This window comes from Barbus barbus (assembly GCF_936440315.1).
Source record: "Barbus barbus genome assembly, chromosome: 8".
Taxonomy (NCBI): domain Eukaryota; kingdom Metazoa; phylum Chordata; class Actinopteri; order Cypriniformes; family Cyprinidae; genus Barbus; species Barbus barbus.
Window position 1 is genome coordinate 22,197,674 of NC_136736.1, and position 121,896 is coordinate 22,319,569.

The window sequence follows — 121,896 nt, forward strand, 5'->3', positions numbered from 1 at the left end:
ACATTATAGAAGGGAAAAAATATAATGAATAATGTATGATATGACCATGAAATTTGACGCCCATGAAACTTCCAACAAGTTTTAACAAGTCTTTTTACTTTGTATAAAAATGCACAGAATATTTGTGACAAGAGAAATGATCAATGTAAACGCGGTGGGTGCCATACAGAGTGTGTGTGTGTGTGTGTGTGTGTGTGTGCGCGTGAGTGTGTCAGTGTATCATAAAGATTTATTACATTGAAACTGCTCATTATCATGTAGACTGGACTTACTCAGTCAAGCAGAGAATTAAAATCCCTAATTGTGCTGTCATCCTCTCTTTCTCCTCTCTCTCCCTCCTTGTATCTGACCCCCTCCAACTCTCATTCTCACCCTCTCTTCCTGTCCGTTTCTCCTCTTTTCTGTGTCTGATCACTTCCTCTGGACTGTCTATCTTGAATTTTACATTCCACATTCATCTCCTCCATCTCTTCTTGGTCTGTTTTCCATTCCTCTCATCTTTCTCTCTCTGTTCGCCTCCTCTTTATATATTTCTCTCTATCCATTAAATGATTTTCTGTCTCACTTTCTGTCCCTTTCCCCCTTCAGCTTCTCAGCCATTTTCACTCTTTCATTATCTGTCTGGCCCCATCCCTAATCTTCACTCTTCACTCTCCATCTGTCCTTCTTGTACAGTATCCAGGTTTTTATCTCACTCTAACTTGATATATTTGTTTAGTGGCTACCCTCCTCGGGTGATTATTGAAGTTCTCACACCACACATGCATAAAATATTTATAAGATTATTGGAACTACTGTATGTAACAATGCTGTTCACTGTTACCTTACCATATACAGTATATATCAGATTTAACAGGACAATACATGTAATTTTACTGCAAAATGTAATATATATATATATATATATACAGTATATAATAAATATAGAAAATGTATAGCATATTTAATTATACATTCTTATATATTCTTCTGATATTTATATTATATTAGTAAAAAAAATTGTATGAATCGTCTATTATATAGGTTAATTTATAGTAAAATAACAAATCTCATGTAGTACATGATTTCACATCAAAATATTACTATACATGTATGCAGTTGTAGATTGTGAAATTTATAGACAACAAAAAAAAGCCATCGCATAGCACTTAGAACATTTTAGGAATACTTTAGTAGGGAGCACATATTCTGCATGACCATATTCTACATCCCTAATCCAATAACTAAACATTTGTTTTACCTTTTTAACATTCTTAATTAAGTTTTTTTTTTTTGGGGGGGGGGTTAAAAGTGTATTCATTCTTTTGTTTTAACATGCAAGTGGGGAATCATTTTAAATGTGTTAAAAAGGAAGGTTTCTTTTAATCCTCTCAAATTCTTTGGGTCATATTCGCTCTGTTTCTTTCTGTCTCTCTCTCTCTCTCTCTCTCTCTCTCTCTCACACACACACACTCTCTCTCTCTCGCTCTCTCTCTCTCTCTCTCTCTCTCTCTCACACTCTCTCTCTCTTTCTGTTCTCTTCTTGTCAGTAACATTACAGCTTAAACCGACAAGGTTAAAGTCCTAAGACCTCTTTCAAGGCTGTGTAAGTGTGTTTGTGTGTGTGTGTGTGTGTGTGCCTTTGAGCTACAGAACACTAATACTCACACACACTCACACAGTCTCCTCTTGTAAGCAGGAAACAAACACACCAAAACAACAAAAGCCCAGAGGAAATTGAGAAGCATCAAGGAAAAATCCTCTATTCACTGCTGTACGAAATGCTCCCGGTGGCTATTTTAGGTGTCCGATGTGTGCAATAGTGTGTGTGTCTGGCTTTATTCAGCTATACTTTGGGGATTAATTGTTCCCATAAGTTAACTTGGTCTGACAAAACATACCTCTTGGGACATCTAAAGGTAAAGGTAAAAATAATATTATTTAATATTTTATTAAATGTTCTTAAAAATACATATTCATTTATTTATAGAAAAAAAATGAAACATCCTAATCAAAAGACACTTGTTTCTTATCCATAATAAATATTTAAAATGGTTTAAGTAATCTAACTTTTACTACACGATGGAATTAACATTCACAAAACTTGAGAGCAAATGTTGCATGAAAATATAGAAATTTCTTTATATTTATGGAGAGGAATCACAGAGAGTGATTTTGGTGGTCCTTGGCATCAAGATATTTGAAAACCCTGCAGCATTGGCGGAAACTGTTGTTACTGCGGTACTTTGTAGTATGAGATATGTCTGTCTGGGATATATCTGTCTGTGCATGTGTGTGTAAATGAAATCAGACTATCAGTGAGCAGTCTAGTGCATTACAGTATAGAAAACCTGCTATGAAAGTGAGTATAGACTAATATAATATGGCTCTCGCCTGCATATAGCTTACTTGTGTTTGGGATTCTTTCTGTCTCGCTGTCACTCTCTCTTACTCTTGCTCATTCTCCCCCAGCCCTCTCTCTTTCTCTCTCTGTCTCTAATTGGGTCTAGGATGAGTTTCTTTCGACAGGTCCATTCATCATGGACGAGACCAGAAGGACAAACCCTCTGGGAGAGACAGAGAGAGAGAGCAAGGAGGGGGGTCAGACAGCTGGATGAGAGGGTCTTTTGCCTGTCAGCTCACTTCTCTCCTCTTTTTTCCCCATTTCTTTTTTCAAACTTGTCATGAGTGTCAGTTTTACAGGCATAGGAAAAGACGAGGAAATTGTACAGCTCATTGGAGCATTAGTTAGATGATTAGATCAACATTTGTTTTAACCCTTTAATGGGCACACAAATGTTCACATACTTGAACAGAACTTACTCTGACTTGCATTTTTAGAAATAAGAAAGGAGCAGAGGGTTATGAGAGGAAAGTGAAGGTTGTGTGTTTGAAAGCATGATGACAGTAAGCACTCAAAGGCCACTCGTGAGTAATGTCATATTTAACCACAGTGCACACTGTAAGATGCTATGTGTCCCTCGGATGTCCCTTTAGCAAATGACTATTTGAATCAGTCTACATTTTTCATTTCTTAGATACACATGGACACTGTGGAGATACGTCTGATTCTGTTGTCTGTCTGTTTTGTGCATGCTTTTTGCATCATGTGACTCAGTTTAGTTTAGTCTAACAATCAGTCCACTTAGTCACTAAGTCCAACATTGGAAAGATATTGAATTTTGGTTGAAAATCGGGTTGACATCAACCTCCAACATTGGACAGACGTTGAATTTTCTTGGGAATGAAAATCAGGTTTACATCAAAACGTAATGTTGGCTTCATGTCAGCCTCCAACATTGGACAGACATTAAATTTTGGTTATTTAAAACAGTCAGTAGAATATTCTACATCAAATTGACATAGGCAATTGAGTGAATTTTTGTCACCCAACATCAATATATACAACCAAATATCAATTTCATATGACATTGGTGGCCCACCGAGCAGAGACATTTTAAGGGGAGGTTACACTTCAGTAATATAAAAATGCATCGGAGAAATTGTAACACTCAACATCATGGCTGCCCTGCAGTTTAGCCAGTCAGCCTTTTCTTTTCTCTTGGATGCCCGTGCATGTTAGACTTGGTACCACCGTGAAAGATATCCATTTTTGATGTTGTTGTTGTCAGATTTTATTACTGATGTGAAATATTATTTAAATGTAACATCGAAATTTTTTTTTTTATATTTTCCCATTTATGTAATTAGGATCTCATTTTTCAGGAGGAGAAGTCACTAAACGTATACATCCTCATTCACATATTCATCAATTATATTTCTTATATTACCAATACTTGCATGACTGGAAATAGTTGCATGGTCACCAAGTGTACTGACTCGCCTAAGAGAATTTAAATTATTTTGCCTTAAAATAATTTATTGTAATTGCTTCTTTATTCATTCCAACCCTCTATGACTACTTCTATGGCACATTAATTAATATTTGGGTGACCCATCTCTTTAACAACAGAAAAGACCTATATATATCTCACAGTGTGACAGTATTTCTTCTTTAAAACTTTCTCAATTGCTCAAAAGTTTTTTTTTTTTTGCAGATGTAAAAACAGGCTTCCATAACCAACAGTGTATTCAATTTGCAAACCCACAATCTTGATGTTGCAAATTCACTACAGAAACACCATCATTTGCCCTCAACCCAAATGCTTTTTAATTTACCAGAGGATTTCTTTATCTTACAATTGCAGAAAAATGGAAAGACCTTTACCAACTAACTTCTTGAGCAATATAAAAAGTTTTAAATAAGAGCTAGTACTTCTCTAAACTAATTACTGTGAGGAGTTCACTTTCCTGAAAACGACTGTTCACCTCTTAGCCTCCCCTAAGGCCCACCCACGACCGTCAGCGTGTGTGAATGTGAGAGAAAAAGAGACTACAACTCCTAGTAATCAAGGGTCTCTGATTTTTCAAGTGTGTGTGTGTGTGTGTGTTTGCTTGTGTATAAGGGGGAGAGAACATGTGCATCCTTATGTAAGCTTGTGTGTACGTCTATGTGTGTGCTTACAAGTGTCTTCACCTGCACGTCAGCTTTACGCTCCTCTGTCTTAATAAGACTCTTGCAATTACCTCACCAGCACCCTTCAATTCCACTCACACACACGCAGAAGTAGCTGCTCTGTGAGTGACGTTAATTTGCATGGCTTCTTGGCCCTCTAATGGCTATCTCTCCCACTTGCGCTCTTCTCGCAGAGCAAGAGCAAATAAAATAGACAGGAAAAATAAAAATGTCATGATTATTTATTTAATCAGGCTTGAAGGAGCTAGTCTAATAAAGGGAAAGGAAATTTGTCCAACACAGATGATTCATTTTAGCCTGTAGACTAAAGTTCAGTTCTAAATTATATTTATCTTTATATTGGTGTATGCTCTCAATTATAGCTCCCTCTGTCTTATTAAGTCTTGTGTGGGTGAGATGTAATTAACAAATGTGGACATAGCATCCATATATGGTTTTCCCCTCTATATTTACCAAAGCATGCAGAGCACTTTAAATGCACATGTTATTGGAGGAATTGTGATATAATTATTAAAGTGCCCCTGTTATGGATTTTTGAAAATTACCTTTCATGCAGTGAATGAAAACATCCTGCAAAGTTTTAAATCTGAAAGTGCATTGTGTATAAAGTTATTGTCTCTCAAAAGGAAGAGTTGACTCTGAAACACTGAAACAGTCGTTTTTTTCAAATGAATCCCAAGCATGTTGATGTCAACATGAAACATTAGCATATTGCCCACCCACTTGTTGTTCTTCGTGTTGGTCTGAATGAAAATGCAAATTCCTTCTTTGCCACTAGGTGCCGCTTTTGGAGCGGTAAAATAGCTGTTTCCCCTGTAACGCTGTACACAAAGTAGCACTGCACTCACAAATGCTGCTTTATCAGGCATTACAGGCATGATGAAATGAAAATGAGACCAATCGGACCAATCACTGAAGATTAGTGTCACGCAAAGGAGGGGTTTGGAAAAATGAGTCGAGCGAATCGTTTGGGAGTCATTGAGCAAGTAAGGTAAAAAAAAATAGATGCATATTATAAGACAATGAAAGTTTTTTTTGACCTTGCATGCATGTAAACCTGTTGTTGGGGACTTCCAAAACCAAAATATGAACCTTTCATTACCCATAATACCTATGATTCTCAAATCAGGCTGTTCTGAGAGCCCTGTCAGAATGACATAGTTCTGTACAGGCCACTCCCACGATAGCTGATTGACAAGGCCATGTTACCTTAGACTGGCCCTGAGTGAGCTGATTGAACTGAGGGAGCTGTAAACAGTCCGATCACCATTTTGTCGACTCCGGTGCAGGGGAAGACAAGAATGTCTCAGATTAAGCGATTGAAGTGTTTTGTTGTTGGATGTAATAATGAATATAGCAGTCATCATTTACTCCCAACATGTGAGCCGCTGAAGACGCAGAGGATTAACGTTACTCTTGCTTTGAAGGGAATGCACCGATCCCCAATCTGTCTAAATGTGTCTGTTCGTGTGAATCATTCGTGATCCAGCCTCACATACAGAGGAAGTGAGTATAAGGGTTTTTTATGAATCTTTGCAAATCACTTTTCCTAGTTAGTGCTAGTTAGCCAGTTTCGTGCTAAAGTAAACAGTATTGCTGTCACCCCACGGAACTTTGCTGCCATACCATGGGTGCAGCAGGCGCAATGATATTACGCAGCGCCTGAAAGTAGTCCCCAGCTATATCATAACTACTTACCTAGCTGGGGACTACTCTTTGCTCCTGCTGCACCCATGGTACGGCAACAAAGTTCCTTGATTATTACGCCAGAATGAGTGTATAGTTCCTAGCCATATCAGCCTAGAAAATCGCAACTTTTCATTTTCTGTCAGTCTTTGTGGACGATGTAACTACAGAAGAGTCAAGTTTTAAATAGGAAAAAGATAGAAACTCTTTGGTCATTTTTGAGCAAGATGCTAATGGTCTAATCCGATTCAATGATCTATGCACAGCTAAGCTAAAAGTGCTACCGCCAGACCCAGAGATCAGCAGAATGGATTCAAAAACGGTAAAACTCAACTGTTTAATGAGCCTATTTGTAAAATGAGCCTGTTTTCCAAAAAAAGTGGAGTGTTCCTTTAAAGAAACATTATACATGTTACGTCCGAGGATGTATTTAATGTGTTTTGTAATTGTGTATCTGTGTGTTGGATGTGGTTTCGTTTGCTTTCTATCTCTTTTTCTCTCTCTTTCCCTCGTCACGAGATAGGCATTCCAATCAGCTGTGTTCAATTGGTGATGCCTGGGGTGATTGGATGATGATGGGAGGAAGTGGAAATATTAGAAGTAGTGGAGCTGTGGAGGAGTTGAGAGAGACTTCTTTTTGCCAGGGCTACTCTTCCTCCTGGTTGCCCAGACTCATTTGTTGTTTGATTTTGGTTGATTTAATTCTGAGTAAGTGAACTCAGGACTTTGTTGTGTTCTTAAACAGAAAGAGAACTGAAGATGTTTGAAATCATTTGATTATTATTGTTAAATGTTAACTGTGTTTAATTGTTTCGTTTTGTTTTTCTTTATTTTGGGGAACGTAGAAGGAGAGTGGCATTTTTGTTTGTACTTCTCTTTTCTCCTGTTATGGGTAGATAGGGAGAGAGAGAAGTTTTGTGTATTTTATTTTTGGGTTTTCTCTTTCTAGGTAATTTATAAATATCTTTGGGTTAGTTTGGTTTTGTTTGCTATTTTGGCCTAGCTCTCCCCTGAAGTCTTTGTTCCCTATATGTTTGATAACATTTTCTGTAAGATTGTTTCTGTTTATTTCTTTATTCAAATTAAAAAGATATTAATTTGAAGTGGTGTTTGTGTTGATTCTGGGACAGGAGGTTGGATGCCCTGGGTTTCTCTCCAAGGTTTTTTTTCTTTAGATATTTTTCTTAACTTTTTTTTTTTTTTTACCGGCCCCCCAGCCCTAGATGGGAAGTATATAACAATACAGCAGTTCCAAATGTCAAATTTGGGTGGTGGAGCATTATTCCAAAAGCTTATATGCAGTCCAACGTCACAAGCATTTTTCACTGTTTGTGCAACTGACTGTCGGTTGAGACTCGTTCTGCTGCTTACATTGTACAAGTGACTGGAGAATGAAATTGTTAACCTTGTCATTTAAAGCACTGATTACTTCAGGAACAAAGCATCACTACTGTGGTGTGATCCGTTTTGTCTTTTATTTTTGTTGACAGAACATGTAACAAGCTAAAAATGTAATCAATATTATTTATTGTTAATTGAACTGTGCAAAAAACGTACATGAAGACATCATGAAAGTAATCCATATGAATGAAGTGTTTGCTTTAAATGGTTGCTTTAAATGCAGATTTTATTTACAGTAGGCCTACATAAACATTAATCAGTGCACATAAAACTTATCAAATATGGTAAACAGAATTTTAATTGTGAAACACTAACACTATATTTCTTGCATTCCAGGTTTTTTTTCTGTAATTGATGTGCCCAGTTGTTTAAAGTGATCATGTCTTAATTTGTCATTTATTTTTCATCTGATTGGGATAAAATTCCTTGATGGAGACCAGCGTTAACAATATGTCGGTCACCAGTCATACAGGTTTTATAGGGATGTTCACCTGGTGGTACTACAATGCTTTGGTTATATTATATTTTAAACAATCCCTGAGAGAATATATGTGAAATCAGAAAAGGTTTATTGGCTTGGTTTGGAGAAACAATTTGGGTGTTATGTATTAGGTTTTGTGGGACACAACTGCATATTTAGGCAAGTCATTTCCAGATGATAATGAGCTTTTGAAAGTGCTGCTAGGAGAGAGTGATCCACTGTATCCAAAGTCAAAAATGTACACACCTGAGGAACGCCTCTGCTTTGAAGTGCTCATTCATCATGTTATCTGGCTGAGACTCAAGCTCTGCAGAAATCACAGTTTGCCACTGTGCTTCTAATCTGGGAATGCACCCAAGTGCCGAAATATCACAAGTGCCAACCTGGCAAACTAGGTATTCGGGCAGTGACCCAAGACTGTGTTACTGAATGTGTGTGCGAGACATGGTAAACTGGCACATGACCAAATCCCAGCTGGTGCTGAGTGTGTATCCAGCTGGGCTGAAGCTGTTTTTCATGTGTGTGTGGGGTGTTGTTGTTGTATTGCAGCTTGTGGTCCATTATCACCCCCTGTTAAGACCTCCTGTGGACCAGGCCACCAGCCAAAATTGAAGCGCTGGTAAGCTCCATTCTCACAAAGTAGGGAGGTTGTGTTTATGTAGCTCTATAGAGAGAAGTGGATTAATTCAGTCTCATCTTGTTTAGAAACACTGCAGTTGTTGCCTTTGAAAGCATGTCTTTAATTAGGTTTATGAAACCTGTATCCTATCCAGTTCTATACCCTGGATGTTTATAGCGATACAACTTCCTAAGACAGACAAAACACATGTGAATGACATTTATATTAAAATATGTCATATATAAATAAACATTAGTGATGTGTGTATTATTATAGTATGCTACAAAGTTAAAATTATTTTAAATTCGTCATACTCTTAACTTCTTAAAATTAGTTATGTCAGTCTTTGAAGTGGATTCATAACAGTACCATGACGCATGCATGTGGATTCCAGACTGACATGGAAGAGAAGAAATTGTTGAATAAAGTCGCTATTTTTGTTTTCTTTGAGCACAAAACGTGTTCTTATAGTTTCATAACATTACAGTTGAACCACTGATGTTACATTGACTATTTTAACTATGTCCTTACTACCTTTCTGGGCCTGGGAACATTTCTGTTACATTGCTGTCTATGGAGGGTCAGAGAGCTCACGGATTTCATCAAAATATCTTAATTTGTGTTCAATTGTGTTGTGCAAGATGAACAAAGGTCTTACGGGTTTGGAACGACATGAGGGTGAGTAATTAATAACAGAACTTTCATTTCGGGTGAACTATCCCTTTAAACATAATAATCATGATAATGGCATTCTCACAACCCCATGCCATATTTTATAGAATATTGTATATGTAATATATTTACACTTCCCTCTATGTGTGAAATGACAATATAAACTGGGGGAAGACCCAGGAGATGAACGTCAAGCTTTTTTGATCAATACTAATACAACCTGTGAACTTAAAAAATTACTTTTATTCTGATGAACCAATAAAATTATGGCCAATATTTACAAATAATTACTTCTTAGTTTCACATTACAACATACGTGAATTGATAATACACAAACAACATTCACTCATATGCACATACACAGAGTAGCCTATGACCCTGTATCAGGGATTAGGAGGAATGCCAGACAATTTAATAACCCTGAACGACAATAAAACAATCAAAAATCATCATCATAATAAAAATAATAACAATAATAATATAACAATAACAGTTTAATTCCATTAGAAAAACAATATCAAATCACATTTATTTCCAACTTGTGGGCAGATTTGAATAAAATGAAGAAATAAGTCATGAAGAACCAAAAAGATTGAAATCAAGTGGCATGATATCTTTGGCAAATTTTGTTCTGCAGTAAATACATTCAAATATTAAGACAACACACGACACGCAGAGAAAAACACCAATTTTTTACTACTAGAAAATTCAATAAAAAACATACACATTTCTTAAAGAAGCAGTTCATTCATTTACTCGCTGCAAACATCTGTTGCCTTCATCTTCCTGTCATGTTGGTTATTTCATAATTTGAATATTTTTGCAATGATCACCAGAAAATACTTTTAAACCAAGCATCTCTAACTTTGGTGGATGCTACAGATATGTTATTGGTCTGACTTTTTCTTTTTCCTTTGAATTGAACTGATTGCTGTTTATCAAATTTGTCAAAACGTTTCAAGCTTTCTTAAAATCTTTCATCTTTACTTCAAAAACAGAGTAAAAAATACTTATGAACCCCTTGGGAAAGAAACTATTAGCAAGTAATTACAGAAGGAGCTTCCGATTGTACACAGAAGGCCACAATAAGGTGATAACCAAGTCCTCTGTTTTTTTTTTTTTTTTTTTTTTAAAGTCTGCTTTTTAAATTGAGAAACCTTTAATGTTAACGTGGACATACCGCTTTTAGAATCAATACATTTCTTAATATTCCTGTTTTAGAATTGTAAACCAAATTTGCTTATTTGGAAAATGAAGTAAAGTCAAATACTATTTGACTCACATATTCTAATATTTTGATTTGAACTGATGAAAACAGTGGGACGCTAACAATAAATTGGGGGTTCGCTGGATGAATGTCTATCAATTATGATGCTCAGCCTTTACTTTGGAAATATTTTAAATATGGAGTCCTTATTAAACCATGTTTAGAGATTAAATGACTTAGTTTTAAGGTATAAATGAAAGCCTGGTATTTATTTTGCCACTTTTTTCGGTGAATAAGAGAGAATGAGAAAAATCACTAAGTAATTGAACTTGTCTGCCAGTGATCTAAATCAAGATTTTTTTGTATGCATGTTATATATAACTTAAAATGTATGTTTTTAAACTGAAATGTGCAAAGGATGGATGCATATATAATTAACTGCTAATATTGTGAGGTGCTTTTTAAATAATAATTATAAAATTGGTATATTTCCTATATGTATATATATATATATATATAAGGAAATATGCCAATCGTAATTGTCTCAGAGAAAATGGGGAATGTTCACAAAGGTGATCAACAGCCAACTTGTAGAATTAGAGGAAGGGGTTAGGAAGATCTGATCAGATTAAAGGTGCACCAGAGAGGCAAATGGAGTTAAATGGAGGTGGGGGTGGAAATAAGAAATTGAAATAAGAGGGGATGGGAAAAGAAAAGAAAGGGGTGTTCGATTTTGCTGGTACAGCAGGTTTTGATCATGTCAATGGAGAGGTGTGGCATATTCACGACCTGACGAAGGACAAAAGGACTGTGTCTATTTCATTTGTATCTCTCTACATTAATCCAACAGGATCACCCAGAACGTCTATATATATATATATACAGAATGTGTGTGTGTGTGTGTATATATATATATATATATAAATGACAAGACAATCCCTTCACAGTTAATCTAATATCCATTCTCAGTGCTTGAAGGAATAGTTCACCCAAAATCACCCTCATAATGTTCCAAACCTGTATGCATTTTTTTCTTCTGTGAAACACAAAAGACCATTTGGAATGACATGAGGTTGAGTAAATGATGACAGAGGGTTCATATATTTGGGTGAACTTTCCCTTTAAGAGAATGGAATAACCATCAAGAGTTTATTGGACCCTGTCATGTCATAGAGAGAAAAAAAAACAGCAATTGTGTCTCAAAATATGTGAATTTTGTCTAAATCTTTTACTGAATCATATTAAATCTGTTTTTAGATTTCTGTTATATATTGTGAATAATAGATCAATGTTATATAACGGATAATTGTTTCTAACTTGATGTTAAATATTAAATCGATTCATATTAGTTTTATATTTTGTTTGGTGGATTTTAATTAGATTGTAAAATTAGCATGTAAAAAACGCTGCTGAAATGACGGGTAGTGGCATCTGTTCGTTGATTGGTTGGTCAAGCTGTGATCTCGTTATGTCATGCAGACAATTTTGCTATTTAGTGACGCGTGGTCATTCTGGATGACTCGGTAGAAAAATAAAGGCACTGTCCTTGATTTCAGCTGGTGTACTTCAGGTTCATAATGCCTCTGACTAAAAGTTTAAAAGGTCAAAGTTCACCAGTAGTCATTAGTGGTGAACGGCATCAAGGGTTTCTTTAGAGTTGCATAACGTGCAACTTATGGTCTACAAACAAATGTAATCCTATTACTACTTTACAATCCAGAGCAACAACATAAAAACATAAAAACTATCAACTTCTATATATATATATATATATATATTCATAGGTTTGTCATTTTTTTCTTATTTCACATCAAAGTTTTGGTGCTTGTGACTCACTACTAAAACTACAGTGTTCTCCTTTTTCGAAAGCTACTCAGCAATGCACAGTGTATTGAAAAAAAAGCAAGAAAATTAAGAACTGGGAACACTCATCACAGACAATAGCTAAATAAAGCACACTTTTTGTCTTTTCTTGTCTACTAGAATCTAAAGTTAGATATCAATATATCAGGCAATAATGATATCAAAAGCTCTTGTCATTGTAAGTGATAGATGTACAGGATATCTCAGACAGACAAACAGGAAGGATGTACAGCATGATGTTGCTACATAGAGAGTTTGGTAAGGCCTCCACCTTGGTCTCATGCATTGTCTTGGCGCAGTATGGATGAAAAGAATAATCAAAAACAAATGCACTCAGAGAGAAAGAACGTGGACAAAAAAAAAGCCATTTCTGGATAACAGATTTGTCACTTTGTGCTTTTAAGAGTGTCTATTTGCACTACTGAAGAGTATCTTTGGGGAGGCTAAGGAAACGATTTGAAGGGACAGACAGTATGACATCACTTCCTGTTAGGGGAAGTAGCATCGCTAATGGTTTTTTCCCCTTCTAAAATGGAGCGACTTCACAAAAGCTTGTCAGTGCTTCAATGCCAGCAAGCTCTTTTAATTGCAACTGATTTGTGATTGGAATGAAACAGCGGGGGTTTAAAAAGAGAACCAGCTACGTATTCAACGGCAACATCTTTAGCTAGCAGTAGCATTTGTCCGCAGTAAACTTTTACACACAATTATATATATTACTCTCCATCATAAATAGCTATAAATCTTACTAATGTACAGTTGAATAAGGGTATTCTGTACATACGTAAATAGTATTTATCTACATAGAGGAAGGAGAGGAGTCTTTAAAATACTGATGCTCTCATTGATAACGACAGTGCTTAAACATTTAAATCATGCTGCAATTTTCCAACATATTACACAATGACCGAATCACAAAACAGTCCCATTTTCATGTAATCCGCTTTATAAGTAGTCCATTATGTCTAAATGGTTCCTAGATTACAACAGAGGGCTCAAGTATTCTTGTGCTTATGCATCTGATTTCAGCAACTTCCAGTAAATTCTCTCCCAGCTCTACCGTATTTATGCTACATTTTCAAGTAGAAGCATCCCATGATCAATAGAGTGAAATGGGTCTGTCCTTCATGCTGGCTAATTTTAATGTAAATAATGCCAATATTCCGACCTGAGTTATCTGTTCAACTCTATTAAATCTCTGTTCACTTGATACGTTGGGTTCTCTCCGAAACAATTCATGGTTTTAGCAGACTATAAATCTGCCACAGATTATGACGCCACATTCACACATTTGATAAAATGACTCAAAAATGAACTCAAATCATGTAGGTCATCTCAAGCTGCCACTAGTAGATTGTCTGGTACCAACTCCCAACACCTGATCATCTCTAAGAACAGACTGCATATAGATGCAAAGACGATAGAATAAGCAAGGCTTTAATGACAGAAGATAAATCAAAGCAATAACAGATTTAGTGTGAGCCGAGACCACAGGAATACAGGTGAATGGGTGTATACTTTCCACTAATCAACAGAAATAAGAAACATCAGCTGAAGCTACTGATTGGACCATTGATTGTAATCGGCAGGAAAACATTGTCACCTCTTCTTTCTTTCTTCTTTCTCCTTCCTGCTCCTCCTTCATTTCTTTTCTTCCATTTGTAGACAGTCTTGTGTGGCTGCTATCAATCCGTTCTCGCTACTCTTTCTTTTTGTTCGCCCACTCCTCCACCATTCCTCCTCTCCTCTGTCCGGCTGGTCAGTGGCGGTCATAGGCAGTGGCAGTTGCTGTGGCAGCCGTTCCTGCTCCCCGTGTGGCTGCGCTATAGTAGTATGGAGATCCTTCAAGGGATATGAAAAAACAAACCTGTCAGTCATCAGATTAAGAAGCTAACACTTAAGGTCATTGCACACTGAGTCCGAAATTTTTGCACATTAAAAAATAAATATGACCTCATGTTGTGTCAATCACGTGCCCAGAAAAAATTTGGATCAGGTTCGATTTTTTGTTTTCGCATTCGTAGAATGCATTTTGATAGGAAAGGATGAGGAATACGAAAAAAATTTCGGACTCAGTGTGCAATGACCTTTAAATTTCTAAAGGCCGGGGCCCACGTATCAGCAAGCTAGGCCCCTCAGTGACCCTCTAAATTTGTTATCAACCAATTTAAATCAATCCAGGTTTTGAAGGTCATAAGTTACACATTTAAACACCACCTACTCATTTTAAAACAGAAGAAAAAATGTTTGGATTTTAAAAATATTTTTAAAAGGAGTCTCTTATGCTCATCAAGGCGGTTTTTATTTGATCAAAAATAAAAACGGTAATATTGTGAATCATTATTATTATTATTATTTAAAATAACTGTTTTAATATATTTTAAAATTTAATTTATTCCTGTGAAGGCAGCAGCCAATAAAATCAGTGACACACAATCCTTCAGAAATCATTCTAATATACTGGTTTGATGGTAAAAAAAAACATTTTATAATTACTATCATGTGCAAGAATAAATATGATCACAGGATGATAGATGTACATCCCACTTTTTATTTATCAAGTCCCCCACAATCATGTCAGCCTTCCTCTTATTTGAAATGACACCACCATCATCAGCTTCCCGTTTCTGCAGGGAAAAGACCATTTCTGCTCTATAAGACACATGATCCATCTTGACCAGTCTGTGTTGGCATTAAGTGCTGATGAACCCCTCAAAGATGAAATGTCTTTAGTATCATAGTTAGTTTTAGCAGGAAGTTTTTTTCTTTATTACACAGAGACAGCAGGCATGAGCGACGGGTATAACAGAGTAGAGGGACAGCTGTGCTGCTTAGTCTTTGTTGCCGGAGTTAAAGAGTTTGAAATTGTGAGAAATGTGGTGGATAGGTGTGTTTGTCTTCACTTGAAATAAGATTACGTGAGTGTGATTAAGTAGCTTTTGTGTTGCTGTAAAAACAGGCTTTGAGAGTGTGAAGTATATCAAGATGTCACTGTTTTTAGTAAAAAAATATTATTTGTGGATCATTTTGGCTGAGATGCATAAACTCAGATCAATGAGACCTATAACCATTAAATCCCAAAAAGAAATATAAAACCTGTACTAACTGAAATATTTCATTTGACAAAAAGATTGAATCCAATATACAGGTCCTTCTCAAAAAAATAGCATATTGTGATAAAGTTCATTATTTTCTGTAATGTACTGATAAACATTAGACTTTCATATATTTTAGATTCATTACAACACAACTGAAGTAGTTCAAGCCTTTTATTGTTTTAATATTGATGATTTTGGCATACAGCTCATGAAAACTATCTCATTCTTATGTCGTGCCCTCGAGATGCTATGTTGAGGGAACAACATCCATTTCTCGTTCACGAGTTTACAAACCTACGTGACCATAGCAACCCGGGATAATCAGGGATTATTATTATTAATATCACGTTCCGACGAGTTAATATGACATGGCCACGACAAAACTAAGTGAACCAAAGACGGCCCCTCCCGAGCACCGTAGTTATACCCCGTGTGAGCAAATTTAGTAGTTTTTTAGCTCAATACAAAAACATTAACTAGCATTTTCAGGAAATAAAAACTGTCTCACAACTAAAATGGGAGCATTAATCAGGTTAACACTGAATCAGCAATTAATTGTATGTAGGTAAATATAATTTACTACTATGACTTGTATTATAAAACATTATTAATTTCTTAAAGCATTACATTCATGTTTTACATCCTAAAAGATTCTAACTCTGAAGTGGAAATGCTTTAATCCATATAGATATAGACAAGCCATAGTAGTGCACTTCACACAAACACTGTCAAACGTCTGTCAGATTCTTGACACACAAAGCAAAAAGCTCATGAAATCTCCAAGGAATCCCTTCTCCATTGGGAGCATTAAGGTCAGCTCTGTGGCTCCCTCTTACACACATATAACTATTTTTAAGCCAATGCCCCTTCACTTTGCTTTTGACTGGTGTGTCAGTCTGAGGTTTTGCTGATAGGGGGCAGGTTCTTCTGAACCGCTCATTCTGTGCACCATACATACACATATGGCAAGCTGACCCGACAATGTTTCAAACATCAAACCACCCACACATCCCCCTCTGATAGCATGGCTGTTATGTACCTGTAGGCTGTGGGGTTTGGCCAGGGAATAGACCCGATGAAGCTGCTCTCTCCGAGCCCAGTAAAGAACCGTACTCCTGCTGGAACACTGTAGAGTGCACACACATACAACAACTTAAATCAGTAAGTTTATCATTCACAGTAAATGAGGTTATTTTAGAAATGTGACTATAAATGAATCCATTCTAAATCAATGCATTTATTCTACTTAAATGAGTAGTTCACACAGAAATCGAAAATTCTGTTATTATTTACCCCACGTGTAATCATGTTCTTTTTTTTCATGTTTCCAAGAAATTCGCAAACCCCACAACACAAACGATGAACTCATATATTAGGCAAGTTACTGGCCACTGTCCACTCACAACAAATGTAAAACATGACTACAGACGTAGGCTGGAAGGTCATTCAGCTCTGTGATGAACATTGTAACGTTGCGATCACACAAAGTTCCGTTATAATCCTTGAATCTCTCTGTGATGCACAATGAATATATTATTTACATTGTGTCTTCGATATAATGAGAGGATTTTAACATGAGCTTGCAGAACTCAGCCCTGAACAAAAATGCAGCGTTTTGAACAGTGAAGGGACGCTTGAAGTGAAAAACTTCTGATTGGCCATTGCGTTCAAGAAATCAACCAACATGTCTGTGATTGGCTATAATGTTAAAACATGTTGTAAATAGAAACCTTTGAAGCTCTCCTGAGCGCAAGCACGAATACGTACTGGAGTGTTTGCCAAATCTGTTTTGCCAATATCCTATTTTTTACAGCCTCAACTAAGGGTGCTATCGCTTTCATTTGAGGGTGCTTAGCATCCTCTAGCACCCGAATAGAACCAGGCCTGCTTCAGAATAATGTCACAGAGTTCATTTATGAAGTTGTGTGAACAACACACGGTATCTGTGTATGCAAGTACATGCGTACGTTGGTCAGAGCTGTAATAACGTAATTAAAAATTGGCATACACCACGTATTTTAATACGATTATGAGCTTAATCTCACTATTTTGATCAAAGTATTATGTTTACATAAAGTAAAGTTTAATTGCAATATTACCAAAATCCCATTATAACTGCATTACAAGGGTGCATTTAAACAAACTCAATGTTGTGTTGTGCTGCTTTAAAGTTTTTATGGAAACCTGGATATAGTTGTTCAGGATTCTTTGTTTAATACAAAAAAGTTCAGCATTTGTTTAAAAAGAAACCTTTGGTAACATTATAAATGGCGTTAGTGTCACTTTTGATTAATTTAATGCATAATTACCTTCTTTCAATTACTATTCAATTACTTTTTTGAATGGTACAGTAAATATAAGTTGTACAAAAGCTTTGCATGAGTAATTTCCCCCTTCACTGAAACGCTGAAATTGAATTTACGTACATTGGTTCTTGCATGAGTCGTAACTAGTCATGGCTCCAGTTCAAATTTGCAGAATGGAATATAAAAATGCAGATGAGGACAAATAGTTTTAATTGCGTTAAATGTTTAACTGTGAGATATTAAGTTGTAAATGTTACATATAAAGAGATGTAAAATTACAATTGGGAGATAAAGTCACAATTAACGTTTTGTATTCTGATGCAGAAATTAGCATCAAAATGATGGTGAGTAAATAATGACAATTTTATTCTGGTTGAATTATTCTTTTAAGGCACATTATTATAAATATATTATTCTAAATTTAAAAGCAAGAGAGCAAGTATTCTGCAACACTGTCCATATTTGTGCTTTTCAGCTTTTACCTAGTAGACTGGGGTTTGCAAATCTCCAAGACTCGTTGTATGTTGAATACTGCGGATGGGAATAAGGACTGCCAGAGAAATCTCCTCCTGAAATTCAAGAAAAGACAATGAAAAATGATAGATATGCAAGTACAGTTACTCTAACTCTTCCATCTGAAAGTACATCCTAGTGTGTATGAGCCTAAAAGGTCCAATTGGTGAGGTGGAAGTGTCGATTTGTGACAGTTTTTCTCCTCCATTGCTTCAGTGTAGTTTTCCCGTTATCTCCCTCTTTCTTTCTCTCCCTCTTTTCCCTCGTTTTCCCTTTCCCCGGGGAACACTTTCCCTTTGCTGGCTGTCACAAATCAGAGGCCCCAGCTCTCTATCTCTCTCTCTCTCTTTTCCTCCATCTCTCGCTCTGTCGGTTCTGCCTGGCTGGTTTTGTGCCCCCCTCCCCTGTGTGTCAGCCCCCTGCTGAAAGAGAGAAAGCAACGGAACGGAGAAAAAGGATAGGAGAAATAAGCGATACACTGTGGGATAAAGTGCAGGAAGAGGATCGAAGAGATATAAGGAAAAATGAAAAAGCACTACTAATCAATTTTCCATAAAAGTGAAAGCTATCATTTCTGAGAGCTGTAAATAAGCACTTGAAGCAGTTCAACCTATAAGTATCATCTTTCTTTGTACTTTTATATCATTACATTAAAAAATGAACATACTCATAGGAACTGTTTAAATACAAGCTGTTCAAAATGCTGACTTTATTTACTATGAGGTAGAAATGGCCTTCCATGTTATATATAAATGATGGCAGAATTTAAAGCACATTATTTCAAGACAAATGAGAGAACAAGTTTTCATAATTTTGTATTCATTGCACCTAACCACAACTGAAGTGAACTTAATTTGAAAACGTTTTATTTAAAACACAATATGTATTGTTTCTTAAAATAGCATGCAGGTTACATAGCAAAAGCTGATCTTATCTCATTTAAGAGAATGTAAGTATTGTTTGTACTGATTGATTGTTTGAACAGAGAAAAGTCAGTGAAATAGAAAAAGTGAAGATTTCTCATCAAGTAACAAATGTAATCACAAAACTGCACAGAATGAGAGTAATACAGCACATGGTTTCCAGGTTTTTAACAATAATTGGACTGTTCACACTAAAAGCACAATATGGAACAATAACAGCAATTCAAAGAATACAGTATATGATATGATATTTTTTGGTCAGTTTGATGCATTAATGCTGAAGAAGCGACAATATAGAAATATGTGTAAAAAGCATCCAGTTTCCACAAAAACATAAAGCAGTACAACTTAATTATTAATTAAGACTGGAGTAATGACATCTGAAAATTCAGCTTTGCCATCACAGGAATAAATTAAATAAATTTAGAAATTAGAAAATGTTATTTAAAACTAATATTTCTGAACATTACAGTTTTTACTGTATTTTTTGAGTCTTTCACAACAAAAACAAAAAAAACCTTTTGAACAGTAGTGTAGCATTTATCACTTTTAGCTTTGTGTTGTCAAATTAAAACTTAACTTTATATTTTATATAATTTTATATTATTTCATATATAGTATATAATGGATATAAAAAGTTAATGCATACTGTTTATTATATAAAATAATATGGACAAATAAATACAACATGATTCTTTAAAATATTGCTGTCAAGAGTATTGTGATTTAAGTGTTTTTCATTTTTATATTTTATGCTGAATTTAATAAATTCCCATGTATCATCATAAACACAGACAATTGAAAAAGGGCAATAGTAGAGGGTAAATGAAGTAGGATCATTTAAAGTGCATGTCTGGAGCTTTGCTCCTACCCTTAACCTTCAGCATTCTTTTAGATGGGATCGTTGGCATGGTTACCACCCCTTCGTCAACTCTGCGCCATAGCAACTACCGCATGTCAGGTTGTTTTGGGAAGATGCTGCTGAAAGTGCGGGGGATGACTTACGGATGGAGAAGAAAAGAGGGATGGGGTCTCCCCAGCGAGAGAGATGGGTTGCAAGGTCATAAATGCTTGTCAGAAGTGGGGGAAACATGGGGGATTCAGTTGGAGGGAAATACGAGACAAGGTTACAGATCTTGCTCTGAAGAGAGGGGACCGACAAGACCCTATGAGTCACGGTGGCAACCGGGGAGAGCATCGACAGAGACACCAGTGTGACAGACTGGAGACACGACAAGAGACATGTTGTTGTTGTTGTTGTTGTTTTGGCTTGGGTTTGTTTTGCTGTGTTCAGGGAGTTGATACAAGGGTTGGTGAACAGTCCTTAATCCCACAGTTCTTGCTTTTTTCTACCACTCTATTTGTCTTGTCACACTAGAGTTTCCACTTGTATCCACTTGTGTTACCTTGCACTTGATACTGAAGCTAAGCAAGCAAATCCCTCCTTCAAGTTTTGCTTTTTTCATCATAGTTATAATTTTGCTAGTTGGTAAGTCACATTTAACAAGAATAGTAGTTGATTAAAGTAAGGAAAGTCTGTAAAATAAATAAATAAATAAAGCCCAGTGTAATGTTAATATAAAGCTATTTTTCATATTGATTTTTCATAGGTGTTTTCTGGATATTTTAAATCACATTTCGTTGTGTTGTATTTTAGAGTTAAAAGAAATGTCTGTAAACTTAAGCATAATATCCTGGCAGAAAATTACCAGTATATTTTCTATTTTTCTATGTTTCACACAAGTTGTGAGAAATCAAGATGAATAAAAATGCGATATGAAATAAAATGCATATACTTTCTTTTCTAAGGTAAATATATCTGTTGCGCTCATCGCAACAAGATGTTATCACATTAATTTGTCAACTGTCCTGAGATATAACTTATTAAAGCATTTTTTCAATGTTGCATTTAAGATTTAAACCATCATTTAGCAGCCAATGCTGCATAATAATAATACTTTTTTTTAAACGCCAATATCCACTGATAACCAGATTGTGGATCCATATATTGTATATTAAAAATGTTTGTGTATTGTGAATCATGTTGTGCATCATCTTGTTTCAGAAATGCATTCTAATAAACATTAAAAAAAATTAATTCAACTCCAATTATAAAACATCTGTTAGGCTAAAAATGTTACTAATCACATGATAACTAACCACATATTTCAAGACACTGAAACACTGTAGGGTGTCGGACAAACTGGATCACAATTCCTACTTTTTTTCAAGCCTCTACTACTATTTAGCAGTGACCCTAAATAATATGACGTTAAACCAAAAATATGATTCATAACTTATATTATATGTGACAGACATGCACAAAAAAGCAAGTAGCCCTTAACCAAGGTTGCCAGGTTTCTGTAATAAAACTAGCTCAATGACCCTATCCCAAATATCAAAACTCAAAATATGCGACTGCCATACCTAAAATAAATTTCTGTTTTCTTAAAGGAGCTCACAGGAACTCAAAGGCTCCATTAACGATGTTTACTGATATTTTTGGAAGATATTTTGGTTAGAATCAACATGCTCTCACTCCTAACTCGTCACATATTGTACCCCTTTAACGTCATTTTTCGACTTGCAGGGTCCTCCGTTTTTTTAGTTGTTTGTCTTAGTTTAATGGTTTGCACGCATTTGTAAAAAAATAGAAATAATTTTATACAAATGTATACTTTCATTGGAGCACCTAACCCCACCCCTACCCTAAACCTACCCACTTCTGAACAATATAAAACACGTAACAGGCAACAAGTGCAGTCACAGGAATTTATTGCTAAAACTGACCATAAACAAGCAGAATCAAAGCATTACAAACAAGTCGTGTTGCATTCCAAGTCTTCTGAAGCCATACATTGTCTTTATGTGAAGAAAAGTGAACATAAGGTTTTACTTGCTGAAAATGATCCCGCTCCGTTAATGCGCTCACATCTCATTCAAAAGCATACTCCCGTCCTGTAGTATGATGCAATCATCATGAGACACACAAGAGCCAATAGCATTTCACAACCAAGGCTGTTGTATGGCTTCTACTGCCAGCATTTTTTTGAATTTGTGCACAGACTGCAGCACACAGGATAAACTTATGATGGACAGAGACAGCGATCGCGTCTATTCCTCTCACAAATCAATCGTTTTGCCTCGGAATACTTGGAATATTAATACTTTTTGAATAAATTATGACTGTAGTTGTATCTGCCTGTTATATCTTCTGTTTTATTGACAAATGGTAGGTTTAGGGGACAGGGGATGGGTTACGTGCTCATAAATGTCTAAATAATGTAATATAATGGCGCTAAAGGGGTACCTTGAGTGTCAAAAAGCGACGCCAAGTGGTCCTGACCAAGCTTCAATATGTGACGAGTTGGGAGTGAGAACGTGTTGATAAATTGGTCAAATATGTAAGGAATACTAACACGCTAATACTACAGTTACCACACCTCAAAACATTGTTCAGATGAAGATATTCATCTGCTTTTTGTTCAGCAGCGCCTCTAATAGCAAAACTGTAAGTTCATCTGCTTCATGAACAGCGCTGTTATTACCTCATTAATGAGAAATGTCATGTAGCTTTTAAGTTGCTAAACTAATTTACTGATCAAATAGACCTTGTACCCCTACCCTTAATAGTAAAAATAAATAAATAAATCAAACTTTAGAACTGCTTTTATTTTAATAACAAATAGGTAGGTGTTTTTCAGTTCATTTCAAAATTTCAGATTATGTTGATTCAAGAATAAATGAATGAGGAAGTAATAAGTCGCATACTGTATGTATCTAGGTGAACAGTGTTCAAAGCCATTTACATGCTATTGTGTTTGTGAATATGAATATCCTAGTGAGAGAATTCATGTGTATTTTTGTGATTCTGAAGTGGCCAGTGGATTAAAAAAATAGCTAAAAGAAAGGAGGCCAAGGGAGTCTGCAGGAGAATGAATGAATTAGTCAAGGGTCAGTGATGATTCTCATTAAAAACAAATTACTGATGTTGAGAAGGGACAGCTGTGTGACTGGGGTCTAATAGTCCAGCCACTCCTGCTGAAGACTCAAAGCCAGTCCACCCGCCCCACACTCTGCCAACCACCCAACACCCCCCCACCCTTCCCCATCCCATAACCCCCTGGGAGTGCTGTCAACCTGGCAGATGGGGGGAGACAGGAAGTGGCAAAGACAAGACCCCCTCCCACTGGGACCTCAACTGAAATAAAGCAGAGGTGAAAAAGGGGTATTGGGAGAGTGACTACAGCAGGACGAGTGGGAGAGGATGAGAGAGAAAGAATGAGGGGTGGCACATGTATGAAAATTAGCCTATCTGTTATTTTCATCGTCACTCCCTTCTTTAGAAATATGCCACAAAAATCTAAAGAACTCAACCTAGTGTCTGTGTATGAAGTTTGTGTAGATGGAGCTAACAATTTATTGACGTGCATGTATGCAAGTGAGACTCACCAGGTACCATCCCTGTGAGGGAGGGTGTGGAGTAACTACCCTGCCCAGTTGGAGGAACATGAGGAGGGTAACCAGGGAGCGTGGTGCTGGCCAGGTCGCGACCTGTAAAGATAAAAAGAGCATTTCTTGCATGAATAGGATCAACTCCATCGGTAAGAGTTTATTGATCTGACTTCTCAGTGACTCGTTCTAATCACCACAACCCCTTATGAAGCAATTTCATCTATAATTGTTCCGTAAACTAGGCTTTAACCTTTTTTATCTGCTTGTTAAGTTGTGACATAATGTTTGAGGGTCCAAACCTTCAAGAACTCCAAGATCTCAACAGCCGTTTATGTGCACTATTCATTTATAGCACCCAACTATATATGCTTAAAAAAATTACAGTGTCTCAGACACCAATATTTTATCATTTTTTAATAAATAATCACTTACCACTAGGGGCATCGCTAGACTTTAGTGAAATAATGCTGTGTCTCAGTACACTACTAATGATAAATTAAAATATTACTAATATCAATGACTGACAAACAATTGAGACCTGAGGATCATTTTTTTGCATTTTCAGTATTTCAGCATTCATGTTGTGTGTTTTCTGTCAGTTGTTTAGAACTGGCAATTCGCTAATTACTACAGAATGAATCATTGCGAATAAATACAGTTTCCAGCAAAAGTAACCCAGCTAATGATTTTTTTTGATTCCCAGAGCATTCTGAGAATGTTAATTTCTGTTTTTGTTTTTTTTAATAATGATACACTCATGACCCATGGTAACAAATGTTCAATTAAAGACTAGTGTGATTTAAAAGCTGACATAAAGAGTTCACATAGCAAAGTGAATAAAGCATGGATCTATGCTGTAGCTTATTAAATCAGATAAGTGACATCTTATGAGCTTGGTAAACTAGTGACATCCTGTTTAACCATCCTGATTAATACAGCCATCTCACTTTATGTCAGATCACAAATCTGCCTTTGCCCCAGTAATAGGGCCTCTGGTATAATTATGCTCTGATGTATGACAGGATCTGGTAGTCTCTACTGTTAGTGTACAACGTACATGCCCCTGTCTCCCTCAGGCTTGATTCACTAAAGAAAGGAGCATATTCATAGGAACGAACAAGAAATTCAGGTCAGTGAAGTTAAAGTAAAGTAAAAAGATCTCTTTAGGCACAGGTAACTGACCCATATGTGACAACAGTCAATACCTTATAGATTGTCGATTAGAGTTCATTAAAAACAAAGAAGGATGGATTAGTAAGAATATTAATGAGAGATTTAACTTGTCAATGATCATTGGGCAGTTTCTAAATTTAATTATCTCTCGCTTTATCTCTCCTCTCTCTCTCTATTGTATGGATGTATAACTGTATTAGGCTACATGACATGGCTGTCAGAGTGAATCATCTCTCAGTCCGCACATGCTGCTGATCTGTAGACTGCAGCCCATTCATCATAATAAACACAATCACCTCAGTTCATCCATCCCCTTCAACACAGCCACCGTTTAAGCCTCCGCAGGGCCTATGAGGGGGAGGGGAGCAAGGAGGGAAACTGAATACTTTATCAGAGATTAAAAAGGGTGATAGAGAAGACAAGAGAAGGTTTAAGAGACAGAGGCAAGGTGAAGAATAACTTAGAGACGGAGAAAGAAGAGTGTTACGATTGAAAGAGGGGTAAAGTGTGGAAAGGGAAATTGTTGTGCAACATGACTACTATAAGACCTTTGGGTAAACACATTATTCAACAGTTGCAGACTCTATGTTTATAGGTGTGAGTGGACATAGGTCACACATTAGTCAAAAAGTCTCATAAGTATTATAAATAAATACACAGAAAAAGGCAAGTGACTGTCTTTGAGTGAGTCACCGGATTTATTGTGTTTAAAAGTGCTAATTCATTCAGGAAAAACAATGATCCCCTTGTGTCAAACAAGTGATTGAATCATTCACTTAACTTGTGCAGATTCACAAAACATTCTTATGAATAAAATTCTTCTGCTATTTTTATTCTTATTTTCTAAATCAAAGGTAAATATTTTGTATTCCTTAAAACACTTAAGAATGTTCTTATCGATTGTTCTAAAGACTAAACTAAATAATGTTCTTTGGGTTGTTTCAAATATTAAACATTACAATGTAACACTAGCTACATTTAATACATATTTTTATTCATATATTTATTGATTTATTTTTAAGAAAACAAAAGACTAAAGTGTTATCTGATTGTACAGTATGACGGTTCTTGCCAAAGACTTGTTGTATAAAAGCAATGCCATGCTTTGTTATGCTTTGGCCAAACTACAGTGATATTGCTTAATATACAAAAAAGAGCTGTCACAAGTTGTCACAATGGAACTTACCATTAATAGCCAAATATAAGCTTTTCAGCAATATGTTAGCAATGAACAATGCATGAAGCAGCCAAAATGTAAAAAGTAACATACCAAAATATTGGTAATTAATGCATGTCTAGCATTTAAAACATATATGTGACCACTTGCCCTAGTGAAAATGTCCCTTGCCCAGACCAGACACAGTTACACACAGAGTCTCACACTATCTGTTCTGCTGGTTGCCATGTTAGGGAGTTGTCCATGTTAGGTGACAGAAAGACATTAGTGAAGACTGGATACTAATCCACTCTGGGTCAGTGGACAGGGCAACAGCGAGGGACAGAGAGAGATGGACTCTTCAGAGGAAGAACAGACAAGGCCTAGTCCTCTGAGAGACGTTGTCAGAAAAGAGAAGAACGAAAGAGGGTAGACGGGAAAAGATTTTCTTGCTCAAAAAAAGGAGATAAAATCATTGGGAAAAAATGGTATATGTGTAGTAGAGGGGGCTACTTATGTCACTTCTTGATCTCATTTCCTTTTCTATAAACTAAACAAGAGAGATGAAAAAATTGTCAAAAAAATGTTTGATTTATATATATATATATATATATATATATATATATATATATATATATATATATATATATATATATATATGCATTCCTGTATAAATGTTATTGCATGAATGTATAATTCGTAAATTGATACAAATGGTTAGTTTTCATAAATGTAAATATAAAATGTTCACTTATGCCAATAGGGGGCGCCATTATGCAAACAAGAGGTACCCGTTCCATAGTCTTTTCATTAGGAGGCAAGCTCTGTTTGTAATTCATCCTGGCTTTCTCTCCTTCCACACACACACATGCACGGAAGCACAAACACACACACAGTCTAGACATACAGGTTTCGCTCTACCTTGTCAGATGGGCCACAAATCCCAATTCCATGATTCCCTCGTTAGGGCTCCTGTCCAAGCAGCTCTTAATTAGCTCTCCCTTACTCCCAAATGGAGTGAGCCAGTAAGGGAGAGAACGAGACGTGTATATAGTAATTACAGGTCTCCATCCACTCTCTCTGTCCCTTAGGACATAGAATGTGAATCTGAATCACTGAGCACGGTTTAGCAGATCTGATAACACTCTCATCTCACCTCTGAGCTGCCCACAGCAAGCTGATCCACAATCAGGTGGTTCTAATTCATGTTTAATACAGCTATAATACAGAAGAAGCCTAGCACATCTCAGACAAAAGTGTCTGCTGTTTAATTCCAGTTTCAACAGTAATTTCCATTGTTTTTTTTTTAATTTAAGCCTTACATTTTTTTATCCACTAAACAAAGCAAGCTTTTTTAGCTTTTTATCTACTAAACAAAGCTTGTTTCTGTCACTGAATAAAAAAATAATAATAATAAAAAATGTAATTGTGACTTTTTATTTCACAATTCTTACAAAAATTTACTTATTTTTTTCCTCTGAAGTCTGAATTTGAAAAAATAAATAGGTTATTTTCTTATTTTTCTCATTTTTTACAACATTTTCTCTCACAATTTGGACTTGGGTGGAATGGGTCGCTTTGATAAGCAAACATTTGGGAAAACTCCACAGTGAAAGTCAAACTGTGCATGTGTGTGTTTTTAACATATAGGTAGTTTGCTTACCAGACACAAGTGGATACGATTGAGGTCCTGCAACAGTGGAACCCAGTTCTGCTCCCGTCTGATTGGCCAAGCTGTTCTTCATCTCCTCCAATCCGCCAGCCAAAGACGCCATAGCCGAGTAATCAGATGTCTATGGAGAGAGATTTCATTAGATGGCTACAATGGAAGAAAATCAACTTCATGAAATGCATGTTAACCCTCATCTTTGTGTTTGTGAATGGCACACAGGTACGTAGTCAACACTAATGATTAGTGGTGGCGTAGATCCAGGTGATGTATGTGGCCGACCTCAGACTGACCCCGTTTGTGTGCTTTCATGACCAATTACTTACAACGATCTCTGTCCCACCGCACACCCACAGTGATTCATCTCCATTGGTGGTAATGGGGTTTGTCACTCAGATGTGGATTTGGTTTGATGGCAGAGTTTGGGAAGTGGATGTCGCTTCTGTTTTAGTCCAGGAGGAGGTTATTAATAACCCTCATTAGGTGTGAATTAAACCCCAACAAAATCCTGATGGTACACCTGCCCCTGCTGTTACCGTACAGTTACGTCATTACAAGCTATTACCATCCACTTTAACATTCCTGTAAATAAATGCTAAGCTTGTGATCTTTTACTGGGGATACTAATTATCTCTGTCCACTCGGAATGGGTTCCATTCAAAAAGAAAAACTACTAGAACCACATAATTTGATTTCAAGAAGAGTTTTGTGGATTTTAGTCCATGTCTGTCCATCTATATTTGTACTCCTAAAAGTTACACATTTACAATGTTTTACAAGTGCAAAAGTAGGCTACTCTAACACCGGGAATAAAATGTGCAGTACCAGCTTAATACAACCTAAATATGTCTGATTAGTGATAACTGTGTTTTAATGTATGCACAATATACACTAACTAATTTTTACTGTCCTATATGCTCAAAAAGCGAATTGCAGTTCCCTGTTGTGATATGCGTTCAAAGCTTGTTGTAATCTTTTTAGTTTCTTGAGCACCTAATCAGAAATAGATCTATCTATCTATCTATCTATCTATCTATCTATCTATCTATCTATCTATCTATCTATCTATCTATCTATCTATCTATCTATCTATCTATCTATCTATCTATCTATCTATCTATCTATCTATCTGTCTATCTGTCTGTCTATCTGTCTGTCTGTCTGTCTGTCTGTCTGTCTGTCTGTCTATCTATCTATCTATCTATCTATTGCGCACATCCCATTTCAACTGCAAGAAAACTGAATTATTTGTTTGTTTGTTTGTATGTAGTTAGCCCAGATTATTGAGAGAGAGAGAGAGAGAGATTCGTCTAAAATACTAAAAGAATTGTGGATAAAACTTTAATTCTAGATACTAAAATTACAACTGAAAAGCCACATCTTTTAAATCCCTATCTAATACACAGGGTAAGCAGGGTGTTTGTGTATGAATGTATGTATGTATCCCAGTGACCCCTTAAACACCTCAGTGCTCATCACCACTGCGAGGGCAGTAGACTGTGACCTTACCAATCACAGCTCACACCGTCCACTTCCTCTCACTCTCTCTCTCTCTCTCCAACCCTGACTCTTTTCCACTGTCTGTTTCAGTCATTCAGTCTGAGATAGGCATTTCCTCTCTATTTATGCGGCTCGCACCCGCCCCCTCATCATGTGTGTATGTAGATGGGGAGGTTAGCGCTAGTAATTGGGGATTATGAAGTTTGGCCCTGCCTCTGACAGCAGCCTAGTGAAGATGGATGATTCTCATTTTAGCCTGTAAATGTTGTCAATTCTGAAGATACGCAACCCATCAGCGACCATGATGCACACACACATTTCACATATAGGCGCCGCACACACTCCACAGCTGGGGCAAAGATTGGAGAGAAGCCAGACATTGAGAGAGCGAAAAAAATGTGTAAAGGAATGGGGTTTGTAAAATAAATTGAGATGAAATTAAGAAAAAAAAAGAGTAAAAGAGAAAACAACAACAACAACAAAAAAACTTTTATTGATTTTGACTAAATAACAAGCACGTAGCCTATCTGAAACTCACTGGAATTCCATTTTAACTGTATTCCTTGCTCTCTCGATTTCTCTCTGGGGTCACAGTTTTCTCGGGGGTCATTTTTGACACAGCCCCTCTGTAATGGCTCTCCTCTCCGCTCACATCAATAACAGATGAGGCCCCTAATCGCGCGACACCAAAATAATTTCACCCCAACCCGCAGCCGCATTTACATAATAGTATTTCCTCTCAGACGCTCTTTCTCTCTTCCATTCCCTCTATCTCCCTTCCTCTATTTTTTACTCAGCTTGTACATATTGTCTCTTAGAAGAGTGTGGGACTGAGAAAGAGTGATGGGGGAGGTATTTAGCAGTGCATGCAGTATTAAATGAGCCTGACTGGCAGGGAGGCATTTATTGGTGAGATCCTCTGAAGCAGAGAGTCGTGGCTCTCAGCATGTGTAATACACACTCACAATTCTAAATGGTTTATTTAGCAGACCACAGACCACGTGGTGTACTTCTTTTTTTTTTTTTTGTGGAATCTAATATATGTAGAGGGCATAATTTCACACACAAATTAAAGTTCTGTCATCACTTACCCTCATTCCAAACCTGAAATTCCTCATTCCAAAAATGACGTCCTTTCTTTTGCAGAACACAAAATAAGATATTTTGAAGAATGTTTCAGCTGTTTTTGTCCATAAAATGAAAGTCGGGGTCCAAAATAACATTACATTAAATAAAATAACACACACACACACGTCTTCTTTTATGTTTTGCAGAAGAAAAAGTCATACAGGTAAATGACAGTTTTCAATTTTGGGTGAACTATCCCTTTAAGCAATTTGTTGACAGCACTGTTACGAGAAATATATACAAGTGTTTGAAAAGTGTAATTTTAAGTAACAAATATGAATTACAATTTAATTTAATTACTGTATAAATAGTACAGGAAATTATAAGGAGAACAGGACCAGGACAATGCAAGTGAGACATAAATAAATAACAGAATACATTTTGGCTCAACCGTATGAATGAAATATGTTATGCAAGTTATACAAACTTTTACAACAGTTCTCTCTTCTCTCTCTCTCTCTCTCTCTCTCTCTCTCTCTTTTACAGTAGAAAGAGTATGGGATATTATATTGGGAGAACAGGACCAGGACAATGCAGGCTACAACAGCTTGCGCCAGTGCAAACCCTCTTTTTCCATTAAAAAAATTATAATAATAATGATGTCAGGATTTACTAAAGATGTGCAGTGAAAAAAATAAAAATAAATCATGCAATGTTTTGCTTTAGTCAATTTTCTGGTATTTATTGCACTCTCAGGCTAATTTGCCCTGTCTAGTAAATCTGGCCCAAAGTGTCAAAAACTATATCACATTGCTAGAATGTTTTGCGACACTTTCAAAGTGAAATGTCCAGTGAGTGTCATTAAAAGGTTAATGTACTGTCACACTTGAAAATAAAGTACCAACTGCACTACATCATACCCTAAACCAGGGGTAGGCAACGTCGGTCCTGGAGTGCCGGTGTCCTGTAGAGTTTAGCTCCAAGCGTAATCAAACACACTTGAGCAAGCTAATCAAGGCCTTCAGGATTACTAGGGCTACAGGCAGGTGAGGTTTTTTTCAGGGTTGGAGCTAAACTCTGCTGGACACCGGCACTCCAGGACCGACATTTCCTACCCCTGCCCTAAACCTTATCCGTAATGTAAACAAAAACAAATGTTAGATAAAAATGCATTTGCTGAAGCAACAATGCAATTTAGCTTGCTTCTACAAGTCTTTGAGCTCTTTTATCATAACTTGTGTTTCACAGGACTCGTACCAAAGTGTTATGAATCTCAAGCAATGCTGTACCAGGTGAGCTACTGAGCAAGTTTACTATGTCAGAAATGCCAGACTATGATGCAAACATAACACTGTATTAGTTTACATATCTTGCACTATGGTAAAAGTGTTTGGAGGTCGTAACATAGTATTGTTCAAGCAACTGCATGAAAATAAGTCTTTATTAATTGATAATCTGCCCCGAAATCATAATTTTTGTGAAAATGTCTTACTGCTACTAGTGTTCTTTTCAGCTTGTAACTGCAGCGATTTATTGTATTTATGTATGTAATTTTTTTAAATGCTTGAGTAAACAACTGCATACATTTTTGCTCTGAACTCTATATTAATATTTGCCTCTGCAGTTCATATATTTTTTTAAACATATAAACTTTATGAATTTCCCTGGAAAGTGTCTTTATCACTCTCTCTCTCTCTGTCTCTTGGTCTGGTTGAGTAATTAGTTCAGTGTAAGGGTTGTTGGGCTGTTGATGTATCTTTGGCATAATGTAAGGAGATGGAAAGAGGAAAATTCAAATGAAATGACTCTAGCGTGCGTGCACTGTTTTATATGCTCCCCTTTGAAGTGCAGGACACTAATTAATAGATCTGCCAGTGCTTAATGGTCCTTCCAGCACCACAAACTGAGAGATGGAGAGAGCAAATGAGAGGAGAAGTGGAAAGAAATGTAAAAGAGGCGGAGAAAGGACGCAGGAGGGGAGTATGAAAGATGAAAAAAGAAATTTCATCACTATCTAATAGATATAGCTTGATGGTAAATTTATGGGTGCAGAGAAAAGAGATACATTTACATTTTATGTTTACCATCATAGCAGATGCTTTTTTTTTTCTTCTTTTTTTTTTACCACAGTGACTTTGCACAGTTTCAGTGCAGGTAAGTTATTATTGTATTATTTTAATATTTTCCATTCTAATTCTAAAGGCATTTATTAATTGTCTTGATTTGTATGTAAGACTTCTATACATAAAGATTTCTGATCTTGATGGCACTTGATCAGCCATCCTCACCTCTCCCCACCACAGAGGCAAATGGGCACTCATATTAGGATATAGCTGCTTGAACCAATCACCTGAGCCATAAATATCATGTGGTTTTTATATATAATTGAACCAGGCCTTATGTACCCTAATCCAATCAGCAACTACAGAGGAAAGAACAAAATCAAGTCCCTCTCTCCTTCAGCAGCATTCACATTGTCAGTGGGAGGAAAACAACCCATCAGTCAATCACACAAGACCACTTAGCATATACCTCTCTCGCACACTCTCGTTTCTGAAAAAAAGCCAGCTCAAACTTCCCGGTTCTCAATTTGTCTGATCGTTTGTGCCACAACAATCCTGACTCACACACACCCAAGGGATGTAGATTGACCCTAAGGTTAATGCCCTGCTCAGTAGCCTTTGACCTTGCCAGCCTCAGCGCTCAGTGGTGAAATGGACAGAGGAATTATGGGGTCTTTCAGACAAGTCTATAGAACTCTGACACTGGCCTTGTATGTGTGCCTGAATGAATGTGGGGGTGATAGCATTTGACTTTTGAGTGACATCTTTGACTGCCTATTCTTGTGATCAGTTTTTATGCATCACATGATTGTCTCTATGTGCATACAGCTGTACTTTTGCATCCTATCTGTTATGTGTCAGCATGTCTAGCCATACTGCAATCATTTACAAGTACTGCAAACACAAACATAGCTTTGACCAGAATGGAAGCAAAGACTAGAAAGAGGCAAAGACGTTCTTTGACCAGAATTAAGGCCTATTGTTAGGGATTTTCCCCAAAAAATGGTTAAAAAAAAAGTGTTAGTCTAAAAAGCTGTGACAGAAATATTCTATTCATAATTTAGCCAATTCAGTCGAGACACATCTTTCACAGATCATCGGCTTTAAACTCGAAATTTTTACATTATGTACCCTCCCTTACATCGCTCTGAACTAAACTTACTTTTTCACTAAGCATCCCAGGACTGCCACTTGCGGCATCATCATGCATTATTAACGATTTCTGACATGGTCACTTGGACATATAAACATTATGCCATGTGGGGTTACTTTTGCAAACTAACAAACAAGTGTTTGCTACTTAACCCTAAACCTCTACGCCAGTGGTCAGCAACAGGCGGCTCGCGGGCCAAAACTGGCCCGCCAGCAACAATATCTGGCCCGTGCCCGGAGCCAGATTATTTTGATAGGGGCTGGTTCTGAAATAGATCTGTCATGACAGCAACAGTTACTCAAAATCAGAGTATATGAGTGGAGTGCGGAGTGGAGCGGTGTGATTTTGACTGGAGCGAGGAACGGATTTTTAAAAAGTTGCAGCGTCGTGGTTTTCACTCGCTCCGAGAGCGTTCCATCCCGAGTACAATTCATACCAACGACCCGTTATATAACTGGATATTTAGCAAGAATTCACATGATCAACATATTTAGCTAGCTTGATAGAGAAGGATCACTCAAATCAGAAACAATGTGATTTGGGCATTTTTCCAATAGGGTTTAACATCCCACCAATAGAGTCCCTCACATACCAGTAGACACCATTATAGTTTCCATTAAAACCAATACAATTCCCATTATAACCATTCAATCTATTACATTTATATTGTGTTTTGGGCAGGGTTCTGTTGTTTTTTTCAGCAGGGTTATTCACACGCAATCGCTCTCTCAGTAATGCATTCAAACAAATGTAATCTTACAGTGCTGCAGAAATGTGCAAGAAATGCATCAATCCGTAGGTAAAATAACTGATGAAAAAGTACTGTTATTTTCCTCACAAACAAAATTTGCAGTGCAAAAAAGCAGCAATTGTCAAGCAGCTTGTCATCTGGTAGGAAAAAAGTTTGCGCACAGTGAGTGTTCCAATAATAAGCCACTTTGAAACTCTCCTGTTAATTTATTAAAATTTTTAATATACGTTATGAACAGAACTGTTATATTTCAACCATACTGAAATACTTTAGCCGCGGAGCGAAGGCAGAGCGGTGTTTCTGATATCAGTGAGTGCGGAGTGGAGCGGGAGTGGGAAATGGTGAACCCGGAGCGGAGAGGGGCAGGAGCAGGAGCTGGAGCAGAGTGATTATTAAATGATTGGAGCAAGGAGGGGAAATTGTTGAAACAGCTCACTACCAGTTACAAAATACATTGTAACAGTCAGTCACAGGCAATTCTAGTTGCATTTTTCATCAATTAATATCTTAAATTATCCTTTGACTAGTGGAATTTTTTTTTTTTTTGGCCCAATGCCAAACTTACTTGCTGGCCCCTGCTCTATGCAGTGCTGACACTTAACCTAAGTCAAAAACTCTGTAGTGGGGACATCAGCAACAGCAGGGTCAAAGCCTCAGCATTAGCTCAGAGGTGAAAGTTCAGCGTTAGCTTCAGTGTGGGGGTGCATAGGTCAACAGCAGGGTTGGGACAGGGTCAAGCAATACTGGCAGCCAGGCAAGGGCAAGCGTGAGCTTTAAGAGGAGGTGCACACAACTACCGTGGCAGGAGACACACCACTACCCCCCAGCCCTTACCTGGGCGGGCTTGTAGCTGCTGCTGTCAGGGACGGGGTAAATGTCAGGATATGGCTGTCGATCAAAGACATGGTCCAATACCTCGAGCTGCTGCGGTGTAAAGAGCTCTCCTCGCATCTGCTTCCGCAGGAAGTCCCGCCCTGAGTGGGCATGGCCATTCGCCAAAGGAGAATCCAGTAGAGCTGGAGAGAGAGTCAAACAGATTTCATGAAAAAGCGGTTAAGTACAATGTAGCATTTACAAAAGTGGGGCATTTAAGAATAAGATGCACAAGCTTGAGTTTTAGATGTAGTAAAAAATAACTGTAAGCCATCTTTACTGTTACAGAAACGTAAAGCTACATTTTTCAGGCAAAAAAGGTCCTTTATCTGATGTCAGTAGTGTAGCGATGTATAAACCACAGCTAACATGGAAGTCACTTTCAAACCAAGTGTGACAAATTCATGTGACCAACTTGAAAATGAGTGCAATTCGCATGGGGAACATTTTGCACCCTCAAGACAAAACTCCTGATTGTATGGATTACAATTGGAATAACTTTTTCGCCCCCAAAATGTAAAAAATCAATCAAATTTCAATAAAAAAAAATTAAAAAAAATATTGAGAGTACATAGTTGAATCAATATAGTTTGTGTTTCACAGGAGAAAGAAAGTCATAAAAGTTTGCAACAACATGAGGGTGAGTAAATGGCTTTTTTCCCCCCTTTTAACAACTGTTGTGTAAAATTAGGTCAAACAATCTTAATTGTAACAACTTAGTATTAGTATCTAAAACTTAGTATCTAAAAATCTATAGCGACCAAGGTTTCCACGGGTCTTTAAAAAGTCTTAAATTTAGTCATATCAATTTTATAAGGCCAAAAAAAGTATTTTGGTATTTGGTATTAAAATGGTATTTTGGGGACGGAAAGACAAGAACTCTGATATAGCGTAATGTGATAAACTTCAAAAGGCTATGATTTCATTGAATGAATATGAGCTCTGCATTTTGCAAAGTCATGTGCTGGCTACTTTGTGTACAGTGGTTACCGTGGAAACCGCTATATTGCTGCTGTTCTGAAAGCGCCACCTGCTGGCAGAGAATGAATTAGCATTTTCAATAACTATATTTTTCTTCTGTTTTTGTTCAGACCTATGCGAAAATCAACTAATTTTTTTATGCAGCAAACATGCCGAGTTGTACATCTAAACCGGTGGATTGACGAAGCTAATGTATTATACAAATCTAAACAATTAATACACTAAGAAGAAGAGATTTTCACTGTTATTGTGGGGACATTTTCATGCCCCTAAACATGACACGGCACAAAATGAAATGTGATTGGTTGCTTTACCTGTTAGTCATATAGGCCATATGCTTCTATGCTTGTGTGGGCCTTGGCCATTCAAAGTGGTCAAGGTTCCAAGACCTTCTACCTTTTGACTTTTGTTCTGAATTTTGTTTTTGTGAAAACTTGTATCTGAACTGTAAATCTTGCTTTTTACAGTCATTTTACAGTTTAATATTTTACCATAGACATTGCCCTACCCCGCTCATGTGGTATTCATTTTATTTGTGTAGGTCTTAAAAAGGTCTTAAAAAGTCTTAAATTTGATTTTAAAAATCCTGCGATACCCTGGCTATATCCAAAATCTCCAATACTCTGAATGTACACTTCAGAATCTCACCGGAATTAGTAAGTCATTCGGGTACCTACTGTTTTATCAGTTTTACCTATAATTTGGAAATACTACTCTTTTTTTGGTCTACTATATAGTAGGAAAGTGAGGATGTGGGGCCTGATTAGTAGAGGTTCTAATGGTTCTAATTACATGCTGTAAAAACATAAATAATAATAGTGATTTATTTATATTTGTCATTATTATCATAAGGGTAAGCTCTTGAACTTTTCTGGAAACTATTACACAGAGACTCAAGCACACATACAGGCACACAAACAGAGTGAGTGTTAAGGCAGCACGTGAGTCAGTTATTACTGGGCTGTTGAGTTTCTGAAGAGACAATTATAAGAGCTGAGAAAGCTACAGCCCTCAAATGATTACAGGGAGAGAAAAAGACAGAGAGAGGGATGAAAAAAGAAGAATAGAAACGAAAATCCCTGATATAGAGCCAATTCATTTCTTCAAAATGCCTCTGAGAGGTTATTCTAGGGAGTTAGAGTCAGAGGCCAGAGCAATCCCCACAAGACGAGAGAGAGAGAGAAAGAGAGATATGGAGGGATAGAGGGATAAAATGATAGGCAGACAAAGCAGCTATCCAAACATTCCCTTTTCCTCCTTCATTTGAACACCAGAAATCGATCCATTTGAATGTGAATTCATATCCAGTTTACTGCCATCTATGCTTATTTAAAAGAAAGATCTTCTTGTCTCCGTCTCCTTGACAGTGTGCAGGTCCCATGTGTCTCTAATACACCTCAATGCCAGGACTTACCTCAACAAAGCTTAAATGCTCTCTCTCGCTCTGTTTCTCTCTCTCTCACACACACACACACACACACACACACAGAGAGAACACACAGAGAGTATATGATCTCTAGTGTTTTGACCCTCTTAATCCCAGCGGTCAGTGTGTCTGATAGAATTCAATTGATCAATCATGTCTGTGAGATGGCACCATTTCAGCAGGTTTATTGCTTTCCACTCTTCTCAAAGACTGTCCACCGACAGCACACACACACACACACACAAAAGATGTCTGAAAGTGTGAATCAGTGCACATATCTTGGTTTAAAATAAAAGGCAGTTTGTAAACTGCCACACTCTGGTTTGTGTGCATGGTTGTCTATGCATCAGCAGGGACCAAAACATCTGAGAACGCTAGCGAAAATGCATTCATTTTGCATTTTTCTAATTTAATACAACACTTGTTTTACGACAAATTATATTATTAGCTCAAAAAAATTAATTCACATGAAATTCATAATTACTTTATAATTGGTTTGTCCCCTTTTTGTTTCAAAGACAGCAGCATGAATCACACAAGTGTGATCATGTTGATGTTATTATATTATTCAACATGATTTAAAAATGATCCAAAGAGCATCTTGTGCTCAGCAGAAGAAAATCTGACCTTTTGTACAAAGGAGTTCACTCGGTCAATGGTACAAACTATTTTTTTTTTTTTTATTACTGACCTATAGTAAAGCATTATAATATAATATAATATAATATAATATTATCCTAAAATTCCTAAATCCTAAAAATTTTCTATTTCCTTCCAGGTTTCAGTTAACCAATTTCACAAAATTTCACAAGCAAAAAAGGCCCATTGTCTATTGTCAATAGGATTGCAATATATGAAGCACAGCTCACAAACAAGCCACTTTCTAACCGACCAACTTAAACCAACTGTGAAATCTGCATTGAGAAATCTTTCACACTCAAACTAAACTCCCATTTGCTGGATTCCTATTGAAATGACTAACAGTAAATGTGACCATACCTTAAGAACGTACATTCCCAAAATTCCTAATGTTTCCACTTAAACTACTGCTTCACATGTTCTCAAACATCCATATCCTTCTGGGATTACTTGACCTTACGAAAACACAGCCAGCGAGTGTCAAAACAATGTTATGGACTTTTTTCCAGTCGTTATTATTACACAGATACATGTTTATCTGTGACTGTTTGTGTGTGTGTGTGTGTGTGTGTGTCTGTGTGTGTGTTATGCGTTTCACAGTGTCAGCCACAGTGTGTGAAATGCAATTTCAGACAGATCTGGAAGCCCACTCAGCCATATCAGAGCAAAAGAGAGACAGAAAGAAGAGAGGTCACCAATAAAGCTATTTTCACCAAATTTAAACTAACACACCATACCAGCATCACATTTAACCAACCTTCCTCAAGTTTCCAACCCCCTAAAAAAACCCACACGCACACAAACAGACTCATTGGTCTTAGGTATTCAGTTGGCCGGTGTTTCTCTGGCCTTTTGTCTTTCAGCCTCTGAACCTGCTATAGGGAACCACTCTCTGTAACCAGACACAATACAGCCCAGCTGCATTCAGGGTTAACCCCACTATTCACACACACACACACACACACAGAAGGAGAACGGAGGAGAGGCATCTTCCTTGCTTCAAAAGCAGAGACAATAGCAACAATGAGATCACCGTTGTGCCCCCTCTGTCTCTTTCCGTCTTCCTCTCTCTTTCTCTCAGGGGTGAGGTTGAAGGTTTTTTGGGAGCAGAGAAAAATGCTCTGTGGATTCCTTGTGCACTTGATACACTTAGAGAGAGAGAGAGAGTGAGAGTGTGTGTGTGTGTGTGTACGGGTTTAGCTATACTTGTGAGAACCAGATGTCCCCACAAGGATAGTAAAGCCTGAGATTTTTGACTTTGTGAGGACATTTGGCCGGTCCTCACAAGGGAAATAAATTATTAAAAATACTAAATGAACTTTATCTTAAAATGTAAAAATGCAAAAAGTCTCCTGTGAGGGCTAGGTTTAGGTGTAGGGTAGGTGTAGGGCAATAGCATATACCGTTTGTTCAGTATAAAAACCATTACGCCTATGAGAGTCCTCTCAAGTATAGCAAAACCAACATGTGTGTGTGTGTGTGTGTGTGTGTGTGTGTGTGTGTGTCAACCTTGACAGATCAAAGTATGAGTCTCTGAAAGGGGGATACCAACCTTTAACTAATCCCACTGTTATCATCTATCCCCTATCCTCCCTCTCTCTCTCGCTCCCCCTCTCTTTCACAATCCCCCCACCTTATTAAAAATTTCCTCTATCTTCCATTCAGAATATTCCACAGAATGAACGAGATAAAAATGACTGAAATGAAACTGGACAAGAAGTGAACATATTAAACAGTAGAGAAAACCCCGTCTGTCCAGATGATGTCCACTGCGGATGCAAACATCTAGGTGTGGTTTGTTAAATTTAACAGATTAACTATAAATTTGTATATTTTTTCAATATTGTTCAGCTTTTCCTTTAATTTCCTTCATGTTTTGAAGCTGTTACCTTAAAGAAAGGTTTCATTATTGTTTCAGGGGGCAAAGAGAACATTGTCCGACCCCTCTGCCCCGTACCACAGGCCTCCTGTCTTCCTTTATTCTATTTCTCCTTTCCTCCACTCCTCCCCTCGTCCATTCCTCCTCCGTTCAGAGAGAATGGGTAGACACAATGCTTCTGTTCTAGAGGCCCCACAAGTCAAGTTTTCTCTTTCAGATCACTTCCCCTGGGTCAAAGGGCATCAGTGGGCTTTCCCCAAACACATATACACAACACACACACACTAAGCCATCCAAACCCTCTGTTACTTCCTTTCCTGCTTGTGTGCAGCTGGAAATCATAGTGTCTTGCTTGACTAAACATGCTTTTTGCCTCCCTCTCCTTTTTTAAAAGCATTACTACTAACCATAGAAATTCCTAGTATTACATAGACGTAATTTAGTGAAGTATATGGAAAATGTCTTAATTTCATTTCTCACTTTCTTAGGACTGGGTTTCTATACACATTTTCCACAAGCTCACAGTTTGATTGAAATTCATATTTCAATTGTATTTAAAATACACATGAAAGAAATTCTATATTTGCTAATGATGTAAATTATACAGGGCAATGAGTAACTTGTCTTTTATTCATTAAAACTAGTCATTAAAAGAACTGGATAACAAGAGTCGTTCATTTGAGCTACACTGGTTGTGCTGTATATTTTTGATTGACTAAAAAGAACAGACTCAAAAGACTCATCCACTGCAGTAATCAGTGTACACAGGTTGCTCTGTATGATTTTGATTCACTAAAGAACCGACTCATTAGACTGATTTGATTTGAATCAGTGTACACTGGTTGTACTGCATGTTTTGATTTTCTAAAAACAACCATTCCATAAGACTCAGGAATTGGTCTATACTGGTCATGCTGTACATTTTTAAATCCTTAAAACTCATAAGACTCATTCATTGCAGGAATCTGTCTACACTGGTCATGCTGTATGTTTTTGATTCAGAACTGGCTCATAAGCGACATTTGTTTATTGTTCAATACTGGTTGTGTTGTACAAAGAATGGGCTAATAAGCATCACTCATTGCAGGAATCAGTCAACACTGATCCCACTGTATATTTTTGTTCCCACTGTATGTTTCAGGAATCATTTACACTGATCGTGTATGTTTTTGATTCACTGCTGCACTCGTTGCATATATGTTTTTGTACGCAGGTCGCATCTCAATCAAGATTTCTTGTCTTATTCAGGGTACATGTCTTATTCAGGGTACATGTCTTTGCCTAATGGTTAGAGAGTCGGACTCGTAATCGAAAGGTTGCGGGTTCGAGTCCCCAGCCGGCAGGAATTGTAGGTGGGGGGAGTGAATGTACAGCGCTCTCTCCACCCTCAATACCACGACTGAGGTGCCCTTGAGCAAGGCACCGAACCCCCAATTGCTCCCCGGGCGCTGCAGCATGGCTGCCCACTGCTCCGGGTGTGTGTTCACGGTGTGTGTGTGTGTGTGTGTGTGCATTTGTTCACTACTCACTGCTGTGTGTGTGCACTTGGATGGGTTAAACGCAGAGCACCAATTTCGAGTATGGGTCACCATACTTGACAATACGTCACGACTTTAAAAAAAAAACTTTGTAATTGTTTAACATGTGGTACAAATGGAAAACTCACATTCACATTGATTCATTTTTGCTGTAATTCTGCTGAAGTGGTGCAGAAAACATCCCTTTTTCGTCCATTCTACTCTTTCTTACACTCACGAAATCATGCACAGTCCTTAGCGTGCCTTATGCTTTTAAAATTTGCAAGCAGTATTGGCTACTAGCTGCCAAAACTATCGCTCATGTTACTTTATGCCTTCAGCAAACCCATGAGAACCTCCCTTGCTGCGAGCGCACTGACACACTCACATACTGCAAAACATCACAGCACTGACCACCCGCAGTTTCACCATGTCAATTAAACACACAAATTCATTTAGTCGCCCCTCCCTCCCTGCTGGATGTGATGTGTTGCATTAATTAAAGTGGCAGACGTCGGCCTAATTGGAGCTTGGATGAGCGTTGATGTTTGTGTGTGTGTGTGTGTGTGTGTGTGTAAGCCAGTAGTTAGCATATCAACTTACGTTTCATTGCATCTATAGTTTATGCATGTTGTTAATTTTACCTGAAGTATTATTGTAATATATTACATACAGTGTATACTGTATGTAATATATTACATACAGTATACACTGTATGTAATATACAGTATACAGTGTATACTGTATATTACATACAGTGTATACAGTATACACTGTAAAAACTATAAATAATGCTATCCTGTCAACATTTCAACAAGCAAGTTCCCTTGCTATATACTATAATAGATCTAACAGGACATTTTGAGTAATTTTACAGTAAAATACTGTTAAATGTACAGACTTTAGAAAAGTCTTTGTAAAATTAAGTCATCATAATTTACAGTAAACAAATTTTTTTTACTAGAGAATTTACATTTTTATGGGATTTTGTTTAAACAATTATGTTTCTTGTTAATTTCTGATAAAATATTATCTACATTTGAGTTACATTTTATGTTGCTTTAATGTTTATTAAACTGTTTTAGTGTAGTGTTTTACCATGAGGGTGTATTGTATTTCATGTAGGGTTGCAAAACGTGGAAATTTTCCAGTAAATTTCCAAAACATTCCAGAAATTTTGGAAACTTCACAGGATTTTTTGTAATCCTCTGGGAATTTTTGGAAAGTTTATGGAAATTTACCGGAAACTTTCTGTTTATTACTATATGCCTCATATTGTGGAAGGGCTATCTAATACAACATTTGTCTCTTTTACCGCTTATCAGAATCAGAATGAGCTTTATTGCCAGGTATGTTCGCACATAAGAAGAATTTGTTTTAGTGACAGTAGCTCCACAGTGCGACAGAATGACAGCAACAGGACAGGACACAGATAATAAAAAATGTAAATAAATAAATAATGTACAAATATACAAAAATGGACAATGTGCCAAATAGCACAAACACAATATACAAAATAGACAATTCGGTATGTACAGGTATGTTAGGTGCACATTTTAAATGTAATAAGTATGTGTGTAAAATAAAATAAAAATTATGATAGTGTTGTGTGTTTCATGTTTATTGTTAAGAGTTCAAGTGTTCATGAGATGGATTTCCTGAGGGAAGAAACTGTTTCTGTGTCTGGTCGTTCTGCTGCACAGAGCTCTGTAGCGTCGACCAGACGGCAACAGTTCAAAGAGGGAGTGTGCTGGATGTGAGGGGTCCAGAGTGATTTTGCCAGCCCTTTTGCTCACTCTGGATAAGTACAGTTCTTGGAGAGTGGGAAGGGTTGTACCAATGATTCGCTCAGTCCGGACTACCCTCTGTAGTCTTCTGAGGTCAGATTTGGTAGCTGAGCTGAACCAGACAGTTATTGAAGTGCAGAGGATGGATTCAATAATGGCAGAGTAGAACTGTTTCAGCAGCTCCTGTGGCAGGTTGGACTTCCTCAACTGGCGAAGGAAGTATAACCTCTGCTGGGCCTTTTCCACAATAGAGTCAGTGTGAATGTCCCACTTCAGGTCCTGAGAAATAGTGGTGCCCAGGAATCTGAATGACTCCACTGCAGTCACAGTGCAGTTCATGATGGTGAGTGGGGGGGAGAGCAGGGGGGTTTCTCCTGAAGTCCAAAATCATCTCCACAGTTTTAAGCGTGTTGAGCTCCAGGTTGTTAAGAATGCACCAGACTGCCAGCTCCTTAACCTCCTGTCTCTAAGCAGACTCGTCACCATCCTGAATGAGGCCGATCAGTGAGGTGTCGTCTGCAAATTTCAGGAGCTTGACAGAGAGGTCTTTAGATGTGCAGTCATTGGTATAGAGGGCAGTGGGGAGAGAACGCAGCCCTGAGGAACTCCAGTGCTGATGGTGCGGGTGCTGGATGAGAATTTTCCCAGCCTCACTAGCTGCTGCCTGTCTGTCAGGAAGCTGTTGATCCACTGACAGACGGAGGTGGGAACGGAAAGCTGAGTTAATTTGGGCAGGAGGATGTCTGGAATGATAGTGTTAAAGGCCGAGCTGAAGTCCACAAACAGGATCCTCACATAAGTCCCTGGTCTGTCTAGGTGTTGCAGTGTGTAATGCAGTCCCATGTTGACTGCATCATCCACAGACCTGTTTACTCTGTAGGCAAACTGCAGGGGGTCCAGTAAGGGTCCAGCGATGTCCTTCAGATGAGCCAAAACCAGTTTTTCAAATGACTTCATGACCAAAGATGTTAGAGCCACAGGTCTGTAGTTGTTAAATCCTGTAATCTTGGGTTTGTTTGGGATGGGGATTAGGGTGGAGCGTTTGAAGCATGAGGGGACTTCACACAGCTCCAGTGATCTGTTGAAGATCTGTGTGAAGATGGGGGGCCAGCTGGTCAGCACAGGATTTCAGACAGGCTGGTGTCACACCATCTGGGCCTGGTGCCTTCCTTCTCTTGTTCTTTTTGAAGACCTGGCGCACGTCATCTTCTCTTATCTGCAGTTCAGGTGTGGGGGAGAGGGGGGTTGCAGGAGGTGTGAATGGTGTTTTTTCAAACCTGCAATAGAACTCATTCAGATCGCCTGCCAGTTGTTGATTCTCCACAGTGCTGGGGGATGGTGTCTTGTAATTGGTGATGTCTTTCAGACCTTTCCACACTGAAGCCGTGTCACTGGAAGAGAATTGGATCCTTAACTTATCGGAATAATTCCTCTTTGCCACTCTAATCTCCTTTTCCAGTGTGTATTTGGCCTGTTTATACAAGACTCTGTCCCCATTCCTGTAAGCATCTTCTTTGGCCTGACGGAGCTGTCTGAGTTTTGCAGTGAATCACGGTTTGTCGTTGTTGTAAGTTAGATGAGTCCTGGTAGGAATGCACATATCCTCACAGAAACTGATATATGATGTTACAGTCTCTGTGAGCTCATCCAGATCATCAGCAGCTTCAAAAACACTTCAATCAGTAAGGTCGAGACAGGCTTGTAAAACCCACTCTGTCTCATTAGTCCATCTCTTTACAGTCCTAAATACAGGTTTAACAGATTTAATTTTCTGACTGTAGGTTGGAATAAGATGAACCAAACAGTGATCAGAGAGTCCAAAAGCTGATCGTGGAACCGAGTGATATGCATCCTTTATTGCTGTGTAACAGTGATCCAATAAATTACTGTCTCTGGTGGAACATGTGATGTGCTGTCTGTACTTTGGCAGTTCGTGGGAGAGATTTGCTTTATTAAAGTCCCCGAGAATGATTCAAACAGAGTCTGGGTGTTGTTGTTCTGTGTCTGTGATCAGATCTGCGAGTTTCTGTAAAGCTGTGTTCACGTGCGCTTGCGGTGGAATGTAACCACGCATAAGAATGAACGAACAGACCTCCCGCGGTGAGTAGAAAGGTTTACAGTTAATGAAGAGCGTTTCTAGATCTGAACAGCACATCTTCTTTAACGCAGTTACATCTGTACACCACCTCTCATTGATGTAGAAGCATGTCCCGCTGCTGAGCGATTTCCCCGTTGAATCCGTGTCGCGATCTGCTCTGATCAGCGTGAAATTAGGCAGATGTAAGGCATTGTCTGGAATGGTGTTGTTCAGCCAGGTTTCCGTGAAACACAGAGCAGCAGAGTTTGAAAAGTCCTTGTTAAACCGGGAAAGCAGAAGGAGTTTGTCCGTTTTGTTGGGTAGAGAGCGGAGATTTGCCAGATGGATGCTAGGCAACGGCATTCGAAATCCACGCTGTCTGAGCTTCACGAGCGCGCCGGCTCGCTTTCCCTGTCTGCGCGTCCTGAAGCGTCTAAATAGCGTTGCAGCTCCGCCGACTACTATGTTCAGCAAAACATCCAAATAATCGAAAAACCGGTTGGAGATTTTGTGGTGTGTTCTGCCGAATGTTCAGCAGTTCTTCCTTGGTGAAACTGATCGTGTTAGACAAACAAAAAACAGGAAAAACTAACAAAAACACTAAAGCAACTTGAGAGTCAAGCACAATGGCTGCCATACGTGGCGCCATCTTGTTCATTTTATATTATTATATTATATATTACAGGTACAAAACAGAGTAGTAAGATCTCATATTAACATTATATCAGTTAATTACATTTTTACAGTTTTGTACAGTAAATTTAAGTTCGATCCCTATAACCCTAAAATGTTGCTACCATAATTTTTACAGTAAGGTTCTAGCAACCACAGCTACTACCGTAAATTTCATGTGTTCATTTGATAGTCTATATAGCTTCAAAAATATATACTGTCTGTCAAAACATTTATTTATTATATTTACATATAACAACATCTACATTATTGCTAAAAGTATAGGCACCAACAGTGTTATTTTAGTATTAAATTAATGTATTATGTTTTATTAAGATTATTTATATTTTCAGTTTTAAATTTTAGATGTTCTGTATATAAATATGAATATAGTTAAAGTTTTAGTAGTTTTGTTGTGTGTTTTTGTCATTTTTAGTTTACTTAATTTCTTTCCGTTTAGTTATTTTAGAACATTAAATTAAACTTTAGTGCATCAAATTAAAATGAGAATTGTTGTAGCTGAAAATTTCTGCAAAAGTTCTTTATACTTTATTTTACTGTTTTTAATTTTATTGTTTATTGCTAATGTTTATTTCATTTCAAGCAATAACTTTTTTATGGTTTTAATTTTAGTTTCAGTTTTGGATTTATCTTAAATAACCCTGGCCAGCAAATAGAAAGGAATCTTCTATTGTCGATGTCTGATACAAGTCATATTGTGTGTGTATGTGGGTGACATCTGGAGTTCCCTCATGTACTGCAGGAGTCTGCCAAGCAATGGCTTTTTAATAGACACATGTGCGCAAACACACATGCGTGAGCGTCCACATGCACATGCTGTGGCTCCCCTGGATAGAGATGTTTATCTAAGACGTGCCAGCGGTGTCCAATCCCCCTCCTACTCTGATGCATCTGTCAATGTTCAGCAACTTCCATCTGTGCTCTCTGTGCTTGTGTGCATGTGTGTGAGTGCATTAAAATGATGTTGTGCATAGGAATGAAATAAAGAATGAAAGAAAGAAGGAAGATGAAGGTTGAATTCAGGATGTAATTGATTTTTTGCTCTGTAATTGCTGGTAGTTACTAAATGTCCTGCATAAAATAAATTACCTTTATTGTGCAACAGCATTAATAATACTTTAAGTTAAAGGCAGGGTAAGCGATTTCTGGAAGCCAATGTTGATATTTGAAATCACCAAAACAAACACGCCCCTACCCCAAAAGGGTCTCGCCCCTATTTTGATAGATCCGCCCCACATATATGTAGCCTACGCAACCCAGGCAACTATTAGTTCTGTGAAACATAAGCCGCTTTTCCACCGAAATTACCTGGAACAATATGTCCACATATGTACAAGTTTGTTTTGGTACTCGGCCCCGACTCAGTTTTCTAAAACGTTTTTGAAAAATGACATACCCTGCCTTTACTTAAGATTGAGTTTGGCACAGAATTAAATGCTCAAAACCTAGGCCTTTCAGTTCCCCAAAAACAAAGCACACATATGGACTTACATTCATCCCTCTTCCGTTTGCTTGCGTCGGCAGGCGAGCTAATTCCCAGAATTCCACTGATGGAGTAGGAGGAACCTGCAGCATCACTGGTTACTGCAGATACCTGGGTCACTGCCACTGTAGACGCTAGAAAGTTACAGAGAGGTAATGAAGACCAGAAATGTTCTAAAGCATACATGAACATGGTGGACACCATTATTGCTGCTCATTGCACTGAAAGGACAATCACTTTGGGCAGAATATACAGTTTTTTAATATTTTAAATATTTTTCCAAGCTAAATGTCATATATAAATATTTTGATTAACTAATTAATTAATAACATTTTACAACCCAAACTAATCTAGCCTAAACCTTAACACACATTCCTGATGTTCAGCGGGGGTCATTTCTATGATATCATTTTGTCTGCATGTTGGTTGTGCCACGTGACTTTTTTGGATAAACAACATAACTTTGATTTGGCAGACAAAAGGTTTTTAATTATTAAAAAGCTGTGAGGCAGTTTTGTGATTTTTCTTTTTTCTAAAAAATAATAATAAACTGTTATGCCAAAATACTTAAAGGGATAGTTTTGGTTCCCATTGACAAAAAATACAATGGAATTCGATGTTTCAAAGAAGAAAGTAAGATACACAGATTTGGAAAAAATCACCCTGAGTAAGTAATAATAGAATTATTATAGTTTTGTCAACTATGCCTTTATTAAAGCTTTCTTTTCCAGATTTTTGTTTTATTATTATTTTTTTTTTTGCAGCAGTTGTCTTCCATTTTTTAGTCCATTTTAGTCTTCGGTTCAATTTCCAGGTAATGCATGGACTGAGAAAATATGTAGCTGTGTAAATGTCTCTTAATATTGACTGTATTGGGTTTTCTTTGAGTCTAGCTTTAGCTCGCTTAAAGCTTCTAGGCCAATGTCATTTGTTTATGTGTAGTTTGTTCTTGAGTTTTGTTTTTCCTTTCATGGTTCTTGGCCTGCCGTTTTTCCTGCCAAAGACCTTTCACCAAAACGTGCTGTCACTCAATTTTGGCAACGTGCTGCCACCCATGGATAAGATGCTAACAAGCTAACAGCTTTTCGACATGTCTGGCTGTCTGTGAGGTCTTGGCGGTTGGGGACAAGGCCACAAAGTCTTCTCTCTGTCAACCCTTCACTCTCTCTCTCTCTCTCCTCTCTATCTAACTTCCTGTCATCTGACGTACAGCCTGAGTGACAGTACAGTGGCCCCAAGGGGACACTAAGGTGTAGAGATGTGGCTAATCCCACATCCCAACAGACTGCTAAAATGGAGAAGGTGGGAAAAAAGAAAAACAAATCGCTTGGAGAAAAGATAAACGCCTTTGCTCACCCGCCGCTCTCGTTTGCTAACCAGGTGGAAAATGTAATGAATGCATATCCCTCCATTTTTTTTACTCTTGACAATTATCTGAATCTCTTATTCTTTCGCACTTTTTTTTCTCCTCGCGTCGAGGAATGGAAACCCGAAGCAAACGCTTTATATTCAAAATCCCTAAATTTCAATTTTCCGCCTGAGTATGAGAACTATTTATCATCATAATCTGAAGGAGACTGAGAACTGGCGAGCGTTGTGCGTGCTAAATTAATTTAGATTAAGTGGAGGTGTGCGATTATGAAGATTACTGACAGTGAGACAAGCGCAGTTCAATACTTTATTAACTGCCGACAGGAGTTTTCCTCTAAAACTGATCTCAGACCATTTTTGGAGATTCCCCTTTGGTTTTTGGGGTCATTTGAGTGTCAGAACAGCAGTATAGATTCAAGCATTTAATCAAACATTAAAGATTGGGGAGATTTATTGCAATACAGTACAGTAAATGTTTAAAAATCTCAAATCTCAGTTCCTCTCAGTGTCTAAGAGGGACACAACCCTGCCTACCTTAGTGTTATAAGGTAACTGGTATGTTGAAACCTTCAGGAAATAAATTAAATGGAGAGCAAATGAGTACTGCTTCAACAATGTCTAAAACTGCTTAGATTTGATCATTTATTTGATCAGAAATACAAAAAATTAAAGTTTAAAATATATTTTTTTCAATATATTTTAATATATTATTTTACATATTTTATTCTATTTTTTAATATATTTATCCAGTCTTCAGTCTGACATAATCCTTCAGAAAGTGTTTTAATATGTTGATTTGGTACTCAAGAAACATTTTAGAGTTTTATAAATGCTGAAAAAGTTGAGCTGCATGTAGAAACCATAATTAATTTTATCAAAGAATCCTTGAACAAAATGGATGAATAGATAAACAGAATAATAAAAGCTTTGACGAATAGAAAGTTCAAATCTTTTGTAACATTATAAATATCTTTACTGTCACTTTTGGTTAATATAATATGTCCTTTCTGAATAAAAGTGATAATTTCTTTAAAAAATAAATAAATAATTACTTACCCCAAACATTTGATTGGGATGTATGTCAACACCTTTTTTTTCAGAAGCTACATTTCTCTTTTTTTTAATCCAAATATGTTATTCGCTAGTATTCCCACCAAGAACTAAAGTTCTGTATTTTGAGTAGTTTGAAATATAAAGTATATGTGAAGTTGACTCTTACCTAAGTTATGGGCAGAGACAGCTCCTGATTGGCCAGGTGGTTGCTGGACTTTAGTGCGAATGATCCTAAAGTAGGAGCAAACAGACATAACCATGTGTTTAAGGTTTAACATGCAAGGTGCTGTGATACTGTATATGCTTTGATATAAGTATGCAAACACGTGAAGTGTGTGTGTGTGTGTGTGAGAAGTGGCTCATGCAGGCTGACATGGCAGCAGAGTCTCACACTTCCTGCATGGCTGCTCAAGCAAAGCACCTTTCCCCTCTCCTCCTCGTCCCTCTCTCTCTCTCCTTCTCTTCCTCTCTCTCTCCCGCCCTCTGTTTCTTTCTCTCTTACTCTCGCTCTCTGAGAAAGGTTGTCATTGTACACATGCTGTTGAACCAGTGAGCTGGACACTGCTCATGAATATGTGTTTCTTTTTACACCACTGACTCAGTCGCGTTGTTTTTCTTTATCTACATCTCTCTCCCTCCATTATTTCTCTCTCTTCTCTCTTCATAACACTTTTCTAATCTACTGATCACCTTGTTCACAAAAATACAGTGTTTTGCACACATACTGTATACAGTACCATTCGAAAGTTTGGAGAAGGTAATACATTTTTAAATGTGTTTGTCTCTTATGTCTTAAGTCTTTTCTGCTCACCAAGACTGCTTTTATTTGATCAAAAATAGAGTAAAAACATTCATATTTAAAATATTATTGCAAGTTCAAATGTAATTTATTCCTGTGGTGACAAAGTTGAATTTCCAGCAGACATATCTCCAGTCTTCAGTGTCACATGATTCTTCAGAAATCATAATATGATGATTTGGATTTCAAGAAACATTTCTTTTTATTATCCATGTTGAAAACAGTTGTGCTGCTTAATATTTTTGTGGACAGTGTGATAATTGTTATTTTTTTCAGGATTGTTTGACTTATAGAACATTTATTTGAAATGGATTTTTTGATCAAATGTTATAAATGGCTTTATTGTCACTTTTGTTAAATTTAATGCATCCATTCTCAATAAAAGTATTAATTAAAAAATTAAAATCTTACTGACCTCAAACTTTTAAACAGTAGTGTACACAAATACATTTTATTCATGTTAGCAAAGTGAAGCAATATCACAGACACATTCGGAAAACACGTATTTCAACACAATAAAATCTTACGTTTTATCCCCTTACATTTTAAGAAAAACAAAATTAATTAAATAACTAATGATGAATTTGACTGATCAAATGGACATCAAATAGACAGAAATGTTTGTGTCAAGTTAAATGGATGATTTTTACAATGCACACACACCTGTTGATTGAGCTGACACTGGGCACGCTGTCATTGTCACACACTCTCTCTGCTAGCAGTCTGTCTCGGATCTCCCAGGCAAACATGGTGGGGTTTTGGCGTTTGTAATCAGCGATTTTGTCAACGACTTTGGGTGTAGCAACCTTTGGTTTGGAGCCTCCAATCACCCCTGGTCTGATGCTGCCTGTTTCATAGTACCTGTGGAGCAGACAGATAGAGAGCTGTATATCACCAGGCAAAATATACAGAGAGTTAGAATATATGCTTATCCAGCGTCGAATGCTGTAATGTCTTGCGGTCAGTGCACAGTTGGTTACTAGTAACACAGGCACAGAGAATAACACATACCTTTCACAAACGTGCAAAAAATATCAGTCTGTTCAGCATGTTTACAAAAAAACTGCCACAGATGAACACTATCAAACCTTATATGTTAGGCATACACACAGGAATTATAAAACAGGGTCTGGTCTAAATTCTGAATGGATGAGACGCTTTAAAGCCATGCAGATAACAGCACACCTGTGACCACACATTCTGTATTAATGCTGAAATAAGATACAAGGCCAGTGTCATATTTAGCCTATATTTAAGAAAATGGTCATGGTGGAATAATCGTTAAAGTTATTAATATAAAAAAATACTGTTATTATATATTATCCCTTTTAATTAATTAGTAATAATAATATATTTATTAAAAGCTCTAAAATATATTGAAAATGAGGTAGTTTGGTGGAGTAATTACTTTAAATGATTAATATTAATTAATAATTATTGTAATATGCTGATTAGGTACTCAAGAAACATTTATTATTATCATTGTTCAAAACAGTTATGCTGTTTAATATTTTTGTGAAAACTGTAGTACTTTTTTGAGATTCTTTGATGAATAGAAAGTTTAAAAGAACAGCATTCATTTGAAATATGGTAGCATTTATAGCATGAAAAAAAAAATTTGGGGGGGGGGGTTGTATTTTGACACATTTAATGTATCCTTGTTCAATAAAAGTATTATTTCCTTACAAATTAAAAAAAAATCTTATTGACCCAAAACTTTTAAATGGTAGTGTATATTAAGATAGTATTGATAGATGATATTATTAATAATATAAGTATGCTTATTAACCGAAAGAAAATGTATTGGAAATTGTAATAATATTAATAAATAATGCTATCTTAAATTTTTAATATGAACACATTTATTGAACACTGATGTCTCATATATTGCTCTTGCTGGTGTTTTATCAAGCAACAAGCCATGCTGTGCATTATAGAGATTTTCCCAAGGTTAAGGGGGTTTTAGGTGCTCCGCTTCATCTCACGTGTCTAACTGCTTTAGTTTAGTTAAGGTCCAACACACAAACATAAACCAAAAGCACAGCTCATACAGCACAGCAATGAAAAGCTCACCAAAATGAGCGTGCAGAAAATTCCCTCATTAACAAGAGAGGAGAGTTAGTCATACGCCTTATTTACTCAAACCTCACTTGCAGCCCACATATTAGTGTGTTTTCTGCCTGAGCAGTAAGAGGGAGGGAAGATATACCGCACACACACACACACGCACCGAGCGCCACAGTAACGGTTGAGTGAGTTGGACCAGGGCTGGGGGAAGAGGGTTGAGGCAAAGGAGAACAATGGGAAACACATTTTTTTGATATAGCTAAAGGCTCTAGCACTAATCCACACCTTTATCCATTCAAATTCTGTCCTCCCCCTTAACCCCTTCCTCCCTCTCCTTCTCCCTTTCCTCCTCTCTCTCTCCCTCTCTCTCTCTGTCCTTCCAGCCATCCCTCCCGCCTCGGGAGACGTATGGTGCCAGTGTCATTTTGATGCAAATGTAAAATGTGATGAATCTTTTCTTTTTTGTCCCAGAAAGACAGAAAGAAAAGACGGCGCTTTGACTTTGGCTTCAGTGCAAGATTTGAGAATTTTTGAATTTCTTCTTTTGAAAGGAAGCGCTGAGTCAGCCTCAGGTTGAACCGACGACAGAGGGAATATCAAGCGAACGGACAGCATTCATCAGTGTATGGATATTTCAGAAATTGATATTTATTATGGATTAAGTAAAAGTTGACTTGATGAAAAAACGGAAGGAGGGTTGGAAAGCATATAAAGGCAAGACTCCAAACACATACTGGCCCCACTGTTTGAATGCAATAGAGGACATTAAGTTGGTTTCCCAGGCAAAGATTAAGCCTAGTTCTGGATAAAATAGCTCAGGCAATAGAGATTCTCTATTAAAAATCCTTTTCAGTCTTGGACTAGGCAAACTCCGTGTGTGGGAACTAATCCGTGGTGTCTGATAGCGCAGACACAAACACATTTGGCCAACATTACACTGCCAGTACATTGTTATAGGATATAATCATTTCATATCTCAAGAAACTGTTATTTGACCTCTGTAATGAGAGGTCCAGCATGTCTAATCACAGTAGTTGCAAGACTCATTCACTCTTGAATATAATATTGTACAGCTCATGTTAATCTATGTTTACAGCTTGAGAAGTGAGCTGCATAAAGTGAATTTAAAAATAAAAAAACAGCTACGCAACCGGGAAGTCGTGGCCTAATGGTTAGAGAATTGGACTCGTAATCGAAAGGTTGCGGGTTCGAGTCCCCGGCCGGCAGGAATTGTAGGTGGGGGGAGTGAATGTACAGCGCTCTCTCCACCCTCAATACCACGACTGAGGTGCACTGAGGTGCCCTTGAGCAAGGCACCGAACCCCCAATAGCTCCCCGGGTGCCGCAGCACTGCTGCCCACTGCTCCGGGTGTGTGTGTGTGTGTGTGTGTGTGTGTGTGTGTGTGTGTGTGTGTGTGTGTGTGTGTGTGTGTGTGTGTGTGTGTGTGTGTGTGTGTGTGTGTGTGTGCATTTGTTCACTACTCACTGCTGTGTGTGTGCACTTGGATGGGTTAAACGCAGAGCACCAATTTCGAGTATGGCTCACCATACTTGACAATACGTCGCGACTTTACTTTTTTTTTTTTATTTAAAAAATTTTATATTTAAAAAACAAAAAATATATATATATATTTAAGATGTTCTAAAATATATATTTTTCCTGTGATGGCAAAGCTGAATTTCTTAGTATTATCAGTGTTGAAAATAGTTTTGCTGCTCAATATTTTTGTGGAATTGTGGAGTTCTTTGATGAATAGAAAGTTCTGAATTTTTAAAGTTCAGAATCAAGACAGAATTTTTGTAGCATTATAAAGGTACTTAACTGTACGGGCTGAATAAAAATATAAATTTTGACCCAAAACCTTTGAATGGTATCATACTTCTCAATGTTTTAAATGTAATATATACAGCATGAGTATATGGAAATAATAGAAACCACACAAAAAAGTATAGTTGTTCTAAATGGTAACTATATACTGTGTGTACCACTGTATTACCATTGTTCTTATGTTACATGCAAAATACATTAGTACTATGTACTTTGGTACTTTTTTGCTAGTCATGTAAGCTCAAAAGGCTTCTTCACTTTTCTTTACAATAAGCAGAACTCACCTGCCCAGTATCTTGCTGACGCAGCCGTGGCTGACCCGGAGCTGGCGGGAGATGTCACACGGACGTACGCCTTGATGGGCCAACTCTACTATCCTCTGCCTCACCACATCAGGCAAGGGCCGCCCGTTTACAAACACCCCACCCAGCTGATTCACCCCTCCATGCCCTGCAGACACAAACAGCAATAAAAGGTAAACTGAGCAAATCATATCTTCCTTAAATACAGAAGCTGACAGATGGTGGGCAAAAAGCATTGCTGTCCCATCCTGGTGTGTGTGTGTGTGTGTGTGTGTGTGTGTGTTTGACCTGAAGGTTATGATTATGCAGTCTCTTCCTCTCCTCTTTATCATATCACCCCTGGTGGTCACCTAGAGAACTGCATATGACCTCCTCACCCAAGTTAGTATTTGTGTCTGTCTGTCTATAATCCTTGTTGTGTGTCTTTTTTGCACAGTGGGTGGTGGGATGGACCTCCTTGGTGGGCTTAGACTTTTGGATACCAATTTTCCTTAATTCTTGTACTGTATATATTTATTTGAATTCAGTATCTTATCATAATTTCAGTGCAGAAGTCTACATGGTAATCCAGCCAATCTGTCATATTAACATACTGATTGCTTCAGAAGGGGAACACACAAACACACATTTACACACACAAAAGAACTGGGGGGTGTCTGTTAATCCAAGCTACAGGGTAATGGATCTTAAATACATCCGAGAAGGCAATATCAAACAGACCTAACTGGCCTTGCGTGCCCATCACTAATACATAAATTCAGCTAACAGAAAATTAAAACCCAGCTACATGTCATTTTCATTTTCTCAAGGCAATATGCAGAAAAAAACTGCATTTTCATATTTAAAAAATCCTTTAGTGAGTGATTTGACCTGTAAGATTTCTGAGAGGTGGGTTAGTAAATCTTTTTTTGTTGTTGTTTACTCATTTTGATTTCTATTTCATTTCACCTCCTTTTATTTTTCCTTTCTATTAATGTTTTAGTTTCCTTTTTTTTTCCTTATGTGTCTTTCAGTTACAGTTTATTATTTGAATACCCTTGAGCAATGAAGTGATGAAGTCATGGAGTCAACTAGCCAAATTGATTTTTAAAGATGTGCATTTAAAATTAGGTGTGCAAACATATTTCTCATTTGTAAGTGGCTTTGGATAAAAGCATCTGAATGAATGATGATGTATTCATTCTAAATGAATAATTATTTGTAAAACAAAGCCAGTTTTGTTTAATCTCCTGTTTAAATAAAAAGTACAATATGTGTATATACAAAAGAAATTTGAGTATAAAATGTTTCTTCCTCTGGTAGGGCTTATTTAAGTTATAAAAAATGCATCGCTTAGAATTTTTTAAAATCAGTTTATCTTGAATTTCAAAAACTTTGTCAACTACATGCTATAGGCACTGATTTACAGTAATAGTTATGTACAAAGCATGCATACAATTAAATTATGCATAGAGCAAGTTTGTGTTTGAGTGTGAATGAGAGCATGTATGAGTGTGTATGTTTGTTTGAATATAAGTGCATGTCATAGAGAGAGAGAAAAGGCTGCAGAAGGGATTAAACGAAACAAGCTATTCAGATGTGATCTGACCAAGACTTTTCCCCGTTTCTTCTGCAAATACGGCTGGCTTATAAATCGAAGTGTTCCTAGAGCTTTGATTGATTTCGAGGCAGGTTCCGTTGAGAAATAGCGAGAGCGGCTGAAAGACATTCATGCTCCCCCATCCAGAAAATAAACCCGATTAGAGACTCTGCTCCATTACGATCCGCTCCGATTAAACCGAACCAAACGCCAGCAAAGCGACGTGACATCAGCGTGCTTTTAACAAACAGACTCACGAAAAAAAAAGAAACAAGTAAGGGACTGCCTTCATTCATGCAGGGTAGCCTATATTCAATGTTTTCGGAATGCAGCGTTCGAAAATAAAATCTACATTTTAAAAGTGAAAAGAATTTGTTTTATCTTATATTGAAAAAAAAAAAGTTCAAACATAATAGCCTATTACAATAATAAACAAGAAGTAGCCTTGCGTTGAATAAAAGCGTTTAGGTTTGCTGGATTAAAACAAAAGTTTAAAAGTAGGGGTTTTATGTATAATTCGCTTATAAACTATATTGTAGGCTTTGTATATCAAATTACTTGTGACAGATTAAATATTATTTTGTCATATATCTTATACTCAAGTTAATCACGTAGCCTATCATATAACCTATCAATAATTAATGCCTCATTGATACTTCCTGGCTATTTATTTATTTATTAATTCATTTCTAATAAGACATTTAGTCTAATCTACGTAAAATGTAGTAAATTATTACAAAATAAAAATACTGATGGTTTTAAACAGGCGACAACTAACAACCAAGCAGGGAATCTCAGAGCACAGAAACAGAACAATGACACTTTTCAGAAATTTATTTTCATTTTTCTTAGCATAAACTTCAAAGCTCTACTCCTAAGTAAGACTGAAATTTTATTATTATTTGAAGTTATTGACAATACATATTTATAGGTTTGTATCTTACATTTAAATAATCAGGTGAAACAATGTTTGAAATCCCTCGAATTATTATTAATCGAATATTATTAATCGTTTATGTCAATTTAGCATAAAACAACCGGTGGCCTATAATAACAACTGTAACATCTAATTTACTGCACCAGAGAGTGTTAAATATAGGCCCTATAGTTAGGCTGCACTGTACAAGAGTTCACACTTTTTATGATCACACGTTTTTAGTTTTTAAAACATGAAAAGTCTTATTAATATTCATGAGCAAGATAAGTATGAGTTTAAAACATCCTAAAGTCTTCTTCCTCTCTCTGTGTCTTTCCTAAAAGTCTCGCAGGTTCGTGTCACAGTCTATTGTTAAAGCTTGCACCGTTTGACATTTTCGGTGTAATCGTTTTTCCCCGCGGATTGTGTTGAGATATTGTGGCGGAGAGGAAACGTGATTCGTTCTAGCTTCTGAAATGTGTATACATCTAATCCACCGTTTCATTCACCGTGCCAATAGATGTCATTTCACATAGATGTGCGTGTGCGAGTGGGTGGGTGCGCGCATATTTGAGTTGTGCGGTGGATTGGTGTATGAGGTTTTATTCATCGATGAGAAAGAAGACTGGAAGAGAAAGAAAGAATGAGCGAGAGAGGGACGAGAGAGAGAGATAACAATTGTATTTTCAACGTGCGTAAAATATGTGATTGGCAGCTCTTGGTTTTGGTAACAAAGATATAGCGATTTTCAATTTTCAAACAATTTTTTTAACAAACGGAGGACACAGAATTTCTTTCAGTTTTTTCAGAAATAATTTATAATTATTTTTAATATGACAAATTGGCCTATTTTTTATTTAATTCTAAAGTATGTCTTGCAAACTAAATATGCCTATTCGTAATGTTTTAAAGTATGTAAGCTGTTGTTTGCGCGTTGGCAGCAAGAACAAGAAATAAAGAGAGGGAAAGAGAAAAGGGGCCCTTAACGCTGGTATCTTGGGGGACCACCGGTGTCCGCCATGTCACGAATGAGTGACCACACATCTCTCCGCTACAGTGGGCAACTTCAGCTTTCGTTTTTAACCTCACAAGTGGCCTGTTTACAGCCATCCTCAAGCAAAGTATTTAAAGGTTACGGAGCCTGCTTGCCATATTCTCAGCTGCGGTTCAAGTTCAGTTTGTGTCCGCTGGCTGCTGGCCTTGGCCGCAATCTCTTCCCCCCTCTCTTTCCCCCAGGGATTGTCAAACAGAAGGCAAAAGCTCTAACAAAGCAACCCGGTTCTTAATAAAGAGAAAACTCCCAAAATAAATTGGCCCAAACAGCAAAAACGTCACCTTTATTTAAGACAATGTTGCCTTTTTAAAGTTTACCAGCTAGGGCACAAAGTGCTTTGCTTTCATTAGATTTAATCAGAGTATATTTTAGTTCTATTGTAATTCTGAAAGGAATATTAGAATAGGAGAAAAACGAATATTCTGATAACTTTCAAAGAAATTAGCGTTGGTTAGCCTGAAGTGAAAGTCGTGAACTTACTGTGCATCGCTGCGAACGGGTCGTGTTTGCAGTGGATTTCCATCGGTCAGTAGAGCAGGCCTTCCCGTGAAAAACCACCAAAAAGCTTATAATGTCCTCCTCTTCTTGCTCTTTTAAAGGTTTGTGCGTTTGTATTCTGTCTGTTCTGCTCGGAAATGATTCTCTTAAACAGTTTCAACTGTGTGGAAGTCCACAGAAACTTTGATTGGAAAATAAACAATTGGACCTGAAGACCCTAGGCCTAAGGTCAAGAGTTGAAGAATATGCGTAAATAGTTTTTGTGATTCTCGCGGGGTAAAGGAAAGGAGTTAATTCATAAATAACAATTTATCTGATTCATCATTAATTAATCAACAAAAATGTAAATGAGCGGTCAGCGTACAACCCTGCAGGGTCACACAACTGCTTCTGCGGCCCAACATCCAGAGTGAACCAACTCGGACATCAGTGAGGATTCAGAAAAATTGAATTTCAAGAAAAGTCCCGGCGATATGTACAAATTGTAATATTAGTCCGAACAGTCTTAAGCTTTAGATATAAATGTAGAAGTCTCGTTTCCAAGCTCTATCTTGACATCCTCGCTCCACTGCCCGTGACCCGTGAACTGTGACTGAGGTTCGCACTGTCAGAGCGCGTCTCTACCAGGGATCTGTGAAATCCTGGTGAGGTTCCTGACCAACCAAAACATTTACTTCATGTTCAACGTATCTTCACGTAAACGCGATTTCCTTGCATCTTGATCTTCTAATCGCACAAAGCTCGCCCTCAGACTCTCTTTTTTAGAAAAAAACACAGATAACTCCGGCAGTACGAAAATTCCCAAACAATAGACATACGACAGTGGATATATGAGATTAAAAAGTACATGGTATGAACCCCAAATCAAAATGTTTGCCCAAGTTATATAGAAAATAAAAAATAGCCATTGCGCGAAGAATTTGAACTTGAAAAAATGTCCAAGAAATGTCCTGAAGAAGAAAACAGGCTTTATCAAGTTTTGAACCACTCAGCGCGTGCGTAAAAATCCACGGAAAGTCTCAGATGGCTGATACGGTAGTGTAATTTGTCTGTCTCGTCGTCGCATCGGGTGTTCTTCCAGTGTGAGCGCTCCGGCGGTGAGAAGCAGTGGTCGAGCCTCCGTCCTTACCGCGCAAACACTGCACGAGCTCACGGCGCGTTTCAGAACCTGTTCTCGTGTGGACAGCGCCAAAGCTACAGCGCTCTGAATCTACTACCGAGCGCGAGCGCGACTGTCAATCAAGATAAGCCTACCTATCCGGGCTCTACACCTCTGCCGTCACAATCACCCTGAGTCGCGCTCAGATAAAGACGACACTGATTGGCTAACACTCAGCCAATATGAAAGTGACGTGCTGTCCCAATTGTGCACTGACAAATAGGGAGTCTTGAATCGACGTTGGTTCAGTGGTGTCGCTGATTCCATGTCTAATTTCAATTAAGGAAGGGGATACAATTGAAATTGTCAAATATCCGTTTGCACTTTTTTCTGTCATCCAATTAATAAATAGTTAATAATTAGGTATTGCGTCAGAATGTTTTCAGTTATATGAATAAGCCGATATAATGCATTGAAAATAATTTTTAAATATTGCTTATGGCATTTGACACGTTGTAGCATTGCACTGAGCTACATGTGCATATAAAACAAAACAAAAATGCATATAAAATAAATTAACAGAGTTTCTCAAACAGCATTGTAGTCCTATTTGGAAATTATTAGAAATTATAAATATCATTATCATTCAATAATATAATTGAATGATAATGCAGTCATTAAAGTTGCAGTGATTCGTTGTTATTTATGCGCCTTCGAAAAAAGATTCTTCCTATCTACATTGTTTGACGGACACGAGCGCTGTTCCACGCAGACGTTTGCTTTATTTTCAAGCCAAATAAGTTTTCATTACCAGCCAGATTATTAAGCACTTGGTATTTAGCCACGTTTAGTTTAGTTGACTTAGTAACTGTGTTGTATTTTTTAAATAATGGTGATTATAATTGTTGTGGTGGCTAGAATCATGGTCATCAGTGTAATACCAAAAAATAACAAGCATTTTTAAAAACGTAATATTAGGGTGATCATCGTTAATGTGGTCTTTAATTAATTATTTTTTTACTTATCTAGGCAAGAACATATAGGCTACACACACACACGCACACAAAACATACTTGAATTAAATTAATTAAATTACTGAATTAATTTACTTGAAGTATTTTATTTTTAAACACATGCAGTTGTTTTTATTATTATTATTATTATTTATTAGGCTGCCGGTGTATACGTTTATTAATATATGTCCTTATAAATAATCTACAAAAAACGTCCACTGCTAAAACAAAACTTTTGTATCAAAACGTAAAACGAAAAAAAAAAAAGCAAAATGCCGAGATGTTTCTTTGCCTGTATTGCCTTAACTCTTCTTAAACTGATTTTTTTATGTTTTGTTTGAGAACATTTTGGAGAAAAATTTCGTGCATCTTCTGTGACCAATCGCAGTGTTTCCACTCTTACAGAACAGAGACAAAACTACCCTACATGCATTTGCCTGTGTGGTCAGAATAAGGCAACCTTTGCGTCGCTGGAGGCCTGTGGCTCATGCTCAAAATTCTTGTGCTTAAACACAAATTCGTCTTATTCTGTAAGTCTTGAAAAGATTCCCGTGCGGTGCGCCTTTAGTGCCACGAGGGGGCGAACCTTTGGTCTCGTGTGAAGAAGCTGGATCACGTCAGCTTGCCAGACACACACAGAGACACACACATTTATACGCATACACACACGCTCACTTATACACTTGTGAAATCACAGTTTCTAATGATAAACGTGTTGCAGTATTAAAATAGACAATAGCGCTATTTGCAGATTTGCAGCCTATTGCGTTTTAAATTTAATGAGATGTTAAATATGGGGATCATGAAGTTATTTTACTTACATTAACAATTAAGTTGAACATTTCCATGTTCTTTCAGTGTTACGAAGGCCTTGTAGGCTTTCAGTTGACATTTCTCAATCATGTATTTGTTAGTTGTGTTATTTTGTTCCTTATGTTGAGAGAAAAACGCAGACCACAGATAAACAATAATTGTTTTATAACTTTAGGCTGATTAAGCTATTTTAATTTGTCGAGGAAATTATCTTCATTATTTTAGTTTATCTAATCTTCCCCTTTTTACAACTGTGGCCCACGTGATACTCTCAATATACTCAATACATAGGCTAGTCTTATTGGGGGAAATTCTTGCTTATATGAGTTTACCCTAAATTAATTTTCTGCATAAATTTATCAAATTAAATATTCAAACAAGTCAAACTAAAACAACTAAAATCATGTATAAAAATTGCTTTTGATTCTGGTTTGGATTTTTAAATAACAGTTCATCATTCAAACCATTCGTTAAACCAATAATCTAAATTTTTGAACGCTTTGAGAAAATTAATAAGGCAATAATAAGGAGTCGGACTAATCTTAAGAAAATAAACATAAGAAATAAACAAAACTATAACATTTCTATAAGAAGTGGGCTCAAATCTGAATATTTATTAATAATAACTGTGAATATTTCAGAGTATCAGAGTCAAAGCCAAGCACATGGTTTCCAGTCCACTCCAAGTTGGCCGTATGTGCAATGAATCACATCACTGACACAAACTCTTATATCATATTCGTGAGAACTGGAGATTGTGTTTTAGTTAAATCGAAAGTTAGATCAATTCTATAAATTATGTCCCAGGTGCTATCATTGGGGGGAAAAGGAGCTCTGGGGGAAACACACAGAACCTCTAGCCAAAGCATGAAATGTTTAAACTTAGGTGTATTCCATCAGTTATAGGCAGTGGCCTACCAATCAGATATGTATTTTTGACACAAAAAGGACAAACTGAATAACAGTAGGCCAATAAAAAAAAATCACCAGACAAATAAAAACACGAGAACCAAATATAGGCTACTATAATCGCATAATAATATTATTTATAGTCTTCAAGGAAAGCTGGGCGTATCGTTTTGAACCAGGTGAGATGAACCACCTTAACTGGTTTAAATTGGTATAGGTCCCGCTTTAGTTGGCAGACCTAAAGAACATTTCATTTTTCATTATGTTATGAAGAAAAGTAGGCATACATCAATGCATGTCCTCTTTATGTATAGCTGCACTAACACAATACAATTTCTATATGACAACAATCAATTTTGACTACTGTGCGATTTGTGTATCTCACGTTTAGCAAAGTAACAAGCACCAACACCGACAGAATTTATAAATCTCGATTGCACGCGCCATTTCATTGGGAGTTCTAAATGTGACGCGTGAAGGATGAACGTTCATGAAAACACAGAACTATTTGCTATTGAATCCATGGACTGAACAGTCATAATTCATACTTTTGGATCCTGAATGAAAACATCTGCAGTATAGACACTCACACTCGGGCTCAAACCTTTTCCATTGGAGCATACGTCTTTCAACAACCTCATTGTGTGACAGGAAATGTTATTTGTTTCAAGTATAGTTCTGTTTTGAAATTTCGTGTTACGGTTTTGAATTTTGATTATGTCCCTTTGGACTGTAATAGTCCCGGCAAATAGGCCTAAACCCAGTACACTTCAAGCTCAAAAGCACGTTGCTGTCAAAATCACAGAGTCAGCAAAGGTGTGGCCAAATGTAAGCTTATAGAATTTCTAGGCCCGTGTTGTTCTAGATTTTTGATGTTAAAAGTGTCACAAGATGAACCTTCAAAATTCTAATCAACGTAAGTGTCAATCCAAAAACCAAGCAGTTTTATAAAAGACATATTAGCCTAAGTGCACAAATGCTGTATTTGTTAGTTTAGCTTTGCGGTTTCATTAGTAGACAACTTTGAACAAACAATAGTAGTTCAACTGAAATGGAGAAACAAGGCCCTACCCGACCGTCCGATGCGCAGAGATGGACCCTTTTGGTCCAAGTCCATGCCTTGGCTAGAGGTTGGACAGAGCGATGAGCGGGGGGGGTGAGAACAAAAAAAGTTCCCTCTCCTATATCCTCTGTTGCTGTTGCTGTTTTTTTTTTTTTTTTTGTAACAGGTTTTGACGAATGGTAGTTTGAAATAATGTGACTCTTCCGCTCCCTGTTGCGCCGTTGCAATTGTTCACTGGAGTGAGACTAAACGTTTTAGGTGGAAAAGAGACTCTGAAGGAAGCGTGAAACGATTATGGGGCAAAGTCAAGAAAGAGCCGCGCGCTCATGCCCTCTTTCTTCCTCTTTTTCTCTCTTTCTTCCTCTCTCTCTCACTCACTCGCACACACACACACACACACACACACACAACTGCTCCACTCTTCAGGGCAGTGGGTCTATGCGTAAGCGCGTATATATCTGTTAATTTGCTGGTAACAGTTTTCAAGCATAACTTTCGCTCCCTCTATCTCAGTCTCTCTCTCATGCTGACAAGTTTAAGTGCGTCAATGGATTTGGGGTTCAGGAGATAAGTGAAATACAGAACATGATATTTAGTTAAAAAAAAATCATGGTAACACTTTATTTTAAGTTTTTTTTTGTTGCATGTTCCATGTACTTACAATTATAATAACAATACATTGCATATAGGCCTAATTACATGCAAGTAACCCTAAACCAAGCCCTACTCCAAACTGTAATTATATAATAAGTACATGTTGGTAATTAATACTACTCAGTACTTAAATGTACTTGTTAACTGTAACAATGACAGCTTAAAAATAAAAATAAAATGTAACCAAAATCATTTTAAGCGTGCAAGAATCATAACCGAGCTAATTTTGGGTTTATTGAAGTCAAATAACACAACAGTAACTTTAAATATTAAGTTATTAAGGTATTTTATTTAAAAAAACAGTCCAGTAATTCAGATATATAGTCTGTTATAAATGCATATGCATGAACATTTAGACATGTCAAACAATAATGCAGGTCTAATAATGTTTATAGTATCCTACCAAATAAAATAAATAAATATGGAGAGGCTTCTTGGTTGCATTGCATTTTTTAAAGCATCTAACAAGACTTCTGCAGAAGTAACACCAACAATGCACGTGAATGCACGCGCTGGATGATGACAGGCGATGATTTGAGGTCTCGAGGTTCATGGGCGACACAGACACAATTGAGCGTTGAACAATGCGATAGACGCGCAGTTCGGCACTCTCTGACCTCTACTCAGAAAACAACAAATGTAGCTCATTTAATCGCGCCTCATAAAGCCATGTTCCATTGATAGAGGGCTAACGGCAGAATAATGAATGAAGCTTTAGACCTTATTAATTTAATACGGAGTGGCCCGTGGCTTGTTTCAGATCATTTTGGCCCAGAGGTCAATTATTTAATTACAATACTTTTCGCGCATGACGGGAAGTCTGTATTCATTTGCGATAAATAAATAAATAAATAAAATGATTTGAAAGTGGGGCTGTATTTTGAGGTGAGTTTGGGCTTCTAAAGCTCTGACTGCAGATGAGTGCAGGTGGCTGTTGTCACGGTGACCTGAGGAGATGTAACCGCATCGCTACACACGACTCTCCGCTCCAAGATCAAAGGCCAAACTTGTCCTACATAAACTTACATCAGCGTCCACTCTTCGTCTTTCTCCCTTCTTGTCACATCTTTTAACACTTGGGACCACAGGGCTTCTGTTTTCCATCCATCCATGGAATTAATAATAGACTTTAAAATTAAATAATTATTTTCCAATATGGCCAAACCACAGGCAGAATGTTTAGGACATCAAGTGCGACAAAATAGTTATTTTATTCTAATGGATTTATTAGTTCAGTGAAGATGAGCCGTTTCCCACTGCCTCTTATTTTACAAAAATCTACAAGCATGTAGCTATATAGGCCTATAGCTTATATTAATTGTATATATTTTTACGTTTAATGTATAATTAAAGCATTATTAGCTACTATTATTATTATTATTATTAACACCATAGCCTAATTATTATCATTAATAAATTGATAATACTAATATTGCTGCTACTACAGTTTTTATCACCACCTGTAAAGAAAGAATAAAGGAGAAATATCAGATCTTATATTTTTTGGCAGTGTGAAGATTTTCCCATATAGTTTATTATTTACTGTAGTGTAATATTTGTAGAAAATATGCCTATTTTTATTACTATTATTAATTTGTATTTTTTCATTATTTATTTATTTTTATTTATTTGTTTTTGCAGAAACTATGGCTACCATTATAATTTATTTATGCTAGAAGTGAATTGCTCTGTGACCATAACAAAGTTCAAATATGTTTGGAAATATATGCTATTTGTGCTTTATGGAAATGAACACAAAATAATTTAAGTAATACATTTATTTTAAACTCAATAGGGTTGTTGTGTGAGATTGCAAAGGTTTTATAGGCTACATCATGACTCTGTTGATATTTCGTTTGGCAACATTGCTCCACACATGCAGTCTTAACGTGATAGGATTACAAAACGCGGTGTTTCAGTCTCCTTCTTAATTTAATTAATAAAGTAATTAAAGCGCGGAGAGTTTTTGGTAAGGAGGATTTTTGGCTGGAAGCGGAAATAATCGCTTTTGACCGAGACGCGAGAGTCAAAGCGGACAATTAAAACAAAAATAAACAAATACACAGAGAAAATCAACAACATTAATGAAGCCTGCATTTTTAATTCAACTCATTTGTTCTCTGAATGGTGTTATGAATAGAAGTCCAATAAACGAAGGTTTATTATTATTATTATTTACACGCAAGCTTACATAAAACAAATCTACATGATCCAAAAGGACTGCCTGTGTCTCATCTGATCCTCGATGTTTATGGCAGAAGCACACTTTTGAATGTTTCTTGTCCCTTATCCCTTTCAAAAATACTAACCACTGTTTTCTCAAACTACAGTAGAAATAAAATTATTGTTTCTACTGTGAAAACAAAAGCCAACACTGTTGTCAAACAAACAAATAAATACAAGAATATTTCGAAAGAGATCTCCACATACAGCATCTGTAACAGTACTTCGACAAAATATGGTAATTTTGGTAAGCAACTTACCGTATTTATTACATATCTCATATATCTAGGAACAATGGACCTGATGTAGCAGAATTTGCTTGGTTATAATAACTACCTCACAAAGAGGTAGTTATTGTTTTTTTTTTTTTTTTTGCAGTGCTGTCAAATCTGTGAAACCATATTGTCCACCTGTGCTTATTTAACAATTCAAAATTGTTAACATGCAGTTTTTCATATTTAAAGAGAGGCCTTGTAGCCAGTGCTCTGTTAGTTAAAAATCCAGAGGACAGTGTCCTTTTCTTTGTCATGTTCCTTTAATAAAAGTGTAGCCTATTATTAAAACATGAACCTGTGTTAATAACTTTTGCAGAGGTGCTCTCTTTGATTGTCAGCAAGAGGAAAAGAATATTAAAAATATGTTTTTCTTTAGTTTTTCTTCAGCAACATGACAAGTTTGGTGTTACGCCAAAATCTGTATCAAATGAGTAATTATCTAATTGAGTGATTTATTATAATGATGTATTTTAAGTATTAACCTGATAACAAGTGTGGAAAATGTCTACAGAAGGAGTGAACCCCAAGCCTCAGCAGAAAATAGTGCTAGTTCTAAACCTGTCAACACTTGGCACAACACTAGACCACACAAAGAGGACATGGGTTTCTCCACTGAATGTTTTGTTCCAGATCGTGTGACGTGTAGCGACATGCTGGGGTCAAACTGTGCCTTGATATTCTAAGTGGACCCTCAAAAGGGAACACAATCAAACAGGCAAATGACATCAGTCTGTATAATAAATTGTCAGAACCAAAGGCTCTGGATATTAAATCTACAAAGACGAGAGAGAGAGCAATGGACAACCTTTTTTTTCATTTAATATTAACCCATTGTTTAGTCTTCAAGTATAACTTCATATTTTCTGTACAGTTGTGCTGTGATTGTTTTCATCAGAAAATCCACAGATATCTAGTTTGTTTCGCATACAGTAATAAAGCTATTATGTTTGTATATAGCACCCAAATAGACTTATAACTTTCAATGCCATGATAATTGTATGCTCAAATATTGATCATAGCACAGTATGGGTCAATGTTACACTTGAATAACACACTGAAGGTGTAGGCTGTGGAGACATCAGCGATATAAATGCAGGGGTTGGTGAAGGTGGCCATTTGGCTTCATTTCCTAAATGAAAATCTTTCTCATGCAGAACAGCCATGTGGAATCAGATATTGGAATGGGAAAGCCTGCATCCTCGCTGGTGACTCCATCTTCAACACCCGACTGGTTTGAATTTGTGCAGATTAACCGACGAACAAATGCTTCCCTTTTTCCTTTTAAGACAATAATAGTAATAACGATCAACAAATACGTCCAATTTGGCAATTTCTGTGGAGCAGCCAGGCATTCTGTTCTAGCTGCAATCACTGTTTCTACTGCTTTCTCCTAAAATACGGTATATGTGGTGGGATTTTGGCTTCATTTAGGAAATGTAACCTTTTGAAAGAAAACAATCCACTGCTTTGATGGCCTTTTCTGACACTGACACGCATGGAGACGTCTTCAGAATCAGATGGCATTCACACCATGATTCCCACATCTGTCACATGGTCTGTTCATGTCATAGGCGCTGGAGATGATTAAAGGTAGGCTGTGATTTCACAAAAATAGAAAGAAAGAAAGAAAGAAAGAAAGAAAGAAAGAAAGAAAGAAAGAAAGAAAGAAAGAAAGAAAGAAAGAAAGAAAGAAAGAAAGAAAGAAAGAAAGAAAGAAAATATGAATGTGTGATTTATATTTAGATATGTTTCGGCCAGATATGCTGCCTGTTAAGATATGTAAATGTGGACCTCAGAAGAGGCCAAATATAGCAACCGATAAAAGAACATTTTGCATGTTATTTCTATCACAGCAATAAAGATAGCAAGTTCACAATGAGTAAAAATACATTTTTATTAAAAAAAAATTCACAAAAGTGTATTTGAGAAAAACATTTATTTCATAATGATATTTCCCCCATTTTAAATATCATTATGAAATAAATGTTTTTCTCAAATACACGTCGAACACAATTATTGGCACCCCTAGAAATTCTTATGGGTAAAATATCTCTGAAGTATATTCCCATTCAGATTCACAATTTTGAGCACTCCAGGGTGACTATGAACATGAAATTATCCAGCCATGGCTTCCTGTTTCACAGAAATATAAACAGGAGGGAAAACAAAGCCCAAATTCCCTTAATCATCCATCACAATGAGAAAAACCAAAGAATATATTTCTGATGTGCAGCAAAAGATAATTGAGCTTCACAAATTAGTGAAGTGGCTTTAAGAAAAGAGCTAGAGCAGTGAAAATTTCCATTTCCACCATCAGGGCAATAATTAAGAATTTCCAATCAACAGAAAATGTTACCAAACTGCCTGGGAGAGGACGTGTGTCTATATCGTCCTAATGCACGACGAGGAGGAGAGTTTGAGTGGCTAAAGACTCTCCAAGGACCACAGCTGGAGAATTGCAGAAAATAGTTGAGTCTCGGGGTCAGAAAACCTTAAAAAAAATGTCAAACATCACCTACATCACCACATGTTGTTTGGGAGGGTTTAAAGAAAAATTCTCCTAGCTCATCCAAAAACAAACTCCAGCATATTCAGTTATCAGACACGACTGGAGCTTTACATGTGACTGGCTTCTATGGTCAGATGAAACTAAAAAATTAGCTTTTTAGCAGTAAACACTCAAGATGAGTTTGGTGAACATAGGGATAAAAAGTACCCCATGTGTACAATGAAATATTCTGCTGTATTTTTGATGTTGTGGGCCTATATTTCTGCTCGAGGTCCTGGACATCTTGTTTAGATACATGGCATCATGGATTCTATCAAATACCAACAGATAAAAAATCAACAAGTGACTGATTCCGTTAGAAGTCTTATAATGGGCCACGTTTGGATCTTCCAACTGTACAATAATCCAAACACATACCCAAAAACAACACAAAAATGGGTCACTGGGCACAAAACCTTCTGCTATGGCCATTCCAGTCCTCTGACCTGAACCCTGTAGAAAATGAGTGAGAGATTCTGGATGAAGGAATGGTCTCTGATCTCTTGTCAGGTGTTCTCTAACCTCATCAGGCATTATAGGAGAACATTTTGAGCTGTTAAACTGGCAAATGGAGGTTTTAAAAAGTATTGAATAAAAGGGTGCCGTTAATTGTGGCAAATGTGTATTAGAGAAAAACATTTATTTCATAATGATATTTCCCCTTGTTTTAAATTCTTATTATACAATGAAAGGTTAGATTTTTGTGATTTTTTTAAAATAAAAGATCAAAAGGATTAACAATGCAGATTAATTTTCACTGCCTTCTTTGATCATATTTACCAAGGGTGCAGATATTTTTGGCCATGACTGTTTATGTATATATATATATATATATATATATATATATATGCACACTATATTGCCAAAAGTATTGGGTCACCCCCTGAAAATGAACAGGTTTGACTACTTTAGTAATTTCCATGAGTACAAATCTTAATGTTTAAGCATATAATGATATTCTAGGGAATTGTGTGCTTGTAATTTTATTGCAACAGTTTGGACAGGACCCTTTTCTAGTCTAACATGACAGTGTCTCTGTGTATAAGGCACGGTTCAAAAAGAAATGATTGATTCAGTCAGTGTGGAAGAACTTGACTGGTCTGCATAAATCAATGTCCTAATCTCAGCTGAACACCTCTGGTGTGACTTTAAATGCAGACCTTGAGCCGAAACCTCATCACCAAACACCAATGACTTGTATATGGGTACAGTCATTTTAGACACTTTCAAAACTGTTGCAACAGAGATGGAAATACAGTTTTTAAATACGTGAATTATGCTTCCATCTTTGTTGCCACAGTTTTGGAAGTGCCTTCTTCTGTTCTAAAGAAGGGGGTGTCCCAATACTTTTGTCCATATAGTGTATGTACAAGTCATTGGTCTTTGGTGATGAGGTTTCGGCTCAAGGTCTGCATATAAAGTCACACCAGAGCTGTTCAGCTGGGATTAGGACATTGATTTATGCAGACCAGTCAAGTTCTTCCACACTGACTGAATCAATCATTTCTTTTTGAACCTTGCCTTATACACAGAGGCACTGTCATGTTAGAATAGAAAAGGGTCCTGTCCAAACTGTTGCAATAAAATTAGAAGCACACAATTCTCTAGAATATCATTATATGCTTAAACATTAAGATTTGTACTCATGGAAATTACTAAAGTAGTCAAACCTGTTCATTAGCAGGGTTGACCCAATACTTTTGGCAATATAGTGTATATATATATATATATTTATATATGTATGTATGTATGTATATATATATATATATATATGTGTGTGTGTGTGTGTGTGTGTGTATGAACAACTATGAACAAGGCAAGGCAAGGCAAGTTTATTTATATAGCACGTTTCATACACAGTGGTAATTCAAAGTGCTTTACATAAAAGAAAATGAAATAGACATTAAAAATCAATAAAAACATGGGAATAAAAATAATAAAAACAAGGAATTTTAAAATGATATAAAAATTGATTTAAAATAAATTTAAAGAAAATGATTATACATAAAATTCATTGCAGTCAGTTCGGACATATAGCACAGTGCTCATTCAACAAATGCACAGTTAACTAGATGAGTTTTGAGTCTTGATTTAATTGTGGCTAATGTTTTAGCACATCTGATCTCTTCTGGAAGCTGGTTCCAACTGCGGGCCGCATAATAGCTAAAAGCAGACTCCCCTTGTTTTGTGTGAACCCTTGGTATTTCTAACTGACTCGATCCTAATGATCTGAGTGGTCTGTTCGGTTTATATTCAGTGAGCATATCAGCAATATATTTAGGTCCTGAATAATAACAAAATACATATATAAATAATACATTTATATAATAATTTATATAAATGTATTTAAATATTTATTTTTGCAGCCAACTTATGAGGCAATATATATATTCATTACAAAATGGAAAATTCTGCTAAAAACCCAACATACAACTTTGTCTCATAAATTGGCTGCAAAAATAAATAAATATATATATAAATTATTATATACATTTATTATTTATACATTTATTTTTGCAGCCAATGAGGGAATGCTACTATTTATCATATTGTGTGTGGTATTTTTTTTTTAACACCAATAATTTTGGAGTGACTTTGACCATTGTTTACCAATGGCAAAACAAAACATTATTGATTTATTTTTATTGTTGTTGTTGTTATTATTACTGTCATCATCATCTTCATCATTGTGTTTATCATGAAATTAAGTGCAACCTCTCCCAAATGACTCTTTATATCTGAACAAGGTTAAAGATTAAGTTTCCCAGGTCTGAAGGTATAAACTCAGGAACCATTGTTTCATGCCTAGTTTCTTCAAAACTTTATACAAACAGAAAAGTACAGTTCCTAAATTCCCAAGTCCTCTCTCATTCACACTATGAACAAGCATGGTAATAGTTAAAACAACCCCCAGACTCAGAGTCACTAACTTTCCGTGCTTGTGCTAAGTAGCACTTTTTTTTCTCAGGGACGAAGCCTAGTTGGCCAACCATTTAATTTTCCTGTGGAGTCCGGAAGCTGGTGTCCCTGTGTTGCAAATCGGAATTTATAAACAGGTCAGATTTTTATTCAATTTCGTGCCAAACCCGATAAAACGTGTCATATGGTGTAGCTGAGGTTGCAAATGTTTTAAAACCCTATCGTGCTCGTTTATTAGTAATACGTCCTCAGCCGGCGTCCATGTGCATGTGAACACACGTGGGTCATTGAGCAGCACTTGATAGCATTGAGGCTAACACATGTTCATAAGAAATATGTTATCTAATGTTGGTCTTCATTGATTTTAGGCTGTTACAGTACAAGGGTTTATTTACTCATATGTTTTATACAGATATTTATTATTATGAATACTCTAGGTTTCTTGTTTTTCGGGATTCTTGAGGTTTTAAGCTAGCCAACTAGCATAGTGTCCATAGTTTATCTTATGTTCTGTGGTGTTGTTTATGTGTTGTGTTCATAATCTTTGAAAGTTTTTATGGATTATCTATAAGTTTTATGATGAAATAGCTCCCTGTGACTTATGTGCTTATGTGAGTCCTTACGTACAATTGAGACCCATAGAAAGTTACATTGATCTGGCCTTATTGTCGTCCTTCAGAATACAAACTGACATTTGGACCAAAACTGAACAGCAGCTGTTTAATGTTCATGTCATTGCGTTATGGATAGAGATTGTTTTCTCTTGGCTCTATGTAAGTCCTGTATTTGAATAAAAGTATGACTGTTTGATGAACTCTTTATACCTGATACTGATTTCATTTTATCCTAAGTTCTCCCCAGTCTCTGTTTAGAGCACTGACTCATCATAAAGGTCAGAATGGACCTTAAAATTAATATAGTTTCTTCAGAGAAAAGCCTTAGACATCCCACAAATGTGTTTTTCATTGGCTCACATGATATATAACATAAGATAATTTAATGACAAATGAAATATTGCAGTGTTTACTGCAAACTATGCAGTTGTCTCACATAACATGTTTTTTAGGTCTATTGATCAAAATGATAATTAATAATATTCACCAAAAGAAGTTGTTTTTATAAATGTTTCTGAAGTTGTCGTGGAGTAAAATTGTTTAATGTTCATTTATTATTGCATATTATATCTCTTATAAATTAAACTTGTTTCTTTTGTAAGGATGTTGGTTAACACTTTACAGTATGGTTCCATTTGTTAACTATATTTAATCTATTAAGTAACATGAACTAACAATGAGCAATAAATTTGTTACAGTATTTATTAATCATTGTTAATTAATAAAAATACAGCTGTTCATTGTTAGCTTAGGTCCATTAAATAACATTAGTAGGTATAACTTTTGATTTTAATAATGTCATACTAGGAAATGTTGATATCAGTATTAAGTTGAATAAATGCTTTAGAAGTATTTTTCAGTATTATTTTGTTACAAATGTAGTTAACCATTAACAAATGAAACCTTATTGTAAAGTGTTAACTGATTTTTGTTTTGTAAAATAAATAAATATCCGTTTGGCACATACAGATATTTCTGAAAAATAAATAATTCTAAATTAAATAATAAAAAAAAAGTATTTTTTTGTTTGTTTGAATCCTGTGCAGATATTGACAGGGTGATATACTGAAAAAAAAATCTTTATGACTACTGAATGATGACTCATGATGATGTTTATGGCTGTGCTGCTCTCTGTTTAGGGCTCTCCTTGAGATGTTCTCAGGGAATCAGGAGTGGGATGATTATGAGGACGAGTTGTACCAGGATGATGCGGACTCGAGTTTGTCTGACACTGACAGTGAACTGGAGTTCCGTCTTTATTCCCAGCTGCACTACAGTGCTGAGACCCAAGAGGACCGTGAGGACGCAAGAGAGGTCCAGTCATCAGTACCACAGACTCAAACACATCAGAAACCCTTGCGTCCTGCTCTACCTGTAGATGTTATTGTGATTGACTCTGGCACAGATGCTATCACAGTGTCAGACAACACTGAAGAAGATGACAGCGTCTGTGCTAAAAAGGGTCAATCATCAAAACGCTGGAACAGGAAGTTGCAGACCCATAGCTTGCTTTCACCCACTCTACCACAAGTTCAAGCAAGAAGGAGCTCCCCAGATGATGTTGTTGTGTTGGATTCTGATTCAGATGACGGCTCTTCTGAATCTGTACCTCCTTTTGTGGAGGATCTGGGTTCGGACTCGGATGGACCGGAGAACTGGAAGGTCCTGGGCCAGGACAAACAGGATGGAGATCAGAACATCCAGCTCAACCTCTCCTTACCAGGTAAGGATTTTACCCAACCATGTATTTATGAGCATGTTTTAGTGTTGTTTTTATAAAAGTGCACTCACCCATTATTTTCAAATTAAGGCTTTACAAATCCACATATTAATTTAGACACAAGAAGCAGTTAAACAATTAAATTACACGCAGGTAATCTATTAAACATTATTCTCAAGAATGCTTAAAATGGTCCAGATTCAGTACTAAGTTCATTATACTTTTAACACTTAATGTCATTTTATATCTCACACTGTGACTGTATATATCCAAATTGCACTAAATTAACTGTGTAGTTTGGGCTTCCATAGTATAAACAAAATGTAAACAAAAACATGATGAGTGCATATTGAAAGAAATAGTTCTGCCATCATTTACTCATCCTCATGTCATTCCATACATGTATGATTTTCTGTATGTATTTCTTTTGTGGAACTTACAATATTTTGAGAAAGGTTTGAGTGTTTACTTGAGTGAGTATTAATGTTCTTCAAAATGTCTTCTTTTGTATTCCAGACAAGAAAGAATGTCATACAGTCATAGAACAACATGAGGGTGAGTAATTGATGACAGAATTTTCATTTTTTGGGGACCCCCCTTTAAGGCATCTTCTGTTGCGATATCCTAATTAAAAAATAAATAGTTCACCAAAAAATAAGATTCTGTCATTTGCACACCCACATGTGCTTCTGTCGGACTCGAGTTCCAAGGAACACAAAGGTATTTTGTAGAATGTTTACTTCTATTTTCCATATAATGATCTATTAATAGGGGCTATCAAGATTCAAAATTTACATAAAATTAGCCTTTGTGAATGGTACGCTATCAGTGGTTCTCAATTCCAGTCCTGGCGGCCCCCTGCTCTGCACATTTTGCATGTCTCCCTGACTTAACACACCTGACTGAGATCATCAGCTCGTTAGGAGAAAGATCCATGAACTGAACTAATGAGCTGATGATCTCAATCAGGTGTGTTAAGTCTGGGAGACATGCAAAATGTGCAGAGCAGGGGGCCGCCAGGACTGGAATTGAGAACCACTGCTATATACCATGCCTTTAAAGCCCTCAACCTAGGTTTAAAATGAAAGTAGGTCTAACAATTTAGTTTAGGGACTAATTCTCACTATTAACTAGTCGCTTATTAGCATGCCGATTATTAAAGTATTGGCTGTTTATTATTACTTATAAAGTACATATTCTGCATGACCAGATTCTACATCCCTAATCCTACCAATACCTAAACTTGACAACTACCTTACTATTAATAAGCAGCAAATTAGGTAAAAGTCATAGTTAATTGTTTGTTAGCGAGAATTGGACCTTAAAATAATGTGTAGCCGAATATGAGTGCGAATGACATTTGAGAGCACAATGGCTCTCAATATTGTTTTTTTTTTTTTTTTACACATATTTACCTGTTTTATTTATTTACTTATTTTTTACATTTGAATTTCTTTCCCGGGCAGTGGTGAATCATATTGTGCACATAAACCTGATATTATTTACCTATAAAAAAAATGTGTGTGTGTTTATTTTAAGGTGTTGGTTTGTTAGTCAGTGTTGTATGTGGGCTCCTAAAGGGTTTGCAGGCCAGAGCACCTGTGGTCTCCATTCATGTTAATGTAAGCACAAATTTGTTTATCCTCAATTCACTTGGCTGTATGTGCATCCTAATCACTGAATCTGATGTCTCATCCTCATGTATTTGTTGAAAAGTTACTGTGCCGATCGAAACGACTAGGTGTGTGCGTGAGCACATGTATCCGACTTCACGTGAGTAAAGTTAATTTGCATGCACGTGAGAACATGCAGGAAAAGCAATGAGGGAATATTTCTGTGAATGTAGAGGAAAAAACAAACAAAACATAACAAACCTCCTGTCAGAGAACGTGAGCGAGGGAGAGAGAGACTTTAATCATAGATGAATAAAAATGTCTTTGCAAATCTCTCCAGATCTACACATTAGGTTAACTTGCAAAGCTCAGCAAAGCAGCAAACCTCTCTCTCTTTCTCTGTTTCTTTCTTTCATTCCTCTCTTCTCTTTTTTTCCTCAATCCTCCCTGAATGTGTTGTCCTCATTTCCATTCGGAGATTCCTTCCTGTTCCTATTATTCATTTTCTACTCTTTCTCCTTCTCTTTCTTTTTATCTAGTTCTCCCCTTCAAATACAGAGCGTTTCATTGTCTTTTCTCCCTCTTTCCCTCCATCCATCCGTCCTTCTCTTGCTCTCACTTGCTTATTTGAATGGTGACTGTGGAGGAGTCTGTGGGCTGGTATTTCTGCTCTGTCGGTCATGCCTCTCACACTCATGTGCAGAGGGGGCCTTCTCCTGCCCTGGCCTGCTTTTGTTACCCAGAGAGAGATTCAGTGGAGGATGAGAGAGAGAGAGAGAGAGAGAGGGGAGGGGTACAGAGGGATAAACAGGGGGTGGAGGGAGGAAAGGGGCAGCTTTCTGTCTCTCTTTTTCTCCTCTGTGTCTCTGATCTCTGGGGCTTGACCCCACACTCCAGAACATGTGGGTCACACAAGAGAGGGGAGCTGGGAGGAAGTGGCTGGAGAGGTTGCCGTCTGCCTGTGCACTTACATGTCTTAAAGCCAGAGGTTTCCATTGCCAGGTTAACTGTGGTAGAGCTTGACAAAAGATGCTCGGGTGAGGTGAGGTTTTTTTTTTTTTTTAGCAAAAAACAAAACAAAAAGTGCATTGAATGGACTTTTTGTTTAAAAAAAAAAAAGCTGTAGTCAGTGTGGGACCTTCTTGATAATTTTGTCCTAAGCCCTACAAATTCAACTGACGTCCTTAATCATAATATATTTTATCATGATTTCTTTATCACATACACACATACATGGGGTCTAAGAATTTAGATTGTCAATAAAATCTCTTTTGATTTAATCTGACTTATTTGATCAGGAATACTCAAAACAGTAATATTTTGAAATATTGCTACAGTTTAAAATAACTTTCTTTTTTAATATTTTAAAGTAGCCTATATATGATTTTTGTGATGGCAAAGCTGAATTTTCATCAGATGTTACTCCAGTTTTCAGTGTCACATGATTCTTCAGAAATCAATGTAATATGCTGATTTGTTGCTCAAGAAACATTTCTAGTTATTATCAATTATGAAATCAGTTGCGCTGCCTAATATTTTGTAGAAACCTTGATCTTTCTTTTTTGATGAATGTTCAAAAGAACATCATTTACTTAACATTATGACATGTCTTTTACTGTCACTTTTCATAAATTTAATTCAAGTCGAGTACAAATATTAATTCCTTCTTTTTTTTTTATATCCAACTGACCCCAAACATTTGAATGGTGGTGTATAACATATAGAATATTGACTTAAATATCAGCCACACCATGTTCCTGTAGCTCAAATTTTAGAGAATGGTGCTAGTAACAGCAATGTAATCCAACTGATAAAATGTATACTTTAAATGCGATGGTAGTTGCTTTGAATAAAAGCACCTGTCAAATACATAAATGATATTTGACTTAGTGTAGATTATTGGCATTGGCCTTTACTAACTTGGCCAGTTATTAGAAACGTTCGCTTCCCTTTGTGTCATTTTCAAAATCTCACCTGAAATAATGAATTAAATATTATATTTCAAATCTCAGAATTCAAATATTTTTAAGTGAACTGAGTAAATATCATTTTTGTTTAAATCAAATATATTAAAACACAGTATTGTATAAGGGATTTTTTATAAACACATTTTTTATTTGTTAACATTTCCCATCATGTCATGGCTATATGCACTCTCCATGAGGGGATGAGGGAATTTGTGTTTGTGATACACTAGTAAAAATCTTAAGACAGTGGTGACTAATTTCATTTGAGCACACAGACGCACACTCGCACACTCTCACACAAATCCAATTCTCTTCAGTTGCTAAGTCTCAAGTATGTGATGTGTCAGCCGAACAACATACAGTCGTATTGCGACACATACACACTAAAATCCAATTCTCTACAGTTGTTAGTGTTGATGTTACTATATGGTGACAGATACACGGTTGACAGAGGTTGATTTGAAGAATGGTAGACATTTAAAGAACACACAAACCCAGGGATTGATAATGTTTTTGTGTGTTTATGATCAATTGAAGCAAGATTTTAGTACACTGTAAAAATTGAATCATGTAATTTTCATAAAAAAAATTAAGGTGATACTTAAAAATAGTGTGTATATTTCATTAAACATGTGATTCAGTGTTGTATAGAAAATATTGAGGACTTTTTACTAATAATACCAAGAGGTGTGTTTTCCTCATTTTTTTAAAGGAAAGTTTCAGCAGTTTTGAGGCTTGAATTGAGGAACTGATTAAACTAAACAAATGAAGGAAAGAAGGATATCTATTTATTTTAAGAGAATTGGCTCAATTTTGCGGTTTTATTTTAGAGGTGATTGCTAGTTCCCATCATATAGCTGGATGGAGAGTAAATTTTGAAATTAAAAGCTATTTTATGTGTTTTTGAGTGAAGGGAAACATCTATTAATGTTTAATGTTCAGTTATGTTTGACATTTGAAAGAATTTCTGTTACATTGAAGTTTCCATTGCACAGTGCAATAATTACCATTGTGCAGAAGAGTAGAGCATGGTTGTGGATACTACTCCTCTAAGGCATTAAGCCTTGTTCAGTGAGCAGTAGCTTTGCTAGTGCAGTACTGTCCAGTATTCCTCAAGTATTTTCCTTCTTGAGCTGTTTGGCTGTTTACAGTCTTTTAAATGTACAAAATAACTCAAAGTCAAATACAAACAGGCCTCACTCAAAATCATAGAATTTTGAGAATCAACTTAAAATAAATGAGCACATTTCACTAATTATATTAAATTTATTGTGGCATAGATTAATTAATTTAAGAGATTTTACATGATTTTTTTCTGGTAGATTCCATAAAAAAATCAAGTTGTTAAACTACTCAAAAATATTAAGTGTAATATTGTTACCATCATTTTTTTTAAGTAAATAGCCCGTTCCATTTTTTACAGTGTAGTATTTCAGATCATCCATCTATAATACTTTGACAGACAGACAGGTGGGTGGTTGGAAAAGCATAACAATGGCACAAAGAGACAAAAACATCCCCAAAATCCCTCCCAAATATCCTATTTGTCCTTACAGTCCAGCACACAGGTTGTGTCTCTGAATCTATCTGACTTTAGGATGGAGGCATGGAGGGGGGACCCTTGGACCCCACTCAAACGGAACAGACAAGAAAAAATGAGAGCCTCAAAAAAAAAAAAAAGAAAGGAGGGGGAAAAACTCTGCAAGGGGGGGTCTAAACTTGAATTAGAGTTGTTGAGCCTTCCTCAGTGGTCACACTTTCTTTTTTCTTCCCCCTTTGTGCCTTTTTAATTTCCCTTTCCCCCTTTTTATCTTTTTTTCCAGTGTTTTTTCCCTCCCCTTTTTAGTTCTGTCTGGTTTTTTGCCCTGTGAACACCGAACTTTGTCATTAGGCTGGACTAAAGCAATGGCAGCAGATGGGCATTAGTTTAAGCTGAATGCATGGGTGTTTGAAAGAGAAGTGTCTCTGAGTGTGTTTGATATACTGCAGGGCATAAGGTAAGATATTAGCTATCCATCTCCCTCTTTTTTTGTTTCAAGGGTTCTGAAATGGCATTACTGCTTAATCGTAGTTGTGAATCGTTCTGTTTTTAGCTCTCTTTCTCTGTCTATTGTGACTTGACTGCCATTTTCATAGTAGTGAATGTGGCCTTGTCACTCACTGTATCCTATTGGTTGTAGTTTTCTCTTGCCGTCATCGCCTCGTTTCCTGTCCGTCTCCCTCTTTTCCTTGTATTTCCCTCTCACTCTGTTTAATGTGGCCACACCCAGACCTCCACCAATAACTGACAGCTGTCAATCACCTTTGTTTTCCTTTTTCTTGCACTTTGACTATTGTTATAGTCTACATGGAAATGTTCGAGAAGCAATGGTTATATAAAGTATGCTTATCTTAATGAATGAAACACAAATGTTTTGGCAGCCATTTGGCAACAAAGGCTGTGTTTATTTGATCAGAAATACAGTAAAATCGGTAATATTGTGAAATATTATTACAATTTAATTAACTGTTTTCAATGTTAATATATTTTATAAAATGTATATAATGTAATTCATTCCTGTGGTAGCAAAGCTGAATTTTCACCAGCCATTACTCCAGACTTCAGTGTCACATGATCCTTCAGAAAACATGATTTGGTGCCTAATATTTTTGTGGAAAGAACAGAACATCTTTTGTAACAATGGAAAATTATTACTGTCTCTTTTCATCAATCTAATGCATTCTTGCTGAATAAATGCAAGAGTGTAAAATATTGGTTTCTTTCATATATATATATATATATATATATACTCACTTTGAGAGGGCAAAAGAGATTCCTATAATATCGAGTTGAGATTATAATAGAAAAAAAGAGAGATATTATATTGAAAATATTATATTTGGAGTTGCTTATTGTGCATGTGATATTGATGTAAAACTTTTAAATGTTAAAACATTTTTGCATATGTGTGCATTTTTAACATTTCTTTTACATTTTAAAGATAACAGTTGTGTTTTAGCCTACAAATCAGGAACCTTGCATTCAGTTCCATTAGAATAAATTGTCTTTGTCAAGGTTTTGTTAGACTACTAGACCTTCTAGTTTGTGTTTCTTTGCGCAATTCCTCCATATTTATGTTTTATATACCTTTTTTAACACATTGAACTGTGTATTGAGAAGATCTTGAAGGTAAGGTGAATATGAATATGAATGCGGTTGTTTTGAATACGCAGTCAGTAGTAGAGTGCGTCATTACGGATGGGTCACAATGCTTTAGCTCGAGACGCCAGCGGTCGGGCCGGAGAAATGAGGCCGCGTGTTGTGTCACTTGTGTTGCTGAGTGCTAGAGAGTGAAGGTGTTTTATCTGCAGGATTTATGAAGACTGCATAGTGCTACAAGATTCTAGCAGCTGTGTGTGTGTGTCTGTGAGGCGTGGCAGCTGTGTGAGGTGATATGTGTCTATGTAGGTCTGTGTGTGTGAGATTGGAGGGCTTTTTGGGGTGTAAGTTTGTGTGTGTAAGACAAGTGGTGCTGGTGTGTGTGTGTTACTGTGAGGATGTGGACCGGGATGTGTGTGTGTGTGGCAGGGATAGGCATCAACTCTTATCTGGGCACAGCAGTGCCACTTCAGCTGAAACACCACACCCATTTCTCCACATGGTGTGTTTGAACAGGCGCCATGTCCTCACACAAACACAGATTCGCCATAAAATCACAGCACGCGGCTGTTTTATATATATATATTTTCAGACAAGACGTTTATTGGTTATTTTATTGTACAAATATTAAGTAATTAATTTTACATCTAATTTTTTATTGTAAGTGTGTTCTCAATATCATTATTACGAAATATATAGTAATATGAAAGTCTTTATTGGCATTTATGAGAAATATCCAAATGCAGTCGGATAGATTTTTAACATTTATCAAATGAGATAAGTGATGTTTAAAATTTATTTGTATTGATATTGGCACTGTATTGCTTCTGCCTATTCAGAATGTATTTTTTCCCCCTGTTGTATTCTACATTATAAAGCCTTTTAATCAAGATGTAAATTATTTTCAGTGTACATATTTGTACAGTATACATTTATGATTGTTATTTTACCTAATTATGCATGTTTAGCTAATTCTCTTTCTGAGCACACACAAACTCCCGAAGTATCATTACAATCCATTGATTAGTGACTCTAATTGGAGTCTCCTGTTTTGAAGGACAGTCTAACCCGCTCCCAGAGGTCTATTATTTATTATAAAGTCTTTTCATCTATTCAAACAGTAAATGTTTTTCTCTATAGCAGATCTAAAAAGAAATAGTTATCCATACTGTAGGTATTCCTTAATTCACTTTTTTATAATATTGTCAGTTTATCAGTAGTCATCCTTAAAAATAAAAAATAATCGGTGTGCTATGAGCAGATTTGATCAGTTTGTCATTGTAAGCTGTTAATTTCTTTCTTCTTCATTTGTGGGGGGAAACGTTGGCATGCATTTGAGCTGCTGCAAATGAGTTTCGCATGTTATTTTAACCGTTTTTGTCAGGATAGTTCTCTTGATCATAAAAAAGGTAGTAACAACACGACTCGCTGAGCTTTTGCCTTAAATCGAGAGAATCTCATCAAACTTTTCCAAGAGATTGTAATTTTTCAGCGGGTCGACATCCGGCTTCTCTGAGAAAAGAGCATTTCCATCAGCCCTTTCTTCACGAATGGCCGGTGAACTACACTGAGTGTGGGCAATGTAATCCTGTTTGAAAGGTCTGCGTGTGTTCCTGGTTGGATGTCTGGCGTTTTGGGTGGGCTCTGCATGGGACAGCAGGTATCCTTAATCATGTTACGGGGTGTGGGGTGTATTTTTGAGAAGAGGTTAGCTGGCAAGCTCCCATCCCAATTTCATACTAAATGGTCACACACCAGGTTTGATTAGAGAAGGCAAGCCTGAGGTACCCAGCCCCGGTCCATTGTCATAGTTTCTGTCAGTGGTGCAGAGCGGCAGGTCTGTGCATTTAAACCGGCAGCGCTGTCTGACCGTAGTTATTCTGTTGAAGGAATTATACACTCCATTTTCTGCAAGGTTTACGTATAAAATAAGCATTTTGACTATGATAACCTGTGTGATTAGATCTATAACTTAACCTCACATTAGTCTGGAACACTTAAATTCATTCTTATTTTTAAATATAACATAATTTAATAATTATTATTACACGTGTAGTGTCCCTTAATAAAACATTGATTAATATTCTGTCTTAGTTATTAAAGATTTAGCTATTCACCAATGACTCTAAATGAAGTTATCGTAATATATTTATTAATATATTTTGTGATACTTAGAAGAGTATTCCCCCAGAGTAGGTTAAATCTGAATATTGTGTCTGTTCCTCTGTGATTATCTTCACCACACAAAGATGCAGCGTTGTCCCGGAAAACCTCAAGTCCAACATCTGTGTTTGTTTTCGCAGGTGCTCATTTGGTTTGATGCGAACATTTTTTCAATATAGAATATTTGTGTGGGCTTTTTTCAGACACAGTGTTGTGGAAAAAGTCCCCACACCCACTAGCCTCTGACGTTAATTCCACGCACCGAATATATTTGTTTTTCACAGAATTATTCAAATGCGATGACAAGATGGTGCTCGGAAAACAGAAAACGCATGTTTTTTTGAAGAAGAGGAATTGAGACCACAAAAATTAATATTTGATTTTGTGCGTCCAGAGGTGAGAGGTCTGCTTTCATTGTAATGGCACTATCTATATGATGACAAAAGTGCTGAAATGAGTTATGTAGGTAGTATAGAATGAATATGAAGCACATTATTTATTAGCATTCAGACTAATATTGTAATTTGTGTTAAAGCCAATTTAAGTGTAATTCATCTATGGTTAAAATTCCTGGCCTGTGGATACGATCACTTTCTCTTGGTTTTTGTAGTCTGGTTTGATTATCATTCTGTGGTACCGGCCCTCATAAGTTGTGTCTCTGTGCGGGGGGGAAACTTCCGTGAGGGAGGAAAGGTAATTGCAACTACCAATAAAATTCATTATAATTAAGCAGTCATTTAATATAAAATCAAATTATTGCCTCAGTGACAGAGGATGGAGGCACCCCAGTGAGACCTGATTGATTTTTTTCTCTCCCTTTCAGCACAACTGTAACTTTTAAAACACCCTGCCTCTGTGGGTGGGGTGTTTGGTTAAGGGTTATTTATTAAAACTGAGCCAATATGATGATTACCTAACTGTTTGGAGTATTTATTAGACTGTAGACTAATAGATTATAGATTATTAATATAATTTCATTAGAGTGGTGCAAAATGAAGCAGGAAAATTGAATTTTGTGGCCTCTTTAAGTCGGTCTGTGCAACAATTTATATACTGCACAACTGCAGCAACTTACTACTATATGTATATTTATATAACCGCTAACAACCGATTTTCAAGAGAAATATGAAATATTAATGTACAAACGTAGAAAAAAACTTTATTGTAATGTCCTAGTTACACAAGTTACATGTATTTGCTATAGTATGACAGTAAATGATGCATAATTATAAGAAACTAATACTAAACCTGTTAATAATATTACAAAGTGATTATTTATTCTAATAAATACGCATTAAAATAAAGTGTAACCCAAAAGTAAAATTTAATAGCCACCAGATTCATCATATGTGCTAACGATATTCAAAAATGTATAGATGGCCACCTGCAATAAAAAAGCATTTTACTGTATTCTATATTACTTTCCAAATGCATTAGTGATGATTGATATCCACTTATCTAGATGTAGTTCTTAAATATGTACTCAAAATTCTTTGAAACTATAGAAAAGTTATATGAAAAAGTATCATTGGAAAGTCATATTTGTGGTATTTATAGTTTAATGGACGTGCTGCCTTATTTGTTTATCTCATTTATTTGTCTTTGCTTGTGACTATACTGATCTCTCCACTTGAGTGGTGAGGTGTTTGTGTGTAAATAATTTTATGCTAGTCGGTCTGTGTCTCACTGTTACTAATCTCTCAAGCCTTCTTAACTCCCTTAGGGACCTTCCGGAAAACGCCACCTCACTATTATTAGGGTCTGTTTTGCATATTGAGGGAGCTGCTCTCAATTGTGTATGTGTGAGGGAGAGAGTGAAAGTGCGCCAGTGTGCAGCAAGAGTTTTCCTTTTTGTTGGCCCAACTGTTAAACTGAACTTGTGACATCAAAAACAACTTCATAACCACATTTACTTCTCTGGTACAACTACTGAGAGGCAGACAGAAGGAAAGAAAGGAAGAAACAACATTAACAGTCATCTATTAATGCTCCCTTAAGAAACTATATTTACCACAGTTCGTGCATTGTAACTATTGAGTTGTTGTTTGTAGCAAGAATGTAGTAAATTCAGGTAAATCCATGAATGGCTTCACATTGTTACAGTTTTTCTTTTAATGGTATTTTAATTTTTTATTTATTTATGATATTAGTCATCTATTAATGCTCCTCTAAAATCATATAAAATTTGCTACTCATTTTGTTTTATTAATACTTCCTTTAAGAATTTTGTATAATATCATTTATTTATTCATATATTTTTTTTTGGTTTTGTTCTATGGCATTGGTTACTATAGTTCTCCCATTGTAACCATTGAGTCACCTGGTATTTACAGTATCCAAGTTAATCCACATTATCATAGTTACCATGGTTAATCTTACTTTTTAATCTTTTATTCATCATTAATGTTTTTCATTATATTTTGTGTTTTTATATTTTTAATTTTCTAATTCATAAAACTTTCAATCTGAGACCTTGTGTTTTGACATGTTCTGACTTTGGTTATTCTTGAGTATATTAAAGCATTTTCCTCATTCAAATTTTTGGTCACTATGAAATTAAGGTATACTGTATTACTTTATAGTTGCCGTTATGTATTAAACCTCAAAAATGCTTGCTGTAGCATATAGCTGTACTAGATTTGTTTCATATTGTGAATGATTTTAAGATGTTTTATTGTTATTTACTGAAGGCTTTGGAAGGCTTCTGTCCTCATAGATTTCTATATTTCATACAATAATACAAAAACGTATCAAATAATCCTCCAACATGCAGAAATAATGAAACCCGCTTTCATCTGCTGGGATTTTAAGCTTGAAAATTTCTGGTCGTAATTCATAATGACATGGAGATGTAAAGCTTTTGATATCTTCTGCTATCTACGGCCCAAGCTTACAGTTGGTTTAGCTGTGAGCTGCGATAGCTGACGCTGGAGCGGAGAACCTGGCTGTGTAGATTTTGGCTTCATTGGTAGAATAAGGCTGATATGTTCATGGGGCGACAGTCAGGAAGCCATTTTTCTCATATCATTTCACCTCTTCTTCTATTTACTGTCGCTGCGATTGCTGCATACGCCAGACATATTGCCAGTTTATCTTTCCAATAAAATCCAATAATGTTTTGCTAGCTATTATCCTCATTATCACATAAGCAGTGGTTTGTATTATAATATTATATAAGATGCAGCCTAAACATTTCTTAGAGGAAATAATAGCTGTAACAGCAGAAACCCTGTTTTAAAAAAGGTTTACTTTGCATGAAGAATGAGAATGTGAAAACATTTTCTTTTATTTCCTTTTTCAAAGCCTTATGTTGACTGTATAGGCCTAGTTATATTTATTTATTCATTAATCTTATGTATGCATGAATGTATAAATCTTTTATTTTTTTAAACAGTCCATTTATAATTCAACAGCCCCTGGTATTTTAATTTTTGTTATTGATTGTTTGATTGGAACAGTTGCCACAAATGTGGCAGATCTGTTAAAGTTGTCATGAAACTAAACATTTATACTGTTTTTCCTTCCATATTGTGACGTATATCAGATTGAATCTGCTTTTCAAATGATTTGACTTGACTGGATCATTGAGTTGTTGTCATTTAATCGTTTCATGTGAGTGACAGCTGAAGTCTTTCATAAAAACATTGCTATATTCCATAAAGTCTGTTTTGATATCACACTGACTTTAACCTTCTGTACAATCCTGTGTATGACATTGACTTTGAAACTCTTTGTAGTTTTTCTTTTATTGTGAAATGAATAGAAATTGACCTCACGAAATCCATATGACAGCATATGTGGCTTTTAGTCCATGTCTGTTAGCTTTAAGACAATGGTGTCCACTTAGCATTCTAATGAACTTTTAACATATACACATCTTTTTTTTTTTTTTAGAACTATTGATGACTCATCCTCTGCTCTACAGATATTTGTCTAATCAAATGCTCACAAGAATGAGAATGTCCCTCCCCTCGAATACCACCTACCTCTGACTAGCAAGTAGAAAATAACGATTAATGGCTTTGACAGAATTAATACCTATTGGCCATCGTTATGCACAACCCAAACTTTCCTTACAAAAGGAAATCCATCAACGCAATAAAGAATAATACGCTTGTCAAGTGATTTCACTTGGTGTTTATCGACAAATGGCTCCTATCCCACAAGTCTCTCTTCTCTGCTTCTCTCTGGGTGATATCCAGATGGCATTTTGCACCTATGAAGCTCCATACGAAAGCAAGCAAAGGAAATCTGAAAAAAGCTCACTTCCCAAAGCATTTTTACTGTTGCTGTTTGGCAATTTCTCACTAAAACCTGTGGTAATTAAGACATTATCTATTAGTTTGAAACTCTTAATTGCTCGGGAGATGTTTTGACATTTCACACACAAACTATATCTAAAAAGGATATTTAACCCATAGGTGAAAATTCTGTCAACATTTATTCACCATCACATTCACCTGTATACATTTTGACCTCAAGACATTTAAAAACATGTTTAACTTTCATTGTATGGACAAAGACCGTTGAAACATTGTTCAAATCATCTTTTGTGTTCCACAGAAGAAAAAGTCGTGCAGGTTGTGAAATGAGGCTGAGTAGATGATGACAGAGCATTCATTTTTGGATACCTCTAATAGCAGTACATTTTGCTGCAGTCAAGGTAACATTTAGTTGTCGCTGAGTCTTTGTGTACCAAATGAGCACACTGTAATGCCCTGCACCCTTCAGAGTATTCACTCTGTGTTGCCCTCCAGAGTGAGTAGGGCAAAGTAACGCTCACTTTTGAATGGATTTTGCTGTCTATCTGTCTATCTCCTCCTTCCCTTCGCTCTCTTCCTCTCTCGTTTTCCTGAAGTGTGGTGATCAATAGTAATTGGGTTGCTGCTGCTGACCAGCTTAGTGGCCCGGTGGACCAGCGGAAGGAGGAATGGAGAGTGTTTACGAGGTACTGAGCGTGACTGACTTTCCTCCGCAAATCTCTCCATATTTATTCAGCATTAGGCCTAATCAAAAAATCTTTCTATCTCAACTCCCTGTTTTATATATATATATATATATATATATATATATATATATATATATATATATATATGTTTTTTTTTTTTTTTTTTTTTCCGCCTCTTTCCCTCTCTCTGTCTCTGTCATGCACCAAAGCAAGAGAGGGGTCTGGAATGTAATCCTTTTTTAGGCTAAACCACCGGTGCTCTTTGATGGCATATTTAATAGATTTTTCCCATAAAGGCTTTGCCTTAAGTGACTACATTCAAATAGAGCGGTATTAGTGAGGGCATTAGCCATACGTTAAGGTGTATTATAGAAGCCTCCTGTTGTTCATATAAATACGTTCAATTCAATTTGCAGATCCCTTTGGGTGTAATGGGATTTTCTGATGTATGGTGCAAGGGCATTTTAGGGTTATATATTCACCTTACCTGCTATTTTGTAGTAGATACTTTTTAAAAAGAAATGCACACAAGCTCACTTGTTTTTTGAAGATTAACATTCGCTGTTTGAAGAAATGTACATTTCTGAATGGAAATGTCAGTGCTTAGATGGGAGCAAATGAATAGTGTTACATTTTTTAAGGTAAGATTACATTTTTGGCTTTGGAAATGCTTTCCATATGCTGTTGTTTTCATTTGTACACGACAGTCATCATGTAATGCTGCTTTTGTGCACCAAATATTACAGTGATTGATTCTGAATGGTGAGCATTTAAACAAATGCAAGTCAGACAGCTTTTCTTTAAAAAAATATTTATAAAATCAAATTATTTACAGAGTTTGAAACAAAGTTTGAATGGAATGAAGTTGTTTGAACTGCATTAGTAGTTTTATTTGGGCACAAAACTTGTATAGTAAACTTTGACATGTACTACTTTAAAGAAAAAAACAATAAAAAAAACAATCACTGTTTTTGTTTAATGAAAAAAAAAAACATGAAAGGGTCAAAAATGCCACCGGAAGTGACAGAGATTCCATAAAATGTGGACGGAATAATAGAGTCCTGTAATTTAAATAGAAATTGCTATATAAAACGGAATTTCATGGAAGTCACTTCACGAGCATTTCACCGTTTAATTTGAGAAAAGCTATTGTCATGTACACACAGACTCAGAGGTCTTCACTGCAACCTTCCAAAATAAAAGTTTGGTTTAACTTAAAGAAATTATGACAGAAATAAAGCCAAGACAACAAAGAGAGCATCCGTAAGAAATCTAACACTGAATCAATAGGGTAGTGGTTCCCAACCTGGGGAACCAGAATTTGTGAAAAAATAAAACCGATTTTATAGGGCACTATTATTGTTAAAATTGTAATAAATTATAAAAGTTTTATGAATTCAATTAATTAGGCATGCATTTTGATGTTTAAAGTTAAGATAACTCAAATGCAAATTTCACAATTTGGAAAAAAAAGAACCGATTCCATAGGGCTCTAGATATTTAAAAATATCAAGTCAATATTCTCCACTGTACCCATCTTTTTATGGGTTTAGAGACTGTAGTAACATTTCAATTAATTGAAGAGCAATCCAAGTATTTGATGAGCGATACACTGAATTTTGAATATTATAGGTGAAAAAAAGTCCCCAAAACCAATTTTGTTGAACTTCGTTTTGGAGTAATCCACAGATAGATTACTTTGTGTTTTATTTAGAAACATTGTAAATCAATAGCTTGAAAGGATTTGTTAAGGATTTCCATTGGAAGAATGGATATAGGCGAGAAAGCAGGATGCTGTGATGTCAGGTATAAGGTCTGAGGACCTATCGTTATCATATTAAACACACATTCAAATGGGCTTGTCAGTTGGGTCTTCTTTTGGATGTTATTACCTGTCAAAACAGAGTCAAAACAAAGTCAGATGGAGGGATGACTAGAGTGAGAGATTGATGGGTGGAGAGATGAAGGGTTTCTGAGGAGTAAATTTAGTCCTGCCTGTCATCGTATGCAAACCATTTTATCCTTTCATTTCAAATATGCATCAATTATTACTGTAAATTGATGTATATGCTGTGAAATTTTACTGAACATTTAAGGATGCTAAATAAAAAACAACAAACAAAAGCCTCTAGTAATCTGCGTAGTCTGTCTGTATTGGATGAAAACAGCTGAAATGGGCGAACCAACATAATGAATAAACAAGAGCTCGGAATAACAAGGGAAGACCTGATAAATGAGAATTACGAGCGGGAGAATGAGCTAGAAGGAAAGGGAGGAATGCCCTGGGGAAGAGAGTGAGGTGAAGATGGACAGGCAAACCCTCTCGTTACACCTTCTCTCTCTTTCTCTGTCGCTTCCTTTGGCCCCCCCTTTACCCCTCTTTCACCCAGCCATAGCCCCACCATCTGTCTTTCCCCTTCCCTTCGCCTCCGCGCCTGACATCTCTCAGCCTTTTTTAATCTCTTTTTGTTTGATGGAATTTAATGTGACTGTTTAAAAATTAGACATATCGTCTCAGTCTGCGTTTATTAGTAACGCTAAGCTATAGTAATGAAACTGAAGTCACCCTTTAGAAAAATTACCTTGGTTTTATTACAGTGAGTGACACTAAATAATAATGGTATTTGGACAGAAATGTTCATGCTAATTCATACTAAATAATCTGTTAGGGAACTGAGAGAATCTGCTTTTTTATTCACACTTCAGCTTTGTATTTTCTTAAGAAAAACTGTATTTTTATTGAAACGATTGAATTTTTTTTCTGAGTTCAATACACTGACTGTAAGTTTGAGGGGCAAACTAACATTGTTTCTCGGTAGACATTTATTGTAAGTGGGTTTTGTCAAATATTTTGTTGCGTTGTTTACAATTTCAAGAATTAATTATGATGTATTTAACCAGGAACATTCCATTAACCATCCTATTTATTTTTTTATTTAGTATATCTGAGGCTATTATGGGCTTACTACAAATAAACTGTGGCAACTATTCATGAATTATTGTTTTATGATCACTTAGTTCAGTTTCTCCAATAACTAGTTCTCTGCTTTCTAACTTGAAATAAAAAAAATTTTTTTATATATGCTTCCTGTTTACCGACAGGGGATTTAGATTTTTGTTGAAGTATTCATTGATGCACCGTTTGTGGAAACGCCACATTTGTAGGGTTTGTTTCAATGCAACGGTTATTTTTACGCGTGCTGCCTGCTGTCAATCTGGTGGAACTGAACCCCACCCAAACTCATATTTTATTCCAGGTTGTCCGAGCTGAACAGTGCAGGCCTCCCAGTTTCCCCCTCCACCCCCCATGGACGTTTTCTCGGATCTCTTGTGAGAAGAGTAGAAATATGTCCTATTGTCTTTCATTATAATTCAAGACTAAGAGATATCGTTTTTATTAATGCCAGCTTTATGTTTCCTAATCTAATTTGTGTGGTTATATTTAATGCGTATGTGTGTGTGTGTCTTCTGTTCCCACCTGTTTTATATATCCATCTTATATTGTTACCACTTTTCCTAAAGTCCAATGATGGGCTATGGGCAGAAAAGAAAAAAGAAAACAAATTAGAATCTTAAAGCGCTATTATTTAATTACCCCAATGGCTATGGATTTGCTCTGTGTGTGTGTGTGACTGAAGAGGGCGATAGAAAGGGCAGGATTATTCTGCTTTTTCAATTTACAGAAGCCCCACTGCCCGCACACACCCCCTAACACCCCAGACCCATAACATACACACACACACACACACACACACACTTCATCAGCTCCCCCAACTGCTGGAAGATAAAACAGCATTATGGTAAATTCCACTTAATGACAAATTTTTAATTTGCTGAACACGGCTGTCTCTCGCATCCCTTGTGTGTGTGTCTGTGTGTGCGCGTTCACGTTTTAGTGAGTGAGTGAATGAAAGGGAGGCCTAATTACAGTGTGGGCTGGATGGGAGGAAGAAAAGCCCTCCTCTCCTCCTATCACGGTGATAAGGGAAAGGGAATGTAGCCGATTAATGATGGTGTTTATCTCTCTTCATATAATAACAATCATGAAAAGTCGATCTGCCCCTCAGCCTGATAGAAAAACACTCCCAGAGGAGAATTTTCATCAGAATGAAATTGAAGTCGCAATCTATTGGTTTTATTAAGTATTTAATTTTTCCTTCTCGTACATTTGTGCGTACATGGACACAGAAGGAAAACCAAAGGTTTGGAATATTAAGTCTGCTTGTTGTGTGATGGGGATGTTTCCAGGGTCATTTCAATTTAAAATGATTTTTTAAAACACACCGCAAGCTATGGAGACTCTAAAGGCTGAGTCTGAGTATTATTTTTTCTTTAAGGTAAAGGGAACGTTCATATAGAAGATACAGTGGAAGATACACCAATATTTTAATGCTGCCGTGATTCTGATTTAAGAGCCCCTTTTACCACACTTTTTCAAATAGCAAACCATATGTGCCAGCAAAATGCACAATTTACATACAGTTTTGTTTTGAAATGTATGTTTTGGAATAAATATCAAACTGACATTGTGACACTTGTGACTTTTGCGTTTGGAATAGACAGAAACATACCAAAAGTTTTTCTTCACAGGAAATGTTGTGCTTCAAACATGAATGTAATTTGAGACCTGTAATGTGGAATATATCTAATATTCATTTATGCGCCCCTTTAACCACACTTTTACAAACGTTAAACTATATGCACCAGCAAAAGCAGCACACTGTAAAATTACAGACAATTTGCATTTGAAATGCCAGTTTTGAAATGTACATGTTGACAGATTAGTGACTAGTAATGCTGTTTCTGTATCTTGCATATATTCGGTAACAGGCTAATATACATCCCATGCTAACTCCAAAGTAGCTGCAGTGACAAATCAATAATATTTAGAATATATTTAGACATATGCATGGTGTCTTAGTGCTTTTATCATTTGTATGGCAGGACAAGCTGTGGACATATTTCTCTGGTGGGCTTTTGAAGCAGGTTGGTCACAGACTAGCGCTGTGACGAGTGACTGATCGAGATGTGCATGTGCACACAAGCTGTTTCTATCGATGCACGTGCAGCCTGACTGCCAGTACATTCCTTTAACCAAATATACATTATCATAATTTGTTGTTAAATTCTTTCCCCCCCCCGTTTTATCTCTTTCTAACATCACAGGATGTTAGTTAGAGTGAATGTTTACAGTGCATAACAATTCTGTGCATTATGTGTTTTGTATTTACTTTTTAACTTCATGTTATTCTAAAACCTTTATGACTTTATTTCATGGAACACAAACTAGACCATTCTTGACCATGCAAACAAAAGCATGCTGGGCTATCAAGCTCCTAAAACTGATTCGAAATCAACACAAAACTAGTCCAGACCTACCAAGTGTTTTATTGTAATTATTACATTAAAATAAATTAACACAATATATTTTGAGTCTAATGAAGCCGATGGCTTTGTGTTAGGAATAGACCAGAGCAGAGTGAAAGTTTTTATTCACAGAAATATTTGATTTGGAATTTAAGAGCTACATTGTGGAAGTTTTGGAAATAAAAAAAAAAAGGATTTGTTTTTGGTCCCTTTTGGAGCTTGGCAGGCCCTTGATCACTGTTCTGAAAAGAGCAGCATCAACATTATTCAGAATTCCTTCTTTTGTGTTTCACGGAGGGAGGAAAGTCATACAAGTTTGGAATGACATGAGGGTAAATAATGGCAGAATTTAATTTTGGTGAACTCCTGGATGGACTGTATCTTTTTTTTTTTTTTTTATGGTTGAAGGCTTTGTTTTTGTTTTTTCGTTAACTTGACATCAGATTACCAAGTACAAAGAGTCATGTTGAGTGTGTGCATGTGCTTTTCTCAATCCCATGTGACTTTCTTCCCTTATCTCCTGTCACTTACCCGTCTGCTACTCTGATTGGAGCGTATGGTTGCCGTGTGGTTGCCATGCTGTTGCCATACCGCGCCCCGCTGGGCAGTAATTGGGCCCCCTCTGGGTTGCAAGAGGCAACGGTACATTGACAGACAGGTTTGGCCACCTGCCCCACCTCCCCGTTTTAACTGGGAGTCAGGAATGCCAGGAGCGTGGCAGCACGTACCGTGTGCCATGCCGAATCTTGGGTAAGGGGCACCGCTTTGGCCACATGCCCCACTATCATGTTGTGCCTGCAGAGTGGGTGTAATATGAACTGATTGTCAGATTGTTTGGCAGACTTGGGGGTGTGCTTACTGTACATCTTCATTGACAAGTGTTTACCTGGCTGACCAATTAAGGACTTTTTTTTCATATTCTATTTTCCATTTTCATATAAAGCCAATTAGAATTTCTACCGGCTAACTCAAACCTTTAAAAGTGGGGGGTGTTTTAACAATAAATGTTAAAAATTTGTTGATTCACCAAATTTTGGCCCCAAATTATACAACTCTTCTCAAAATCCGCAAGATCTTTAGTAAGATCTTTAAAAGAGGGATCATAAAATGATCATGAATACTGTACTTATTACGTACTTATAACAGTGTATTCCAGGTCATCATTTGTGAATAATGATTTAAATATTGGCCTTTTTGTCACGTTGAGCTATTATATGCCTTCAGTAAAGTTGTATGTGTCCAATAGAGATATCAGTGTAATCCATGTTGCAAGGCTCCACAGCAGTGCTGCAAACATGAAGACTGAGCATGAAATGAAATGAAATGTGCCACTGTAATCCATAATCGACCTGTACATGATGTATTGACCGAGAGGGAGGTCTCTCTCGCTATCTCTCTCATTTCATCGCTGTCTCAACATGTCTGTCTCTTTCTGCTTGATTTCATGTCCTGGTCCTCTCTTCCAACATGTTCCGTTTGTGGTCCAACCGGATGCTTGAATTTAGTCGAGTGTGAAACACTAGCGAGTATGTTTGTAAGCACACTTATCTCCAGTCTCTTGTAGTGAGGTACCCTTGTGTGTGTGTTTTGTCTTTGAAGTGTGGCGTCGTTACACACTGTTTGGTTTTCACACTCACATTCACCACTGCTCACCTAACTCACTGTGGTCTGTTCACGGACCATGATGCATTTCATAGCACCGCTCATTTGAATTCTGCCTTCCGTCTCCTCTGTCAAGTAGAGTTTAATTGCCCGTGTGGATGTAAATCTGGCATTTCTGATACAAAGACTGATTAAAAGTTTTAAGAATATAGAATTGCATGAAGGAACAGAGAGGACAGAGTTGTGGCTTAGCAGATGGTGCTCTTGTGGGAAATACATTTTTGAATCCAGCTCGCAACATTTCTTATTCCCATTCCCGCATTCATTTCCTGTTTTCTCTCTACTATCATTTCCATAAAAATGGCAAAAAGCCCATAAAAATAATGAAGAGAGTGAAAGGGATGCATAGAAGGTATGAAAGCGATTTGGAGGGATGGATTCTGACAGGAAATGAGAATGAACGAGGAGATTATTTAGCTGATGAAGGAAGTGGAGGAACAGGAGAATGGAGGTCAGGAGGAGAGAAAGACATGCCTTTGGTCAAGCAGGCGCGAACGCTGTGTGTGTGTGTGTTTGATCACTGTTTGATTGGATTAAGGTCTCCTCCAGGCTGGGTGAATAGGGACGTAATGCATTTGCTCCATGGTCCATGTCAAGTATTTGTCAGGGGTTCTGTGAGGGCTGCTGACCCCCCATGTCTGCCTTTCTGTGGGGCATTTACCCTTCTCTGTATTGCTGGTCTCGCATATCCAGACCTTTGACTAAATGGTGAAGAGTCTGGTCCACATTGCAGCTTATTCTGGCCAAGAAACGCCCACTTAGACAGGAAGAGAAAGCAACCAGCCCTAGTTCGTTTTGCATGCCATTTGGAGGCGGGTTTAACCAAAATGGATTAAACCAGAGTGGCCAAAAAGTAATTAAAATAACACTGTGGTAGATTCTATGATTATAAAGTGGAATATTCAGTTGCACTTGTGAACTTACTAAGTGCCTCAAGCAATCTCTGAATATCATTCAAATATTTGATGGCACTAACTTGGCAAACGTTTGTGAATCAAGTGATTAGTTGTTCCTCAAAAGCACTTGAGCCAGTCGTGTACATAGTTGTTGCATTGCATCTTGCTGTTTCTGCACCATTGCTGTTTTGTGTAGAAGTTTAGCTACAACCATGTTCTTTTATGTCCCATCTAGTTTGCATACAACTTGAAAAATCAGTTGCACAATACAACACTAAGCAAGGACGTTTTTAGTTCTGATTTTTTTGCTCAACTCTTTGACTGGCTCTACCACAAAATTTGAGGGATTTTTTTATTATTATTGTGTTTTATATATTATGTTTAGGTTATATTATATATTTACGTAGTATTTAATAGTTACACAGTAAATTTCCTGGTGTACGTATGGGAACCAGTTCCCATATGTACACCGAGCAGTGTTGATTTAACACCAGGAAATTTATTGTGTATAAATTATACTTAAAGTGCTCCTATTATGCTATTTGAAAGGTTCATAATTGGTTTTGCAGTTTTATATGTATGAAAGGTAAAAAACCCACTTTCCTTTTCTTATAATATGCATTTAAATTTACCAAACGATTTATTCAATGATTCATCTTTCCAAACCCCTCCTTTGAATGAGGTTACTCTGCTCTTATTGGTCTGATGACCCAGTCTGTCAGAAACGGAACGTATAGTAAAAACCCAAACAATAAGGGTATATGCGTTAGCTGAACACAGACAATGGAGCACAGATATATCACTGTAGTTTGTAAACCAACATATTGCTCCATCCTTTATCATGACTCCAGGCAATAAGAATGACAGACATTCATAACACATTTCTAAACAATAGTGGGCCGACAGCTGATTAGCAGAATTTTAACCGTGCGTTAGCCGGTGACCTATAGCTGCATTGTGTGTATACACAACACAACACACACAACTATTTTGCACGCTCGACAGAACATTACAGCAACAATTTGTTTGCAGACTGTTTACAGCTATCACACACTGCATGAAAGGTAATTAGCAAAAATTCACAATAGGGACACTTTAATATTCACTCTAAAAGATGTGAATGAATACATGAAGATTGCATACTTTATAAAATATTACTGAGCTGTTTTTAATACTTTAACTTTGATACAACTGTTATTTTTAGAAATTTGATAAAACCACATCTGCACTACCTTTCAAAATTTGGGATCGGTAATGTTTAGTCTCTTATGCTCACCAAGTCTTCCCATGATCCTTCGGAAATAATTTTAATTTGCTGATTTGGTACGCAAAACATTTTTTTTTTATTCATTCAAGATTCTTTCAAGAAATATAATTTTTTTTGGTAACAATGTTTGCGGTCCGTTTTGATCAATTTAATGCATCCTTGCTGAATAAGAGTATTTATTTCATAAAAATAACTTTAGAATAGTAATAATATGTTAGCCAAATAGGTCAAATGAGGGTTCAGTGAGTTGTCCCAAAACCTTTATATTGACCCTAGGTCATCGGGCTATCTATATTGTTGAGTCCTGCAATAAGAACCAAAAAAATGGACTGAAAACTGAACATGAGCAACTTCTCCTTTCCCTCTCTCCCTCTCTTAAACGTACACCCTCACACACAAAGATACATGGGGTCGCACACACTCTGGTTCCATTGTTATGTATGGCTGTGTTAATCTGACTGCTGGCCTCTCTTCCGCTCTCTTTGTCCCCTCTGCCAGCCCAGTGGCAGAAGTCAACAGCACCGCACAAAGGGCCTGCAAAACTGGTTAACGGCGGGGCCTGCTTGAGGCTTTGATCAGCTTTTTTAGGGTTCAGTCCCATGTTCCCCCTCCCGGTGCTGTGGAGTCTGGTAGAGGAGGCTGAATGGTTACACTTGAAGGAGGTTGTTAAGGGAGACGAGTACAGAGAGGTGCTCAGGATGGATGCGTGTGTCCCTGCTTGGTATGAGATGTCTCGTGCTGTCTATGCAAACAAACTACATTTACATTACATTTACATTTATTCATTTAGCTGACGCTTTTATCCAAAGCGACTTACAATTGCTATATATGTCAGAGGTCGCACGCCTCTGGAGCAACTACGGGGTTAAGTGTCTTGCTCAGGGACACATTGGTGTCTCACAGTGGATTCGAACCCAGGTCTCTCACACCAAAGGCATGTGTCTTATCCACTGTGCCATCACCACCCCAATTGCTTACTTTTTATCCAAAACTAGTTTATCCAAAAATGAAAATTCTGTCATAATTTACTCTCTCTCGTGTACTTCCAAAGCCATAATGCTTTTGTTAATCTTCGAAACACAGTTGAAGATATTTTTAACGAAACCTGAGAGATGATTGCCCCTCAAATGAAAGTCCATTGCCCAAAGATTTCATGATTTAGGAAGAGCATATGATTTGACCGGTTTAATTAGAGTCTGAAGAGACAAATGCTTTGCATGATGAACAGTTTTAATTTAGGCTTTTATTATTTACATATAAACAATGATTAATGGAGCACTTCAAATATGGTAAACATAAGTTCTTGCTAGACACTGTTCATATCGATTACATTTACAATGCTTTATAAACTTTTTGGAGCATGAAAGTTTTGAGGGAATTTTGTGGGGGGTTTTCAAAGATGCAACATGCGAACAACATGATGGTGAGTAATTGATTACAATTTTTTTTTTTGTAAATTATTCCTTTAATACACTTTCTGGATCAATGCACGTTGTTCCAAAGAAAATAATTTATTTTATTATTATTATTCAATATTGTTTCAATTAGTATGATTCTCTACCTATAAAATGACTTAGCATTTCAGCTGAAGTCACCTAAGCCATATGAGCAGGAAAAATATTATGAATAGCCACATAGTCGTTTAGTATTTAAAGCATTTTTAAGCTACTGATGTAGGTGATTTAGCCTCTCTAAAATCTGGTTGTTAATGCAGATTAATGCCACTTAATAGTAATATAACAGTGAATAACCAAGAAACTTGAAAAAGTCATTTGTATACTTGACAGTGAACTTGATCTTCAGCGTCCATATTTGGGTGTAGTGTTTTCACCATTTATTGCAATTCAACATCAAGATCTTGGTCTGCTATGCTATTGAAAGCCTGCTTTTCATGATCCAGTCAGTTCCAATGAATCAATAACATCCTGCTCAACCTTTTTTCCCTCGTTGAATATTCTGCTTCATTTGGAAATATGTCTCATTACAAATGCCTTGCTCAATCGTGGTAGCCTCAAATGAATAGTGCATGCAAAAACGGTTAGCTGTAAACAACAAAGCTGACGGAATTTTAGGCCAATAGTCAGAAGTCTGGCTGAGTGAGCCTATAAAATAGGTATTTAATGGATCAGTCTAAACAGGTCCATATAATTGCATGAGAAAATTATCAGATAACATTCATATTAATGTCAAAGGCTCTTGATCGGCTGCTGCTTGACCCCATAGAGCTATGCAATTTCAAATATGCTATATTTGCTCATGATGGCTAATGGATGGTCAGATATGTTTTGGGCCAGTCACCTTAACCGAAATGCTATGGGGCACTAGAATGAAAGGACGTGACATAACAGCACCAATTGGCTCTGGATCACAAAGGGTTTAAACCTACAACCTGATCATGTTTTTAACCATGCTACACCACCCTCATTTCAATAATTTATGATGAACCATAATTCTTTGTTTCTGCACACCTTTAATGAATATTGTACTAAAGTTAAAAAATTTGGGGTCAGAAAGTTTATTTTTTTTATATAAATTAATGCTTTTATATTCAGCTAGGATGCATTAAAGACATTAACAATCACAGTAAAGACATTTATAATGATATAAAAGATTTCTAATATTTCTATCTCAAATTAAAGTCGCTCTTTTGAACTTACTATTTGTCAAAGAAATCTGAAAACAAGTGCATCACAATTTCCCAAAAATATTAAGCAGTAACTATTTTCAAAATTGATAATGACATCAGGTGTTCCTTGAGCACCAAATCAGCATATTACAATGACTTTCAAAGGATCGTGTGACACTGAAGACTGAAGTAAAGGCTGCTGAAAATTTGGCTTGGCTATTACAGTAGTATATTAAAATAGAAAACAGTTTTTCTGTATTTGATCAAATAAATGCAGCCTTGGCGTGCACAAGATTCTTCTTTAAAAACAAAAAAAAACAATTCTGAATGGTCCTGTATGGCCTCATGTTCACTTCAGAACTGGCTAAATGAATTTTCCAAGGAGGATCCCATTAACAGTTTTAGTAGCAGTTTAGTTCAGGACCGTGATTCAGCTGTGAGAGGAAACACTCAGAGAGTCCCAGACAGTTTGTGTTTTGAGATATGCCTTCACATGGCCTGTTCCCTACACAGAGTACTCTTAAAGTCAGAATAGTGTCTCAGTCTCTTTCTCTCTAATGGGAGCTTGTGTTCATGGTTAATTAGTTTCTCCTACACATCCGTTTTGTTCTCCATGGACCCAACGCTGGTGGCCGGGCGCACGCCAGCTTTCTTCTCTCTCAGACTATTAGTCAGCTGGAATTCATTAAAACACACACACACACACTGATGAAGTTGCACCCTGTGCGCACACCTCTTATTTTTATTTGTTGGTTCTATGTTAATTAGCATACCTATGAGACTTACAAGTAGCATCTGTCGCTATTCCGCTATTCCCCCCTCCCTTGCTCTACTTTTCATCCTTCCATCTCGGTCTCGCTGTATGGAAAGCGAAAGGTTTTTTTGTGATGCTGAATATGGCTTACTCTCTAGCGCCCCCTCTGGTGGTGGTGTATATTTTGTGCGGATGCCTTTTGGAAAAACTCCACACACTGTTTTATTTAAATGTATAAGGGGGATTTGATGTGAAAACTGGATTTATGAAAATATTCCTAATATTCATATGAGAAGTACATTATAGTATCTTTGGTGTGTGTGTGTGTGTCATTGTGAATAGGCCTGGCAGGATTACCATAGTGAGGTCCTCCTTTCTCTGGCTTTGTGTGATTGCTGGGCCGTGACTGACGAGGCATTTCCCCCACGTAGAGACACGGAGGTGTGTGTGTGTGTCTGTGAGAGAAAGAAAGAAGGGGGGCATCAGGATTAAAAGAAATGTTTCCTGTTTATTGTACTGGGGGTCCTCGGGGATGTTTGGGGGGCATTGTTGCGATGTGTTGGGTGTGTAGATTTAAAAAAGAAAACACATTAATGAATGAATGTATATGGTTTGTTTTTCATAACCATTTTAATTATTTTGTGTGTAATTATTTTGTGGATATCTGTAATTGTGTGCATGTGTTTTTTGCCTGTGAAAATATGGCTGTTTCATGAATCAGTATCATTTTTCAGTGCAATTAGTATGTGACACTAAACTAGCATCAGTAATTGTTGGTATCATGCTGATTTTTAGGACCCTGGTCAGCTCTGGTCAGTTCCCTGCAAGATGTTTTGTGTATTTTCATTACTTTGGACTCGGTGGAGTTTTTATTTTGTGTGTTTTATATGCATGTATGTGTGTGTGGTGTATTTTAATGCAGTGTGTGTCGATGTGCAGCTGTGTATTGCTGTAGTAACTGTCTCTCTGTCTCTTGAGAATGAGCTAAAAAAAAAAAAAAAAAGGTCAAATTAGGGGAGTGGGCCTCTTTTATCATCCACACACACACATAATCGCACACAACCTCTTATTGAAGTTTTATCTAATTTCATGTTGATGGTTTCAGTTTGTTTTTATCATGTACTGAACTTTTTTTTTTTTGTAGAACATGCAAATGATGAAGAGAATAAAGGGATCTGGGCTGTATCAGAAAAGGATAAAGAGGTAATGTTGCTTTTTTTGTCAAATCTGATATGAATGAAAATAATTTTATAACAATACTTTTTATTAAACAGAAAATAATTGGTATTTTTAAGGATTGTCTTTTATAGGAGGTGATTACCATTTTATCTGTGTGTGTGTGTGTGTATGTAGGCTCAGATCAATAATAAAAGGTTTGGCCCGAGGCGTGTTTCAAACCGTTACTACACTGACAAATCCATCACGTGTCACAACTGCAAAAAGTCCGGCCATCTCTCCAAAAACTGCCCCGTACCAAAGGTAAATCATTATCCACCCATCACATACACTATAGTCACCTGCCCCACAGCAAAGATCAAAATCCCTTTATTTTCACTCATTGAACTGTTGATACCTATAGTATGCATTAGCCCAACAAAACTGGCAATTATACAATTTAGCCACTTATACAAAATGCTGCAATTGATTTAATCAAAATTCAATCAAAACTGAATTTTAGTCCGTTGGATTAAAATAAAAAATGGTTAACAATGCAATTTGGATCAAAGTTTTTGTGTAAGATAAATGTTGAATTGTTGCATATATAATTTTAATTCACTGGATTAGCAATTACTTAATACACTACCATTCAAAATCTTGGGGTCAATAAGATTTTAAGAAAGAAATTGATACTTTTATTCAGCGTGGATACATTCAATTTCTATATTTGAAGTAGAATATCTTTAAGAATATGATGATATATGCTGTTACCATACTGTTGTCTACTTCCTTAATACAAAAAAAAAAAATGCTATAAAAATTGAGCATGGTCCTTTAGGCTAGAAGGTTAAACTACCCTGGTATAAACTATAACAAGTTGCAAGTTTGAAAGTGGTCTTTTAGATTTGAGGCATTGTTCTTTGTTCTTTTGATACTCCTGTTTTATTTAATCTGTTTTAAACATTGTTATATTAAATATTATTTATTTGCGCAAAATAGCAGTAGAAACTGGGATATTTTGTGTTGTAATTTTATTGCTATTATTATTAATGATATTCACCGTGATACAAGACCGTTTACAATTCTTAAAAAAAAAAGAAATCTAACCTAAAAATAAACTTTCCTGGGTTTTAATGCTTTGAAGACAATGTCGTATGCCAACTTTGTAATGTCATAGTTGTCCTTATTGTGACTTGGAGTGTGTGTGTGTGTGTGTGTGTGTGCGTACGTGCGTGTGTTTATGAGCAGAAGGTGCCATGCTGCTCATTATGTGGGCTTCAGGGACACCTTGTGAGGACCTGTCCGAACCGTTACTGTTCTAACTGCTCGCTGCCCGGCCACACCAGTGATAACTGTCTGGAGAGAGCTTACTGGCACAAACGCTGCCACCGCTGTGACATGATCGGACACTTCTTTGACGTGAGTAGTGCTATGTGTTGGTGTTGTGTGGACCATGGAGCTGAGATGTGTCTCTGTGTGTGTGTTGGGTTTGGAGTGTATTGTGTTGCATTGTGTGTATTGCTTGCTTGTTTGTGTGTGTGCATCTATCTCCTGGGCCATTCTTTCTCTCATTAAGACAGACGCTTCACAGGCTGTGAGTGGGACACACGCTCCACTCGTCACCCCCAACAACAACCCCACCGAGAGAGACAGAAATGGGGGAGGAAGAGAAAAAAGTCAAAACGATACTTTTAGAAACTGCAGGAGAGATGAAAGAAAAAAGATATATCTTGTTAAAACAAAGGTCGGAAACATGTTTTATAATTATGATATGAGTCCGGATCAGGATTAGTGCAGTAAACTATTTTTTCTTTGGCCACTGATCTCGCATTGTTTATTTTTCAGCATCTCACGCAATGAGCGTTGATTTTTTTTTTTTTAGATAAGATTCGGTTAAAAATAGTAGCCCTGCATTCTGTTCAGTGGTGTTTTTGAACAAAAGAACACATTCCCTCACCGTAAAAGCTAGTTGAGTTTGTTCATCTTTTGTTCTCTTGTGATTCGGAAACAATTTGAATATAATTTTGGCATAGTTTTAATTGAAACGAAATTGGCCCCATTCATGCATAACATGACAAACAAACACATTTAGGTTTTGGGCGCAGTTAAACAATGCTGCTTCAAGATATTCTGCTGCATTCTATTAGTCAAAGTAAGAAGTTTTTCTGATTATCTAGGCTCAGTAAGTTCTCACATCACATGATAACAATCACAATGGCCATCATCCCTCTAAGACCTCTAATTGATTATGAATCTAGAGTAAGCAGTAAATATAGAATGCAGACCCTAGTTAATCTTCCTGGTTAGCTGAACAAACAATTCTTCAGCCACTGGCACAACATGACTTTTAATTATGCGTATAATCTATAATTACACCGGTCTCAAAAACTGCAATGTGGTGCTCGTTAATAAACTCTGAGAGTTAACAAATATCAGTTTCTGGCTCACTGTAACATACTTCTTCATAATGAATGACCTCAGTTCTTCTTATTTACATATTTGTTACATGTTTAGGGTATGAATTGTTTTTCTTTTTTTCAGTTTTATGTTCTCTCCTTATATTTCACTCTTCCCATTATTTTATTACTTTGAACTATTTTAAAACCCTTTTTTTCATGTTTGGCAATTTTGTAACACTTGTAACACTAATCACCCTGATAACATGTTCCCTTGTAAACACTATTTGTGTTTAATTTGCCACAAAGCTCATTTGGATGTGAAAATATGAACTTCAAATTGGCTTCAATATTTGTCTGATGTTCCTTAGTGTTCAAAGACCTTTATTTTCCCTATCAAAACACCCCCTATATTTGGGTTTATAAAATTTTTGTAATTTTGTCAAAGCTCCTATGGTTTTAGACAAACAATAAGACAGTAAGACGTCCTTATAAAAAGAACAACATCGTAAGGGCAGTCACTTTAATAATAATTAATAAAACAAGTCTGGAAGTTAAAAAAAAACTCTTTGGTATTTGGCTGTATGGAAATGTTTTTAATAGCTTCACTGCTGTATCATCTTGTCACAGCGAGTGAGGGAAAGGAAAGCAGATTCTTAGAGATTTTGAATGTTTCCTTCAATACACTCAGCAGGGTAAACCCTACAGGGGGGTGCTGAAGCCTCTGCCTGGCTCTCAGGTGGGGTTAAATGAAAAGCTAACTGTATAAATGAGTCCAGCTGCTGTGCCCTCAGCACTTTCAATTTTCAGAGAGATGTCGGAAGCTCACAGGGCAAATGCACTAAGCACCCTCGTCTGTTGAGGCGGCTTGAGCTGTCAGCACTGCACCTCTTTCTTATCCTACTATTCTCCTTTCTTTTTCAGTTCATTTTTTTCTTTTTTCATTTTCCCTGTTCCATTTCCTTTGTTTTTTTTCTATTCTATTTTCTTTTTCCTCTTCCTTTATTTTTCTATTTCCATTTTCCTCTCTTCTCTTTTCTCTTCTCTTCTCTTCTCTTCTCTTCTCTTCTCTTCTCTTCTCTTCTCTTCTCTTCTCTTCTCTTCTCTTCTCTTCTCTTCTCTTCTCTTCTCTTCTCTATAAATTTGCTTTTATAAATAGTTTATGTGAAGATTTTCCAAATAGGCCCTAAAAGATTTCACTTTTAAGTACATTTAATCAAAGATTTAAAAAAAACCAAGCTTGGAAGTATATAGTAGATCAATAACAAAAAGAAACTACGCTAAAAAGAAAAGGGGAATGTCTCAAATTCATGTGTTAATGGATGTCTGAAGCACTCCATAGATTACATTTTTTTAAATAATCATAAACCTTTGTTTGGTTATTTTTACTTGTGTTTCTGAACTGCCAGATATTCATTTCATGTAAATATTGAGTTTTCAATTACTTTTTTTCTGTTCTCAACAGGCTTGCCCAGAAACCTGGAGACAGTATCACATTACGGTAAGCTTCCATGTGTTTCTGTGTTTCTCATATAAAATTGAGGACAAGTTATGTGTGAATTCATAGAGAGTCATAGAGAGGTTATTCCAGGTAATCTTATGTGTTAAACATCTCTAATAATAGAGTCATTTGTGACAAAAGCAAGTCAAACCAGCACGCATTTGTATGTAATAAAACCTCACATGTATAAACACACAGATTCATCATGAGCGCTATTAGTCGTGATTGTGGCTTGCGGAGAAAAGGCTCCATGCGTCCTGCTGGTTTTGCCTTTGTGTGAACATGTATAAATGGTGGACTCCTGACGGTGTGTCTAAGCGGAGGAGAAATCATCTTTCAATCACCACAAAAGGGTTGCTTTAAAAACTACGATTGTGTTAAAGTGTATAAAGTCACTCAATACAATGAATTTAAAAATGTCTTTGAGATATCTGTGATCCTTTAAATAGACAACATTTGTTTACATGAGTTTTATTGGGTCTCTGTGTGCTTTACTCAGTATTTGCATCTGTGTGTATGTGTTTTGTCACAGAACAATCTGAAAGTGGTTAATTGGCAAACTCACTGAGCATTTTCTCCCCAAAGATCCACTAGGGTGAGAAGGCATGTGACAGTCACACACACAGCTAAACGTCAAGGGGCGCGTTGGAACATCTGCACACACACACACACACCCGCTCAGACTCCTGGAATATAGACCTCAGCCTAAGAGAAAAGACCAGGTTGTTTGTCAATTAAAAGACGTGATAAAGCATGAAATGGGCTGCCAGCATCGCGCTGCGCCGAGCAGTCACTCGACCCGTCACACACACACACAGTCTAATTAGCTAGGCTTCCTAATGAAAAGGCCAGATCGTTAGCGCTAGCCTGGTGCGCGGGGTGGCAGAGTGGAGACAGAGAAAAAAGAAAGGTGGAATGAAAAGAAAATGTTGCCTCTAGGGCTGTTAAAGAGCTGCGTTGGAGGGTTAAAAGTCTTTTTAAAAAGCTTTCTCACTTTCACTGTTTCTGAGCTTTTTGATTTCTTTCCTCAGTGTTGAATAAAAATATTGTTTCCTGAGTTTAAGGCACAAAGAAGGAAACGGATATTATTATTACCCCTCTTTGAAAAGCGTGTCATGGTATCTGTTGTTTCTACCAAAATACCATAGTTATTATATTTATTGTTTGTACAGTGAAACTGTGGTAAATTGATGCCAGTGGTTCTGGTGGGTCACCGTTTTATTCTTAAGGTTGTGCACTGCAAGGAAAAAGTGAAAAATAAGTAAATAATACAATTTAGAAAAAAAATAATTCACTAAAATAAAATATCATAAAAAAAGATAATTTCCTGCAATTAAACACAAATTTAGTTTTACAGGCTCGGATATTAGCTTCTGCTGTTGTTGTTTACTATAATTGTTTAAAATAATATAATATAATACCAATTTTCATATTCAGCATGTGGACAGTTTTCTATGTTGACAGGCGTATGCTTATCTGAAATATAATTTAATATTTTTATATTAAATTTTTGTAAGATAAAATATTTGATAACATAGATAAATGAACTTACTATAGTAAAAATAATAAATTATACATAATTACCAGCATTACAACCCTTATCCTAACACTAACCCTATAGTAAGTGCTTGTAGCTAATTAATTTTTATAAAAAATAAAAAAAAACTGTGTAATATTAGACTGTAACATCACCTTAAAATGAAGTGCAACCCAGTTTTGATACTGTGTTGGTACAGTTGTGGTGCATGTGGTGTCCAATTTAAAATCTTGATTTTGAATCAAAAACATGATGAGATGCACAGAAAGAAAGAAAGAAAGCAGGGTGATTTACACAGTTTGAAAGAGATCCAGTATTAAATATTTGACAGTAGTGTAATTGAAATCATTGTTATAATCAATGATAACTATTTTGTCGCACCCAAAAAATACTTATATTGAGGTTAAAAGACCATTTGCTCTCATAGTAAATTGCTGTCCGGCACCCTGCGCCTCTGTGGATGACATATGTGGACTTTCGTGAGTCTGTAGGCCTTATAATGGCGTAAAATAGCGTGTGATGGTTTTCTGCAGGTCCACTTGGTTCTGCTGGGCTGAGTCCATCTGCTTGTGCATTACTTTCATCCTCTGGGTCCTGCCCTGGTTCTGTTTGTGTGTGTAGGTACTTAAATTGAGTCACCCTCAACAGACGGTCTTTAAGGCCTTTAAACTATCCTGGAGTCTAGAGGGCTCAAAGTTAAATACAGTACAGATACCCCTGTGTGTGAATGTGTGTGTGTGTTGTGCTTTGGGAGCTGTGGCCTGTCGCCCTATGCTAGGCCCAGTCAGGTGTGAAAAGGCATTCTGTCAGACCAGTCCCTTTCTACTGGATCTGTTTATACTGTGTGTGTGTGTGTGGGTGGGGGGGGGGGGGTGAGGCCTGCACCTGTCTTCACTAACAAACAACCACTCAACCACTCAAGTTTGCCACAAAACCCAAAGGAGACAGACAGAAAGAAGTGTGAGTGTTCACAGAAGCTATGCAAAGAGTGAAAGTTTTACAAAGCAAATGTGGTGTCTGGGCCAATTTTTTTGTTTTGTGCGATTACGCTGTTCTTTGGTTCAGTTTTAATTTTCACAAACGCTGAAACTGTTGTTAGTTAAGTCTGTAAGGACTTAACTTACTTGACAAATATTCTCTGTAAAATAGAGTTTTAAGCATGTTCTGTACACACACACACAACTAGATACATTTTTGTGGTGACTAGGTGCTTTTAGCAACGTGCTACAGAGCTTTTATGTTTTGGTTCAGATAATACGGGACTGAAGGGGATACGGATTCCAAACCTTTTAAGAGGATATTGGTGAGCAATTACAAATTTTAAAACATACTTTTTTTAAATCCCTCCTTTCCTCAAACTGATCAGCCTAGTAATCCTTTACACTGTAATGAAAATTAATTGAATCATTAGCATAAGCGAAATGTATGAGGGACATACAGTTTATGGCTTCAAAGCGATCAAGTGAATTTTAGAAGAAAGTCGGCAATAAAGAGAAATGGTTTTGCTGTCAATATAAACATTTCTGAATATTATTCAGTAAGACCAAGCCAAATATGGTTGTGCAGATAGATGTACATTTAGTTACACCTTTATGCCATTGGGAGATAGAAAGGTCTGGAATCATCCTGTGCAAATGTTTAAATGTTGAGCAAATATATAGTTTGTAAATGTCTACATGCATATGTGTTGGAGTGATAGACACACGGCACCATCTACTGATATAGATGATGTACTACAGCAGTACTTCAAGGACAAATATTATTGTAATATCCTCTTAGAAGAAAAATTATTCATATACTAAGGCAATAAAATGTTATTTTATATTTTTAGGTATTTGTCTGTCATGTTGCATTTTAATAATATGACCCGTATAAGATTTTTGCCTGGCATAAAATGGACGGAAGAAATCCATTAGACTTGCATTTAAAAAGGGCCTAAGTCATATCTAGCAATCAGAATATCATAGTGAGTTATGAGGGTTTTGCATCTTTTGATTTGGGCCATTTAGCAACTTAAGATATAAATGTAAAAATGTAATTGTAACTATATTTATCTGTAATGAGTATAAATCAATAGTAAGTTGCCAGGTAGACATTTGAATGTGAGCGCTGACATTTGTTTGAATGTAATGATTTCTTCTCTCATATAGTGAAGAGATACTCTGTCCATGAGACAGAGAGAAGTGTCTGACACAGTTTATTTAGAGTGTTTGTATCGATTAGACTCCCGTGGAAACAGCTCGGTGAAAAGGTCAAAGCACAGCACTCAGATCAAGCTGTTCTTTCTCACACTGATGTTATGCTGCTGAGCTTTTTAAGAGTGTGATGCCTGTGTGGAGCTGTCAGCACAAGACATCAGAGTTCAGGGCAAAAAGAGTTTGAATCAGTTGAGAAGTTAATATGAAAGTGTGCTTGTGAGCTTGAATCGAGGATTTCATTTGAATGCATTCAGTGAATTTGATTCTGATGTTATCAAGGCTGCATTTATTTGACCAAAAATACAGTAAAACAGCAAGATTGTGAAATATTTGTACAATTTTAAATAACTTTTTTCTATTTTAGTACTCCTGTAATTGCAAAAACTGAATTTTCAGCAGTCATTACTTTAAGTCTGTCACATGATTCTTCAGAAATCATTCTAATGTGCTGATTTGGTGTGCAAGAAACATTTCTTATTGTTATCAATGTTAAAAAGAGTTGTGCTGCTTAGTATTTTTGTGGAAACCATGATACATTATTTCAGGGTTCTTTATTAAATAAAATAGTTCAAAAGATCAGCATTTATTTGAGAAATAAATCTTTTGTAACAGTGTGGTCTTTACTGTCAATTTTTGAGCAGTTGAATGCATCCATACTGAAAAATGTCTTTCAGGAAAATGTTTCTATAAATATTTCATATTTTTATTTTATTTTATTTGTATATTGCTTTTCTGTTGATGAACTGTGACCATTGTGATTTATCGGTGTAGTCATGCTGTGTGAATGTGTGCTGTCGCCACCTGGGGGAAAAACCTCAAAATGCTTTAGTAGATGTTTGTTATTTGGGCTTCTCGCTGTAGTAGAGATGTACCATCTCTTTGTGTGGATTTAGGCTAATATTTTTCTTATGTCTTGTTTCTTCTGAGTCATATGTCATGCTCTTTGAAACAGGTATTCATTTAAGCAGAAGACGTTGTTAGGGCTTCGTTTATTTTATTCCAGCTGTGAGATGAAGAGCTTTTTTCTGTTTATGAGACAGGAAAGTGAAAATGCAACTGGTAATATTGGGTAGAAAAAGTGGTGGGAGTATATATGACAATGGATTGATCCAAAAATCTTATCGATCCTATTTATTTTTTTAAAGCAAAATAGAATTTCTTCTTTTCTTTCTTTTGATTTTGTGAGTGAAATATTTAAATATTTTTAAATCACCCCAGGAAAAATGTATTAATCATGATATTATGACCTTTTTAGAAACAAAGTTTCTGATCACTGATACAAACAGTTCTGCTTTTTTCTCTTTTTCCTCCATTTCTGTCTCTCTCTTAAACTCACAAACCCACACACACGTCGTTCACTCCTCCGCTGGTTTGGAGGATGGCTTCTGGTTATCAGTTGGAAGGCAGGCACAGAGAGACCAGTGTGTGTGGCATTGCATGACAGGCCAGGGGTCGATAGCATTACAAGGTGTGTGTGTATGGCTGCACATCCGTGTAAGAGTGTGTGTGTGTGTGTGCTTTTTGCCTGCCAGTTTCCTGTGTCTGCATTTGAATTACAAAAGCAAGGGGAGCTGGCATGAAAATAGAAAAATGTTTATCTGTTAGCCTCTCTCGGTCTTACGTATACACACACTTCTTACTGAACTGAGAAAGACAGAAGAGTAAACGGTCTGCAGCTGAGACCAGAAATGGGTCAGAGCATCCTTTATAGCATTTCTTTGCATCTTTTCATTTATGGAATATTTTGCGTGAAACAAACATGAAAATAGATCAGTTATCAGGTGTGTTGACATGGCGTTACTACACACTCTTAAATATAAAGGTTAGGAAAAGGGGTTTCACAGCGGTGGTGAAGAAGAACCATTTTGAGTTTCCCAAAGAACCTTTCAGTTGACAGCTATTGAAATAGCAGTGTTTTTCATAGTGTAATGGACATTTCCATAATCAAAAGGACATTTTTCCACTAGAAAGGTTAGTATGGATGCTAAATGTTGTTCATAGAGCCATCAATGCCTTAAGACTGTTCTTAAGATTGCACAGGGGTGGTAAGATTCCAGATAACGTGCATGAGGTTAATGTAAATGGTAACACTTTAGTATAGGGACCAACTCTCCCTATTAACTAGCTGCTTATTAGCATGCCTATTATTAACATATCGACTGTTTATTTGTACTTATAAAGCACATATTCTGCATGACCATATTCTACATCCCTAATCCTACCCAATACCTAAACTTAACAACTACCTTACTAACTATTAATAAGCAGCAAATTAAAGGTTATTGAGGCAAAGGTCATAGTTAATGGTTTGTTAATAGCAAACATTGGACCTTAAAATAAAGTGTGACCATTTAAATAGTCAAAAAACAAGACTAATTGATCCATTTCTAATAATATTATACAAAAAACATTTTGGCTATAGTATATTTCATGGGGGTGTGTAGTTCAAGTAGAATAAAATGGAAGACCATTTTAATTTATTTGTGATTTCTGAAAAATGGTTGCACAGAGGTTTTGCACACAAATGTAAGCATATGCATAGTTAGTCAATGTAAAAATAAGATTTACATAATCAGAAACACTTTCTTCCTTAACATCAGTGAAATGCCTACAAAAGTCCCACATTTAGCGAGCGAACCGTCATTGGACTATCATATACATTGTGTATGTGCAGTGGCACAGTGCAAACCTACTGCCCCACACCTCCCTTTAAAGCTCTGTTTGTAAATCACATCACAGGAAAGCAGTTGACCTACAGCAGCTCTGTCATGTCAATCAAAACACGTCTTGTTTTCTGTCCCTTGTGCAGAGAAACAACAATCAACATTTGAGCATGATACATTGTTTCTTGTGATTTTGTGTTACTGTGTATATTCTTATAGGCCACCTCTGTACGATATTAAAAATGTCTGTGCAGATAAATCCACACTAGATGTGCATTTTTAATCATAATACAGAGTTATCCAGGTCTTGTCATGGCATGCACATTTTATATAAGCTGTTGCAAGTTGGATATTATATACGGTTATATATGCTATGATGTACTACATGTGTATATCCAGTCAAATCAAAAATTATTCAGACACCAGATCTAATTTTTGATATTTTTTTTTACTACTGGGTGCAGGACACAATAGTTAATTTATGTAAGTGAGGAAAGCAAAATAAAGTAAACTGTAACATATTATAGCCAAAAAATGTTCATACAGTGAACTACCAGTAAAAGTGATGAAAATTTGGGACCAAAAATGATTGACACTTTGACCTGACCATGTTTTGCTCAAGTGTTTTTTCTTTAATTGCTAATGCAACCTTTTTACACCACAGACTGAACAAAATTAAGCATTGCTTGGTAATTGGTTGACCTAAATTGCTATTATCTAATTGTGTACTTAAATTTAACAGCTGACAGCTATTCAACCTAATTAATTTGTGAGACAGTCTAACAGACGGATAGCATTATCAAGATGAATTTGTTCTGTCATAGTTTAAGTCCAAGTTCTTGTCATATTTTATTACCATTTTATGAATAATTTTACAAATATGTTACTGTGATAATGTGAGAAATTAATTTTGGTTTGACTGTATATGAAGAGAGAGATTAGATAGATCTCTATCTCTCTCCCTTTCGCTCTCTCTTAAAAGGCATATTGTTGGAAAGTATGGTTTCTTAATGAATAATCTTTATTAATTGTCTGAGTTATGTGATTTTGGTGGAACATCATATATTGAATGCAAGTCTGGATGAAAATGGTGAATGTCTTTAAATGATTTCTCTTTACCCCCACCCCTTTCCTGTCGTTCTGGGGGGTTCTCTAGAGTTTTCTATTACGTATGCAAAATGCACCCCAAATCTCCCACCTCTCCCTAATCCACCAAGCACACAAAGACTGTTTACACTGTGTGTGCATGTTTGAATTGTGATTACACTGGAAACAGTTTGAATTTGATGTGGGTTTAAGGATTAAGGTTGTGTCCGCCTGTAGCCAAGGTGTGAAGTACTGTTGCCAGGATGCAGTGTGTGTGTGTGTGTGTGTGTGTGTGTGTGTGTGTTTTATTTGCTTAAACGTGTGATTGTGTGAGCATGAGGGCTGTTTTCTTTCAGGAGGGAAGAGAGGTGGTGTCTCCTAAAAATATTGGATGAGAAAATAATCAACAGTACAGTAATAAAATGAGAAATATTACGAAATATGAGAAGTAATTCTGTGTAAAGCACTCATTTTTGTAAATCAGCGCTCTCCAAAAGCAACACCAGCAGATGAGCTTTCAGAAAGAGGCAGTGTCTCTTTGGCCTCCCTGGAGCACTTTATGTTCTCATAGAAGCCCTGAAGCATGGTTTGAATGAGAGGGGAGAAATAGTCGAGAAGTCATGTGAGAGTGTGATTGGCTTATTACACGATGCAGTAATGCCCACCTATCATGTTTGCAACTGGTCCGTAAGTCAGCCTGAATGGGTCAAACTGTTTTGTTGTTGTAGTTTATTATACATTTAGTTTTGGTTGCTTATTGATAGGGTAAGGTAAATGCTGTTCAATTGACCCCCCTCCCCCCCAAAAATAGGCAAGTCAATTAAATCGAAGTCAGAACATGAATATTACCCTAAATGTTCTTTTTTTTGACCAAAATAATCAAATTGACTTGAGTTTGATTTAATTTGAAGGTTAATTTTTTCAGTTCAATTTTTTTGCACGGAAAAAGATGGTGCAATGTTCAGATATTTGTGTCCTCAAATGCTTTTTTGCACAAGGTCGTATGAATGTATGTGTGTGTGTGTGAGTGAGTGTGAGAGAGAGAGAGAGAGAGTGAATATGCTCTGTGACTCTTGGCCCTGAAACACAAACATATCAGAGGCCACCCTCTGCCCCGATAATCCTTTCAGATAGAGGTGATACACACACACTAAAGAGAGGTAATTAATAGTGCCACAGAGCAGCTCTTATGCACAGAGGATCGGATGAAGGAGGGGTCGCTCTGTCGCCTTTTTTTTGTTTTGTTCCCCCTGTCAGTCTTCCTTCCTTTTCCGCGACATTTGAGCACGAGTGTGATAACAGGAGCTCAAGGTCAGGGAGGGGGGCACAGGGTATGTGTGATGGAGGGAGGGTCTTCTTACACACCAATTTGCATGAAATATCAGCAAGAATGAAAAAGTGTAGAGAAAGAAAAATAGATGGATAGACGGGTGAAGGTACAGTAGAGATGAAGAAAGAGACAGAGGTTAAAGGACAAAGAGACGCATGAACCACAGAAAGATTCTGAGGTAGTAAGAAGAAAGGAGCATTAGAAATACAGAAGGAGAAAGGGAAGCTTTGGAAATAAATGAGGCCAAATGAAGAAATTGTATGTTTTCTGAGGAAAATATGAGTGCTACAGTTGTTACGTTATGTGATTGCTATAGAAAGTGGTTGTCAGTGGTTTTTAGCACATTGATGTGTAGTTGTTAGTGGGACTGGGAATGGAGAACCGGATCTACTCTTAACTGTTCTTAAGTGTCTGCATTCTTCTACAGATGTGGATGGAACATCATACTGAAATACTTAGCATGTCCTGAGTCTGCAGGAAAAATCAGTTTTAGCTTAGTTGTAATTTCAGTCTGAATTGATAATGATAGGAGAGAAACTGCAAAATAATACAAAAATAAAAAATATACGTCTTTCTTTTGAGTCAAGTGATGCTACCAGTATGGTCTAGGTGAAACAAATGACTCGAATGAGCTGATTCTTTTTAATGACTCAGTTGGAAAGACTCTGGGTTTCATCCGAGATCTGTTTGAACCAGTCTAACGACAGTGATTCACTCACTGAATCAGCAGGAGATGATTGTGACTCGCTGAGCCACAAGACATAAATTTTGTCTTTCCTAAAGCAAAATTATAGAGTGTACTGATACATTTGTGTAAGGCCTAATTATTGATTCCAATTTTTTATTATTATTTATTTTATTAAATTTTTTTAAGTGTTGCATGCAGGTGATGTATGAATGTAAATAAATTCGGTCCCACTTTATATTAGGTGGCCTTATTGTGTACTTACATTTTAATTAATCAGTTGATAATTGTCTACGTACATATTTTTACATTGTACTTATATTTTAAAAATACCTGCATGTAATTACATTTGTAATTAATTTCTGTAATTACATTTATAATTACACTGTTGACCCATCCCTTACACCTTAACCCACCCTTAAACCTACCCATAGCACCAAACCTGTCCCTAACCTTACCCGTATCCCACCTCAATAGCAGCAAAAGTGTTTTGCAATACATTGTGAACACAATAAGTACATTGTACCTATTTTTGATATAAGTATAAGGCCACCTAATGTAAAGTGGTGCTATAAATTCTCATCCCAAGTTGCTAGGTGGTTTCTTGGCTGGTTTCTAGATGCTTGCTTAGTCGCCCAGGTCAAAAGAGCATACAAGTTTCTCTATGATATTCAAGCTCTTAGCTATGGCTTAGATCCCTCCTTCAGTGTGTATGGGGTTATTTCACTCATTTTAGCATCCACCAGGCAATCACTAACGGCATATCTCTCCTCAACAAGTGGAATGATTTGGTGTCACTTGTGTCCATAGCACAATTTGCACTGAAGTTCAATACACTTGTTCAAATCAGTAACTTCTGTATTAACTTGTTTAGCAAGTATAACTAATAAACGACAGTGGATGGCAAACCTTGCATTGAGTTTGGTGGCTAGAAAGAGTGAGTGAGTGAGTGACGGAGAGAGAGAAGGGTGGGCGTCTGGGGGGTAACCGGTGGTGTCTTTGTGATGGAGATGGAGCAGTCTCCAGCGCTGAGCTGATAATGACCAACGGTTCTAATAGCATTCACCCCTCCACCCTTTAACCACTCAAGCGGGAAACGGACAGAAAGAAAGAGAGAGAGTGTGTGGAATGGAGGAAGATATGTTTAAAATATGACGTGGTGGGACCGCGTGTGTCCTGGCTTATTGAAAACGCATGTATATGAGTGTGTGTATGTCTCGACGCCCCCTTGAGGACACATTAAAAGACAATATGTGTGTAGTTTTCGGCCACGCACACACGCGCACGCAAACACGCTCGCACCAGTCGGCTTACCCTCTTTATCGTGCTGTATTTACGAAAAGCGATGGAGCGTGAAACGCCTTTGGGCTCCCCGGGACCAGATGGAGAAACACACACACATACACACACTCCAAAGGTGGCCTTATCACCAGCGCATTACTGGGATTTATTGATACCCTCGGTAATCACTCCCTTATATCACCTCAAAGAAAAGAAAAATATACAGATTATATGAATGTCTGTGAGAAAGAGTGGGAGGAGGAGACAGAGTGGATGATGGGAGAAAGAGAGTGAATGGGGGTCATCATTCACTAGCGAGATGGGAAATGTAAGTGAGGTTTATAATAACAGAACCGAGTGAAAGGGATTGAGTGAAGTCGAGGAATATAACGCAGGTAGTCGACTGACATACGCGCACACAAAGGGCACAGCTGAGGGACCGGGGTGCATTCACACACTTGACATGAGCGAAGTTGTATTCTTGTGTCTGTTTAGAGAATGTTCTGGTACTGCTTGCGCCCAGATTTGTGTCTCCCTAATTGGAGGTTTCTTGACCTTACTGCTTTAACTTGTCACATAGTAGATGCTTCTGCTACAAATGGGCATATCAACCTTTACTGTTACGAGTATAGCCTGCTACAAGATGTTTAGTAGAATGTCAAAGCTGCTCTTCTTCACACTATGAAAGCATAAAGTGACCATGGGGACTATCAAAAATGGACAGAAATGCACATTAAAGTATTATAATAGTCCATTGTTGAAAAGAGCAGCAGCAGCATTCTGTTAAAATTCTCCTTTTGTGGTCCACAGAAGATAAAAAAGCTTGTGTGGGTGTGAGAAATGTGAGTAAATAATGACAGAACGTTCATTTTTAGGTCAATTATCCCTTTAAATGAACGGTTCCCTGCCAGGGGACCGGGGCTCACTAGGGCTTCTCGAACTTTCATGGGGGCCTCAAGATGAAAGTGTTTTTAAATCCATCCCCTTGAAAATACAAAGATATACAAAGAAACCTAATATTAAAAGTGTGATTGTTCTAAAAGTTGTACTAAAGTTGTAAAACTACCAAAAAACATGTAAAGTCATTGATTTAAAAAATTGGATCTCTGAAGAACATTCAGCTCCTAAAATTTTGCCTAAAATGTCCTTTTTTATTTTTTAAGGAAATCAAGCACATCTGTAGATTAAAATACGTTTCCAAAAAATAAATAGGGCTAGGGGGCTTAAAATATCATTGAGTGTTAATGGAGGAACTGGTTCACTATTTTTCTTTTTACAGACTTTAAATGTAAGATTTTATGTTGGTGCATTTTTTTTCTCAAAGGAGGCAGTCAGACTCTGCGATGTTAGTAGTTTAGAAGTTGGTAATTAGTCTCCTTTCTAAATCCATGTCTTTTTGTTTCTTTGTAGACCACTGAGGGACCCCTCTGTAGAGCCAGTGATCCAGAGGCCTACGGGAAACCTGCCTACTGTTATAACTGCTCTAAGAAAGGACACTTCGGCCATGTAAGTGGATCAGCCTCGTCCATGGGCGTCACATAGCTGGTTGCTTTCCACAATGGATAACAACCGCAACAACGAAACAGAAAAATATTTTAAATACCACATTTCCACACACATGCTAAAAAAATAAGAATCCCTCATTGACCTCTATGTTGGTTCTTGTCACTTTCATACTGCTTTATTTGTCATACTGAAAACAAATTGTAACATTTCAGTCTGATTTTTCACAAATCTTATTCTCAGTGTACAAAACTTTTCCCATTATTTTATATTCATGCACAACATGCTAAATGAAGCACAGCTACCATTCAGAAGATTGGGATTTTTTTTTTACAAACAGTATCTTTGTATACTTATATTCAGCAAGGATGCTTGAAGTTCTTTAAAAGTGACAGTAAAGAATTTTACATTGTTACATAAAAATCTATTTTAAAACATATGCTGTTCATTTGAGCTATCTATTTATCAAAAATGTAAAAAAAATTGGAAATAAATATTAAGCAGTATATTGAGCATTTTAGAATGATTTCTGAAGGATCATTGGTCTGGAGGAATGACTGCTGAAAATTTAGCTTTGACATTACAGGAATATATTACATTTTAAATATAAGCATTAAAATGGAAACTAGTTAATAACTTTTCACAATATGTATTTTGGAATAAATATATGCAGCCTTGGTGGGCATAAGAGAGATTGTGATAGAGAGATGTGCCTTTACTGATGTCCATGATTTGAGACGTTAAAGTGTGTGTTTTCCGCAGGAATGCTCAGAGAAGAGAATGTATAACGGGACGTATCCCACCCTGCCATTTATTTCCTATTACGACACAAAGAGTGACATCCATTGCCGTGAAATTCGAGTTAAAAAGCAGGCCAGAGGTTTGTTAGTCTGTTTCTAACAAGTTGAATTGATAAAAGCTAATCATGCTTGAAACCTAAAGATCTAATGACATGTGTCTCTTTCAGAACTTAAGCAAGCCGGATTGATTTCACCTGACAGAGCTGTCATTACAAATACCCCCGTACCGCCCTGGAAGAAACAAAAAACCAGCCACAAATGGTCTCCATACAATACTCACACCAACAACCAGGACACGCCGAAGAGACGTGTCGCACACACACCCAAACACGCATACTTCAATGTCAAGCAGAACTCCGAAACACCAGGGAACCACAGTAAACACACCCCTAAGAGCAAGTTTAAACCAGAAGAGCAAAGCCAGAAGGAAGCCAAAAAGAAGAAAAAGAAAACACAATCTGAAGTTATTGTTTTAGATGAAGATGCAGACTTTCCTAGAGGTTACAAAAAGAGCCCTCACAAGACAAGAGATGTTTCATCACCTCGGAAAGCCAAAGTGAAGCCGAATAAGACCTTTGGAATGGAAAAGGACAATAAAAAGGACAAAATAACAAAAAAGAAGGAGAGGAAATGGCAAAAGAGAGAATGAAAAGCTGCAAAAGATTCTTCCATGTATCCCTCCGATGAAAACCTTTTTCTGATTAAGCAAAGAAAGGTTTGAAGGATTGTCAGGTGATTCATGGTTGGCTTTGGTCCATCTTCCAATCCGCATGGTTTTGTGTACAGTATTACGGCTTTTAGGTTGTTCTTGGAAGAAAAATTCTACGCAAATCAGACCGTCTCACCCAAATACAGTTCATTTCTCAGTGCTTGGCTGAACTATGTAATGTTATTCATATACTAATTTGACACAAAAAAGTACATAATTTTGGGAAAGATTTAATGTTTATCAAATTCGGGCATTTTAAAAGCAGGTGTCCTGCTCATACATGACAAGTGTATAGAGTTTTATTTTATGTACATGCTGACTTCTGTAACTATGTGATTAAATTAAAGTCTGTTTGTATTGATATCCTGTTTGAGATCTTTTGTTTTAACCGTTTTTTATGAATATTCAGCTTTATTTTAAGGTAAAATATGTAAAATCCCAGCTTTATATGCAATGAAAACTGATATAAGATGATTTTCTAAAAAGCATGAACACTGTCTCTGTGGCACCATAACAGCCTTCCTCTGTTTATTTTAGCATCCCACCAGCACTACCACCACCACATGATTTTGAGGGGGGGGGGGGGGGGGGGGGGCTATCAGTTTGGCCAACCAATGGCAGATGTGGGAGTGGAAACCAGTTTAAAAACATTGTTTGCAATTTTGTTTAAAAAAAAAAAAGCGAACTACAGAAATTCTGTTCTTGTCTCTTTCTGTTTTCCAGAGAGGATGTGCACTAATATTACGTTGAGAGAGTCATTCAATCATTTGCAAACTGATTCATTCAGAAATGAAACTAAACTACAGACTTTTGCTCAGAGAGGCTGTTTTGGCTTTGTTTAGAACTGATTTTGTTGGAGTATCAAAATAGATATTATGCTCATGTTAGGTTAGATAAGTTGAGCTTCTTGTTAATTGAACTCGCAACCATGCTCTTGATTTCATTTCTATTAAAAAAACTCTGTTGAAATAAAATCTCACTTTCAGACAAAAATATGTGCTCCACTTTTCTCCTCTTTCCCGTGATTATCTTCTTGGGCTCCAGGTGTTGTGTTTAGGGCTCTTCAGCTTTAAAGTAATGACAGACAGCAAACAGCTGTTTAAGTGGTTAAACCGTTGCCATTTCCTTCGCTTTCCCTATTTTTCACTTTTTAAGATCCCACATTCCTTCTCTTTATTCCATACAATTTCTCTTTTTGCTTTCATGGGTTGCGTTTTTGCTAAGAGCAATATTTGAGCTTTTAAAGAGTCCAGATTTGTTCAATTGTCCTGTGAGTGTGTGTAATGTTGTTCTGCTCTGTAGGGCCGTCTCTCTCTTTCTCTCTGTGTGTGTGTGTGCGTGTGTGTGTGTGTGTGTGTGGATAGTTATGTGAAAGTATGTGCCATCAAGTTTTTATTGCCTGAAAGGTTTTTCAACAGTAAAAGAGATTATTTCTTAAGCCAAATATAAATCCAACACCAAACATGGCAGTCCAGCCCACATGCAGAAAGAAAAATCTGATTTTGTTTTTTTTCAAGATTTGCAGACAGTATGTAAACTCAAGGGATCCCCCAGGGCTTGGCTGAGATGTGTAAGAGAGATGCAGTACGATGTGAGGGAAGGGACATGCAATCACTGAGTCACACACGATCACTCCCACTGATTTACTCTGACTAATTCCTTAGAAGTGATTAATCAGGTTTTTTACTGGTATAGTTGGCCA

At 36.7% G+C, this 121,896-nt stretch overlaps 2 protein-coding genes across 5 annotated transcripts; one reads left to right on the forward strand and one right to left on the reverse strand.

Moving 5' to 3' along the window:
• Positions 1 to 12,388: 12,388 nt before the first annotated feature.
• On the reverse strand, positions 12,389 to 64,421 carry LOC306874294 (paired box protein Pax-5-like). Of its 4 annotated transcripts, none has more exons than XM_079424258.1 (11): positions 64,001 to 64,323; positions 55,031 to 55,196; positions 51,515 to 51,712; positions 50,219 to 50,283; positions 47,637 to 47,762; positions 35,189 to 35,289; positions 27,733 to 27,862; positions 23,738 to 23,839; positions 18,332 to 18,418; positions 16,583 to 16,669; positions 12,389 to 14,287 (listed from the first exon to the last, which is right to left on the reverse strand). In XM_079424258.1, the coding sequence occupies exons 1-11, from the start codon at positions 64,044 to 64,046 to the stop codon at positions 14,205 to 14,207; spliced, it is 1,191 nt and encodes a 396-aa protein (XP_079280384.1). In that variant the 5' UTR covers positions 64,047 to 64,323; the 3' UTR covers positions 12,389 to 14,204. The 4 variants fall into 4 exon arrangements, with proteins under 4 accessions (XP_079280384.1, XP_079280385.1, XP_079280382.1 ...); XM_079424259.1 differs by lacking the exon at positions 64,001 to 64,323 and adding an exon at positions 59,078 to 60,301; XM_079424256.1 differs by having other exon boundaries at positions 13,862 to 14,287; positions 35,108 to 35,289; positions 64,001 to 64,421.
• An 8,140-nt stretch (positions 64,422 to 72,561) lies between these two features.
• LOC306873979 (zinc finger CCHC domain-containing protein 7-like) lies at positions 72,562 to 121,182 on the forward strand. Its single transcript, XM_079423621.1, has 10 exons — positions 72,562 to 72,748; positions 74,365 to 74,948; positions 75,462 to 75,500; positions 102,492 to 102,550; positions 102,701 to 102,826; positions 103,754 to 103,924; positions 106,367 to 106,402; positions 118,593 to 118,688; positions 119,448 to 119,565; positions 119,653 to 121,182. Exons 2-10 carry the CDS (start codon positions 74,378 to 74,380, stop codon positions 120,132 to 120,134), a joined length of 1,698 nt encoding a protein of 565 aa, XP_079279747.1. The 5' UTR covers positions 72,562 to 72,748; positions 74,365 to 74,377; the 3' UTR covers positions 120,135 to 121,182.
• Positions 121,183 to 121,896: the final 714 nt, after the last annotated feature.

What these genes read in the sequence shown, in the direction of transcription:
- LOC306874294 (XM_079424256.1), bottom strand. Translation starts at nt 64,046, where the DNA reads ATGGACTTGGACCAAAAGGGTCCATCTCTGCGCATCGGACGGTCGG. An exon ending in TGTCTCTGCCCATAACTTAG is followed by an intron (nt 47,763 to 50,218) that starts GTAAGAGTCAAC and finishes GTAACTTTCTAG; the next exon opens with CGTCTACAGTGGCAGTGACC. An exon ending in CCAAACCCCACAGCCTACAG is followed by an intron (nt 14,288 to 16,582) that starts GTACATAACAGC and finishes TATCCCTTGAAG; the next exon opens with GATCTCCATACTACTATAGC.
- LOC306873979 (XM_079423621.1), top strand. Translation starts at nt 74,378, where the DNA reads ATGTTCTCAGGGAATCAGGAGTGGGATGATTATGAGGACGAGTTGTAC. An exon ending in AAAACTGCCCCGTACCAAAG is followed by an intron (nt 102,827 to 103,753) that starts GTAAATCATTAT and finishes GTTTATGAGCAG; the next exon opens with AAGGTGCCATGCTGCTCATT. An exon ending in AGTTAAAAAGCAGGCCAGAG is followed by an intron (nt 119,566 to 119,652) that starts GTTTGTTAGTCT and finishes TGTCTCTTTCAG; the next exon opens with AACTTAAGCAAGCCGGATTG.